The sequence below is a fragment of the Gigantopelta aegis genome, chromosome 3 (assembly GCF_016097555.1).
Source record: "Gigantopelta aegis isolate Gae_Host chromosome 3, Gae_host_genome, whole genome shotgun sequence".
Lineage (NCBI taxonomy): Eukaryota > Metazoa > Mollusca > Gastropoda > Neomphalida > Peltospiridae > Gigantopelta > Gigantopelta aegis.
This window is the reverse complement of record NC_054701.1, coordinates 12,628,294-12,757,125: the sequence shown is the minus strand read 5'-3', so window position 1 is coordinate 12,757,125 and position 128,832 is coordinate 12,628,294. Positions and strand designations below refer to the sequence as shown.

General features: G+C 36.7%; 4 protein-coding genes across 4 annotated transcripts in view; 3 read left to right on the top strand and 1 right to left on the bottom strand.

Annotated features, from left to right (window-relative positions):
- The window catches only part of LOC121368503 (SCO-spondin-like), a 77,485-nt gene extending 46,739 nt beyond the window's left edge, over positions 1 to 30,746 (top strand). Inside the window, exons 17-25 of the mRNA XM_041493240.1 lie at positions 735 to 926; positions 3,751 to 3,942; positions 6,211 to 6,360; positions 24,952 to 25,036; positions 26,214 to 26,294; positions 26,679 to 26,719; positions 28,010 to 28,168; positions 28,919 to 29,122; positions 30,338 to 30,746. Of these exons, the coding sequence (XP_041349174.1) occupies positions 735 to 926; positions 3,751 to 3,942; positions 6,211 to 6,360; positions 24,952 to 25,036; positions 26,214 to 26,294; positions 26,679 to 26,719; positions 28,010 to 28,168; positions 28,919 to 29,122; positions 30,338 to 30,645 (1,412 nt within the window). The 3' untranslated portion in view covers positions 30,646 to 30,746. The remainder of the gene's footprint in view (positions 1 to 734; positions 927 to 3,750; positions 3,943 to 6,210; positions 6,361 to 24,951; positions 25,037 to 26,213; positions 26,295 to 26,678; positions 26,720 to 28,009; positions 28,169 to 28,918; positions 29,123 to 30,337) is intronic.
- Positions 30,747 to 36,739: 5,993 nt separating this feature from the next.
- On the top strand, positions 36,740 to 57,190 carry LOC121368502 (SCO-spondin-like). The gene is made up of 16 exons (XM_041493239.1): positions 36,740 to 36,779; positions 40,749 to 40,829; positions 43,740 to 43,871; positions 44,306 to 44,497; positions 45,405 to 45,596; positions 46,401 to 46,592; positions 47,139 to 47,330; positions 47,660 to 47,851; positions 48,431 to 48,622; positions 49,295 to 49,486; positions 50,513 to 50,704; positions 51,729 to 51,920; positions 52,947 to 53,138; positions 53,983 to 54,174; positions 54,910 to 55,101; positions 55,710 to 57,190. The coding sequence occupies exons 1-16, from the start codon at positions 36,740 to 36,742 to the stop codon at positions 55,979 to 55,981; spliced, it is 2,829 nt and encodes a 942-aa protein (XP_041349173.1). The 3' UTR covers positions 55,982 to 57,190.
- A 141-nt stretch (positions 57,191 to 57,331) lies between these two features.
- LOC121367534 (isoleucine--tRNA ligase, cytoplasmic-like) lies at positions 57,332 to 112,604 on the bottom strand. Its single transcript, XM_041491764.1, has 31 exons — positions 112,457 to 112,604; positions 108,154 to 108,283; positions 104,380 to 104,536; positions 102,657 to 102,776; positions 100,729 to 100,863; positions 100,150 to 100,234; positions 98,197 to 98,325; positions 95,967 to 96,054; positions 95,104 to 95,164; positions 93,929 to 94,027; positions 93,035 to 93,157; positions 91,921 to 92,012; positions 91,201 to 91,299; positions 90,023 to 90,149; positions 89,281 to 89,354; positions 88,090 to 88,284; positions 86,867 to 86,953; positions 85,039 to 85,122; positions 83,783 to 83,927; positions 78,841 to 78,961; positions 78,136 to 78,227; positions 75,403 to 75,480; positions 72,915 to 73,036; positions 70,650 to 70,752; positions 70,000 to 70,083; positions 68,670 to 68,960; positions 63,940 to 64,035; positions 63,656 to 63,823; positions 62,623 to 62,868; positions 59,268 to 59,567; positions 57,332 to 58,910 (listed from the first exon to the last, which is right to left on the bottom strand). The coding sequence occupies exons 2-31, from the start codon at positions 108,270 to 108,272 to the stop codon at positions 58,782 to 58,784; spliced, it is 3,849 nt and encodes a 1,282-aa protein (XP_041347698.1). The 5' UTR covers positions 108,273 to 108,283; positions 112,457 to 112,604; the 3' UTR covers positions 57,332 to 58,781.
- A 258-nt stretch (positions 112,605 to 112,862) lies between these two features.
- On the top strand, positions 112,863 to 121,664 carry LOC121367533 (protein kish-B-like). Its single transcript, XM_041491763.1, has 3 exons — positions 112,863 to 112,953; positions 118,624 to 118,755; positions 121,153 to 121,664. The coding sequence occupies exons 1-3, from the start codon at positions 112,944 to 112,946 to the stop codon at positions 121,233 to 121,235; spliced, it is 225 nt and encodes a 74-aa protein (XP_041347697.1). The 5' UTR covers positions 112,863 to 112,943; the 3' UTR covers positions 121,236 to 121,664.
- The last annotated feature ends 7,168 nt before the right edge of the window (positions 121,665 to 128,832 follow it).

The window sequence follows — 128,832 nt, the reverse complement described above, 5'->3', positions numbered from 1 at the left end:
GCAGTATAGTATAGAAGTATATAAATACTCAAACTTTATTTTGTGTTGTTTTCGGTTGATGGTAGCAGTATAGTATAGAATATATACTCTTCAAAAAAAGTAGTGGAATCTGAAATATTAAAACAAACGTATGTTTATTAACACACCGAAACACATTCCGTGGTTTGCACGTGCATCACACAGTTGCCCCGTATACGTGCGTGGAGTGTCATTCTCGATTTTGACAATTTCCAGGATGGTCCATTAATCACTGAACATTATTTCTGTCAATCGTTTTCATTCTGTTGATCATGCAGTTTTTATTGTTTTGCTTATAGTCATTTTTATTGTTTGAATTTGCGATTTTCTGATAAAACAAACGTCGACTTTCAAATTTCACTTCTGACCCCAATCTTCCTTCAAGATCTTTGGTGGTCATAAAATCTACTGTAATACTGAACTACCGGTTGTAATGTTTGCCCAAATAATTCACTATTATCATATAACCATTCCTCACAGCTAATATACCTTACAATGTTGGCAATTGTAAATTCTTATTAGAGTTACCCTACTTTTTGTGAAGAGTATATAAATACTCAGACTATATCTTGCGTTGTTTTCGGTTGATGGTACCAGTCTAGTATACAAGTATATAAATACTCAAACTATATTTGGCATTCTGTTTTCAGTTGATGGTACCAGTGTAGTATAGAACTATATAAATATTCAAACTATATTTCGTATTCTGTTTTCAGTTGATGGCGGCTGGACGGACTATACGCCCTGGGATCACTGGTCCACCTGCTCTGTGTCGTGTGGAGGCGGATCACAGGCCAGATTCCGGTCTCGGACATGCACCAACCCAGCTCCTGCTTACGGCGGCGCAGAATGTGGGGGCGAACCCGAGGATACCGAGGAGAGGGAATGCAACACCCATCACTGCCCAAGTGAGACACAGTGTGGTCAAAACTAATAGGAGCTTCAAGTGTTTCAATATAAACAAATAATCTTGGCCATAGTAATGAATATCGTGCAATATTGCAGTCTATGTGAAATTCGTATATTGTTATGTTTACTATATATATTAATATCAATTAGAATTTCTTTACAAATCAACCATATATTTATTAACGAGCACATAACTCAATATATGCAACAGAACCCCATCATACCAATGCATAAGACTACTGTACTCTAAAAATGCAAAGTTTACCATAAATATATTTGATTGCCCAGTCGCAGTGGAGCGCGTCTCTCCCCCACTCCATTTCCATGACTTAGACGTTAAAGTATATAGCAATACATGGTCCAAAATACACAGGAATTTGTCGTGTACAGAAAAAAGCAAATTCAATATAATATATAATTTAATAGTTTGACTGCATTAAATTAACTTGCGGACCAAGGTTGTATTACTGCTGTTGTTGATGACGACGACAAGGATTATGATGATGATGATGATGATGATGATTATGGTGCTGTTGATTATGAAATATTTAGGGAAGGACATAACTGATTTGTCCCATTTCTGTCGCCAGTATAGAAGTTAATAAATACTCAAACTACATTTGGTATTCTGTTTTAATTTGATGGTAGCGTTATAGTATAAAAGTATATCAATTCTCAGACTATATTTGATATTCTGTTTTCAGATGTTGATGGTGGCAGTATAGTATAGATGTATATAAATACTCAAACTATATTTTGTATTGGCTTCAGTTGCTGGTAGCAGTATCGTATAGAAGTATATAAATACTCAAACTATATTTGGTATTCTGTTTCCAGTTGATGGCAGCAGTATAGAAGTGTATATGTACTCAAATAATATTTGGTATTCTGATTTCAGTTGATGGTAGCAGTGTAGTATAGAAATGTATAAATACTCGAACTTTATTTTGTATTGGTTTCGGTTCATGGTAGCAGTAAAATATAGAAGTATATAAATACTCAAACTGTAGTTGATATTCTGTTTTCAGTTAAAGATATCAGTATAGTATAGAAGTATATAAATACTCAAGGTATATTTGGTATTCTGTTTTCAGTTGACGGTAGCAGTATAGTATGGAAGTATATAAATACTCAAAGTATAATTTGTTTTGTTTTCGGTTGATGGTAGCAGTATAGTATGGAAATATGTAAATACGCAAACTATATTTGGTATTCTGTTTTCAGTTGTTGGTAGCAGTATAGTATAAAAGTATATAAATAACCAATCTATATTTGATATTCTGTTTTCAGCTGATCGCTGCAGTATAGAAGCAAATAAATACTCAAACAATATTTGGTATTCTGTTTTCAGTCCATGTTAGCAGTATAGTATTGACGTATATAAATACTCAACTATTTTTAGTATTCTGTTTTCAGTTGATGGCGGCAGTATAGAAGTATATAAATACTCAAACTGTATTTGGTATTCGGTTTTCAGTCGATGGTAGCAGTATAGTATTGAAGTATATAAATACTCAACTATATTTAGTATTCTGTTTTCAGTTGATGGCGGCAGTATAGAAGTATATGAATACTCAAACTGTATTTGGTATTCTGTTTTTAGCTGATGGTAGCAGTATAGTATAGAAGTATATAAATACTCAAACTATATTTTGTGTTGTTTTCGATGGATGGTAGCAGTATAGTATAGAATATATACTCTCAAAAAAAAGTAGTGGAATCTGAAATATTAAAACAAACGTATGTTTATTAACACACCGAAACACATTCCATAGTTTGTACGTGCATCACACAGTTGCCCCGTACACGTGCGTGGGGTGTCATTCTCGATTTTGACAATTTCCAGGACGGTCCATTAATCACTGAACATTATTTCTTTCAATCGTTTTCATTCTGTTGATCATGCAGTTTTTATTGTTTTGCTTTTAGTCATTTTTATTGTTTGAATTTGGGATTTACTGATAAAAAAAACGTCGTCTTTCAAATTTCACTTCTGACCCCAATCTTCCTTCAAGATCAGACTATATTTTGTGTTGTTTTCGGTTGATGGTACCAGTATAGTATAGATTTATATAAATACTTAAACTATATTTGGTATTCTGTTTTCAGTTGATGGCGGCAGTATAGAAGTATAGAAATACTCAAACTATATTTGGTATTCTGCTTTTAGCTGATGGTAGCAATATATTATAGAAGTATATAAATACTCAAACTATATTTTGTAATGTTTTCGGTTGATGGTAGCAGTATAGAATAGAATATATACTCCTAGTAAAGAACGTTCAGGTATGTTTATTAACACACCGAAGCACATTCCATAGTTTCCACGTGCATCACACAGTTGCCCCGTACACGTGCTTAGGGTGTCATTCTCGATTTTGACAATTTCCAGGAAGGTCCTTTAATCACTGTGAAACATTATTTCTGTCAATCGTTTTCATTCTGTTGATCATGCAGTTTTCATTGTTTTGTTTTTAGTCATTTTTATTGTTTGAATTTGCGATTTACTGATAAAAAAATGTCGACTTTCAAATTTCACTTCTGACCCAATCGTCCTTCAAGATCTTTGGTGGTCATAAAATCTACCGAACTACCGTTTGTAATGTTTGCCCAAATAATTCACTATTATCATATAACCATTCCCCACAGCTAATATACCTTACAATGTTGGTAATTGTAAATTCTTATTAGAGTTCCCCTACGTTTTGTGAAGAGTATATAAATACTCAGACTATATGTTGCATTGTTTTCGGTTGATGGTACGTACCAGTATAGTATAGAAGTATATAAATGCTCAAACTATATTTGGTATTCTGTTTTCAGTTGATGGCGGCTGGACTGCCTATACGTCCTGGGATCACTGGTCCACCTGTTCTGTGTCGTGTGGAGGCGGATCACAGGCCAGATTCCGATCTCGGACATGCACCAACCCAGCTCCTGCTTACGGCGGCACAGAATGTGAGGGCGAACCCGAGGATAGCGAGGAGAGGGGGTGCAACACCCAGCATTGTCCAAGTGAGACACAGTGTGGTCAGAACTAATAGGAGCTTCAAGTGTTTCAACATAAACAAATAATTTTGGCCATCGTAATGAATATCGTGCAATATTGCAGTCTATGTGAAATTCGTATATTGTTTAATGAATGAATGGATGAATGAATGAATCTTTAACGACACCCCGGCACGAAAAATACATCGGCTTTTGGGTGTCAAACTATGGTATATATCAATTAGAATTTCTTTACAAACCAACCATGTATTTATTAACGAGCACATAACTCAGTATATGCAACACAACCCCATCATACCAGAAAGAAAGAAATGGTTTTTTTAACGACGCACTCAACACATTTTATTTACGGTTATATGGCGTCAGACATATGGTTAAGGACCACACAGATTTTGAGAGTAAACCCGCTGTCAACACTACATGGGCTAATCGTTCCGATTAGCAGCAAGGGATCTTTTATTTGCGCTTCCCACAGGCAGGATAGCACAAAACAAGGCCTTTGTTGAACCAATTATGGATCACTGCTCGGTGCAAGTGGTTTACACCTACCCATTGTGCCTTGCGGAGCACTCACTCAGGGTTTGGAGTCGGTATCTGGATTAAAAATCCCATGCCTCGACTGGGATCCGAACCCAGTACCTACCAGCCTGTAGACCGATGGCCTAACCACGACGCCACCGAGGCCGATCCCATCATACCAATGCATAAGAGTAATGTACTCTAAAAATTCAAACTTTACCATAAATATATTTGATTGCCTTGTCGCAGTGTAGCACGTCCCTCCAACCCCCCCCCCCCCCCCCCCCCCCCCCACCCCCATTTCCGTGACTCTGACGTTAAAGTATATAGCGATACATGGTCCAATATACTCAGGAATTTGTCTTGTACAGAAAGAAAATTCAATATAATATATAATTTAATAGTTTCACTGCATTAAACTAACTTGCGAACCAAGGTTGTATTACTGTTGTTGTTGTTGTTAATGACGACGACAAGGATTATGATGATGTTGATGTTGTTGATGATGATGATGATGATGATGATGATGATGATGATGATAATGATGATGATTATGGTGTTGTTGATTATAAAATATTGAGGGCATGCCCGATTTGTCTCATTTCTATATTTGGTGTTCTGTTTTCAGTTGATGGTAGCAGTATAGTATAAAAGTATATCAATTCTCAATGTATATTTGATATTCTGTTTTGATATTCTGTTTTCAGTTGATGGTGGCAGTATAGTATAGAAGTATAAATACTCAAACTACATGTGGTATTATTGTTTCAGTTGATGGTAGCAGTATAGTATAGAAGTATATAAATACTCAAACTATATTTGGTATTCTGTATTCAGTTGATGGTGGCAGTATAGTATAGAAGTATATAAATACTCAAACTATATTAAATTTTAGTATTCGGTTTTCAGTTGATGGTAGCAGTATAGCATAGAAGTATATAAATGCTCAAACTATATTTTGTATTGGTTTCAGTTGCTGGTAGCTAGCAGTATAGTATAGAAGTATATAAATACTCAAACTATATTTGTTATTTTGTTTTCAGTTGGTGGCGGCAGTTTAGAGTACATAGATACTCAAACTATATTTGGTATTGACTATCCTCCTGAGAAACACATAGCGGAACATGATATCTCATCCTCCTAATGTGAAAGATGATATGGCGTACGTTCTGTCAACCGCTTGTCGCTAACGTTCGCTAGACTGATTTTTACGCTATACAGTAAACTGAATGACCACTTAGGAAACCAATGAAATAGTCCGTGAATGTTAGCAAAACGTTTGCTGGCTGAACTTGGGACTGGCCTGGTGCTTATAAAACGTTTAGAGTCTAGACTGATGACTCTAATAGAGTCTGTGACTTTAATGTCATGACAACGCCATACAACTTGCATGCATGTGACGTCATTATACATTGAGTCTGGACTCTAAAACTTGTATAAGCACGGATCGTGGCCTATCTAAAATGGCTCTGGAAGGTTCCACTAATTATCTGAAATGTTAAAAATGAAATAACTAATATTATATTATTTTGTAAACAACAACAATAACATAAAAGAGAGAAAACGACTAATTTTTTTCTTATTTATTCCAATCATAATTGACATCCCCACATTCATTTAAAGTTCAGGCAGGCCCACGCAAAGCAGTCCATCACCATGACTTGGTCTAGGTCCATAAATATTACCAATGGCTGGGTCACGGGCATATATTTATCCATAGATAATTTGAAGACTTAACACAATATTTAATTTCAGGACATTTCTGTACCGGACGAAGCACTGGTTACTATGCCAACAGCGACTGTCACAAATACAACTGGTGTATCAATGGCCGACTGTACGAAATGAGCTGTGCTTCCGGTCTCAAATGGAGCCAATCAGTATCGACCTGTGTTCGTGGAGACTGTTAACTACACGACTAGTGCTGATAAACAAACTGTTTAATCACGACCTTAAATTTGTTGGAATAACTTCAAAATAGACTTGCAAACACAAAAAGTACTTCTTAAATTACTGCATTAAATATGTGTTCTGCCAAATAAAAGAATACAAATATTATTCGATGGTATTTTATGTCATTCTTTGGTACTTTCCTCTGATCATCTTATATCCTGGAGGTCGATTTAAACGAATGTTCCCCCAAGGCTAATGGACTGGTGTGCATATTCAACGACATATAATGCACATTATTGCTTAATATCAACAAGTATATTATTATATTTAATTAATAAAACGGTTAAATGTGACGGCTATTATATGGGCGCAGCCACTTTGTACCATCCCATTGAATACGCCCTCTGGCGAGCCGGTGGTTTCGTAATATTTAACGCGTCACGTCAGGAATTAGTTTTAGAACTGAAGAAACAAACGTACCTAATTTTTGCGCAATGTTCTGTAATAATATACATCCCAGTAAGCCAGCAATAAGTATATATTATTTTACAATACAAAATAAACCACCATTGTCTAAGTGTTGAAATAATTGTATCATGTTTTGTCTATGCGTTAACCTGCGTACTGAAATGATAAACGGGGTGTTTTCTTAGTTAATTGGACAATACTTTGAGTGGCCTCTAAAATCACAGAACTGACCAATTACGTAGTCCCAAAGAAAACATTATCACTTGGATATCGTGAGTGGTCGTTTTTGCTCCAACGTACCTTACTAATAGGCCTAATAGTGTAAATTGTTTCTTTGGATTTTTAAAGAGAGAAAAATACCATAACCACATTTCGTTCTATTAATAAAAATTGAAATATATTTAGTTAAATAGTGTTTTTTTTAAGAGAAAAATACTATAAACACATTTCGTTCTATTAATGCAAATTGAAATATATTTAGTTAAATAGTTTATTATATTATCAAGTCATTTATGTTGTATTACAAGTCAGATCGTTATTTGGCTCAATGTAACAGGGATTGATTCAAGACTGTATACAGGGAGGGGGTCACAAAATTCTATAAAGGGCAGTTTGAGTTGTCGAAGGCAAATGAGCCGAGCTCCCTTGGAGTATCTGTAAAGATATTTGGGGATTATTTTGAACTAAAGGTGCTCAGAAAGTCGTTTTCGGACAATTTAGTTTTATATATGATGGATGATGAATTAAAAGGAACAGAAAGCCATTAAAAAGGGTTATTCAAACGGGCGTGAGTGGGCGTGCGTTGTATGGTATGCCCACAAATATTACTGTCAGGTTGCCCACAAATGGATGTCGGGAATTAACGTGCTTATATCAATTTAATGTTCAAGCACGCTAGGGCCAGAAACTGTGCTCACAACGAAAGGGGTGGGGAGAGTGTTAGTAAAAAAAAAAAAAAAAAAAAAAAATTAAAATTAAAAACGTTTATACAAATGATTAGATAAAAATACTAATTAATGGTTAAGTATACTTTATTTACAAGGAAGTTAAAAAGTGTTTATACAAAGGGTTAAAAAGGGTTTCTACAAATGATTACGTAAAAAGTAGAATATTGACAATAAAATATGTCTGGTTAATCTGGTATTTATGTCGGAGGAGAGTAGACGGGAAGGTCTGCCCCATTTTTAATTCATTTCCCTAGGCCGTCCCATCCACCACCTCCACCATAATGGAAATGTTAAGAATTGGAAAGTGGAGATTGATGAATGATATCTCCATATTAACCATAACATGAACCCGCATAAAACAATGTGATTGGTGCTGTGACTTAACTTAAGTCAAAAGAGCTATCACCTAATTTTTAACATCCATTTAAAACAATGAGAAGGATAAAAAAAATAATAAAAAAAGGGTAAATAATAAAATAACAATAAAACAATAATAATAAGAAAAGAAAATAAGAAAAAAAATAATAATAATAATAAAATTTATATGAACATGTCATAGTAGTAAATTAAAAGGTGTTAATGTAAGTAGAAAGGGAAAAGGTGGATTATATTTTAGTGTCCAGTCGTATATAAGTAAAGTAAAATTGTGGGCAATATTAATGTTAAATCCCCTCTGGAATCCCAATAAGGATACCAATCCATACGAGATGTAGTTTCAATAGGGGTCACATAATTATTAAAATACCTCAAATAATTTTGTTTTTATTAATCACATATGGTTAAGAACAAAAGTCAAAAAGTTAAAACGTATAAGGATTACTAATATACAGCGTATTACTCCTGCCAGAGAGATTAGACGCAGTGTAACCCTTGATAAATTAAACGTATAAAACACAGCATAAAACATAGAACATAGCACACACACACACACACACACACACACACACACACACACACACACACATACATATACATATACAATTATTATAAAGAAGGGGGAGAGAAAAAAAACATTCCACAAAACAAACACATAAAAAAACAAAAAAAACAACAACCAACAAACGAACACAAAATCCACATTAAAAAGTGGAGCCAAGACAAAAGATTAAGATTTAGGTTGATATATACAAGGGCGCCAGATATTAAGTTCTATATTTGAGGGGGATATTTACAGTGCATGTAATGTCTAGGGGTATATGAATGAAGGAAGGAATGTTTAACGATGCACTAGTAGGGCTATATGAATTATGAATACTGCAGTGGTCCTTTCCAGAAGCGGTTATTCCTAGTTCTGGGTAACAATCTATCATCGAGAAAGACATTTAGACACACTGCCCAACTTACTAAAGTACAATCGCCAGTGGCGGCAAAAAGGGGAGAGTAGGCTAGCTAGGAGCGGATCCTGGATTTGGTAAAAGTGGAGGGAGGGAGTCGCGATACTCCAAAAGAGGCAAGCCCAAGCCCGCTGAGAGTAATTCGCGGGGGGGGGGGGGGGGGGGGGTCATGGATATGGACCCCGGAAGTCCTCAAAAGAAAAATGGTCATGGGCCCCTCTCAAAACAGTCCAGTGATTAACACTGTATACGTTGAGAGAGAGGTGAGAAAAAAAACAAATAATTTTTAAAAAAACACGCACACACATACATGGGGGTGGGGGGTGGTGGTGGTGGTGGTGATAGAAGAGGGGCCTCAACAGGCGAGGTAAGGGGACCAATGCGAACAGTTAATTTTCAATATACATAGTTTAGATTTTAATCCCTGTATCTGAAACATATTTTAATAAGGCTTTAAAAATAATATGACTGTTAACTTTATCAGGATTTAAAAGATTAATAGGATTAAAAGATATATTTATATCGGAAAACGTTTTCTCTAAAGCCTCACGGTGTTCTCGATAAAGGTCGCATTTGAATAAATAGTGACCAACATTTTCAACAACATGGCATTTATCACATTTATCAGATTTAGTTAATCCCAACATTTGCATAGTGTCCTTTAGACCCACCGATTGTCCCACTCTAAGTCTAGTTAAAGTACCAGTATTTTTAACATTATTTAAGATAGGACCAATTGTATGAATTTCAGGTTTAAGGGCATAATGCCAGGGCCTTGTCTTATGATCCCAGTCAATTTGCCATAGCTGAAAAATAGAAGGTTTAGCTATGGAAAAGAGTTCAGTAACCCCTAACTTTACCAAAGGGGATATTTTAGTTTCTAGTAGGGATTGTTTGGCCAAACGGTCCGCAGCTTCGTTTCCCGGGATTCCAACATGAGCTGGTACCCATTCTAATACAACATTGAATCCCAGTTTGGTCAAATCGGTAATAAGTATAAGTATAGCGTTAGTAAGATCTTGTCTTGCGTTTTTACCACTTTTTAAAGCCTGAAGAATACTAAGACTATCTGTAAATATTACATAATTACCAGGTGTATATTTTTTTTTTAAACAATATTTATTAACGTTTAACGTTTGGGATTGACCAACAGGCGATGCCTATATTAAGGTCTCTCCGGGTGTATTTGATTTTATCCAAACTAGGGCTTGCTGGATGGCAGCTAATTCTGTTGTAAATACAGATAAATTGTCAGGTAATCTGATGTGCGAGCCTATTTGAGAATTACCATCACCATTAACCACAAAGGCCATTCCGGTATTGCCCGACGTAGGATCTTTCGGTCCATCTGTATATATATGAGTGTAATTATTATAATTATCATAGCGGGATGCCTGGAAAATTACTTTTTTAAAAAGTGGTATATCAGTTTTGTCTACTTCTTTTTTGATAAAAAAGGGAATATTTGGTTGAATTAGTTCCCAGGGATTGGTAATTTGGCATTTAACATTGACTATGGGGGTCTCCAATATACCAGCCTCATCGGCTATTTTAGACACAAAAGTAACAAAAGAGTCGCCCAGATTTTGTGTTGATTTTGATTTTAGACCTATAGGGTTTAAATTGTCTGGAGTAAGTTGTGAGACAGGACTGTCAGGTGTAAGACTTTTGTTTGTTTAACCAATATTTAAGACATAAGCATTGTTTTCTAATTTCAAGGGGAGGTACTCCTAATTCGGTATAGGGGTGCATTTAGGAACTTTGGCAATAATTATAAGTGCTTGGTTTTGGATCCTATCCCACCTTTGTAATAGGGGTCTGGGAGCACAACAAAAGGCTTGTGCCCCATATTGCAGTCTAGATAAGATGTGGGCATTATAAATTTTAAGCAAGGTTTTGCGGTCGGAACCCCAATCAGTCCCAGAAAGCACTTTTAAAATATTAATAAAATGTTTAGATTTAGAAATTATTTCAGTAATATGGGACTTAAATCTAAGATTATAGGCAAATGTAATACCAAGGAATTTTATTTTATTGACTTGGGCAATAACCGTCCCATTTTGATTTAAGTTTAATTTTTCCCGGAAAGGAACTAGTTTATTATGAAAGAGTATACAAACAGTTTTTTTAAGGAGATTTTGACCCCCCATTGATCTGCCCAAGACTGTACATTATTAATATCCTAGTGTGCTAACCATGCGACTGGCTCTCCAAAAGGACGTATCATCGGCAAAAAGGCCTAGGTTAAGGGGACTTTTAGTTTTGTTTGTTTCGACATTATCAAGCATATAAGAACTCAGATCATTAATGAAAATACTAAAAAGGGTGGGGGCAATAACTGAGCCTTGTGGAATGCCGTTATCTAAGGATAGTTCTTGGGAAAAATATCCATTAACATTAACTCTAAACGACCTATTGTGAATAAATTTTTCAATAAAATTAAACATTTCTCCTCGAATTCCTAATTTATAGAGTTTAAGCAATATGCCATATCGCCATGTCATGTCATACGCCTTTTCTATATCAACCAAGACACCAACCACCTTGTTCCCTTTGGCAAAAGCCTGATTTAAATGGGTGGTGGAGACGAACAAGGTGGTCAACGGTGCTGTGGTTTTTACGAAAGCCACTTTGAAGATTAGTAATTAGTTTATTCGATTCAAGGTAATGGGTTAACATGTTATTTACCATGGCCTCCATAGTTTTACACAGGTTCGAGGTCAAAGAAATAGGTTGATAATTTGTGGGATCGGAAAGGTCCTTCCCATATTTGGGAAGACTAAATACATCGGCCTTTTTCCATTCGGCCGGGATATAGCCTTGTTTCCAAATTTGATTGTATAGCATTACAAAGCTGTCCAATGTTTTAATGGGCATATTTTTTTTTTAAAAACAGAAGAAATTTTATCGGGGCCTGTTGCTGTACCCTTTTTATATTGGAAGGCTCTAATAAATTCGTCCATAGTGAAGGGTGCATTGAAATTTAAACTGTCATCAGAATAGTTTGCATTTCGTGGAAGGCTATTTACCTGTTCCAATTCCTCCTTATTTGTTTTGAAGAGAGGGGAAAAGTTATCATTACTACTATTGAATCGAAACGCATCTGCCAAGAGATCAGCTTTTCCTTGCCTGCTCATATTTGTTTTATTTTTACTTAAAACTTTGATAGTAGAAGACTTTTTCCCCTGTATTCTTTTTTTTGGACCAAATCTCACTAGAAGATGTGGAAATTGTGATAGTAGAACAAAACGCTTCCCAAGACGACTTCTTGGCTTCGAGGACTAGCTGCAACTGCATATTTAGCTTTTTTAAAACATCTAAACAATTCTTCATTAGATTTATCTTTTTGAAATTTACGTCTCAAATTATTTCTCAATTTAATGGATTCAGGCAGATCATTGTTCCACCATATCTATGGCTTCGTTAATATTTTTATTAAAAAGATCAATATTATTTGAGAAAAGGGAGCTGTGGTTCAAGTTGAAACAACTCTCATAAAAGCCCTTCCAATTGGCTTTATCCAATTTCCATTTGGAGATATGTCTAGGCATATCTGACCACTCTGAAATTGTGTTATATTTAATAAATATTGGGTAATGATCACTATTTAAATTATTTGTAACATACCATTCACATTTACTAGCCATCTTTGAACTGACCAATGATAGATCAATACAAAAAAAAGTGCCATGAATATCTGACAGAAAAGTTGGTGAATCATCGTTGAGACATACTAGATCTTTTAGATCCAGGAATTCCTCCACTATGGAACCCTGAGTGGAGGTACATCTGGATCCCCAGAGGGTGTTGTAGGAGTTGAAATCACCAACTGAAATCATATCATTACCCAGATGTTTAGTAAGTTGCATATAGTCGTTTACGACCAGGGATGCCTGTGCTGTTCCAGGGTTTACAGATATATATTAACAATGTCAATATTATTATCTTTTCCAAGAATTCTAAGCCCCAGAGCTTGTATGCATGGAGAGTGATTAGTGTGAGGGAGAACTTTATATGACAGGTTATTTTTAACATAGGTTGCCAGGCCTCCTCTAGCAGTAAAATTATTATTATAAAATTCACCTGTATAATCAGGAATTTTATAATTGCTAGTGGATGGTTTTTTGCCTTTTTTTATGTTTCCTGGACACAAATAATGTCAGGAGCTGGGCTGTTTTGTTTGATAAAGCTTACCAATTCCTGACCATGACCTGACGAATGAAGGCCCTTTGCATTCCACTGAAGAATGATAAGTCCACCACTTGTAGTATTAGTTTGTCCATTTGGACGTGGACTATTACTAGTATAAGCAGAGGTGTCCCCTACGAATATTAAATATTGTTTGTTTTTTTGTCCAGTTTACCTCTTTGGGTGATCAGGAATATTTCCTGATCAGTTTTAATGTACCTAGGCTTATCACCATCCACTCCAACCTCATCTTCTCGGTTTAGATTTACAGGAAATGTGTTCTGATACCAATTGTGAGTTCTGGTTTCAACACTCGAGGCAGAAATATCAATTCCAGCGTGATGTTTAAGTAAATCACATGCTCCCTTAAGGGCTCGGGAGACATCGTGATTAGAAAAGTTTGAGAGTGGTTTGGGGTGGATTCCGCCATTTAGAAACAGTCCTGTGAGTGTCTTGACTAGCTGGAGACCCATCATTGTGAGGTGCCGCAGAACTGTGACCCGCTGTCACAGGAACTCTAACCTTATCGACATAAGAAATCTGCCCCTGGACATCCCAAACCTTAGACGGGAGTTTGGGATTCGTATTCTTACCGGAAGGCGATTTGGGAGCTACCTTTTGCCGAGTTCTTTGGGCCAAAATGTTGAACGCTTTTAAACGGTCTGGACATCTAGCGTCATGAGTACAGTGGTTCCCTCCGCAGTTAACGTAGAAACGGGCACCAATGCATGGGTGGTTTCTGGGACGTTTGGGATGTTTTTGACCACATCGAAATCAAACTGGTAGACCCTTTTTGTGTCTGCAATGTTTGATTGTATATCCCCAGCCTTGACACTGAAAGCATTTAGACGGTCTAATGACAAAGGGTAAAATGTCATATCTGTGGTCATCTAAGTAGACACATCGTCTGTCTGTTTGTTCATCTAATAGGCTATTAAGATACCCGTTACCCCAAATTCTTACATTTTTAATTCTGAATGCAGGGTTTTTCGATACCAGTTTTTTGTAGACTTTCTCACTGTCTGCGCCAGTAAGTGCAGTTTTAACTATCATTCTGAGATGGTCCAGAATTTCATCGGGTCCCTGGGGGCTTTTTACCGGTTCTTCCCTATGGGCTGAAGGACTAACCCACAATCCCTGACCTTTCTCTTAGGTTTAACCACCTTAAAGATATGTTGGTGAACATCAAGGTCAGCCAACTCTTCTTCCAAGTCTAGAAGAGGGCCAGCCGGAAGAACCGACGAGTCCCCACTTCCAAGGGTTTTAACCTGGCTGGCAGAGAGGTGTCTGTGTCTAGTAGCATCAAATGTGCTTTGTTCCACATTCCCTAGTCCCGGTAACATATCAGGTATGACCCCATCGTCAACAAAAATATGTTTATCTGGAGTACTGTTTGTGGGCTCTTTGGTTAGTCTTGTCAATGAGACAACACATGGAATGGCAGCCCCCTTCTTTGAAAAAATACCAAACCTGTCTCCAATTTCCTGAAAAATTTCCTCGTTGGTCTTAATGAAACACTGCCCATTATCAAGCCTAGTGTAGTACACGGTTTCATCAAATCAGTCCGAACAACGACTATTTTTGGTTTCCCCAAAGTAATGTTGGAAATAACAGTAATCAAACATATTTGGGTCCTTCCCATCTAACCATATTATCCGTATTCCTTTAAGGAAATCCATATCTCTTTCATCCGTCGCAGAATCCACAGGGCTACCTTCGTCTACGTCTAGTTTTTGTTTTTTACACTATAGTTATTAGTGACCAACGTGTAGACTCTGCCGGGGGTAATTCCAGTGACAGAAATAAATGGCTCTTCTGGGTCTACGAATTCATAATCTGTGGCAGGTCTTTTCTTGGGATTCTGGGGGGTAGGACGTAGCGAATTGGGGCTACTAGCAATATTTTCAGCAGAGGGCCTAAAATTTAGACCCCTGGCAGATTTGCGTTTGCATTTCCCTCCTTTTCCCTGCTTGGCATCTGAAGGGGAAGTAGTTTTCAGAGCAGATTTAAGGAAGAAGTTAGAGGGGGGCACTACCTTTAGTTTCTGTTTCTTTTTGTTTTGTGTTTCTTGTTCACCCAAATAACATTTCTCACTATCCTCTATATCAGAGGGACTATCAGAATCCCATTCCGTAACGAGTTCGCGAACGTCGTTACTACATTCAATAACACCATCGGTTGGTACAACCGTGATGGGCGGTGGTGATGGTCCCGAGGGACTCGGTATCGCACCGGTATCCAAAATGCGATCGATACCAAAGGAAAGGCTGGAGTTTTCCGCGTTATTCGCGTTCTGTATTAAAGTTCGCGGTGAACTATCACTGTCCGAAAGACAGGAGAAAGCGTTGGATACAACAATGACAGATTCGGCAATTTTCAGATATCTTAACGACGGGAGGGGGGGGGGGGGGGGGGGGGGGGGCGGATGTTTACAACTACACGAAAAATAATATTAATATATATATATATATATATATATATATATATATATACATATATATGAAGGAAATAATTGGAGAAAATGAATTACTAAAAACAAATTACATGTAACAAATGAAATACGCAACAACAAATTAACAATAGACAAACCACAAGACTAACCACAAGACAGCAACACAACACACGCGAGTCAAGGTTGACACGATTACCTTGTGTTCTATCGCGGGTTTTATAGGTTAAAGTGGTGGCAGTGTCTTTTGGATGACCTAATCTTGATGTTTTAGGGGTCGATTGAGGGGCAGCCTCGGGTCTTTTTTCATGTGTCGGCGGGGTGCGTTTCGCTCTACACGGCGGGCTGGGCTTCTAAATAACTACCCCCACGTTGGAATTTTAACTTAGGCGTCACTCTTCTAGTGACACAAATATCTTAACCTCTTTAATAATCTTACAGTAATTAATATATTTGCTATGATTGGATAGAGCTGCGGTTGGACACAGTGGGGGGCGGGGGATGGGATGCCGAAGGATAGGGTTTCTTTTGGGGCCATAGGGCGTAGGCGGTTTGGCCTTAGGATTTTGTGTAGGTTCTGGCCTCCCCTCTCCCCCGGCCTCCATTGGGTCACACAAAATTTTCGAAATATGATTGGTAATTTCTATTTACTAAAATCTATTATAAACTTTTCCCTGGGCTGGAGCCAACCCTCCTACCCTTCCTCCTAACCCCATGTGGTATTGACTATTTTATAATTATTAATTTATAATTTATTTAGAACACCCCATCTAAAATTGCGTCAAATTACTTTATTTATTAGTTATAGATTACGTTTATTTTTGTTTTAAGGACGCAGTCAAAATTTATTAACCTCCCCTTTATATATATTTTTTTTTTTTAGCTGTAAGTTTCAAAATTTCTAAATTGGCCGCTTAGTTAGGTGCTTCCTGTCCCGAGTCAGACCCCCGATCTTATCGGAAGCCGAACTCGGGATAGGCGTGTTCTAAAGCATAGAGGTATATGGACACGTAAAATACCTAGTCAAGTCAATATGCCAGCTGTGGAACATTACTTGGAACGAAGAAAAGTCAAATGGATATATCCAGCTAGCAGGATCGATCCTGCGAATGATATATCAAGGGAACACCCAGTAGTCGATGATTAATAAAAAGTTAGTTTTGTGTAACGACTCCACTAGAGCACATTGATATATTAGTCATTGCTATTGGATGTCAAAGATTTGGTAATTTTGACATAGTCTTAGAGAGGAAACCTGCTAAATTTCCCTATTAGTAACAAGGGATCTTTTATATGCACCAACCCACAAACAGGATATCACATACCACAGCCTTTGATATATCAGTCGTGGTGCATTGGCTGGAACCAGAAATAGCCCAATGGGCCCCCCGACGGGGATCGATCCCAAACCAACCGCGCGTCAAGCGAGCGCTGTACCACTGGACTACGCCCCCCCCCCATGATTAATAAATATGCTCTAGTAGTGTCGATAAACAAAATACAAACATTTTTGTTTCATTGTCCAGGTTTTAGACATCTACTGATTCAGTCATTGATCACACGAGTAACTAGGAAGTCGGTAAACAAACAGTCCTCTCCTTTCAACCATAGCCAGAGAGATGTAGCTCTTTAAACGGACCTTCACAAGTTAAAACAAAACAAAAAAACATATTTACCTCTAGAGGTAGTACTAAACCAAATAACTTCCGGCTGGATCAAAGTTGTGCACGCAGCTTTTGATAGAGTGAATGTGTTGATTGTAAAACAAATATAGTTTCATCTGGGCAAACAAAATATATGCAATTTTATTTCATCTAGTACCACAGTGTATGGTCTTGAAATGAAATGTCTGCAATTGAAACCAATTTCTTGAAGCGGTCTCCCACTCAGAAAATACATAATGTAATGTTGAATTATTAATAAAACAAATTAGCCGAGTGCTTGAAACATGTATGGGGTACCTGTAAAAAAAAAAAAAAAAAAAAAAAAAAAAAAGGTACTCAAATTTTGTGCGAAACTATGGTAGTCATAGACGTTACCCGTTATCTCTGAAATGATCAGCTTGACCGCCAATTTGTTTTGATTCACGTTAAGGGTGAGAAGTGGTAGTATTTATATCCGTGGTGTTTATGTCGATTGATATGCTGCGGGTAGGAGTTTTAGCCACGCATGTTACTTTTGTCGTCTATGGGATTTGATTTGGTAGTATACACCTAATAGAGCTAGTATGTTAGTAGAATATATTGGGTGGGTTTTTTCTTACTTAGCCATATTTGCAGTATCTTTGGTTGCTCTTTGGGTTTGTTCTTTTGATATGAGTAGTAGTGATGACCATTAACAGTTCATCTATTAAAACGAAAAATCGTGCCTACGAATTTATGGTAGATATAAACTGGTCTATATCATCGGTGTATTATTGTTGAATTTACCATAGTTTTACACCCAATAGCTGATGTATTTTTCGTCCTGAGGTGTCGTTAAACATTCATTTATTCATTCATTCGTTATTAAATGCGCATGTTCGTCTGACTTGTATGATATCTTGTTAAACGATCTTCTTCTTCTTCTTAGTGTTTATTTTCGTGCTTACATCCAATTAAGTCTCAAGCTTGCTTTCCTGGGCACATATCTCAGTTATCTGGGCTGTCTGCCCACCACAAAGGTTAATGGTTAGTGGTTAGTGGTTGGTGAAAGGAAAGTTGATGCAGTGGTCGTACACCTACCCATTCATTCGTTAAACTCGCTCTGGGTGGGAGCAGGTACCGGGATGCGAACCCAGTACCTACCAGCCTGATTTCCGATGGCATAACCTCTAACCTAGCGATGCCGGTCTTTAAAATGATGCTACTTATAACTTTTTATTGAAATATCAAGCTTGACAAGTTTGATGTGTTGATGATGATGTTGTTCTTGATGGTTATGAGGTTGTTATTTTTGTTCCTTGTAATGTTTATCAGAGCCTAACCGCTTCAATAGCTAGCGCGATTTCAATATTATAATTTCAGTGTAATCATACCAGAAATATGATTTCATTTGTAATTAGTAAAATAATCATGTTTTTTCTAAATAGTTTTGTCTTTATGTGTTACCGGTGCGCATTATATATTAGAAGATAAAACTATGTCTTTATCAGAAACACGGTTTATAGATGCAAATAAAATGTCTGCAATTGGAACCATTTACTTAAAGCGTTCTCCCACCCAGACAATGCATATTGTATTGTTGAATGATTAATAAAACCAACTTATCATGTATCCATGCCCCTCCTCCCCCACACACACCACACACACACACCACATAAACACACACCACACACATACCACACATACACAGACAGACAGACACACACCCACTTTCTTTTTCTGACCGTGGCTGCGGTCGTTAGGATTATGTACATATAATTCGGTTAATACTGATATGCGTTTGAATATTTCATATATGTGTATGTACTTTTGGGCTATACTTTTTGTTCTCGTTTCACAACAGTATTTGCTTATTAGATTAAGACCTCAAAATCAACAAATGACGATTTGTCTTCGATAGCATAATACTCCAGTAGCTCTTCAACTTGAAGAGGCGAGAATTTCGGTGCCAAGAACACTAACTCCGCAAATGACAAGTATGCCATGAGATCAGTAATATTATCTATTCAACGAATCGGCGATTCCTGGAAGAGGCTTTGCAACGTAATCCTATCTTATAAATTAACATAAACCAGCTTACAGTGATCTCAGATCACATCGTGTAAAGCGCCCCACGCGAGGTCCCTGTTACAAGCTAAGTGCAATAATGTAAAGCTTTTATACAAATACCAAAGTACGTTTCCTCTACTTATGATAGTATTTTTTAATTTGTTGTTTTTGTTTGTAGGTAACCGAATGATATATGTAGTGGTGGCAACCGCTCTAATTAGGGGAGTGAACAATATAGCAATGTTTTGGATTATACATTTCCTTTATATTAGGTTATTTTTATTAGGTTATTTTTCTTTTATATATACAATAGGACAAACAAATTACATTTTGTTGTTCTGAAGTCGGGTGAGCAGGCGGGCGGGCGGGCACCCCCCACCCCCACCCCTTGACCTCGATTCCTACAGGCCTGGTAATTAGATTTCAAGTCACACAACTCGGCAGCCTGGGTCCCGTTCCACGAAGCGATCTTAGCGCTAAGATCGTCTTAAGTGTATACGGTAGCTATGCACTTAAGGTGATTTTAGGACTAAGGTCGTTTCGTGGAACGGGGCCCTGGACTGCTTCCCAAGGACAAACAAAAATAAAAGTGAAAAAGAAATGTTCGGGAAATACCTCTGTTTTGTGCAGATGTACGACTTTTGAGTTTGTGATTGAAATTCGACAAATTGGTATTGGAAGTGGCAGTTCTAAGAACTAAGTAGGCCTACGGAGAATTTGTCGTTCTGGAGAGTTAGTTTTCTCGTCTTGTAGACGACTTTCTTGACAGTAATTCAAGGCAGCTTACTGTCATTACTTGTCAAAACATCCTATGGGCAAATATAAATCATCTTGAAAATACCAATTTACGGTTTAGTCTGTTCAGACTGTGTGCTCGGTCAATGATAGATATAAAACTATTCAATATAATTAAAATTAGCTCCACTATTACATGTGGATCTAACAGCAGCCCGTTGGAGTTCATGTCCAGTTGACCTTTCATTCGACCAATCAAAACCTTACTTGCAAAATCATGCCAGTGATTTAAAAAGAATTTGGAAACATTCGGGATTAGAAAGAAATGTTTTATTTATTGACGCACTCAACACATTTTATTTACGGTTATATGGCGTCAGACATATGGTTAAGGACCACACAGATTTTGAGAGGAAACCCGCTGTCGCCACTACATGGGCTACTCTGTCCGATTAGCAGCAAGGGGTCTTTTATCTGCGCTTCCCACAGGCAGGATAGCACAAACCATGGCCTTTGTTGAACCAGTTATGGATCACTGGTCGGTGCAAGTGGTTTACACCTACCCACTGAGCCTTACGGTGCACTCGCTCAGGGTTTGGAGTCGGTATCTGGATTAAAAATCCCATGCCTCGACTGGGATCCGAACCCAGTACCTACCAGCCTGTAGACCGCTGGCCTAACCACGACGCCACCGAGACCGGTCATTCGGGATTATGCCGAGGGTATACGAAATGTTTCGAGTAAATTACGAAGCATGCCGGAAACAAGTTCGCCTATTACATAAATAGTCTCGCCCAATTTTTTTAGAATGTGTATGCTGCCGAATAACGCTATAAACGGCGAAGTGTTATTGATCAATATTTGAATTGTTATTTATAGATGAAATGTCACCTGGACATGGGAGTCCACGCAATGCTGTTAGACCTACTAGGGTAGAATTAGAGCTAATTTTAATCAGATTGTAAAACTATTATATTTGAGCCCCACTAGACTTTGATTAACAATTGTGCTCGTATGTCTTTAAAATCATTTCTGTCTTCGATATAGCACAGAGGTTAATATATCATTTCTAATAATAATGGGTTCATATATCATTACCGATTCCAAATGAATACGGGTACGAGATCTGACCACTGACCACTGACCACTGACCTATTTAATGGTCTAACAAAGTATTACCTGAAAAGAAAATTCGATTTGTCCCTAAATGTACTTTATTCAACCATCTTCATAACCATCATACTTCATTTATTAATGACATTTTGTAAAAATAATTGAATTATGGCACTGGTTCATAATTCAGAAACTAAAATTGCCGAGAGGGATGACATGGATTTCACTCCATCGTGGTTCAGTTAAGGTGGTGCGATAGCTAGATTTGGTTTCCAACATTTAATGTAATTTTTATTTATTATCCATTTTTAGAGAAATAAGGTCCTTAAATCCGTGACAGTATGCCTTTAAGTAAAACGAATTATATATTGCAATACACTGGACAAAGGCGGAATTGTTTGTTTGGGTTTGTTTTGTTTTGTTTTGGGTTTTGGGGTTTTTTTTTTAAAGGGGTATGGTTTTGTTCTAGGGATCGGGTATCATATATAAGGACACTTACAGTATTCCAAATTACAACATGTATTTCATGTATGCAAACAATTTCAAGAAACGCCCACCTGATATTTTTTTATAACACCTGTTGTTTGTATATACTTGCATTAACATGTATAAAACTAATATAGTTTTTAAGATTCCAGACACTGGCATGCAACACAAATGTGTTTAAACGTTACTTCAGCTACCCATGTTTACTATGTAAATTCAAAACACGGTTTACCTGTGACATCGAGTATCGGTTACAAAGTTCATAACTCATTGTATTTTAATTAAGTAATATGATAGCACGTCAGTTAAACGTTAATACTCCAAGTCACATATAAGCTATTAGTGGGTGACGTAATGGTAGACATAATATTCATTATTAAAGTCATATTCTTTGTTTATTTCTTTAAGTTTACAACTCAGCATAATACGTCAAACTACATTTGTGCTCATCGCCATATTTCCGGTGAGGCGACGTCAGAACTTTGACTAAATATCGAATTAAATTTTTTTAGAAGTGTCATAGGATAAATAGAATTCGCTACTCATATTTTTAATATGTAAAATATCAACCTCGTCTAGTTAATCGGTATTTGTCTCCGCAGAGCCTCGACAAATACCGATTAACATAGACTCGGTTGATATTTTCCATATTAAAAAAACTCGTGACGAATCCTAGATATTTTTCAACATTAATTTGCTTGACTTCTAATTGTATTCGTCTTTGCTAAACATGTCCCTATGATAATCAGTTCCTTGTGTTAATATCTGTATAAAACTAAAAAAAACAAAAACACTTCGCCGCTTACAAGTAATCCAGGGCGGATCTAGGGGGAGAGGTCCCCAGGGGCCCCTGGCCCCCTCCAAATTTTCATACGGTTAACATTTTATTATATATTAATTTTTATCCCCCTCCAAACCTCCTCCAAAACTTGTATTGTGGACACTACAATGCAAAGTTACATTCATCTGATTCTATAACATCAGCATTACACAGTGTACATATTGAAATTATTTCTGATCTTTCGATGCTTCTATACCTGACAGATTTCACTTTTAATTTATAAACGCAGATTCTAATCGTACATATTTCCGTAAACAAATTATATTACATACATTCAGTATCGAAAAAATGCTTTGCATCCTTTTTCTGTGAATCTACCGTTATAGAAAAATAAAACACCAAGATAAATAAATTAATTTACAACCTCTTTTAAAGTACCACTTCTCGTTATATCGTAATCTGTCATTGCTTCTATTAAAAAAAAACCCACACACACAAAACTTGTTTTAGTCTTATTCGTATTTACAGTTAAATCATATTTATGTGTATAATTGCAAATACATTTACTTGTATTTAGAGTTCTGTTAAAAAACAAAAACACCTACAACTAATTATAATTTTTGTTATGGTAGGCTAAAACTATCAACTGCCATAACAGAATTGGCCAATTCGACAGTTGCGTTGTATCCCCCCCCCCCCTCACACACACACACCACACCCCCACCCAATTAGATAAACAGTTCTTGTTAAGCAACATTATAACAAATGCATTATCTATCCATGCAACCAATTCATCCATCCATATGTGTCTCACTGTCCATGCAACCAATCCATCCATCCATATGTGTCTCACTGTCCATGCAACCAATCCATCCATCCATATGTGTCTCACTGTCCATGCAACCAATCCATCCATCCATATGTGTCTCACTGTCCATGCAACCAATTCATCCATCCATATGTGTCTCACTGTCCATGCAACCAATCCATCCATCCATATGTGTCTCACTGTCCATGCAACCAATCCATTCATCCATATGTGTCTCACTGTCCATGCAACCAATTCATCCATCCATATGTGTCTCACTGTCCATGCAACCAATTCATCCATCCATATGTGTCCTCGATCCTCGTCGGTGGGCCCATTTGGCTATTTCTCGTTCCAGCCAGTGCACCACGACTGGTATATCAAAGGTCGTGGTGTGTGCTATCCTGTCTGTGGGATGATACTTATAAAAGATACCTTGCTATTAATGGAAAATTGTTTCCTCTCTGTGACCGTGTAAAAATGTCCATATTTTTGACATCCAAAATCCGATGATTAATAAATCAATGTACTCTAGTGGTGTCGTTAAACAAAACAAACCTTATCTTTAACTTTAACTGTCTGTCCATTGGTCCATCTGTTTGTCTTCTTTGCTTGTTTCTTCGCTCGCTACTCTGTGTCTTTGCTAGGTGTCTATGCTAGGTGTATATTTGCTATGTGTGTCTTTGCTAGGTGTGTCTTTGATGTTTGTCTCTACTATTTAGGCTATTCAGTCCTCTACAGCTAGCGAACTGGCTCGTTCGATCGGAAGACCAGTTGTAAATACTCATCTAAACTCATAAGGTAATACACTAAGAGGCCGTCAATTAATTAATCATCGGCTATTAAATATTAAACATTTGGAGTCTTCTTCATACTTCGTCAAAAAACAGAGAACAAAACTGCTACCTATTCCAATGAGCATCAAGAGAACTTTTATAAGCACTTTTTACAGACAGGACAGCACACGCCAGAGCCTTTGATATAACAGCTATATTCACTGGCTGATACAGGGGAAAACTCTATAGGTTCATCAGCGATCGAAGCACCATCGGCAAATACACTACATTCCGTCCACTTCCCCAGTTATTAAGTTTCATAAACATACAGTGTGCTAGTAGAGAGGGAGTTGGTAGTGGTGTTAATATCAGCGTACGCTTTTAAAACGGACAAAAAAAAGTTGATCAAACATTCCTAAGAAAATCATCATTTTAATGTACGCTTTTAAGAGGGTTTGTTTGGGGTTATTTGTTAAAACACACCACTAGAGCACATGGATTTATTAATCATCTGCAATTGGATGTCAAACATTTGGTAATTTCGACTTGTAGTCTTCAGAGCAAACCCGCTATATTTTCTATTAGCAGCAAGGCGATTTTCATATGCACTTTCTCACAGAGAGGACAGCACAAATAACATGGTCTGTGATATACCAGTCGTGGGGCACAATACGATTACCGCTATGAAATTAATTGTGAACAGGCCCTAATCTGCTTTGTTGGCGAACTTAACCCACGATGTCGTATTTCAAATGTGTAAACATCGTGATCGCTGTCACGTGAGGCGGATACACTTTATAAGTATCTCACCTTACCTGGCTTGTAGTAGAGAACCGACTGGTGACAATGGGTTATCTAGGAGTTATCGTTCTTGTCTTGTGTGTAGCTGCAACGGCCCTGTCTTATCAGCAGTGAGTATAATCAACATATCTTTAAGAAAAACAATTTTCTTTTTAACAGTTGATTAAGTATTAATTCATTTCATTTTATGTGCAACTCAATTTCCGTGTTTATGTCTTATTAAAGTTCAAGTACGATGTCCTGGGCACACACTTCAGTGTTCTGGGTTGTCAGCACAGGACAGTGTTGTAATGGTTTATTTGCATCACGCTGACGCGTAACCTAGTTTTGGGAAAGAGCTTACGATTTTTAATGAACCTTCTTTAGCTACTTTTTTTTCGCAGTTCTTCGCATTTTACATTTTAAATTAATATATTTAATAAATCGCAATGTTTAATTTGAACACTCTGCTAGTTTTTATATTGAGAATACTACACGAATGTCCATTAGATACCACTAATCTAATATCAACTTGTTTTAAAACGTATTCTTTTCTTTTTTTAAATATCGGATCATCAAAATCCGTATTATAAAAAATTAAACATCTTTTCAAATTATTATTTAATTATGGCACAATTCGGCCTTGTATAGTTGACATACGTCACAGAATAACCAGTTTTATTGGTGTTGATTCCAGTGGTCAGTATCACATATCTTTAAAACGATGTCCAACATGTGTAATAATGTGTAATGTGTTATAAATCCCCAACTCATTGTTCCCTTGATCGAGTGTGTAATGGTAGTGTCAGACTATCAACTGTCACGACGGAGTTGGCCAACTCGACAGTTGCGTTGTAATTCACACACCCCCCCCCCCCCCCCCCCCCCCCCACTCCCAACTTAAACGGATGCGGTCATATTAACAACTAATCGACCAGAATTGAGTTGTAAGAGTGCTTATACTGGTAAGTATCCAGTCGTAGAACTCGAGAAATTGGCCAGTTGGCCAACTCTGTTGTGACAGTTGGTAATCTAAAACTGCATCCTAAAGCTCTATCCTAACCGCCCGCGAGCGACGCGAGCGATGCGAGCGATTATTTTAGAAATACTAGTAATTGATTTCCATTGCCGCATCCTAACTGGACGCGTGTGACGCAACAGATAAATGTGTCGCATCGCACGCGTGCCGTTAGGATGCGGCAGTGGAAATCAATGATTTCTAAAATAATCGCTCGCATCTCTCGCGGTCGGTTAGGATAGAGCTTAAGCCTAGTATAAGACAGTGTGTTTTAATCATCTGTGTTACAGATGTACCGGCACACAGCGCACGTGCTACAGGCGGAGACAGGTGTGTAGGGGCAGGAGTTGGTATCGCAGTTGCTACTACAGGTAAAGAACCACTACCATCATCATTGTCATCATCATCATCTTCTTCTTATTCACTATCATCATCATTATCAGCATCATCTTCTTCTTCTTCACTATCACCATCATCATCATCATCATCGTCGTCGTCGTCGTCTTCTTCTTCACTATCATCGTCAGCCAGGTTAATGTCGTCACCAGCATCGCCATCGTCATCACCAGTATTACAATTAATATCCTCTGTCGTCATCATCATCAGCATCATCATTATCAGCACAATCATCATAACATACCTGAATAATAATAATAATAATAATAATAATAATAATAATCTTTCTTTTTTTAAGAAAGCAACGTATTTTCGCATTCTTTAAAGCATTAACAAAATTCTCTGCATTGTTTTTACAGAACTGAAGCCTACAGGTGCTTCAAGAAAGTCACATGCTCGGGTAAGTTCTCAGTGTTTTGAGTAACCCGTATGCACCTCAGTATTACAGTTTACTGGCCACACACCTTTCGTGCGGGGAACATTTGGAACAGAATTGTGTGTCACACAAATGGGGTAGCAGCTAAATCGCAATTCCAAACAAATTAACGATTATACTTGAAAACAAATTTGTAAAAAATGTCATTCATTTTGTGACTAGTATATTCCGTGACACTATATTTTGTTTGGTAAAGAAATCTTAACTTTGGTGAAACATTTTCAAACAATAATTCTTCAAATTATTAAAAGTATTTTTCTAGTCGTACTCAAATATTATCATGTCCATGACTGGTGGTGGTACATCGGGGCAGTTGCACCTTTAACAAATACAAAGTTTGTTGTTTAAAAATGCCCTTTTTCTCTCCTAGGAGATTACCTAAGATTTTAGATCAGACAGATTAACAAATGAAGGCTGCGAGTTACTTAGTAGGACCGAGAACAGGCTTCCCTTTAAATCGTAGACGTTACAAGCTGCATTCTTGGACATTTTGAGTTACCATTTGTATAATTTTAAAGTCACATCCCCCATCGGTTTTGATGGCTCTGTGTTAAATCTCCACAATATATCACCTCCGATGGCCTTGTATTTAGTTTAAGAATTTATAATAATTAATTTCATTTGTGCTTATACCCAATTGATATAAACACGCTGCTCTAGGCAGACGTATCAGCTATCCGGGATCTGTTTCCCGGACAGTTGGTTAGTGGTTAGTTGTAAGTGGTTATTGAGAAAGAAGTCGGTGTTGTGGTTTTACACCTACCCATTGAGTAGTTAATCTTAACGACAAAACCGTAATGCATGATCAGGCCCGTTTCTCTGCACAATACAGAGTCGAATGGGCATTTGGCAAAACAGTGGATGATTCTAGTAATATCTATTTAGTGCCTCGTCTGTAGGAGGACAGCCACTCCCAACATCCTTTACTGGATATTGCACTCCTCTTGTAACGCGAAAAAGAAGACAGCCATTCCCAGACTAGTTAAATCTAAATCAAAACTAGCACCGGACAGAGCTCATTACAATAGTACAGCTGTGATGACATGCACTCATGAATCACTGTCATAACAGTGGTGATATCAGGTGTTCGCTAAAGTTGAGCATATCATGCCCCATGTGGCACCCGTCATGAGTTCTGCCACCACTGCTGTCAAGTCCGTCACTTGATCTCTCTGGGTGGGAGCCGGTACCGGAATGCGATGACTTAAACACTACATCACCGAACCCGGTCATTTTTAATAATTTTGTTTCCAGTCTACGGCTACGGTTCCTGGACAACCCGATCCTCATCTCCGTGCAGCGCCTCCTGTGGCCAGGGGACACAAATCCAACATCGCTACAAGTTTTGCCGCTACCCATGCTCTACCGTGTCGGAGAATCGCACCGTGTCCTGCAACGTGCAGCCATGTCCAGGTAACACAAGCTGCAAGAGTCACCATCTTAGTGGATCCATCCTCTGATGGGTTTTTCTCTTTTTGTTCACTTCCCAACCATTGCCTCACGACTGGTATATCAAATGCTGTAGTATATGCTACCCTATCTGTTGGAAAGTGCAAATTAAAGATCCCTTGCTGTTAATAAAAATGTTAGCGGGTATTTCTCTAAGACTACGAGTCAAAAATTACCAAATCTTTGACATCACGACAACCAGCTTTTCACCATGACATGGTGGGACGTAGCCCAGTGGAAAAGCGCTCGTTTTGGTGCGCGGTCGGTCTAGGATCGATCCCCATAGGTGGGCCCATTGATCTACTTCTCATTCCAGCCACTGCACCAAGACTGGTATATCAAAGGCCATGTTATCCTGTCTGTGAGACGGTGCATATAAAAGATCCCTTGCTACTAATGGCAAAATGTAGCGGGTTTCCTCTCAAGACTATATGTCAAAATTACCAAATGTTTGACGGCTAATAGCCGATTATTAATAAATCGTGCTCTAGTGGTGTCGTTAAATAAAACAACCTTTACTTTGACCATGACCATCATAGTGACGGTCACTGCGTGCATAGACATAGTATGTTTTGATAATTGTGGTAAAAAAAAAACAGACTTGCTTATTACGAGTGTGTTGATACTAGATAAATGGATATATGTTGTTTGCTATATATGTTATGTTTTTTATTCTTGTGGCTAGAAATTAATTTTGTTCCCGGTGTTTTACAGTCAACGGTGGTTGGTCGGACTTCTCGGCGTGGCATGACAAAGAAGATGATGAATGTTCCGCTCTGTGTGGGTCGGGAACCGTGGACCAGTTTAAAACCAGAACCTGTACAAACCCAGCTCCTGCTCACGGCGGGGAACCATGTGACGGAGATGACCGGGTAAATGAGGAAGACAGGGCATGCAATACACAGGCGTGCACCGAGGGTAAGCAACAATTAGAAAGAGAGAGAGAGAGAGAAAGAGAGAGAGAGAGAGAGAGAGAGAGAGAGAGAGAGAGAGAGAGAGAGAGAGAGAGAGAGAGAGAGAGAGAGAGAGAGAGAGAGAGACAGAGAGACAGACAGACAGACAGAGACAGACAGATACAGAGAGACGGAGAGAAAGAGAGAGAGATAGAGACAGAGACAGAGACAGAGAGAGAGAGAGAGAGAGAGAGAGAGAGAGAGAGAGAGAGAGAGAGAGAGAGAGAGAGAGAGGGGGAGACAGACAGACAGACAGACAGGCAGACAAAGACAGAGATGTGACAGACAATAAATAACATTTAGCTATGTTTTAACAAATGAATTTAGTCATTTATGGGGGGGGGGGGTAGGGTATGTCGCTCAAAATCGTACATCTGTTACAAATTTTTAAGATGTTATCGAGTAACAGAGACGTTTTGACGACTGTAATTACATATCAAATATATTTTTCTGCATAAAATATTCTGATCATCCCAATATTTGTACTAGGTTAAATTTCATTTTATTACCTAAAAAGAAATGTTTTGGTACGTATGAAATTATTTGAAGACAAAATCCAGTTTGGGCTCCTTACAAATATTAAGACAACCAGAAACAGTGAATATACAGACACTGATATTCTAAATAAGAAAATATATTTAATATGTAAGTTTAATCGTAGAAATATTTTATTAGTCGAAAACATCTTACAATGCAGCAAACTCGAGAATGTCCCTTTAACATAATACATTTACAACTGAGTACATTATTTCTGTACTAGTACTAAGTTATTACTGGAAATATTTTAGTTATTATCCAATTATTAACGTTACTTGTATCACTTTAATTGATTAAAGTCGTCTAAATATAGGTGATTAATTTGCGTGACGTATATAATTCAGATTGGGATGTCCCATTTTATTGATTGGCATGAGGCATATATTTTATTCATAAACATTTTATGAATTGTGCAATTACTGTGTGACATATATTTGACTGACTACTGTAATCAATATATGTTTAGTGATTAGCCTAACCTATGTACTTTGACTCATTAACGGTCCAGCATAACACAAAATGTATGTTAATCGTTTAACATTGACATTAAAGGAATACAAATGTCGTATACAGAACATGGTGCCAACTACTGTTAAAATGTCTATTATTATTACATTACTTTTTTTTCTTTTTTTTCCCCCAGAGCAATGTCCAGAGGGACAAAACACCTACATCGCGCATGCCAGCAACAACCGGAAGTTTTATCAGTGCACCAATGGGCGAGCTCTGCTGCACACATGCCCCGATGGTACGGTCTGGAACCAATCTGAAAGCTCCTGTGCTCACGTGACCCAGTCAAACGGATGTCCGGCCCCAAACGGCTTCTTCGCGCACCCAACCGACTGCCGGAAGTACATCCAGTGCAGCAACAACAACCGTTACGTCATGAGTTGCCCAACGACCACCAAGTGGAACTCGGATACGACTAGTTGTGTTTCTGGAGACTGCTAAATGGCTACTAAAAATTAATTAGAACTGATTAGTAAAGAAATGGCCATTTGTAATGGTGTTTTCTATTAAAATTTAAATATGAATAAACAATTATTTCATAAGTGCTGCTTTTTTCTTGCTTTTTTGCCTCTGATTTCATTCTAACACATAAGTATTTGTAGAAACGTACCGAGGGTAATATTTTGCAAGACCTAGATATATTATGTGGGTGGGAGTAGTGGTAAAACTACCACTACTGGTCGGGGCTATTTCGTTATAGAAAATATGACTTAGCCTAGTCCCCAAAGAGATAGTGGCAAGAACTCGCTTGGAAATATATAGTTTGACACCCAATAGCCGATGTATATTTCGTGCTGGGCTGTCGTTAAACATTCATTCATTCATTCATTCGCTTGGAAATGCGACAGTAATTTTTTGTTTGTGTGGGTAATTGTTAACATTCATCCATATGAGATATGTTTAAGCACGCCTATTATGCGTCCTAGCTATTATATATAAGTAACATTAAAGGGACAATCCTAAGTTTGCTGCATTGTAAGATGTTTCCGACTAATACAATATTTCTACGATTAAACCTGCATATTAAATATACTTTCTTGTTTAGAATATCAGTGCCTATATATTCAATGTGTTTCTGGTCGTTTTGATATTTGTAAGAAGCCCAAACTGGATTTTGTCTTCAAATAATTTCGTACATACGAAAACACAAATTTAAGAAGTAAAATGAAATTTAACCTGGTACAAATATTAGAAAGATCAGAAACACGTTTAATATAGCCACTGATATTTTATGCAGAAATATATATATTTGATATGTAATTATAATCGTTAAAACGTCTCTGTTAGTCGATAAAATCTAAAAAATTGCAGCAAACCCAGGAATGTCCCTTTAATGGTCCACAATCATGGCACATTATTAATACACAGTATATAAAACAAATACATAAACATTACAGTATTAAAAATAAAAAACAAAAATACCATCCCAGTTATTAATAAAGTGATTTTTTGTAAAACGCTTGGGGACAAAACACTGCTCAGTCGATTTGACCCGCATCAGAACTGTGACGTAGCATCCGGCCTTCTGTTACTAGGTCAACATCCCGATAGCAGAGAATGATTTTTCGAAAAACAGCTGATTCTTAACGGATGCTAGTTTGGACATTTTGGTCTCATAACATATGTTCATCTACTCGAATGGTACCTCGATTGGTGAGGAAGTGGTATATAAGCACGTTAACCTAATTACCTACCTACCTGTGAGAAGCAGGACACAAGTTCAGTCCTGACTTTTGAAAGTGGGATATTAACATTTGACTGTAATAAAAAATATGTGTTCAGATCAGAACGTATTTAAAACAACAAGCAGGTGTTGTTCATTGTTTATTAAGCTTTCAAAGAGGCACGATTATTTCATAACACTTTCTGTGGTATCCTAATTACTAGGGAAATGCCGTCATTGTAGGCAGTAAGGGCAAGATCACGCGCCTGTGTAGACGAGCTAATTACTACATGACCCGTTCGTTTGTTCTTGAATTTGTATCCGGTCTGGAATAGAAGGCGTGTGTGTGTGTGTGTGTGTGTGTGTGTGTGTAATCCTGCCTGCAGGATTTTATATTGGGGTTGAGGGGGGTGGACAACCCACACTATGTACACAAGTATGATTTTATAAAATGTAATAGTTTTTTTTTTTTTTAAGTTTGATGGAGATGGGGGCGTGTTCCCGTGAAAATGTCCTTCTCAAATGAATTTTAAAGAAGAGTCTGGCAACCTCGAGCCGTATCATTCTATTTTACACTGCCGCCCCTGCTATGGTACCCTCCCCGCCTCCTCCCCCTCCTCACCCTCACCCTTTTGAGCTCTAGTTTAGCTCGTGCTCGTCGTCGTTTCTTGTTTGCGCATGGGGATACAGGCTTGGAACAGATATGTTAAAAAAAAAAAAAAATAGGTGTCATATTTATCGACCACTTTAAATAATCGTAATCCTCAGGGATGAAGTGGTCACTGCAGATCCTATCCCATCATGATGGTCCTTTCCATTAAGCATGGGTTCTGTTTAAGAACCACTTCCATGCAAACCATGTGATTGTAGGTTTGTTTAAAGTTTGGAAAACTGCTGCTTTGATACATCCAAACACCAAACAATGGTTCACCGTATTTTGCATTTTTTTTTTGAAAACTATCTCCAACAGAATATTCCATTCATACAGTTCAATTCAATGGAATAAAATTTTCGCGTTTTAAAAATACACGTATTCCACCTTCCCAGTAAAATGTCTGAAAGGCTGCGAATCACATTCATGTTGTGCCGGTTAGCGCGTCACAGGATCACGTGACTTAGCTCTTGGATTCGACAGGCGTTTTGGCAAGCGATGGGGAAAACGCGACTTTTTATTGCGAATATATTAAAAACGGGTAAAAAATTATTTATTTATTTTATTGATACTTCATATATATTGTAAAAGGTATACGTAGATACCAAACAATAGTGAATTACGTTTTTGATAAATGTGGACCTTTCAGTTAACATTCTACAAATATTCATTTCTAGAAATGTAAAATGATATTCTGCGTCTGACAAATATATATATGCACATGTACACACCCACCGGCCTCGGTGGCGTCGTGGCAGGCCATCGGTCTACAGGCTGGTAGGTACTGGGTTCGGATCCCAGTCGAGGCATGGGATTTTTAATCGAGATACCGACTCCAAACCCTGAGTGAGTGCTCCGCAAGGCTCAATGGGTAGGTGTAAACCACTTGCACCGACCAGTGATCCATAACTGGTTCAACAAAGGCCATGGTTTGTGCTATCCTGCCTGTGGGAAGCGCAAATAAAAGATCCCTTGCTGCCTGTCGTAAAAAGACTAGCCTATGTGGCGACAGCGGGTTTCCTCTAAAAACAGTGTCAGAATGACCATATGTTTGACGTCCAATAGCCGATGATAAGATAAAAAATCAATGTGCTCTAGCGGCGTCGTTAAATAAAACAAACTTTACTATGTACACACCCACACACACACACACACACACACACACACACACACACACACACACAGTGAAACCCCATGGGACCAAGAAAAGTGTCTTGTTTTTAGAGGGATTCGGTTTACAGAACTTTAGTTCTCTACTGATGTTTTAAAAAGGACTCTGGTTTATATATATAAAATATATATACAGTAAATTACTCTTATAACGAACTGCAAGGGACCAGGACCATCGGTTCGTTATAGCAGTAGTTCGTTGTAAACATTTACACAATCTGATTAAAATTAGATCTACTGGGTCTAGTCAGTTGATCTAACAGCATTGCGTGGACTCCCATGTCCAGGTGACATTTCATCTATAAATAAAAACTTAAAGCCGCACACCCTAGTTCCGTCCAGCGAAAATAAATTATAATTTGGTTAATCTACAAACCTGTAACACACTTAGATCACGTTTTTATCAAATGGAGTGAAAAAGCAGGTTTTATATCAATAAATACCATGGGAATCCCCATGTCCCAATTGCTTGAAATAATTTTGAAAGTTAGTATTCTGATGTCACCGGTAGATGTCGCTCGAAGCACAACAATGCCTACGTCACGACAAATTTCACAGACTTGGGGTGCGTTCTTTTCACCTCTCCTGGACATGTTCCAACTGTTCTGTCCTGGTTGTATCCCCTCTCCAGATATCGTAAGACTTAGCCAAATTATTGGTTTTAAGGGTTTGTAACGTTTTGTATTGAGACACTTACTTGTCTGAACTTTATTGTTACTGAAAATGTTTACGAACTGTGAAGAAAAATCTCACAAATGAACAACAACAAATCGGATGTTGATTGCGCGAACCGTGTACGAGAAAACAAACCGAACGAAATAATAACGGTCACGTGGTATACCAACGTCTGTGACATTGAAATGGAAATATCCCGTCTAAAAATAGATTAGACCTTGTCTGCTCAACGGTTGTTTCTCAAACGTGCGTGCGTTTTTAAGAAATACGAAAAATGCATTTTGTGGTATTACAAAAACCAGGATTACCAGGATTACCAAAAAACACTTCAGGTGAATAGAAATATATATTCTAAATAATAAACGGTAAGTAAAGTGCAATTTTATTTGTGAAAAAAATGGGTTTAATAGCGAAAAACAACGCCGTAATGGGTAACAACTAGCCGTAACTAGGGTGTGTCCCTTTAAATATCGACCAATTACACTTTGCCTTCTATAGCGTTATTCGGGAGCATACACATTCTAAAAATATCGGGCGAGACTATTTATGCGTTAAAAAAACAGGGGGAAAAGTGCAGTAATAAACTTTGGATTGTATACTAGTTTAAACAGATTTTATGGCTATACCATCACGTCTTGAAACGATTTTTATATAAAATTTTATATTGCACTTAGTTTCCGGCATACTTCGTAATTCACCCGAATTATTTCGTATACCCTCGGCATAATCCCGAATGTTTTCAAATTCTTTTCAAATCACTGGCATGATTTTGCAAGTAAGGTTTTGATTGGTCGAATGAAAGGTCAACTGGACATGAGCTCCAACGGGCTGCTGTTAGATCCACATGTAATAGTGGAGCTAATTTTAATTAGATTGACATTTACAGAAGTTAACCATTTTCATTCAGGAAGTTGGCCATTTTGGATTTAAACACTATAAACACAAGAATTAGTGGGGTGGGTTTTTTATATTTCATTTATTATCACCAATAGAAAAAAAAAAAAAGTTTGGTTTGTTTAACGACACCACTAGAGCACATTGTTGCATTAATCATCGGCTATTTGTTGTCAAACATTTGGTAATTTTGACATATAGTCATCAGAGAAAACCCGCTAAATTTTTTCTAATGCAGCAAGGGATCTTTTATATGCACTTTCCCACAGACAGGATAGCACATACCACCGCCTTTGATATACCAGTCGTGGTGCACTGGCTGGAACAAGACATAGCCTAATGGGCCCACCTACGGGGATCGATCCCAAACCGACCGCGCATCAAGCTAGCGCTTTACCACTGGGCTACGTCCCGCTCCTATCACCAATAGAAGAAAATATGCAAATAAATACAGCATGTTGAATCACATATACATATATACATATATGATAATTTATTATAATTATATAATGGTCAAAATAAGCAAAACAATGTCTTGGAATGTTTCTTCAATTTTTACGGTGGTGTGTGTCATCAGAAGGTATTAATAGTTCAGCTTTATTAGAGTGTTTATACATTCATGTACATATGTGTAACTATAACTATGGAGAGAGAGAGAGAGAGAGAGAGAGAGAGAGAGAGAGAGAGAGAGAGAGAGAGAGAGAGAGAGAGAGAGAGAGAGAGAGAGAGAGAGAGAGGAGGAGAGGAGATGAAACGTGTCGCTACTACTACCGAATAACAGCGAGGGATATTGTACATGTAGTTTCCCATAGACAGGACATCACAAGCCACAGCCTTCAATGTCGGTGGGACAATCCACCGAGAGCGTTCGATCCTACGACCCATCGCTTTCTACCACCTAGATATTTGAAACCTCAACAAACAAACAAAGAAAAACAAACAAAACAAACCAAACAGAACAAGACATGTAATCACGAACATTAATCGTGGGAAGGGGCGGAACGTAACCCAGAGGTAAAACGGTTAGGATCGATCTACGTTAGAGTATTTCTCGTTCCAGTCAGTCCATCGAATGCCTTGGTATGTGCTATAAAAGATCCCTTGCTTCTAATGAACAAATGTAGCGGGTTTCCTTTCTTAGATTATGTGAAAATTACCAAATCAATGTGCTCTAAATAAAACAAACTTTAACTTTTAACTTTAATCGTTAGGTCCTGTCTGTGGGGGAAGTGCATATAAAAGATCTCTAGCTGCATTAGGAAAAATGTAGCGGGTTTCCTCTGACATCCGATAGCCAATGATTAATTAATCAATGTGTTCCAGTGGTGTCGTTAAAGAAAACAAACTTTTTTTAATCGTTGGGAACTGGTTGGGACGCGAAAAAGTCAATCGATGGCTATTGATCACGTGATGAAATGTATCTAAGTGTATACATATCCAGACTGCTAAGGCTGTTTAATTTGAACAGCAAACCGTTAGTCATGATCAAGACCGTATCTCTGCACAATGCAGAGTCGAAGGGTATTTGGAAAGAAAATTAAGAAGTTGATTCCACGAATATCTAGTGCCTCGTCTGAAGGAAGACAGCCACTCCCGAGAGGATCCTTTACTGAACAAAATATCCTTCCTGCACCGTTCAGAGGACTGTCACTCCCAGACTAGTTTACCAAATCAAAACTATCACAGGATAGAACTCATTGAATAAATGTAGTTGTGATGGCATGCACTCATGAATCACTGTCATAACAGTGATGATATCAGGGGTGTTCGCGAAAGATGAGCATATTCTGTTCCACCGATAGTATTCGCCATTGGTACTGAGCGACAGCGATCTGCAGTAACAACACCACAGCTGTCAGGTCCGTCACTTCATCTAAAACGATGAAAAAAATGAGCAAGAGTTCTACCAAAAAGATGACAAAGTATGCACAAGTTCAAAAAATAGAATAGCATCAACCATCATTTTGGTCTGTGATGCATCGTGTGTGTGTGTGTGTGTGTGTGTGTGTGTGTGTCTCTGTGTGTGTGTGTGTGTGTGTGCGCGCACGCGCGCGTGCGTACGTTTAATTAGAAACATATTTTATTGCATAAACAACAGGATGTGGCACAAGTTTGCCAACCTACTAAGCACTATCCTAAATGCACTCAATATAATTGCGACAATTACTTAATTATAATATAACAGTATATATATATATATATATATATATATATATATATATATATATATATATATGTGCATATAAAATTTGTATACAAATTTATTTCAATAACAATCATATTTATATGATAGGATTTTGAGAGAAACTAGTGATACACCAAAAAGGTACATGTGCAGTCAAACAATTAGACTATTTTAATCAAAATGATGTGTTTGTTTAATACGTAAATACAGGTTTGGACACTTAAGGTATTTCGACCATATAAAGTATAAAAGCAGTCACGCGTGCGTACGTGTGTGTGCGGGGGGGGGGGGGGGGTAAGTCTGTGTGTGCATGTGTATGTCTGCGCCTGTGTTATTATGGTTATGTGCGTATACAATTCATTCATTAGAAGGTCGCAATAGAATAATGTACCTAATCACGAGCCCATCTGTCCTTCTCCCCACACATCCATCCATCAATCGAACCATCTATCCATCCAACCACCCATCCATCCATTAGTCCATCTATCCGTCCGTCCGTCCGTTTGTTTGTTCATCCATCCATTCATCATCCATCCATCTACCCATCAATCTATCCAACGTTCAAAAAGCATGCAATAAACCAATCTTTACGATCGCCTCTATCCCAATCCAACATGTATGTCATATTTGCAAGAAATGGAAAAATATCGATTTCGATCACTTGACAGATTCGTGGTGTATATAGCCATTTCAAACGCGAAGCTTGGTCAGTTATATTTACAAATACGATTATGAATAGGACGTACCTCGACGTTAGAGTTTGAAACTAAGTTAATCTATAATCGTGCAATTTGATAGTTAAACAAATTCTGTCAAATCCACAAACTATACAGAGTTTGAAAAAAATTTACATGAACATTTGAGGATATGAGTTATATAAATCTCGGGTATACTGTTTAATACGATTTATACAATGAGGTGTTTACAAAGTGGGGAATATAAAACAAACACACGAAGAAAATCCACTTAACCGGAATATTATATTAATTCCTAAATTAAAATATTATTGTTCATCAAAGATATGTCCACTCTGTAATATTTGCACTAAGATGAAAATGCGATCAACATATAGATATTTAGAATATATTAGAATTGTCGTGATCTTAAGAACGTGTGTACTTCATTTGCAGTAAACATGAAAAACACAGGGAACCAATAACTAGATGTAGTGTTTGTCTTTACAATCAGATTAACTTGTGAAGGTATGCAACTTTGACACCCAATAGCTGATTTATTGTTTGTGCTGGGATGTCATTAAACATTCATTCACTCTTAGATGGCATCTCTATAATATGGTATTAAATGACGGTGACAGCGCCTCCTAGCTTTAAAATACTTGTCCTAGTCTCCTAGCTAGCGACACCAGTAATCCAAATAAACAAATAAATTACAAAAACAGAAGCTGTTCAAAACAATTTAGCATTCCATTTTGACCTTGCGCCATGAACAGAGTTCTAATTGGCGTGTGTTTGTTGCTGTTGTGCATTGCAGAAAGCAGACAAGAAAGGTAATGACATTGTATCGAATTATTGTTTTATTTACCTGTCAACAGTTTATTTACCTGTAACCATTCTAGTTATCTATCAACGGTCTATTTGCCTGTGTTCAGTTCTAGTTACCTGCCAACAATTTACCTGTAACTAGTTCGAGGTACCTGTCAACAGTTTATTTACCTGTACCCATTTCAAGTAACCCAGCAACAGTCTTTTTACCTGTACCCAGTTCTAGTAACCCATCAACCGTCTATTTACCTGTAACCAGTTCTAGTAACCCATCAACAGTCTATTTACCTGTACCCAGTTCAAGTAACCCAGCAACAGTCTATTTACCTGTACCCAGTTCTAGTAACCCATCAACAGTCTATTTACCTATAACAAGTTCTAGTAACCCATAAACAGTCTATTTACTTGTAAGCAGTTCTAGTAACCCATCAACAGTCTATTTACCTGTACCCAGTTCTATTAACCCATCAACAGTCTATTTACCTGTAACCACTTCTAGTAACCCATCAACAGTCTATTTACCTGTACCCAGTTCTAGTAACCCATCAACAGTGTATTTACCTGTACCCAGTTCTAGTAACCCATCGACAGTCTAGTTACCTGTAACCAGTTCTAGTAACCCATCGACAGTTCATTTACCTGTAACCAGTTCTAGTAACCCATCAACAGTCTAGTTACCTGTAACCAGTTCTAGTAACCCATCAAGTCTAGTTACCTGTAACCAGTTCTAGTAACCCATCAACAGTCTATTTACCTGTAACCAGTTCTAGTAACCCATCAACAGTCTAGTTACCTGTAACCAGTTCTAGTAACCCATCAAGTCTAGTTACCTGTAACCAGTTCTAGTAACTCGTCAACAGTATATTTACCTGTAACCAGTTCTAGTAACCCATCGACAGTGTATTTACCTGTAACCAGTTCTAGTAACCCATCGACAGTGTATTTACCTGTTACCAGTTCTAGTAACCCATCGACAGTTTATTTACCTGTAACCAGTTCTAGTAACCCATCGACAGTTTATTTACCTGTAACCAATTCTAGTAACCCATCGACAGTTTATTTACCTGTAACCAATTCTAGTAACCCATCGACAGTTTATTTACCTGTAACCGTTTCTAGTAACCCATCAACAGTCTATTTACCTGTAACCGGTTGTAGTAACCCATGAACAGTCCATTTACTTGTAACCAGTTCTAGTAACCCATCGACAGTTTATTTAACTGTAACCAGTTCTAGTAACCCATCGACAGTTTATTTACCTGTAACCAGTTCTAGTAACCCATGAACAGTCTATTTACCTGTAACCAGTTCTAGTAACCCATCAACAGTCTATTTACCTGTAACCAGTTCTAGTAACCCGTCAACAGTCTATTTACCTGTAACCAGTTGTAGTTACCTTTCAGTAGTCTATAATTTACTAGATTAGTACTGACCATTTTATTTTTCAGCTTATTACCATCCACAATAATTACAATTCATCATATTGCTATTCATCAAATGACTAATCATCGTGTTACCATGCACCAAACTACCGTTTACTATAATTACCATGAACAATATTACTATGAACAATATTACTATTTAACATTATTGCCATGAACAATATTACTATTTAACATTATTATCATTCACCATATTACCATTTACAATGTTCTGATTCAACATACTTACCATTCATATTGTTACCATTGACAAATTACCCATCATCCGAAACCATCTGATATTGTACAAACATGGCACATAATTGTCTTAAATGGCCACATGTTGATGTTATTATATGACGTGCTGTTTGTTCATTTGTAGCTGTACTGGAAGATGTACCACCAGACAGAGATACACAAGGAGTTGTGGCAGTTTTGGCTGGAGTCGATGCATCGCTTATAGGTAATCAATTAAACACAAAGAAAGGTGTTTATATCTGAAAAAGAATTCCCCAAAAGAAGATAAAAGACAAGACAAGACAAAACAAAACGAACCAAACATCCATAGTTTAAATTCGCATATGATTAAAACTATGTCATATTTTTTTTCTTTTTGTTAACGTAAGTTAACATGAGAATGTATTATTAAAACATTTAACCACATAAGTACTTTGCGTTTGTTTCAGTTTTTTTGCGGGTGGTGGTGGTTGTGAGGGAGGGGGAGGCATATCAATAAGACAAATGTTACACAGATAAACATACTGGGTATCTTCGGTGGGGGGTGGGGAAGTATTTGTAAAAGAAAAATACTGCACAAATAACGTTTTGAGTGTTCAGGGTCTTTTTGCGTGTTTTTGTGTATTTGTTTTTTATTGGTTTTTATTGAGGGGGGGGGGTTGGGGGGGGTTTGGGGTGTGTGTTTTGTTTTTGTTTGTTTTTTGTTTTTTGGGGGTGTATTTGTTTTTTGATAACAGAATAAGACATGTGAATTTATTATATAAAACCTATCAATACACTGTTACATTAATGCTACTTGGTTATTATATTGTATTTTTATCTGTTGTTTTATTTTAATTCACAGGATGGTCACAACATCGTGCACATGCAGTGAGTAAACTAAGTCCTCACAACTTCCTACTTATCACATAGTAAACTTAAATTCATGGGATAGCGACATGTTAACTGGTGCGTTCAATGCCACAAGGTAGGCCCCTATATCTATACAGTCAGTGTCTGTCAAAAGGAGGACAGCGTCTTTAAAATGTAAACATTTCACCCAAAAGTTGTATTTCTTCATAAAAAATATGCTTTTAGGAGGCGATTTCTATTCACCCAAAGGCTGTTATCAGGAGACATAATAACATAAGGGCGGGACGTAGCCAAGTGGTAGAGGGCGCGCCTGATACACAGTCGGTCTAGGGTCGATCCCCGGCAGAGATGTGTTTAAAGTTTCTACATGATATACCTCGCCGTTTAAAGGGAGCTATCACTCTCCATCACTCATCTGTATATGGCATCAGTTTGGTAATATCTTAAATGGCTCCTCATAAACTATGTTAGGAGAGCACTTAATCACTACCCTCAATTTGTTTCACGGTGAGGTCTGACATGATGATCCTATATGTGGCGGGATATAGCTGAAAGAGCGCTTGCCTGAGGTGCGATGGAACGTAGGATCGATTCCCTTCAATGGAACCCATATTTACCCCACCTTACAACAAGGGCCTCACGATTGGTAAACCAATTAAGGCTGTGAATTGTGTTTTACTGTCCAGTACATTTCATATATAAACGCTCTATTGCTGCTATTCAGTATGGCAGTGGATGATTCTCTTGTAATTTACACTAAAAATAGCAGTCGTGTCTGTCAGACACCAAAGAGCCGTATTTAAAAATGTTCTTAATTATTGTTAACCAAAACATTCCTTGCCTTTTCATTTCTTTCGACCCTGACGGAAATATCGAATAGCTTAAAGGCACTGGCCGTGTACATATGTATTGTTTTGTTTATTGCAAGTTTAATATTTTAAAGGAACATTCCTGAGTTTGCAGCGTTGTAAGATGTTTCCGATTAATACAATATTTCTACGATTAAACTTACATATTAAATATATTTTCTTGTTAGAATATCAGTGTCTGTATATTCAATGTGTTTCTGGTCGTCTTAATATTAGTAAGAAGCCCAAACTGGATTTTGTCTTTTAATAATTTCGTACGTATGAAAAAATAATATTTGACAAAATAAAATTAAATTTAACCTAGTACAAATATTAGAAGGATCAGAAAGACGTTTATATACAGCCACTAATATTTTATGCAGAAAAAATATATTTGATATGTAATTACAATCGTTAAAAAGTCTCTTGTAGTCGAAAACATTTCTAAAATTGTACCAAACTCAGGAATGTCCCTTTAAAATATGTTTTCAACTTCAGTATGCCTAATGTCATCCATACATCTTCAATATAAGAAACATATTTCGAAACTGTGTACACAATCTGCTTTTAAAAGGAGTCAAAATGGATTTTTTAAAATGATTTTTACTCTGTAGCGATTAGCGAAATGTTTGAATACGTCTATTCTTTTTTATTTATATGTATACACTAATTTGTGTTGAGCTAATTTGGGATGGATTGTTTTTGCCAGAACAATTATTTATTTTTGGAGTTTATACCTAGAAAGTAGATAAATATGGTCAAACTTACTCGCACTAAGACGTCCAACTCGAACCGAAAGTAAGTGATCGTTGTTAAACATAGTCACAGCTTTCGACAAATAATAAAAACTATAGTTTCGTTCATACACTGTGGTATCCATCATGCTTAAGACAGTATCGTTGAAGAAATATATGAAAATGTACACGGGAAGCGAATAATGTTAGTTTATCATTGATTCACGTCAAAAGTCACTTGGAGTGAGACATTAAATTTATAGAAAGGATTATATAAATATACATATGACTTGTCTTTTAAGGAATCTGCACACGCGTGAACCCTGGCGTCAGAATAATGTTATTGAATTAACAAAAATCTTCGAAAAAACAAACTGGACAATATTTGTATACAGAGACAAATATATACATGACTGCCATTTTTAACCGTAGCACTATATCAAATGAAGTGTAATATTAAACAAATCTAAACAAGCTACCATGTGGAATGGTGCATATAAACGATCCCTTGCTACTAATGGAAAAATTGTTGCGGTTTTCTCTCTAAGACTATATGTCAAAATTTCAAAATAGTGTGTGTGTGTGTGTGTGTGTGTGTGTGCGTGTGTGTGTGCGTGTGTGTGTGTGTGTGTGTGTGTGTGTGTGTACGCGTTTGTTCTGTTTAAAGTGTTAGGCCTACTCTTTTTTCTTCTTTTTTTTTAGCCAAAACTTGGAAAGCAGTTGGTTCGTGCAGTAGACGATGCGGGGGCGGTCAACAGAGGTATACGTCATTATCGAGTTGCGGCTGTCGAACGTCAACAAAAACTCTGTCGTGTAACACCAACCCGTGTCCAGGTAACTCTTAATACACCAACCCGTGTCCAGGTAATTCTTAATACACCAACCTGTGTCCAGGTAACTCTTAATTACAACAACCCGTGGATAGATAACTCTTCATACAACCCGTGTTCAGGTAACTCTTAATACACAAACCCGTAACAAAGTAACTCTCAATACACCAACCCGTGTCCAGGTATCTCTTAAAACACAAACCCGTGTCCAGGTAACTCTTAATACACCAACCCTTTTAAAGCAACTCTTAATATACCATCCCATTTATTGTGTGTAGAACTGGGTACTGAGTTTGTAAAAACGCACCTATGTGCAAAACATTTGTTTAATGCATGCATGTCTCTGTTTGTCCCCTGCTGATCTCTGCTGGTCTCGCGAGTAAATACCAATATGTAAATTGTTTATTAATTTACTAACTCCGATCTTCCTACATTTAGTCAATGGTGGCTGGTCAGCTTATGGAGCCTGGACAGTCAGGACACCTTGTCCGAACACGTGCGGCGTTGGGACAGGAGTGGAAATCAGGCGCCGGACCTGCACCAACCCAGCTCCACGGTATAACGGGAGGTCGTGTGTTGGCAGCAGCTCCGAAACACGAACCAAGACTTGTTCACTCAGTCCGTGTCCCAGTAAGTCACCTCAACTCTATCGAGCACCTTTACAAGGGCATGTGTTATATATTTAGTATTGTGAGGCATGTAATTAAAATGCTAATGATTATTAACAACTTGTTCTTTTATCTCAGTCCATTCTGTTGTATATCTATTGTCCTTCTCATCAGGGAACGTCGTTGTCATACAGTGGTATGTACTATAACTTATTCATTACCTTTATGAACCAATGGTCTTAACACTCAACAATTCAAATTATGTCCCAAACTCTCTCAAAGACATTCATCGGTTTGCAATGGCATTTCGTCGAGTTTTACCGAGGACACCTTGTCCTGCATACTGTAATAAAGTTTCCATTCTGCCATTAAATTCTTTGCGGTCTGATAAATTCCTCAAAATGTATCTTTAGTACATTCTGTTCATTCTCGGTTATATGTGTTAAAATGTTTGTCTGTCTGCCTGCATATATATTTATATCGACCAGTTAATGGCGGCTGGTCTTCGTGGCGTACATGGATAGAAAACACACCCTGTGGAGTGACGTGCGGAAGTGGAACCAGAACGGAAATACGCCGCAGACAATGCAACAACCCGGCGCCTCAATATGGCGGTCGTGGCTGCGGGACCGCATCGTCAGAAACAAGAACTCGAACCTGCATCAAAAGCCCGTGTCCTAGTAAGTAAAAGTAAAGTTTGTGTTATTTAACGACGCCACTGAGCACATTGATTTTTTATCTTATCTTCGGCTACTGGACGTCAAACATATGGTCATTCTGCATGCTGTAATAAAGTTTCCATTCTGCCATTAAATTCTTTGCGGTCTGATAAATTTCTCAAAATGTATCTTTAGTACATTCTGTTCATTCTCGGTTATATGTGTTAAAATGTTTGTCTGTCTGCCTGCATATATATTTATATCGACCAGTTAATGGCGGCTGGTCTTCGTGGAGTACGTGGATAGAAAACACATCCTGTGGAGTGACTTGCGGAAGTGGAACCAGAACGGAAATACGCCGCAGACAATGCAACAACCCGGCGCCTCAATATGGCGGTCGTGGCTGCAGCACTGCGTCGTCAGAAACAAGAACTCTAACCTGCACCAAAAGCCCGTGTCCTAGTAAGTAAAAGTAAAGTTTGTTATTTAACGACGCTACTAGAGCACATTGATTTTTTATCTTATCTTCGGCTACTGGACGTCAAACATATGGTCATTCTGACACTGTTTTTAGAGGAAACCCGCTGTCGCCACATATGCTACTCTTTTACGACAGGCAGCAAGAGATCTTTTACTGGCGCTTCCCACAGGCAAGATAGCACAAACCATGACCTTTTTTGAGCCAGTTATGGATCACTGGTCGGTGCAAGTGGTTTACACCTACCCACTGAGCCTTGCGGAGCAATCACTCAGGTTTGGAGTCAGTATCTGGATTAAAATTCCCATGCCTGGCCAAACCACTACACCACCGAGGCCGGACCCTAGTAAGTAGATCACAACCAAATCATCATCATCATCATCATCGTCGTCAACATCATCATCAACAACAACAGTTGTTGTTGCTGACATTATCATCATCTGTCCAGGACAGGGTTAATGGTTAGTTGTTCGTTGTTAATGAGACAGAAGTCGATCTAGTGGCCTTACATCTCCTCAGTAAGCTCTTAAAACCTACACTGGGTGTAAGCCAATACCAGAATACGAATCCAGTATCTTCCAGATTGAAACCCAGTGATTTAACCACAGAGATCGGTATAAAAAGAAAACAAACTAAATGATAGTTGTAATATATATATATATATATATATATATATATATATATATATATATATATATATATATATATATATATATCAATACGCCGTGAATTTGTTTGCATGTAGTTATAATCACATATGTACTGCACATTTCTTTTCAATCCAATAGTCAACGGAGGCTTTTCAGACTGGGGATCGTGGGAAGAAGACACTCCGTGTGGTGTTACTTGTGGAGAAGGAACTAGAACGGAAGTACGTCACAGACAATGCACCAATCCAAGACCTCAATACGGCGGACGAGACTGCGGTGCTCATTCGTCGGAGTCAAGAACTCTGACCTGCACAAAGGACCCATGTCCCAGTGAGTTCATACGTCTGTGGTTAACACATGAAATAGCAGAATTATACTTTGCATTGAACAAAGAATCAGAGTAATAGAAAAAGTACCGTAATAATTATTACAATGGAAATGGTATACTGATGCAGACAAGACCGATGTTAATCAAAAGCAATAGTACGCCATTAGTCGCGCTGTTGTGTAGGTGCGCGTAGATAAGATTAATAAATAAAAACACGTGTGTGTGTGCGTGCGCTTGGGAAACATGGTTACCTGAAAACGGATGCATTAACAGTAACCTCTGCGTTCAATAGCTTTGGGTAAATGAGAGTATAATTTCAAAGCCCATTACGCAAAAAAAACCCAACCCAAAAGGAAAAAAGCGCTAGTAGAGCCAAAAAGGTTGTCATCAGTCGTCATCCTGACTGAATGTAGGCCTAAGGTTTTGATTCTTCACCCAGTCAAACTATCAAAACATATTCAATAAAACTTCATCAAAAAATTTATGAAATAATATGTCGGCATAGCAAACAATATTTAATACATCGTACATTATCTTAATACAAACAGTTAACGGAGGTTGGTCTGACTATGGCTCGTGGGAAGACAACATACCATGTGGTGTTACGTGTGGAGAAGGAACAAGAACGGAAATACGTCACAGGGAATGCACTAATCCAGCTCCTCAATATGGCGGAGAGGACTGTGGTACTGATTCATCAGAAAGCAGAACTCTGACGTGTACAATGGACCCATGTCCTAGTGAGTTGACATGTCGTCGCAGATAAAGCTTACTCTTTTTTTATCCAAGAACGAACATAGACAGATAATAATGTTATGTGTCAACTTCAGTAGTTCGTTTGCTTTAATTTTTTGGGTCTAGTTTTGTTGTTGTTTTCTTTAAATTTATTCTGATTTTGTTTCTTCTCTTTTTTAAGTCATCCAAAATTAGTTGATTTATTCTATCTAATTTTCCTCAGTATTTGAATACAAACATTTAAAAACAAAACATAATATACTATTCCGAATTATTAGTACCAAAAAAAAACATAAGTGAATACTGTATACACATACCATTCTACAATAAACAGTTAACGGAGGTTGGTCTGACTATGGCTCGTGGGAAGAAGACACTCCATGCGGAGTTACTTGTGGTGAAGGAACTAGGACGGAAATACGTCACAGAGAATGCTCCAATCCAGCTCCTCAATATGGCGGACAAGACTGCGGTACTGATTCATCAGAAACTAGAACTGTGACGTGTACAATGGACCCATGTCCCAGTGAGTTGGTCAAATTTCTGTTCAGGGAAACGTGTGCCTGTGTTTTATCTGACAACTATAAGTCACAAGAGTAAAAGACTTTCAGAAGTTGTTTTCAACCGTTCCTGCTTACTACTAGTATTGCTATCAAACCTATTCCATAACTAGATCCATCATAGTATCCATTTCTGTACAAGGTATAATTATACCAGACCGTGACATGACAAAAATCATGTTCAACAATGTTATAATTAAGAAGATATCCTTTTACTGTTGTTACTAAATTTAATCACCTAAAGCTTTCAATCCACTGTGAGGCATAGCTGTACAAACAAAAAGACCAGTGCATGTACAATATTCGAATATGATTATACAATTAAAGGACAGAATGGAAGATTTAGTAAAATGTATTCTAATTGATAGTTTTTAAGGCGATATTCACAAAAGATGTTTATAGGTAGCGCCTATTGTATTGTAAATTATGTTGAAACTACACTGTACGAGAATTCAGACTGTATAATATTCATTAGTGTTACTGGGGGGGGGGGGGGGGGGGGAGGAAGAAGAAAGGAAAAAAGTCTACATATCAGCGATTTTCAGTTAACGGAGGTTGGTCTGACTATGGACCATGGGAAGAGGACACTCCATGTGGTGTCACGTGTGGAGAAGGAACTAGAACAGAAATACGTCACAGAGAATGCACCAATCCAGCTCCTCAATATGGCGGAGAGGAATGTGGTACTGATTTATCAGACAGCAGAACTCTAACGTGTACAATGGACCCATGTCCCAGTGAGTTGATATTTCAATTATAATAAACATATTAGCTTTAATATTTGACTTTATGAATTCGCCTGTTACGGTGCCAGAAGTCTGAAAAAGGAGTAGCACTGGCATTTGTCTCAATTAAAGAGGGTCTAAATAGTTAGATGCTTCATGATATATAATCACCAGACATCTTGCTAAATGGAATTAATGTTGACCACTGAGACGTCCCGATATAACTCCTCATAATAAGTATCATCATATTTTAAATGCTTCGATAGGAAAGGATAGGAATATTTGTATAACGACGGCCCAGTTCATTTATAAATAACATAATTAGCTATTAGATGTCTACATATTATGGTACTTGAAATGTGTGGTCCAGAGAGCTATAATAGGCTACTTCCCTAGAATATCAGAAAGATGTCTATCTATGCACCTATCCGTAGTCAAGACAGCAAATACTTTGGACAGTTGTCGGACACTGGCTGAAATATGATGGATGTTCATATGTAAGTGCTGAAAAATGTTGTTTGTCTTAGTCTAGTTTAACAACTTCAGCTGCACCTGACACCCATTTAGTAATAGCATAATTCCTTTTCAGTCAAAAATTTCAATAGTTGTTAATTTTTGGAATTAATAAACAGATGCATGTTATTTAAATTCTGCTGCAAAATAGTGCTATATCGTTATGAATAGTTAATGGAGGTTGGTCTGACTATGGCCCGTGGGAAGAAGACACACCATGTGGTGTTACGTGTGGAGAAGGAACTAGAACGGAAATACGTCACAGACAATGCACCAATCCAGCTCCTCAATATGGCGGAGAGGACTGTGGTACCGATTCATCAGAAAGTAGAACACTGACGTGTACAATGGACCCATGTCCCAGTGAGTCGACATTTCAATTATAATAAAATTAATATACGAACATATTGCCTATGCTGAAAACCGATTGGTTTTAGAAAGCGGCTAAAATAATTATGGCCCGACGTCTGTAGTAATCAAGTATCAAATATATCAGATATTTTAACCAGCTACTAAGCATTTTAGATACATTGTTAGTTTTTCATAAATGTAATACATGAATCAAGGTCTTTATGTAAGACATCTTCTATACTATATATTTTCATTTTGATGAGACACCATTTAAACCTGAATTAAAAGCCGCTGACACACGTTTCAGAGGTATGTACATATTCCGTTGGATATAAAATGGATTTGGAGCTACCACAAACACATGGACGACCTGAAACACATGGTATTTGTCAAAATGTATCATTTAATCAACACGTTGTCGGTAATGTTTTAGTCAACAGTAAATTGGATTTAATAGCTGAAAATGTTTTACTCTTCCTTAAAACCAGGGTCAGCGGCTTTAAAAATGAAAGTAGCAATGCCAAAAAAAGTATCAAAATGCCAATGACCGAGTCATCATCCAATTCGGATAAAAGATCAAGAACTTTTGTGACAGAGCATACAGCTAATCAACTACATGTAATAGGTCGTGAGCTACGAAAAGATACATTAATAGCTTTCGAGAGGTACACAAAGTCTTGGTGAAAACATTAGCTTGGCCATCGAACTGGTTCTAACATGAAAACGCATTGGATCCACCATGATTTGATCATACCATACACCAGAACTCGGGCAAATGCTTTACCATCGAACTGGATCCACCCACTATGTAATGGTAGATGTTCCTGTGTAAGTGCTGATACAATTGTGTGTTTTTTTCTGGAATCGTTCTTGCATCAAATCATAATAATTGCAGCTACACTTGACACCCATCTAGTGACATTACAACTCCTTTTCCTAGTCGGTAAACATTTTAATAGTTTGTGAACTTTGGGAGTTTTGATTGAATAAACACATAACTTAAATTTTGTTGTGAAACTATTATATTGTTATGAATAGTTAATGGAGGTTGGTCTGACTATGGCTCGTGGGAAGAAGACACACCATGTGGTGTTACATGTGGAGAAGGAACTAGAACGGAAATACGTCACAGACAATGCACCAATCCAGCTCCTCAATATGGCGGAGAGGACTGTGGTACCGATTCATCAGAAAGCAGAACACTGACGTGTACAATGGACCCATGTCCCAGTGAGTCGACATTTCAATTATAATAAAATTAATATACGAACATATTGCCTATACTGAAAACCGATTGGTTTTAGAAAGCGGCTAAAATAATTATGGCCCTACGTCTAGTAATCAAGTATCAAATATATCAGATATTTTAACCAGCTACTAAGCATTTTAGATACATTGTTAGTTTTTCATAAATGTAATACATGAATCAAGGTCTTCATGTAAGACATCTTCTATACTATATATTTTCATTTTGATGAGACACCATTTAAACCTGAATTAAAAGCCGCTGACACACGTTTCAGAGGTATGTACATATTCCGTTGGATATAAAATGGATTTGGAGCTACCACAAACACATGGACGACCTGAAACACATGGTATTTGTCAAAATGTATCATTTAATCAACACGTTGTCGGTAATGTTTTAGTCAACAGTAAATTGGATTTAATAGCTGAAAATGTTTTACTCTTCCTTAAAACCAGGGTCAGCGGCTTTAAAAATGAAAGTAGCAATGCCAAAAAAAGTATCAAAATGCCAATGACCGAGTCATCATCCAATTCGGATAAAAGATCAAGAACTTTTGTGACAGAGCATACAGCTAATCAACTACATGTAATAGGTCGTGAGATACGAAAAGATACATTAATAGCTTTCGAGAGGTACACAAAGTCTTGGTGAAAACATTAGCTTGGCCCTCTAACTGGTTCTAACATGAAAACGCATTGGATCCACCATGATTTGATCATACCATACACCAGAACTCGGGCAAATGCTTTACCATCGAACTGGATCCACCCACTATGTAATGGTAGATGTTCCTGTGTAAGTGCTGATACAATTGTTGTTGTTTTTCTGGAATCGTTCTTGCATCAAATCATAATAATTGCAGCTACACTTGACACCCATCTAGTGACATTACAACTCCTTTTCCTAGTCGGTAAACATTTTAATAGTTTGTTAACTTTGGGAGTTTTGATTGAATAAACACATAACTTAAATTTTGTTGTGAAACTATTATATTGTTATGAATAGTTAATGGAGGTTGGTCTGACTATGGCTCGTGGGAAGAAGACACACCATGTGGTGTTACATGTGGAGAAGGAACTAGAACGGAAATACGTCACAGACAATGCACCAATCCAGCTCCTCAATATGGCGGAGAGGACTGTGGTACCGATTCATCAGAAAGCAGAACACTGACGTGTACAATGGACCCATGTCCCAGTGAGTCGACATTTCAATTATAATAAAATTAATATACGAACACATTGCCTATACTGAAAACCGATTGGTTTTAGAAAGCGGCTAAAATAATTATGGCCCTACGTCTGTAGTAATCAAGTATCAAATATATCAGATATTTTAACCAGCTACTAAGCATTTTAGATACATTGTTAGTTTTTCATAAATGTAATACATGAATCAAGGTCTTCATGTAAGACATCTTCTATACTATATATTTTCATTTTGATGAGACACCATTTAAACCTGAATTAAAAGCCGCTGACACACGTTTCAGAGGTATGTACATATTCCGTTGGATATAAAATGGATTTGGAGCTACCACAAACACATGGACGACCTGAAACACATGGTATTTGTCAAAATGTATCATTTAATCAACACGTTGTCGGTAATGTTTTAGTCAACAGTAAATTGGATTTAATAGCTGAAAATGTTTTACTCTTCCTAAAAACCAGGGTCGGCGGCTTTAAAAATGAAAGTAGCAATGCCAAAAAAAGTATCAAAATGCCAATGACCGAGTCATCATCCAATTCGGATAAAAGATCAAGAACTTTTGTGACAGAGCATACAGCTAATCAACTACATGTAATAGGTCGTGAGATACGAAAAGATACATTAATAGCTTTCGAGAGGTACACAGTCTTGGTGAAAACATTAGCTTGGCCCTCTAACTGGTTCTAACATGAAAACGCATTGGATCCACCATGATTTGATCATACCATACAACAGAACTCGGGCAAATGCTTTACCATCGAACTGGATCCACCCACTATGTAATGGTAGATGTTCCTATGTAAGTGCTGATACAATTGTGTTTTTTTTTTTCTGGAATCGTTCTTGCATCAAATCATAACAATTGCAGCTACACTTGACACCCATCTAGTGACATTACAACTCCTTTTCCTAGTCGGTAAACATTTTAATAGTTTGTTAACTTTGGGAGTTTTGATTGAATAAAAACATAACTTAAATTTTGTTGTGAAACTATTATATTGTTATGAATAGTAAACGGAGGCTGGTCTGACTGGGCAGGATGGGCAGAAGACACACCGTGTGGTGTTACTTGTGGAGAAGGAACTAGAACGGAAATACATCATAGAGAATGCACCAACCCAGCTCCTCAATATGGTGGAGAAGACTGCGGTACTGATTCCTCAGAAACGAGAACAGTGAGGTGTACGATGGATCCATGCCCTAGTGAGTTATTAACTTCTAAATAGTAAACTGTGCCGAAAGGGAAAACCAGTGTTATAGAACACAAAACCTCTAAAATGGAACAAGATTTCATAATAATTATATTGCGTATTAGTAATATATTGAGAATGTAGATGATTTTATTTCATTGGTCTCTATCTTTGTAAGACATAACCGTACGTTGACTGTAATTAAACAGAAACGTCATTGCAAATTGAAACAGCCATGCTGTCCCTGTACTTATTGTGACTTCTTGTGCGTACCAGTCCTCTTGTCGATGATACAGCAAAAATGTAGTTCTGTGGAATGGCTGTCCCACAGACGAAGCAGCTGACAATGATTCACGAGTACATACCGTCATGACTTTGTCAAAACATCCTCTGGACAGGGAAACCATTTAGCGTTAATGCATTTTGTCATTCAGATTGAAAGGTGACTAAAATAGGCTGCCGTTATCGACCTAACGAAAGTTATTAACCAACACAACTACCATATTAATTACCGTTGATATTCATTGTTTTTCGTTTACTCTCGACTTTCTATCGTACTATATGCTTGGTGGTGTGACAGGTAGTTTCAGACATCATGGTTTATGACAGAACGGTCAGTCCTAATTCACTACCACACCAAAGGTGATTAATTAGCGATAGCTAAAAACAAACTGGCCACCAATTAGTTAACACGGGTTGTTAGATCAAAGTGATTGTGGGCCAAAATCAATCCACCAATGGTCAATCAACCGCTGGTCCACCAAAGCAAGTTATCTGGGACAGCATTGGTGTCCTCTCCATTCTTATTCATCTTCGGTTCCAAGCTTGTTACCATTGTTCATATTTACTTTTCCTAGTTCATGGTGGATGGTCAGATTTTGGAGAATGGGAAGAGGACACCCCTTGTGACGTCACGTGCGGCAGTGGAACCAGAAGAGAAATACGTCAAAGAGAATGTACTGATCCAGCTCCACAACATGGTGGGGATGATTGTACTGAAGAATCGTCAGAAAGTCGGACACTGGTTTGCGTCAAACAGCCATGTCCTAGTGAGCATAAAACTATTACTTTTTCAAATGTCCTTAAACTCTCTTACATCGTAATAACAGTTCCAAAAGGCAGATCTCTCAAAATTCAAGTTAATACCGATCATAGATATCTTATTTTCATTGCTGCGTTAATTACTGAACCGCTGTTGATTAAACATATGCTAGGGTTTCCTGAAATTTTCAAGGATTTTTATATAAAACTATTAATAAATTTGGCTGGCTGTCTAGGATAAGGGTTAGTGGTTAATTATTAGTGATTAGAAAGAGAAACTGGAGTAGTGGTTTACATCTCCCTAAGGGGGCGGACGTAGCTCAGTGGCAAAACACTCGCTTGGTGCGCAGTCAGTTTGGGATCGATCCCCGTCGGTGGGCCCATTGGGCTATTTCTCGTTCCAGCCAGTGCACCCCGACTGGTTTGTCAAATGCCGTGGTATGTGCTATCCTGTCTGTGGGATGGTGCATACAAAAGATCCCTTGCAACATTAAAAAAAATGTAGCGGGTTTCCTCCTACGAGTCAGAATTACCAAATGTTTGTCATCCAATAGCCGATTAATAAATTAATGTGCTCTAGTGGTGTCGTTAAACAAAACCAACTTTACATCTCACTACTGAGCTGTTAAAACTATTCTAATGAGAGCTGGAACTGATATGCAAACAAGTTGTTAGTAATTAGTAAGAGAGAAATCGTAGTAGTGAATGTCCAAACACCTTCTTGGCCGTCTTCTTCTCGCCAGTTCACGGTGGATGGTCTGACTGGTCTGTCTGGACAGCACTACGAGGCTGGGTGATCACGGGAGATTATGCATCAAGGCAGGAAGCACGACAACGTGTCTGTAACAACCCAGCGCCTGCCAATGGCGGCAACAACTGTGAGGGTGTTGCTGTGGACAATCGGAACTTCACCTGCGCTGCAGATCAATGTACTGGTAAGTACACTGAATAACTGAGCTCAAGATCAGGTAAAGTACAATGAATGGCAGAGCTCTAGATTGGAGTACAGTGAAACTGTGCATAGCAGAGCAATAGACCATGAAAATGTACTGACAAAATGTGAAGGGAGTGATTAATTGCTCCCCTAACTAATTTAAGATATTACTATAATGTACTGATATTTAAACCTTTTAAAGTTTTGTTTTTTTGGGTGGGTTTTTTTAAACACGCCAAGGGAAGTTTAAAATGATTCTCCTTGAACCAGGTGCAACCTTACAATTGTACAGGTCAAGCACATTGAAGGTGTTTACTATTGAACGATTTCAGTGAAAAAAACATTCTCTAGATCAATTTACAGGTACACAGAGAACCAGTATTCTTGATCAAGTTCATTGCAAGTTCCACTCTAAATTAGTGTACGTGTACAGCATTCAGCAAAGCAATGGAAATTATTAATAAATACAATGAAAAATAATAACCATGTCATAACGTATTTTACTACTTTGTAACTAGTACTACCTTGTTGACACCTAGTGGAAACAGAACATATGATTTATTGTCAAAACGAACCAACAATGTCAATATCAATTTGTTATTTGTTTAGGATTATGTCAAAGGAATGGACAACAGTTTGGGGATGATCTGTTTGTGAAGCGCTATTTCGAATGTCATAATGGGAAAGCTACAAAAAAGCTCTGCTCTGGCTACTGGAACAAGAAAGCACGTCGTTGCCAGAAGTTCTGCCGCATGTTTGAGATCGGCATGAAGGGACATCCGCGTGACTGCTGGCGCTTTGTCTACTGTCTGCCTGGAATAGCACTCGATATGCCGTGCAACTCTCCCGGTCAGTACTGCACTTGTCCACCTCGTGGCTAGATAATGACCACTACTGAAGGACTCTTGTTTCCAATTCAATCAACTTGATGTCTCATAAAGACACTTTTTAGATAAATGTACCTCATTTTGGTAGTTTGCTATTCTACCTCAAAAATAAAATATTTAAATATGAGGGTGTTTTTTTCTCTTTAGATTGGCATTTTTCTTTATCACTGGAAGCTTTGGTTTCACCAGTCCACGCACAGTTAAATAAAAGAAACATCCAAAAGTATGGACAAAACTAAAGTTTGTTTTTCTTTAATGACATCACTAGAGCACTTTAATTAATTAATCATCAGTTATTGAATGTCAAACATGTAGTCTTTAGGGAAACCTGCTACATTTTTCCATTAGCAGCAACAGATCTTTCATACACACTATTCCAGTCAGGATAGTACATACAACAGCATTTGGTGTATAATCGTTGGAATGGGAAAAACACAATCAAAGAATGGGTCCACCAATGGCGACTGATCCTCCATGCCATGCACTCAGGCGAGTACTCTACCAATTAAGCTAGATTCTGCCCAAAAACCATTTACAGAAACATCTGAATCTTCACAGGATATATTAATCAGTGCTATAGGTTGAGCACTCGTTAAGTTAAGCATTCGACAAAACAAGTCCAGATTTCGAGATACAAGTCAAGTTCAGTATTTTTAAACGAAAGAAAAAAATGTGTCCTAAATATACCACCATATTATTTATTTTATGGGCGTTTATTTTAGATTGTATGAAAAGAAAGTTGAGGCCTTAGTACATTTTAAATTACTAGTGTTTAACATAATGATAGTTGTTTTAACACTATGGCCGAACGTTTATTCATTTCTATGGTAACGGGATTAAATAATAATAACCATTTTGCATTAAGTTTACATACGCAGTCCTCAGCTGTTACGGCCTTGGTTCATATAGCCAAGCTCCAATTCAATTAGATTGTCGCTTAAGCAATAGGCGAACTTGTTGGCCTATTTCAACATTTTAAAAAAATGGGGGCAAAAGTGCAGTAGGCCTAATAAACTCTGAATTGTGTACTAGAATAAATATATTTTATGGCTATAATATCATGTTTTTTCCCCCCAGTCTTAAAATTTTATATTGAAATTAATTTCCTGCATACTTCGTAATTCACCTGAATCATTTTGTAAACCCTCGGCATAATTCCAAATGTTTTCAAATTCTTTTCACGTCACTGGCTTGATTCTGCAAGTAAGGTTTTGATTGGTCGAATGAAATGTCAACTAGATATAAGCTCCAATGGGCTGCTGTTAGATCCACAGGTAATAGTTATTAACCAGTGGAGCTAACTTTAATTAGATTGTAATTCTGTAAGAAAAGCAAAATGTGAAATGAATAACAGAATGTTTATTGCTTCCATCAGGGAAATAAATAAGCTGAAAAATTAACAGGAAAATTACTTAAAACTTAAAGCTGTATCTCTATGCAATTTCAAGAAGCCATTATTACAAAGTCATGACTACAAGCTGCAAATCTTTACATTTAAAAAACAATGAAACATTTTTCTACAATATAATCACATAAATTATCATAATGTAAATTTTCTAAAAATTAAATTAAGTATTAGTCTATTATATTAATGCACATTGAGGGGATAGTTTTCAATAACTAAGATCGTTCAGTTCTTAAAACATTAATTTCGTTCGTAATGACCGACTAAAACCTATTTTATTGTACTGAGAAAAAAACTAAAGAAATTGATTGGACACAAGTTTTTCAACTTATTAGACTGTCTCTAAAATTATTTATAATAATATTAGATGGTACTAAAGACAATAAAACAAAATGGGATTTAACATCATATCAGACATATTATGAAAGTTAAATACACAAAGTTTACATTGATGGAACTTGAATCTACTGCACAAATTTACATAGCATTTGTGATATTAACCTCACAACTAACTGGGAAATAAAACTAAAAACTCCCAATGCCCAATTAATCAAAGTTAAGATCAGTACTGTCAAAAACATGTGTGAATGCTCACTTTCTAATATAATATAATTTGAAATATTTATCAACTATATACACTGAAATATGTTTATTACATGACGACCTTAATGCTGCCATTTGGACAACACCTGGCTCAAACTCACTAAAACTACATTTTTGTCAAGTCCTCATTTGGTAACTGATGCGCACATGAACAGAGTCTGAGACTAACGTCATGGCAATGCCATACAAATTGTATGTGAGAAAGACATCATTAGAGACAGAGTCTGGACTCTAAAAGTTTTATAAGCATGGGCCCAGTACTGTCAAAAACAAATTAGAAAAATATATAATTGTGTGTATTTAAATAGTTTTCAAACAGGCTGAAACACACCACAAACATATTTATTTAGTCTGGACAGTTTTTTTTTTTAGTTCTGATCCATACGAACAGTCAGTTTCTGTCCAGCTGCTTGCTAAGATTAATATCACTGGGTACTGTATTTTAATACATATATAAACAGCTATTTGCTCACATCACCAATTTGTATATATCAGTCAAGAAGAACATACTGACTTGATAGCAAAGAATCTCCAAAACTCTTGAAAACACTTATTGGAAATGCAGCAAGAAAATATATTTTCTTTATTAAAAATACTTCATTAAATCCAGACTAAAAGTGATGCCACACAATATAAGTTTCTCTTATAAGAACAGCCGATTGCATTGCAACCGATAAAATTGTAATGCTTGTCTTGCCACAATTGGCTGTTCTCGTGGCTATTCTTGTATGAGGTACTCGTATTTTGTTGTGTCATCATAAGAAGTGCACAGCATTTGTGAAGTTTCTAATTAACTATAGCATATAGTGTTTCCGAGTGTAAACTCGTGATGTTGGAAACGTGTATTTCATCCTCGACGGACTTCGTTCTGCTGAGGACTGGTGTGGAGCTGTTCAAGTCAAAAACGGTCTTCACCTGAACGAAAACATAAAATTAGATTAAACAAGCATTCTGAAGCAATACATGTCCCCTACCGGGCCCAACAAATGTCCATATCTCCTAAATTCAAGGGCCATAACTCTGTGAAAGTGTGTTCTGAGTTCTAAACATTAAAAGGGCAATAATATTTGTCTCAACAATTTAATAAATACATTGTAAAAGGATATTATTCCAAGTCCTTATCTATCATATAAAAGTGAGATTTTCTTAACATCAAAACTACACATTTAGAAAACTTAGTATGTATACTAGGATTATAAAAATTTTGCCCAATATTAATGCTAATTAAAAGATTTTTTTACAAGTTTTAACAGATAACACCAACTCACACACCTGCTCTGTAAGTTGGTCTGTAGTAAACCTATCACCACAAGGGTTCTCCAACAGTAGTGTCCCCTTGACTTCTCCTTTAGCTGTTTTCCTCACCAGTTCTACATTTACGAAGTGACACACCGGTGACCTGAGGTCGCTGCACTGACCCTGACATTGATGGACGTCTATGTTGTTTGGGGCGAGGAAAAATGTTTGTGTGGCGTAATCAATGGGCTTGTCGTTAGGTTTAACTTCCCGTGTGAGGTCTGCATCAAGGAACAGTTGCATACTCAGACCTCTCAGTCCAAACACTGCAGTCGCCTGTAGAAACACAACAGAAGATGATGTATAAATAGTATAGAACCATATATATCTGGATGTCCAAAAGAAACTTTACAAGGTTTGAAAATGTCTTATAAAAACCAACAAAGGGTATAGTGAGATATGAAAGTATCAAGAAGTTCAACAACTAAACGTCATAATGCATTTCGTGATATATGCAAAGTGTTTGTAAAGTGGTTTCTAAAATGGTTCTTTTCAATATTTATCAAATCATTCTAATTTTATGTGTGTACAGTTTTTTGGGGATGCCAGTATAGTTCTGTAGTCAGATCACTCAGTCCTAATCAAAATAATGCCCCAACATTTTCCAATTTGTTACATTTGATTACTGTAAATATCTGGAATGAAATAGGTCTTGGACACATCCACTGGACAATTTGGAGGATATGTTCAAAAGAAAAAGAAAGAAATGTTTTATTTAACGATGCACTCAACACATTTTATTTACTATTATATGGCGTCAGACATATGGTTAAGGACCACACAGATATTGAGAGCGGAAACCCGCTGTTGCCATTTCATGGACTACTCTTTTCGATTAGCAGCAAGGGATCTTTTACATGTACCATCCTGCAGACAGGGTGGTACATACATGTACCACGGCCTTTGATGTACCAGCGTGGTGCACTGGCTGGAATGGGAAATAGCCCAGTGGGCCCACCGACTGGCAGGATGTGTTCTAGACAGTGATGTTTGATCCTTCAGTGGATGTAAGCACACATCAAATGGTTAACTGACTGATTGACCTGAAAACCGTTGTCAGTCAGGGATCCATCACCGTCAGTGGGCCCATTGAGCTATTTCTCGTTCCATCCATTGAGTGTACCACGACTGGTATGTCAAAGGCTGTGGTATGTGCTATCCCATCTGTGGGATGGTGCATATAAAAGATCAGAGTGGAATTAATCGCTACTTATGGACACTTTGGAATAATGCTTATTGAAAAGAAAGCTTCGACAAATGTTTTATAGGCCAAAATAGAATTAATAGAGGAATTGACTGTTCCAATATATATATACTGACACACAATGAAAACGCAAAAACAACTTTTCATTGCAAATAACAACAAACTATTAATGAATTGATGGATAATGTAATATGACATTAATGACTGGTATTCATGAGATACATTCACATGGAAACATGGCCAGTTATCATCAGTATTCGAGTTGTATTCGTAATCGAAAAGTTCAACCCCCTCATATCAAGGTCAGTATCTGGTGTGTCCACCATTGGCCCGTGAGCATGCGTGAAGACGATGGGGAAAGGATTGGCACAAACATCTCAAATAAGCCACAGGAATGTTCCTCCTCTCCTCCTGCAATGCCTGTGCAAGCTCAGTGACATTACTCGGTGCTGGCTGGCGGTGACGTACCCGACGTCCTAACTCATCCCACATGTGTTCAATTGTGTTTAAATCCAGTGAAACGGGGGGCCAGTTCATAACGGTGATACCGGCTTGTTGCAGGAATTCCTGGGTAATTCTTGCAGTATGTGGATGGGCATTGTCTTGTTGAAACAGAAGTGGCTGGAGAACTGGTCTTAGAATAACGTCAACATAATGCTGGGCTGTAAGGGCATCGTGGACAATGATGAGATCACTCCTGAAATCACAGTTGATTGCCCCCATACCATCAGACAACCTCCGCCAAACCGATCACGTTCCCTCAAACATCGTCAGCGTACCGTTTATGGAGTCTCCTGTACACACGTGCTCTTCCATCGGCAAAGGAGACAGAGAAACGGGGCCCATCTGAGAAAACAATGCTCTGGTAAAAGGCTGGTGGATGATTACCATTCTGGAGAGCAAACTGTAGTCTCGCAGCACGATGTCGTGGTGTCATGATGTTACCGTTGTATGGGCATCTGCATCTGAGTCCAGCCATTCTAAGTCGACGGATGACCGTCGACGGATGACTGTCATCGGATGGACAGGCCTTCCATGACGTCCTATCGTGTTGCTTGCTGTCATCGTCGCAGTTCTGAACCGGTCACGGAGGTGGTATCGTCGAATCTGCCGATCTTGGCTTGGGGTCGTAACGGGACGTTGACCAGGTCGAGGTCGATCGCGGACACTCAAGATCTGCTGATGACATTCAACAAGTAGTCCAATAGTTGATGGATGGACTCTGAAGGCCCTAGCAACTTGGCTTTGTGAAGTTCCCCCTTGAACCATGCCCAACGCTCGCTCCCTTTGTTCTTCTCTGAGTCGTGGCATTCTTAATGTGACGAGGAATATGACACCGTTATGTGACTTTTATGTGTCCACATACTGGCATTTTACGTGCATTGCATGCAGCATGATTGAGCATGTAGTGAACGCATTTCACACCATTTTGTGTGTTTCTGCTATTGTATGTGTAACGAGAACAAAACCAGGATTAAAACCCAGACAAAAGTACCAATCAATGGCTTCCTCTCATCAATTGTTATTTTAGGTCCAATAAATATATTTTTCATTAATCACAACAAAATATTGAAAAATATCTGTTTTGCATTTTCATTGTGTGTCAGTATATATACAGTAATATAATTATATATATATAATTTGGAGCATGCTGGAAGGACAATCCAAGAATAAATTGGAGAAGAAAACGAGCATCAAATTATTTAATAATGGGGTTGGGGGGGTGAAATGTCTAAAAATTAAAAAAACTCAAGTGACTGGCTCTACCACTGAGATGGGTGGGACACAGCCCAATGGTAAAGTATATGCCTGATGCACGGCCAGTCTAGGATCGATCCCTGTCGGTAGGCCCATTGGGCTATTTCTCGTTCAGGCCAGTGCACCACAATTGATATATCAAACGATGTGGTATGTACTATCTTGTCTGAGGGATGGTGCATATAAAAGATCCCTTGCTACTATGACTGCATCAAAATGACCATACGTTTGATATCCAATAGCCGATGATTAATAAATCAATGTGCTCTAGTGGTTTCGTTAAACAAAATAAACAAACAAACTGTCTACCACTGAGCTACATCCCAGCACAAAACCCTCCATCAGTGTCAGAGAAAAGTGTCCACCAACCTGGTGTCGTAGATCTTGCATGGTTACGGCACACCGCCCAGCTGGGTTCTCAAGAAGAATGGTGGCGCACACTCCACTCACTCCCTCCTGCGGTTTCGTGCCACACAGCTCCACGTTGACAAACTTGCACTTCGGCGTAATGCCACCTTTCACTGGTACTGAGGCCAGCTGAGGTGAGAGTTCAGACCCAGCAGCGTTCACGCCGTGACCCTCAACAATGGTACACTCAAAACTGTTGGCTTTCACCTGTAAATCAAATTATTTAACACAAAATCATTTCATGAAAAAATTGTACGTATTCAGGAAATTTTTGTGCATTTGTATTATAGATCTATCCACAAACATATTTTAAACACTAGTAGTATTTACAAAGCCAGAAATAATCATTATTTTTCAGACTTGTCAACACTTCTATGAACTCTGTATTTCATAATTAACAGTATACAAAACAGCATTCACTATCCATTGCATTATTCTATAATCAAAAAAAGAAAGAAATGTTTTATTTAATGATGCACTCAACACATTTTATTTATGGTTATATGGCGTCAGATATATGGTTATGGACCACATAGATTTTGAGTGCAAACCCGCTGTCGCCACTACATGGGCTACTCTTTCCGATTAGCAGCAAGGGATCTTTTATTTGCGCTTCCCACAGGCAGGATAGCACAAACCATGGCCTTTGTTGAACCAGTTATGGATCACTAATCGGTGCAAGTGGTATACACCTACCCACTGAGCCTTGTGGAGCACTCACTCAGGGTTTGGAGTCGGTATCTGGATTAAAAATCCCATGCCTCGATTGGGATCCGAACCCAGTACCTACCATCCTGTAGACCGATGGCCTAACCACGACACCACCAAGGCCGGTTCTATAATCAATGATTCATTATGTTTTAAGTTAAATCATAGTGTATGGACAAATGACATGTAATCATATTTTCTGATACAAACATTTGACAGCAGCCAAGTCAATAAATAAATGATATGATCATTTAACTGCAGCTAAATGTATAAATAAATGACATACCATCATATTTTCTTGTATGATCACTTTACTGTGTGGCCTCACGGGGTATCTGGAAAGAGGCTGTTTGATGGTGCTACAGATAAACTCTGTGAACTCGTCGATGATGCGAGACAGATCGGGAGAGGCCTTGTAGTACGCCGTTATGTCATGTGACGGAACCAGTGCTGCCTGCAACCAAAATCAAACAACTAACTTTCTGTAAATACGTTTTAGAAATACATCCTGCTGAACAGGTTTTAAATTACATAAGCACTAAGCTTTAAACTGACGCTGTATAGAAGTACCTTTTTTCGTAGTTTCTGTATGCGATTGATAACCTCGCGGGCTATTCCTTCATCCAACATCAACTGGTCTGGGGTCACATCCAGCAAAATAAGCAGCTACAAAACAATAACAAAAATGATTTGTAAAGGAAAGGGAAAGAATACTTTAGGTATTTAATCATACTGTAGTTATTTTGAGACTTAGTTCAGATAGAGAGGACATCAATACAGTCACAAAATTTATTTCAAGTCTAATCCTAATGAACAGCAAAAAGGGATGTTTGTAACACACATTCCATGATTCCAAAGTCATATACTGTCGACAAACAGCCTTTGTGTATTAAAACTCTGGCCTTTGATATCATATACCAGTAGTGGGAGTGCATGAGTGCATCAACCAAGAGTGATTGATCCTGCATCCCATCACACCTGAAGTGAGAGTTTACCACTGAGCTACATCATGTCTTGTTCATATTATGAGATCCAAAACTTTTAACTCATGAATTCCCTCTGCATATTGTGACTGTGATACTGAGATTATATTTATGCATGATTCTAATATTTTCCTACTGTGATATCCATTTCTTTTAATATTATGACAACCTAATACTTCAGGGCACAATATTTCATGCGAACCATCGTTCTGTTTGCGTGTCGGTTACGCAAAATTAAATTTACGTGAACCGCAAATCGGTTACGTCGTGACCTGTAGACGTTCAGAAATTAAAACTTGCAGACTTCACTATTACAGTAAGTTTATTCATGCAGACATACTACTAGTATTCCGACACATGTTTTAGACTGATTTTTAAATACTTGATGTGCAGCAAACCAGTAGCCAACGGTATATTGCAACGGTGGTAACTTGCGACCAAAGGCTCCTAGCAGCATTGGAAGATTGACCGCCCCACTCTAAGAAGAAATAGGAAGCGGGGTCGGCCCCTACTACTCTTTTCTAGACTTTACTTTGCTTTATAGTGATACCATCTCGTATCCTCCGGAGTCGGGCCCGTCCGCACCACTATACCAACCCATGACGACTGGACTATACCCTAGTCTGATACTCTCTCTTGTTCAGACGGATCCGGTTTCTCAAGATCTGTATTTCAGCACAGCACTACACCTTCAACGTCTATCGACTGTCAATCTAGGGGTTTTCTTGACGGGATGCAACCCATCTCGTCCCTTTAAGCTGTGCACCCAAACGGCCTTAACGAGGCCACTCGCGTGGACATATCGATCGGACTTTAAACTTTTAGATCTGCGTTCAAAACTTTATGTCGAAATTACTTCTTTTTTTTAAATATTATTAAATAGTCCGATCCTCTCTTCTTTCTCTGAGTTAATTTTGGACTGTCCTTCTAAAATGCTCCAAATTATATAAATATTCGGCCGAGCAGTCAATTCTTTTTATTTCTGGCTTGTAACCTTTTACTTTTTTTTATTTATTCTATTAACTTTTTTTACCAATTGCTATTTTCAAAATTCTGCCCATTTTCAACACAAACACCCCCCCCCCCCCCCCCCCCCTCCATCCCGAGTCAGGCCACCGATCTTATCGGAGGTCGGACTCGGGATGGGCGTGTTCGAAACCCTAGTGGTATATGGGCACGTTAAACTAGTTATCATCATCATCATCAAAGGCTCAGTATAGAGTCGAGCCAAAAGTTTCAAAGAAATGTGCACGGACCGCTAAGGCCCCTAAATTATCTGCTGCTATTCTATCTCTAAAGGTATATATGTAGACATAATATTGGATTGCCTATAATTTTACAAAGGTTGAACACGGTTTTAACGTAAACAAAAATATCACAAAAGCTAAAAAATACTAACATCGCATAATGAGCTTTAAATAACAAACATTTGGAACGTCACTGTAGTATAGAAGTGCCAGCGATAAAGTGAAAGTACCATCGCCACCTCAAAATATCAGTGTCAAATTGTGGTCTTTCTTTTTATGTATTATAAGATTTATTTTTATTAATCTAATCATGCACCAATGAGTAGCCTGTTTTATAGTTTAGAGGAACTGGACATTTGTTGTTTGGGATTTTGGTGGGGTTTTTTTTAAAATCTGGTGTATACTAAATTTTTACAAATTATCAGTGACAAATGGTAGCCTTTATTTGTTATTTATATAAAAAAAACTATTAGTCTAATCATGCACCAGTGAGTGACTGAGTGTTTTGCATTATTCTTCAGAGGAACCAGGGAATGGGCATGTTTCCTACAAATGTATCTATTTTGTTTCAGTACTGGGCTGATATTAAGTCCTTTTACAATAGTGTTAACTTCAGCAAGCTGCACAGAGGTTCTAGAATACGGTGGCCGAGAACAGTGGTTTTTAGATTCGGGACTCTCAAAATTACTTTTTGCGATCCCGATGGCAAGTGGTGAATAATAATAATAATAATAAATCTACAACGCTACGATCGTACGAGAACAAAGGAAACATCTACAAGTCACTTCTTTCGATTTGCAAGCATTAAAAATTGTTTTATAAAAAGTTTTCTTTTGTATTTTGTTTTAACTTTTATGTTTGAGCTAAAAATTATGTATGTATTTAAGATATAATTTCAACTTAACTTTGAGGTAACCGATCAGGTAATCCACAGGTTACGCAAATATAATTCACGTAACCGAACAATTGGTTACCTAGGTAAAAACCACGTGAACCGACTTCCGGTTACCTCAGATTTCAAAATATTGTCCCCTGTACTTTAACTCATGAATACCCTGTTCATATTGTAAGAACGTAATATTTTCACTTTTGAACTTTCTGTTCTAAGATCCTAATGTTTTTATTCGAGTCAGGGCTCGAAAGTATAAGATGGCCCATTATGGTAAGCCGATACGTTCAGTTTTGTGAACCACGAGCAAGATTTTAATGTGGAATAAATGTATGCCATACAATTATTAATAGTGGCTCATATGTTATAGAAAGAAGATTGCCTAAATAATATTTCTGAGTGTCTAACGCAATTATTTTTTTATATTTAAAGTCGCCCAAACAGGACTTTGGTTGCCAAATTAAACCTGGGCCCTGTTGTTCAAAGCACAGTTAAATTAACCCTGGGTTAGTGTAATATTTTCCTTTTAATTATTTTTACACAAATATACATTAAACTTTAGATATAATCACAGGCTGACCAACTTTCCGGAATTTTCATCAAGTACTCGGAATTCTGGAATTGATGCCAAATATCCAGAATTTTTTCAAATTCACTCAAATAGTTTTTTTAAGCAACTAATTCTTATTACATTCTACATTCTTAGAATTAAATATCTTTATCACTCATTTCAACCTGAGCTCCATTTTGCCTACTTTTGTGCTATTACCCAGGCCACGGGCGTGTGTCTATTGTCAACAGCCGACCAATGAAAATGTCAAGTAAACTGAAGCCATATATGAAAATTTTCTTTCTTAATTTTTATACTCAAATAATTTAGATATTCATTTAAAGATATTTTAAATATCATAGACGTATGTATGCAATTTTGCCACTGTGGATGAAAGCATGAATATATAACAGAAGAACACTACGATCGCACAAAAACAAAAAACCCCGAACCGACAGTTTTCTTTCCATTGGCTTTCATATGCAACATTTGAGTAAATACTATTTGGCCACCACTAATCTACTATATGACGCATCCATGACATTAATATACTACCGATATTATTTTATTCAAGTTAAATAATAACGCAATTTTTTTTCTGTACACTGGCTCCCCAAAAGTGTTACTGTAATAGTAATGTAAGCACAATGCAAAATGGCAGCCAGTGTTAATGTGGGTAGCAGACATTTCATCCCTGAACCAGTTCGCCACAAATCAGTTCGACCCAACTACATGCATATGATGAAATAGTGCATATGTGGCAATGTACCTACATAAAAATAACATTTGTCCCAAGTTTGTTTGTCACTTTATTGCTAATCTGTAGGTGGGAGTCTTAAACTGTAATACAATATTTGCTAATAAAGTGGGTTTTTTTGTGTGAACTTGTTGATGATTTTTGGTGTGTGTGTGTATGTGCGTGTAGGTGGGGTAGGGGGTCTTTTTATAAGGAAGTTCCAATTCACATTTAAATAATGATATACTCATTTGTATTGTCATTTTGCAAATGAAAATGATGTTTTCGAGTACTTTAAATTATTGTTTCAAAAAGGGCGTTCGAGCGCATAAAAATGAAAATATCTGAAAATTCTGGAAAAATATTTCCATTATGTTGGTCGCCCTACGATCATGCATGGACACCTCTGATTGTTCTAAATCAATTTCCAACATCACATCTTCAATTATTATTAATATTGATTCAGTCCTTGGTTTTGAACATTTCTGTTAACCACTGATTAAGCGAACTAACATCTGAACAACTGGAAGGAAATGGTTTATTTAACGACGCACTCAACACTTTATTTACGGATACATGGCGTCGGACATATGGTTATGGACCACACAGATATTGAGAGAGGAAACCCACTGTCCCCACTTCATGGGCTACTCTTTTCGATTGGCAGCAAGGGATTTTTTATATGCACTACACCATAGACAGGATAGTACATACCACGGCCTTTGATGTACCAGTTGTGGTGCACTGACTGGAGTGAGAAATAGCCCAATGGGCCCACTGATGGGGATCGATCCCAAACCGACCGCGCATCAAGCGAGTGCTTTACCAATGGGCTACGTCCCGCCCCTTGAACAACCGTCGACTGGCAGTTATTGCGTGCCCTTACAGCACTAACCTCTCCCTCTGAGTGGGCCTCGTACTGGCTGGCATCCTGGTCTCTCTTTCCCTGGAAGGTGTACATGAGTCGCAGGTCTTCAGGTAGCAGCGTGTGTCCACACACCACGATCTCTCCGGTCTTCTTGAACGCCACCAGCTGCGCGTCCGTCAACGCCTGGATGGCGGCCATCGTCGGCTTGAAGTCTCCTTTGAGCTTGACGCCGAGTACTTTGTGATCCGGTTCAGCCTTCAGGTGGATGCCATACTTCTCCTTGTCCGTCGTCGTCGTCAACTCACGCACATTCAGCTCCTGCAATTTTAGTTAAATTGATAGGTTTTTAACATAAATTTAACATGTAACAGCTAATTTAAAGATTTGATACAAATATAGTTTAACACAAACAAAGCCATAAATTTAACATATAATAGCTAATTCAAAGATATGACACAAATAGCTAATCCAGAGGTTTAACACAAATAGCTAATCCAGAGGTTTAACTCTAATCCAGAGGTTTAACACAAATAGCTAATCCAGAGGTTTAACACAAATAGCTAATCCAGAGGTTTAACTCTAATCCAGAGGTTTAACACAAATCGCTAATCCAGAGGTTTAACACAAATAGATAAGCCATAGATTTAACACATAATACCTATTTCAAAGATATGCCAGAAATAGCTAATACAGAGGTTTAACATGTAACAGCTAATTTAAAGATTTGATACAAATATAGTTTAACACAAACAAAGCCATAAATTTAACATATAATAGCTAATTCAAAGATATGACACAAATAGCTAATCCAGAGGTTTAACACAAATAGCTAATCCAGAGGTTTAACTCTAATCCAGAGGTTTAACACAAATAGCTAATCCAGAGGTTTAACACAAATAGCTAATCCAGAGGTTTAACTCTAATCCAGAGGTTTAACACAAATAGATAAGCCATAGATTTAACACATAATACCTATTTCAAAGATATGCCAGAAATAGCTAATACAGAGGTTTAACACATATAGGTAAGCCAAAGTTTGGAGTTTATCCAAAAATGTTTTTTACTTTGATAATTTCCACCACTTCTGTCCATCACTACTCTGACGATGATATAACCTGAGGCAACAAATAGTGACTAAGTGAAACTATGTTGTGGTAAAAAAAGACAAGGACTGGGATATGAAGGTGGAATGCAAAACAAGTTTAACAACAGGATGAGCTGCATTCAAGAAGAAATTAGATGAATTTGAAGTAAAGAAAGCAAAGGGGCCAACAGGTTAAAAACAAAAATGTTACTAAGATTCACTCAGTGTCAATGGACCTTTATGTTTGTGTTGTTTGTGTCTGGTACTACTCACTTCCAGTATGTATTTCTTCAGAGATCTGACGTCCTCCAGGGCCCTGGGGTCTTGGTGAATGACCACCACTTCCTTCAGCGGATACTACAAACAGTGAAGTGATAATCAGCGAAAGCTTACAACATTAGTTTACATTTATGTCTTTCATTTTCACATTGGTGAGTATACTTAGTGTTTTTCATAGTTAGTGTTACAAATATTCAAGGTATATAATTGTTCAGAATTTTTAAAAGTTTGTTTTGTTTAACAACACCACTAGTGTATATTGATTTATTAATCATCAGCTATTGGAAAGAAAACCTGCTATAATTTTTGTTAGTATTAAGTTATCTTTTATATGCATCATCTCAGACATGATAGCACAAACCACAGCCTTAGCTATACCAATTGTGGTTCACTGGCTGGAATGAGAAATAGCCCTATGGTTCCACAGACATGGATCAATCCCAGACTGACCGCGCATTAGGTGAGCGTTTTACCACTAGACTAAGTTCCGCCCCGTTGTTCAGAATAATGAAAAATCATCTCTTCCTTAGTTACTGCCTTTTGGTAATGTAATTATAACAAGTAATCTAAAGTATTCTAGAACATGAATTATTTTCTGAAATAGCGACATTGATTAATTTAATTTACATTACAAACTAACAAACCTTTAGTGGTAACGTCTTTCTGTCCCTAACAACACGACCCAATTCAATCACTGTCTGCATCACAGACACAGCATTCTCAATTTTCACATCAATCAGAGACTCCCTGAAATATATAACACAGCATTCTTATTTTTTATGTCTACACCATTCTCACACAGAATTCTTAATTTTCGTATCTATCGAATATTCCCTGAAATAAAACATGAAGAAACAGGCTTGTTAAGTTTCAAAGCTATTGAATACTCCCTGAAATATAACACAAAGAAACAACATTCTCAATTTTTAAATCTATGAATGATTCCCTGAACATAAAATGACAAAACAACAACAGGGTTTTTAATTTTTAAATCTATCAGGTTCCCTGAAATATAACACAAACCTTCACAATTGTTAATTGTAGCTCCCACAACCTGTATATATGAAAAACTGAATTATTAAGAAGGCTATACATAGATTAAAGGTACATTATTGTTGTTTTAGAGTCATATGTTGCTGTTTTACAGGAAATTTCATTTATGATAACTATTTCTCGTTCCAGCCAGTGCACCACGACTGGTATATCAAAGGTCGTGGGATGGTGCATATAAAAGAACCCTTGCTGCTAATCGAAAAGAGTAGCCCATGAAGTGGCGACAGCAGGTTTCTTCTCCCAAAATCTGTATGGGTCTTAACCATATGTCTGACGCTATATAACCATAATTAAAATGTGTTGAGTGCGTTGTTAAATAAAACATTTCTTTGTAGAAACAAGTCTCAAATCTCTATTGAGGCTGACTAATAGGTGCAGAACGTGACATACACGTTAGCTGGTGCGTGTTCAGGAGGCCAAGTGCTCACAAACAGTTTATCTGGCACCATCGTTTTCTATCACATCACGTTCACATAAATTAGTCGACTCTCAGTGAGTGATTGTGATCGCCTGCCCTAATGAACATGTCTTAGTCAGACATATGGTTAAGGACCACACAGATATTGAGAGAGGAAACCCGCTGTTGCCACTTCATGGGCTACTGTTTTCGATTAGCAGCAAGGGATCTTTTATATCCACAGACAGAATAGTATGTACTATGGCCGTTGTTAGACCACACAGATATTGAGAGAGAAAACCCGCTGTTGTCACTTCATGGGCTACTCTTTTCGATTAGCATAAGACAGAATAGTACATACTATGGCCTTTGTTATACCAGTTGTGGAGCACTGGCTGGAATGAGAAACAGCCCAATGGGTCCACCGACAGGGATCGATCCTAGACCGACTGTGCATCAAGTGAATGCTTTACCACTAGGCTATGTCCCGCCCCCTTATAAGAAACAGAGGTCAATGTAAAATGTTAATGTGGAGCGTAACACAAAAGATGATGCAGTTTCCACAAACAAAAGTATGATGCCATATAACCGTAATTAAAAGAGTTCAGTGCATCGATAAATAAAAAAACAAATTCCTTCCATTGAAAACATAACAACTATATCTCTCATTTCAATGACTGCAAGATGAGACAATAAAGTCTGTGGACTGAAAACATAACAACTATATCTCTCATTTCAATGACTGCAAGATGAGACAATAAAGTCTGTGGACTGAAAACATAACAACTATATCTCTCATTTCAATGACTGCAAGATGAGACAATAAAGTCTGTGGACTGAAAACTTAACAACTATATCTCTCATTTCAATGACTGCAAGATGAGACAATAAAGTCTGTGGACTGAAAACTTAACAACTATATCTCTCATTTCAATGACTGCAAGATGAGACAATAAAGTCTGTGGACTGAAAACATAACAACTATATCTCTCATTTCAATGACTGCAAGATGAGACAATAAAGTCTGTGGACTGATCTCTCAAAAAACTGTGGACTGAAAACAACTATATCTCTCATTTCAATGACTGCAAGATGAGACAATAAAGTCTGTGGACTGAAAACTTAACAACTATATCTCTCATTTCAATGACTGCAAGATGAGACAATAAAGTCTGTGGACTGAAAACATAACAACTATATCTCTCATTTCAATGACTCCAAGATGAGACAATAAAGTCCGTGGACTGAAAACTTAACAACTATATCTCTCATTTTAATGACTCCAAGATGAGACAATAAAGTCTGTGGACTGAAAACATAACACCTATATCTCTCATTTCAATGACTGCAAGATGAGACAATAAAGTCTGTGGACTGAAAACTTAACAACTATATCTCTCCTTTCAATGACTGCAAGATGAGACAATAAAGTCTGTGGACTGAAAACTTAACAACTGACCTGGGGTGAGGCAGCATGAGGAAATGCACGCTGCGAGTGTCGCTCTTCTCGCCAGACACCGGCTCCAGCAAGTTGCGCATGTTCTGGTACATGTACTCAGTCAGGTGTGGAGTGAAAGGAGACTGGAAAAACACTAAACACTTGAGTAATCTATGAATAAGAAAGATAACAATAAAGTCTGAAAACTTTGTATTCACAGACAAGATGAGACAATGTTGGACTGAAAACTTTTATCCATTTTTTCAATAAACTCATAAAGATCTCTCATTTTTATGGACAATCATTGACTTTTTAATTTTGTATGAAACTGTTGTTCAAACAGATGAGACAATAAAGTCTGTGGACTGAAAACTTAACAACTATATCTCTCATTTAAGCAAGAAGACAATAAATCACTTAAAAAATCTCTCATTTCAATGACTTTAAAGTCCGTGGACTGAAAATATAACAACTATATCTTATTTCACTCCAACATGAGCAATAAAAGCTGAAAAAACAACTATATCTCTCATTTCAATGAAAGATGAGACAATAAAGTCTGTGGACTTACCTATATCTCTCATTTTAATGACTCCAAGATGAGACAATAAAGTCCTTGGACTGAAAATATAACACCTATATCTCTCATTTTAATGACTCCAAGATGAGACAATAAAGTCCTTGGTCTGACCTGGGGTGAGGCAGCATGAGGAAATGCACGCTGCGAGTGTCGCTCTTCTCGCCAGACACCGGCTCCAGCAAGTTGCGCATGTTCTGATACATGTACTCAGTCAGGTGTGGAGTGAAAGGAGACTGGAAAAACACAAACATTGTAATCTATGAATAAGAAAGATAACTCTTATTGTATTCACAGACTTGTTCGTTTTATCCATTTTCAATAACTCATAAAGATGTATTTTATGGACAATCATTGTTTTTAATTTGTATGAAACTTGTTAAACAGTGAAATACTGGTTTAAGCAAAGAAAATCACAAAAAAGCAGTTCATTTTAAATTTAAATTTATTTCATAACATAGCAAAGCAAACAATATATAAAAAATAAATATGATTAATAAATTTAAAGAATTTAATATCATTTATACAGTACTGAAAGTCATTTTGTAGTCAAAATATTTGTGAACATTCATGAATGTCACCATTTAGTTTATGTGTATGTCAGTGCCTAGTAATGCTAAATTTTATAAACAGATTTATATTTCATGAATGTCACCATTTAGTTTATGTGTATGTCAGTGCCTAGTAATGCTAAATTTTATAAACAGATTTATATTTCATGAATGTCACCATTTAGTTTATGTGTATGTCAGTGCCTAGTAATGCTAAATTTTATAAACAGATTTATATTTCATGAATGTCACCATTTAGTTTATGTGTATGTCAGTGCCTAGTAATGCTAAATTTTATAAACAGATTTATATTTCATGTTAAAGGGACAGACACTCGTTTTCAAACACTAAGGCATATTTTTCACTTAGACCCTAGTTTCAACCTGTAAAAATGGACCCTAAGTTTGGTTTATTTACAAACCTGTAACAAATTTAGATACAACAGAGTGAAACAAGAGATTGTGACATTGAAATACCCTTAAAGGGACATTCCTGAGTTTGCTACATTGTAAGATGTTTCCGACTAATAAAATATTTCTACGATTAAGCTTACATATTAAATATATTTTCTTGTTTAGAATATCAATGTCTGTATATTAAATGTGTTTCTGGTCGTCTTAATATTTGTAAGAAGCCCAAACTGGATTTTCTCTTCAAATAATTTTGTACGTACGAAACAATATAGTTTAGAAAATAAAATGAAATTTAACCTAGTAAATATATTAGAACGATCAGAAACACGTTTACTAAACAGTCACTAATATATTATGCAGACAAATATATTTGATATGTAATTACAATCGTTAAAAAGTCTCTGTTAGTCCATAGCATCGTAAAAATTGCAGCAAACTCGGGAATGTCCCTTTAAAAGTAGACAAAAACGTGATTCCATAACCGTTACTTAAAAATATGAAAAATGCATTTTGTGGTATTAGAAATACCAAGATGACCAGAAATACTTCGGTTGTAGGGAAATGGATAATCTAAACAATAAAATATAAGTAATGTTTGATTTCAGTGATCATAAAGGGCTGTAATAGTGAGAAATATGCCTTAGTGTTTTAAATCTAGGCTCTGTCCCTTTAAATTGAGGACCAATAAAAACAGATGTATGTATTAGCGTGTTATAAAAAAGCTTGATTCATAGCATTACAAAAATGACACACACGTAACTTTTTCTGCAAGTGTTAAATGACATAAGTGTCATTCTTCACATTTACGGTTAATATAATACAGGAAAGTCATACCCATTAAAAAATAAAAGCTGAAAACTCTATGCCATAATTTGAAAAAACGTAATTTTTAAGCTTTCACATTCAATTTGGTCTATTTTGTAAACATCATTTTGTGCGAAAAAATCTGACAAAAAGTTTTAACTTACCATAACTTTTATCATGTTGAAAATAACACTGAAGAGAGATTCCAGAGCTTGGAGGCAGTCGGATGGGCCGCCATCACCCTGAAACACAGACAGTCAATGAATCATATTTAGCTTTATGGATGCTTGAAATAACTTTGTTACATGCCTCTCTAAATAGCTCCCAATCTCGTTGTGTATTTCTAATTTTTGCCTTTGTATGTAGTCTATTTGGTTTCCGCATTAAAGTCCTAATATTACTGTTCATCCAAGGAGCATCGTTTCGTCTAATAGTAACATATTTATGTGGAATAAAATCATCACAGCAATTAATTATAGTTTTAACCATTAGCTCTGCTATAATGTTTACATCGTTACTAACAAATATATTCTCCCAGGTGAAATGTTTAATACGATTTTGTAAGCCATCAAAATCAGCCTGGTTATAATTGTAAATTCTCCTTGTATAGCATGTGCTTTGTTTCTTTTTAAACTTCAAAGTCACATAAACAGCACAATGATCACTGCAAAATGGAGGCATAATTCCGTGTTCTTCAACAAATTCATGAGACGAAACAAAAACAAGATCAATGAGAGTACTAGTATTAGCAGTAATCCGTGTAGCCTCAGTAATAATTTAAGTCAGTCCATGCAATTGACATATGTTATCAATATGTGGATGGTTTTGACTTAATAAATCCTCATTAAAATCTCCCACAATTACAGTTTTCATCAACTTATCATTAGCAGCTGATATTGATTCAGAAATTAATTTCCAGTACGCATTACTATAATCAGATCTATAAAAGCACCCAAGGAGTATATTTTGGTTTTTAATTCTAATATTCACCCATACAGCTTCCAGACCATTTACTTCCAAGTCCAACATATGCTTATAAAATATACATTCTTTAACATAGATAGCCACACCTCCTCCTCTAGTCAACCTATCTTTACGAACTGGGGGGTGGGGGGGGGGGGGGGGGGGGGGGTGGTAACCAGGAATTACTATGTTATCAGCATCATCTTTATGTAGCCATGTTTCGGAAATACAAATCTCACCAAAATTATTAAGTTCAGCATTAACAAAATCAATTTTATCACGGAGGCTGCAAACATTCAAGTGAACTATTAAAAATAATAGTACAATTCTTACGCAAGTTATCTCAAAGGTAAATAACATTAATATTAATATATAAGTATTTAGATCAACTGAATATGCACCATTTACACGTAAGGCTAAAGCAAATTTCCCCACTCTGTCCTTACAAGTTCAGATCAGTCCCCATTGCTATGAAACACAGTGTACGTAACAATAGCACAGACAGAGAGAAGGGCTACATCTGGTAAAAGAAAGTGCGAGTCTGTAACTTGGGTTTCTACTTTAATGGTTTCAAAACACACCACATTGTAGCAAACATGTATGTACTTATTTCTAATTAGGCAAATATGTTGTTTACTTCTAAACTGGTTTCTAATTAGGCAAATATGTTGTTTAGTTCTAAAATGGTTTCTAATTAGGCAAATATGTTGTTTACTTCTAAACTGGTTTGTTTCCCTAAATATAAAGAAATAACGTTCAACCTTTTTTGTAAATTTTTCTCTACTACCAACATCAGTATAATAGAGTGTAGAATGGCTGTATTGCAAAATTAAAAAGAATAAAAGAAAGAATAACATTGCGTAGTAACGGCCAAGAGAGGTCGAGTAAGTTTGTAACTATAGCTATAGCTGTGTGTCTGAGATAAGGACATGGTGTTGGGCACGACTAGCACGTGCTACACCAGATCGCCAACTTGATTTTTAGACGTCAACTTGAACAGTTACCTTCTCAGCAGGTGAGTGTAGAGTTCATGATATTTTGGACAGACGCATGATGTCGATATATAATGTACGAATAATAAAATACATGCAATGCATACCTTGTCACAAAAGATCACGTGACCCTAGCTTTAATCAGTATATGGGAAATAGACACATCCTGTCAATGACACGTGACCACAGCTGTCATCGTATGCCAAATACACACCAGCTTAACAATTCTTTACACCTGTTCACACTGATTATATAACAAACTTTTACAACCACACGAACCATTAGCAACTGTGGCACATTTACTTCTATGTGTTGTTCGTTTAGTAAGTATGTTAATAATTGTCAAATACATGTAGTCCAAAACTAAAATACACTGCACCAATTTTTCTTTGCTCAAAGTAACGATAAATCAACATCTTGACAATTGCATTAACTTACGATTGTGAAGTTGAGTGGAATAGATGTGTTAGCAACAGAATAATAATAAGAATAAACAAAAACGGTGTGACTCTGGTTGACATTAATGTCATAATATTATGAAATGTACACGTATAAACAGAATCTATTTCACGTGACCACAGATGTGAATTTCCATCAGAATGTGCAATTAAAACATAACTTGGCAACTCTTAAACATGAGAATTAGCAAGTGTTCGTTTTAAATGTGAATTAACTGCAACGCTCATTTCACAGTTATTTACTCGGATGCCATCACTTGTTTGGGAATTGTTTGCGTAAGTGAAAACATATTTTCTATTTTTACGAGATCTCCGACCGAGTTGATCCGATGGATTTTTCCGTCATTACATTTGATAAATATTATACCATCAGGAGACCATGTACTGTCGATTTTGCCTGACTTTTTAAGATTTCTGGCTACTCATCTGGCCGAGTCATTTACTTTTGTTGTAACACCAATCTGTCAAGAAAATCAAAACATACCTTCAGTCTCTTTCTGTTCATACGCACATACCAGTTTGTGAGCTGGTCGACAAATTTCACCAATCTTGGAACAACCGTGTACAGATGGTAAGCTAGAATGAAGACAAGACGTAAAATTAATTGTAAGAATATGAAAAACATTCAACTAGAACTTCCTATTATTATGTTCTCATGACAATATTTTTGTTGTACACATGTTAAAACTAAAAGCCCCATCCCACCCACTCCTAACCTAGAAATTGATTGTAGCTTATCACAGAAAGCTGAGATGAACATCCCGAGATGCAGCTGTGACCAAGGTTCATAAATATGGTACTTAATCAAGTTCAGACAAAAACATCAAACCCTTACCATATTTACCTGGTAAAAAAATTAATGTGTGAATATAATGATTTCTAAAGCCACTCAAGGGATTTATAACGGACAGCGGCCATTTCATATATTAAGTCTCCTTTTGTCCTGTTTGGACATCAACCTTCAAGAGCAAATGTTTGAATTTTGAACTAATTTGTAGGGAGAAAAATCTGTATACTACTATGTACAGCATTGGGAGTAGGAATATTTATTAAATTATACAAGTTAATCTCATTGTTTCAGTTTTAAAGTTATTTTACTATGATGAGAGTCTTTTGGATGGGACAAAAAGAGACCAGTACCTGACATGGCACACAGAATTAATACACTGCAAACTCAGAAAGCTTTTACCTGCCATTTCTTTTTTCACAAACTTGATCAACGACTGTGAAAATGAGAGAATCCAACGGTCCATGTAATTCTCCGACGTTTCCATCTTGGTGTCACTGTAGGCAAATTTCACACCATTCTCCTGTTACAATAATAATAATTATATTTATCTTAATAAGAAGATGATGATGAACAATAACAACAATAATTATAAATAACAAGCATTCTGAGAGTACTGCTAATAGTATGGTAGAGCATGTAATTCCGTGGGCATTTTGTGCCCAAATTGAGTAAGGGGTGGATTTTGCATCTTTTGGATGTGAAAAATACAAAAATGGAAGGTAATTTTTTTTTCGACCACATTAAGGGGGTCACGTGACCTTTTAATGGCCTTGAGCCATATCAACATAGAAATATGCATATCTCGGCAAAGAATGGTCTGATTGATATGATCTAAATATCTAAACTGATTGGTTTTTGGATGCCCACTCAACTGAGATATGATCGAAGCATTCAGGGGTCAAGGTCATACATTAAGGTCAAGGTCAAACATGTCAGGTGCATCTAAGTAATGTTTATTCTCAATGGCATTATGTATTTTTGTAAACTGGTAATTTTTTTGGATGCCCAATCGATAGTGATATGTTCCAAGGCCCACCAGGGTGGACGTCATACCTCAATCTTACACAATCGCACAACTAATGTCACAGTAAGGTCAAGATCAAAACATTTACAAAGTATGTTGAATACCACTATCTTAGAAAAAATTGTCTTCATCATCAACTTTGAACTCCACCGCATTGCAGCAATCCTCACATTTGCACAGAGCAGTGCAACTGAGACCATTTTTCAGGCAAGAGCAGTTGGTTGACTTGCACGAACCATGGCATCCACACGTTACCAGCTCCAAGACAGCCAGGGGTGCTGGTTTATTCAAGCATTTGATCGGGAGATATCCACCTTCAGGGTTGATTTCCCATCCATTTGGTTCAAGTGGTGGTAGCATTGGTTTTGACACAGTGTACGACTTGTCTCGCATTGACATCTAGTTAGCTCGAAGAATGTGGGGATTAGAGTCCCCAGTGTCGGTGGAAGCTTTTCACCTTCGAGGTTTGTTTTGCAAAACAGTTCCCACCGACGGGCATGGAGAGACTTTAGGTGACTGCTTTCCGAATACACACTGCAGACAAATCTTTCAAGAGGGCAATACTTCTCAGGAATCATTAAGTCTTCTTGCCTTTGACTGCCTAGAGCTTTAACAATGAATGGATCGTTTCCAAAGTTCTCAAAAGCTTGCACAATTGCATCATTTTTTCCCAAAGACAGATAAGCAGAAACCCATGTTTTTTTGGATACGCCAACAAATTTTCCGCCCCAGTCTGCTCCAGTGAAATGGTGCAGGCCAACTAAGCCCCTTGCTTTTTCAATTCCAATTGCCTTTACCCGATCACGCACATCAATTTCTCTAAATTTAGTTCCCTTTCCAGTTAAGAGACGGAGCTTGGTGTATACACCCAAATGACCATGTGATACCAGGTCAATGAGTAGAATCAGAACATCAGTATCTGGAGACCATACATCAATAGCCTTGAGCTTTGACAGCACATGTAGAGGAATCATTGTATCCGCCTCTTCGTGAGAGTGAGTCATCATGTCTTCCGGTAGTAACCCAGGCCGATTCAATTTGACTTTGTCTAGATATGATACTACCAAGTCCTGCGTTGATTTACTGAAGGCCTCCAGGAGAGCTTCACCCAGTAGCTCAGTTAACTGAGATTTCGTTTTTGAGTTCGAGAGGAGTTCTTTTAGCGACACTTTTGCTAAGCTCATATCATTGTGAACCTTGAATTCCAGAGCTGATGTTTTTTCAGCTCGTTTGGCAGGTGTTTTGTTTTTCAGAGATACATACAGGTACCGATCGAATAGGACTCGTCCCTGAGAATAGCCCTTCATCAATCGGATGATCCTTTTCACAAAAGCTATTTTGAGATGAGACATTTGTGTCATTCCTGGAGTCTTCTTCATGCTTTGTAAAACTGTCATAGCATCAAAAACAATCACTTTTTTAAGTTCATCATCGAGATCAATTTCACGTCGGCCTCAACCTCGATGGCTACACAAGCATGTTCAGTAATACTTTTATCGATATTCTTGGTCGATGGCTGGACGTTGGAGATAACAGGTACAGTCTCAACAGCATGCATGATACTGCTTTTATCCACTGGTATGAGCAGTGGCCCATCAATGATGAACATTGATCTTGGGATTACCGACATCTCATAGTCCCCAATACTGGCAGGTAACTTCGGTAATAGCTCTGGTCTAAGACTGCTGGATCACGAGGAATCTCGCAAGGTTTTGCCGCTCCTCTCGCAGGTTGATCACCTTACCTCCAACGTGAATTCTTCGTGGAATAGGTTTTTAATTTTAACTTTTTCATTTTATCCCATATGAAAACATTTGAGCCTGTCACCATCCTCTCCTCAACAAAAGTGTTGTAAGTTGCTTGCCCTTTTTCATCTCTCTGCAGAATGTCACATTTTGCTGCTTCGGGAACAACCATTGATGAGACAATACTTTTGAGAGGCGTGCCAACAATGTACGGATTTCCTTCACAGTGCTGCTGGATACAGTCTTTCAATTTCAGAGCATTTCTTGTCGATCGAATAGCAATGTCTCCAGAAAGTTGATAATGATCATTGCTGGCTTCCTTGTGACCACTTGCTCGAGAATAGCAGTCTCGAAAATCGCCAACAATTCGAGTGAGCTCTGGTTGTGTCAGAAGAAATCTATCAAGCAGCTCATCATGCTGAGTTAGACCTTTGATGCCACCTATTCCCTTTAGCTTTTTTATCTCTTGTTCCAGAGTCTGGTCCACAAACAAAGAGGTAAATGGCGTGCCTGATTTCCTTACAGAAACATCCCCATTCTTGAGTGCATCCCATTTCACTGGATCTTCTTGTTGCAATGCTCTCATCTGTGCTAGATGAACAGGCATGAGACGCCCATACTTGTACAAATCGTGAGCCATGAAATACTTGATTTGTTCCTCTAGCGCTGCTAGAAAACCCTCCCAGTCACAATTGTTTGAAATCGAAGGTTGACCAACTTTTAGTGGAGGTGGAGACATGACAGTAGTGGGAGAAATGCACCGCTTTTCTGCTTTTTCAATTAACACTCTGTTTACCACTTTTTTTCTGCAATGTGCATGATACCTGACCAGGCTGAGTTCAGCAGGAGATAAGCTTGCCATGTGGTCAGCAAGAGGCTTAAAAAGAAGTTCGCCCAATGCAACACGTTTCTCGGCACATTCCTTGATGGGAAATATCTTATCAAGACCGGGATCAGGTACTAGTTGGTGGTGAGAACACCCTTCTTTACATATGACACAGATCGTTGAAATCTTATCAGTCATTGTTCTTTATTCATGTGTTTCCAACAATAATTAGCATGGGTAATAATTCAGCCTTAGATGACCAAGATATCTCGAGATCTGAAAGACATAAATGAAGACTATTAAGTAACAAAATATCAATATTTATATATGTATGACCTTGACCCCTGAGTGTCTTGAATCATATCTCAATCGATTGCGCATCCCTAAAACTATCAGTTTACATATTTAAATCACATTAATCAGACCATTCTTTGCTGATATATGCCTATTTCAATGTTGATCTGGCTCAAGGTCATTAAGAGGTCACGTGACCCCCTTAACCTTCTGACTACTGCAGGCGAGATATCTCGCCCGACGTCACGTCAGTCGATATACTGTACACTGTATACAGTGCATTCCCCAATTCATATTTCCCGCCGTTTTGCACACGACACTCACCGGAAACGGAAATATAATTAAAGAAAAAAGATTTTTTTTCAAAATGGTGGTTTTTGTTTTGATTTTTTCAATTGAAAATACCTTGAAATTTTGAGTTCAAAAAGTGGTTTTCGGCAAGTATTTTCGCTTGACAACAATGGCGGCACGTCGCGGTAATTTTCAGGGATCGATAGCTGATTGCAACAGCTAATTTGATAATAAATTTGATCGTTTTACCAACAACGAAAATTATCAAATATTGCAATATGAATCGTAGTTCGGGTTTAAAAAAAAGTTCTGGTCAGAAAACCACTGTTATCGGGAATAATGGACATAAATACTGGACAGCTGGCCACAAATGCCCGAAGTAAACGCAACTTTTTCGATTTTTTGCCTAATTTTAATCACCATTAGCCGATCTAAAATAATAAAAATTACAAAAAAAGACACGAAAATAATACTTACCGATTCATATATGAACTTTATTTCATGTATTTATGAAATATTTAAGTGAATATATGTGAGTAAAAATTATAAACTTGTACCCACTCAACGTGGTTTTTGTTAAAAATTAATCCAGTAGTCTAAAGGTTAATGTGGTCGAAAAAAAGTTTACCTTCTATTTTCGCGTTTCTTTCATCCAAAAGATGCATTACCCACCCCTAACTCAATTAGGGCATGAAAATCCTACGGGAGCATAAATTTGCTACATGCTCAACTGGACTATAAAGCAATACATGTCCCCTACGAGGACCAACAAATTTTGTATATCTCCTAAATTCAAGGGCCATGATTCTGTCAAAAAAGGGTCAAATGTGATCTGTAACTATATGATAAAGCTATACAAAATATTTAAGCTCAATATCTTGAAGCATTACAAAACAAAAGTCTAGAAAACTATGAGGGATGGACAGATGGACAACAGAAACGAAACCTATAGTCACCTCCTGTTAGACTGTTAAGGGACTATTAACAGACCTGCCAACCATGCGTGTGATATTTTAGTAGCAGACTGTGATTTAAAGAAACTGAATTTTTTTAACTGTCAGTCAGTATCCTATAGTCCAAGCCGATTACTTTAATATTTGATGTAATATTATAATAAAAATAATAACAATAATAATAAAACAATTAAAGTACAGAACCAACCCGCTCCAGTCGTTCGACATTCTGCATGAGGAATCGGTACGCGTTAAACCACGGCAGAAAAACATCCTTCAACACATCATATACTCCATCTTCCTTGAACTTCAAGTTCTCTGCTCTCACCGACGGTGAGTTTACCAAGTAAAGTCTACATGAAAAAAATAAAAATAAACAAGAATTATGAGAGTACTTCTAAAGCAATACATGTCCCCTATCGAAACCATTAGCTCAATATCTCCAGACCATCTGAAAGTAAAAAAGTCAGGAAAACTAATTTTCACATCTCAAGTTCAAAGGCCATAACTCCGTCAAAAATGGGTAATTTGCAATGAAAGTCAAACTTGATCTGTAACAGTATATTATAAAGCTATACAGAACAGTGCAGCTCAATATCTTAAGGCCTTCTAGAAAAATAAGTCCGGAAAACAAATTTTCATATCTCTTAAGTTTAAGACCTTCTGAAAAAAAGTCCGGAAAACTAATTTATACATCTCAAGTTCAAAGGCCATAACTCCGTCAAAAATGGTGTAAAATGCCATGAAAGTCAAACTTGATCTGTAACAGTACATTATAAAACTATACACAAAATTCCAGGTCAATATCTCAAGGCATTGTAAAAAAACCCACATCCGTTAAACTATGTGGGACAGACAGACAGACAGACAGACAGACAGAAGGACGAAGATGAAACCTATAGTCCCCTCCAGGTGGACCGGTAGGGGACTAATAAATTAATAAAACCAAAGTATGGTATCATGGTAACTCACTAACTGCACAGTGTTTCGTACTTTCATTGTACTGTAATTAATTGATAGTTAAAATGTAACATTTATTACAACAAGAACAGCAAAGCTATGATGACTCATGAATGATGTACAGGCTAGGCTTTTTCAAAGCTATCGGAGCGCTACAAAATCATTAAACCATAGTAGGTTATGACGTTACTACAACACATTCCATAGGGACATCATAGCTTACAATGGATTTACGATTTCATAGAACTAAGCTTTGAAAATATGGGTCCTGGATAGTAAAATTACCAAACATGTTTAGTAATTCATGAAAATATGGTCTTCACACATCACTCGACATAAAAATCATTAACCCCCCCCCAAAAAAAAACACCATGAAATAGCCTCTACATATTTACAATGCCTAATCACCTGCACTGAAGAAAAACAGGTGTAACACATTCAGCACTTAAGTTTCATAGTTGATTTGAAGACATGACTTTTAAACTGCCAATATGGCCATTGTACCTGAGAGCATCAGCTCCATACTTGTGGACGATTTCCATCGGGTCAGGGTAGTTCTTCTTCCTCTTGCTCATCTTCTGACCATCTCTGAAAACAAGAAATAATTAGTCTTCAGTGCATTTAAATATTTAAGCAGGTGCAGATACAAGATTATTGATGGGAGAGAGGAAGGAAGGAAATGTTTTATTTAACAACGCACTCAACACATTTTATTTATGGTTATATGGCGTCAGACATATGGTTAAGGACCACAAAGATATTGAGGTAGGAAACCCACTGTCGGACACATGGTTAAGGACCACACAGATATTGAGGTAGAAAACCCGCTGTCACCACTTCATATGCAACGACTTATTATCATGGAAGTTGTATATTAATGTTAAATGCACTTTTAAATAAATCGAAACATTTGTTTTCATCCTGAAGGGTGGGGGGGGGGGTGGGGGATCCATTTCTGTTAGAATCTCATTCAGCAGAGTTTTTGTCAGATGAATTGATGTTGAATGAATGAATAAATGAATGAAAGTTTGTTTTGTTTAAAGACACCAATGGAGCACATTGATTAATAAATCATTGGCTATTGGATGTCAAACATTTGGTAATTCTGGACAGTCATAGAGGAAACCCACTACATTTTTCCTTAAGTAGCCAGGAATCTTTTATATACACCATCCCACAGACAGGATAGCACATACCACAGCCTTTGATATTCCAGTCGTGGTGCACTAGCTGGTACGAGAAATAGCCCAATGGGAATGAATGAACGAACAAACGAACGAACGAACGAACAAACAAACAAACGAACCATCTCGCCATGTCCAAAAGATATATACCGTATTTGACCGGAAATAAGCCCATGTCTTTGAATAAGCCCCCCTCCATTTTGATAGCATTTAAGAAATTAGGCCCTCATTCGTAAATAAGCCCACCCCCAACTTCGTCACCTTATAAATAACACGAAATTGCAAGTTTGCTCAAAGTTCATTTAAAAGGTCATACCTCCTGCAGATAATTAAACACAAATGTAACACAATATTTTACCACCAGTGAGATTTAGCAGGCTAACAGATTGTTTTCAATTTCATGCCTGCAGTATTTCTTTGAAGTATCCAAGCCCAAGTATGAACTAAAAACCAATGTCTATTTTTACCACCACACTGGGTCCGCAGTTAATGCTAATTAAGCAAATACCTTATTCTGATTGGCTAAGAACAATGACCGTACATTGATAATTCTTTGTAGTGTAAGCTGGCTGTCTGTGTCAGAAACGTGTGTATACGCTATTGAGTTTGTTGTTAATTGCTGTTGTTTTAAGTCTTCTCAGCATTAAATTTTGGATGTAACTAAACAGCACTGGTAAGTAATTGTAACATAGAAGGTGTGTTTCTGATAATTAGATACTAGTAAAAAAACAAACAATTTAATTAATAAACAATTATTATTTATTAATAACAAATGGAACACTAATTAATAGATGTGCTATTGAACGTTTTTTGTTTTGTTCCTAGTTCATTTAAGTATTGTTATTTATTTTAATTATTATTTAAAAAAAATTCAACAAAACTGGCCCCTTGTCTGGGAATAAGCCCACCCCATGCTAAGCTCACAATGAGTTGTCTTGGCCCCCTGGGCTTATTTCCGGTCAAATACGGTATTGGTTAATATAATGTTTAAAAATAGATGTTAAAAAGACAGAAAGTAAGCAGTTTTAGACGCAGTAAGAAAGGAGATACATATTTGTTTGAAAGTGCCTCAGCACATATTAACTCTGACTAACTGGTGTCTAACATATTTTTAATTCTGACACTTGGTCTATGAAGTGGATACTCACGCAGCTAACACCAGCCCATTTGCTACAAGATTCTTGAATGGTGGTTTTCCAAACAGCAGTGTAGAGAGAACAAGCAATGTGTAAAACCTGGAACACAAACACCAAGAAAGTCATTTCTTATTTCCATACAAGTCATATAACATTACATATCGACAGCAGGACTACTATAAATAATATATAACAATAGTTATGAAAGGAATCAACACAGAATCTTTATTTGAACCTTAACAGACAAAGGAAAACAGCAGAGAAGAAAAGTGATGCTTATTAAAAAATATTGTCATCAATTTGGTGAAGTTTGTTTTAAAATGTGTAGATAAATTCATTTTTCTTATAAGTTATTAAATTAATTTTGTCTTAGCTTGTCCAAAAAAATAAAAATAAAAATAGAAGACCTCACCCCCTACTTAAATTTCACATTTGGCAAATGATAGCTTAAATACTCGTAATCGTAAACTCTATTAATGTGACTCTATCCAGTTAAGGTTCAGACACATCTCTCCCACACCCAGCTTAAACACTAAGACATGTTCATTAGGGTGGGCTATCACAATCACTCACTGAGAGTCGACTCATTTATGTGAATGTGATAAGATAGAAAACAGTGGTGCCAGACAAACTGTTTGTGAGCACTTGGCCTCCTGAACACGCACCAGCTAATGTGTACGTTACGTTCTGCACCTATTAGAAAGTCTCAACAGACTTGGTTCTACAATACATACAACATTAGCCCAAAACACTTGAAAGTGCATCACTTTTGAAAACGTGACGACGAGCTGGTGCTTTTGTTCATGCTTGGGTGTCACTGATATTTATTCAGCAATCTCATAGAGTACACATCTGTAATAGTAACTACAGAAACATGCCAAGCAAAGTGTTAATAGGAAATGGTTTATTTAACAATGCACTCAACACATTTTATTTTATATGGCGTCAAACATATGGTTAAGGACCATACATATACTGAGGGAGGAAACCTGCTGTCGCCACTTCATGGGCTAATCTTTTCGATTAGCAGCAAGGAATCTTTTTATATGCACCATCCCATAGACAGGATAGCACATACCATGGCCTTTGATGTACCAGTCATGGTGCACTGGCTGGAGCGAGAAATAGCCCAATGGGCCCACTAATGGGTATTGATCCCAAACCTACCGCACATCAAGTGAGTGCTTTACCACTGGGCTACGTCTTGCCCGCAAAGTGTTAATAAATCTTCTAACCATCCACGTGTTTGGTCAATGCCCTCGGCAATGAAATCTGCAGGGAAACTGTCATCAAACTCTTTCTTCTTCTCAAACGGATAGTGGTTCTGTGCATACGGCATACTTCCACTCTCAAACCAGCAGTCAAACACCTCGCTGATACGTCGCAGATCACCCTTCCCCATCTTGGAGGGAATGGTTAGCTTGTCAATGCTGAAATATATACCACACAAGGTAATAAAACCCTAAACAAAACAAATATCTTATAATGCTTACATGAAAAGGATTCACACTTTATCATTAAGCAAATTCTATGACCCAACTCAAAAAGTATGAACAATGACATCTTCAAATTCCAGGTGATTATGAATACAAGTAATTTGCTGAAAAACATTTGGCTTAAGCTCCATCTAAAATAATACTATGGTAGATAAAGTACCAATTACAAAAATATTATTTCTTGGGGATATTTTAAAAACCAAATTCTGAAATAACAACTTATTTGATTAAATTTCACAGACACCAACTCAAACATTTGTCTTTATACTTGTTTTTATTCACTTTGATTCATTTTAACTTGGGTTTTCAAGCTGTTCTTGGCATAGACGTCAACTATTGGGATTAATGGTTAGTTGTTAGCTGAAGTGGAACCAAGTATCTAGTGTTAAGGCTCATATTTTAATTATGTCACTGAGGCCATCTTGTTTTAGCCAGCTACCACCAATTATTGTTGGTTGTCAACAAGCTTTTATTGCCTGATATATACTGATGGAAAGAAATAAGGGAACACATCAAATTGTAGACCAAATTTAATTCACTACTAGCATAGTATTGTCTGTATTTCATACCAAGTTGTAATGTGGGATTGAATGTCTGTAGTGTTGAATGTGCTGTCTATATGTTCCCAGTCAACTTCTGACAATATGAATTGATTTTTGATGCAGTCATTATTTCTTGTTGTAATCTGTGTGATCCTTTATTTCTTTCCATCAGTATATATGAGTAACTGCTTATTTTCTCTTTCACCTGCTATAACAGCAAGATCATCTTGTTATGACATTCAAAATAAGTACCCTTTCTTGTGCATTATACTCTGTTTCAAAGAGGAGTAAGTTAAAAACTCTGACTCTAACATAACCTTTAGTCATTTTTTAAAATGCTTTACTGTGATGACGGCTCTACATGAAGAGATGGCAGTGTAATACAAACCTTTCTCTGTGCAGATCAGTTATTTTCTCTCCTGTCAAGGTCTGCAGTTCTTCAATAGATCCTACACAAACAATCTGTAAAAATGGAAAAACGTAATGATGTGTAAACCGTCAAGGTAAATTTAAGTTAACAATAATGATATTTTCAGTCGAATGTATCAATAAACATTGAACAGAAAAATATATGATTAGTTATTAAATGTTAAACATGACAACTGTGACATTTGGTTTAATATTAGAGAAGAAACCTGCCAATTAGACACAGACTGGGTTGGTTTTCTATGCACTTTCCCACAGCATGTCAAGTCAAATAGTTTGATCATGCCTATATCCATTAATTTTAGGTCTGTTCCTGACACCCCCGATCCTATCGGAGGCTGGACTCGGGATATGCGTGTTCGAAACCCTAGTGGTATATGGACTATGGACACGTTAAACCAGTTACTAAGCTAAGCTAATGTTCCTGACATGACCAGTAGCTGGGTCTAAGAAAGATTTTCCCACAGCACACACTACAGCCTTTAATATCAGTCTGGATCAGGATATTACCAAATAGGCCTACTGAGATCATGGGGAGGGAAGGGGGTACTATTCCTGTGATCCACTATGCTCTATATAATAGCTTTAACCAATGACCTATGTGGTACATCCCAGTTTGCTTGAATTAATACTACTGCTACTATTCAAACCCTCCAAGTTCAGTCTACAGTTAATGGCCTAGTCCGTGATTCCCTCCCACTCACCTCCTCCCCATCATCGCTGATCCACAGAGGAATGGGCGTCCCCCAATATCGGTTTCGAGATATCGCCCAGTCACGAGCATCACGCAGCCAGTTGGCAAACCGCTTCTCTTTGACAAACTCAGGAACCCTGGGAGAAACAGAGAAAAGTTTATCATATTTAAATAATAATACATACACACAAAATATACACTGTTTTCATAGATAACTGCATAATTTTGAAGTGTTATGACAATAAATGAATTTATCCTATAACTTACCCATGATATCCATGCCATAAACCCATGTGATAATTTTAGTGTATTAATCCAGTTAATAATGACATGCAAATTTGCAAGGTTTCTAGGTAATGTGTTGCTGTGGATGGGTCATTTACTTACAAGCCAACAAGACCTGTGTACCTGAGCGTAACGTTTTTAAAGATTTACTTAAAATGTGTGACGTTAAACTAATTTGTGCTAATCGTGATGACGTCATATTGCCGATGGCGGCGACTTTAGTACTGTGATTTACTGAAAATTGAATTAAAATGTTATTTTAGAAGTGTTATAGGATAAATAGAATTCGCTACTCGTATTTTTTAATATTTAAAATATCAACCTCGTCTAGCCTCGACAAATACCAATTAACATAGGACTCTTTTGATATTTTCCATATTAAAAAATACTTTTGACGAATCCTCTATATATTAAATACATAACAGCAGTTGTTTTGTGTTACATGCATACTGAACAGGAATAACATAAGCAGTGCATATAGAGTTTTTTGTTTTTGTTCTCTTTTTTTATATAACTGTATGTCTTGTCAGGAATATGTTGTCAACTATTTAATGACAAGAAATAAGTACATTAATTTACAAATTTTCTTTTTCTGAGAATAATATTCAGATGTATATTTTTAGAAGAGTGGAAAGTTCAGGGATTATTTTACTTCCAGTACATATTACAACACACAATATGGTAAATAATTAATATACTACTCAACTTTCGCTAGGGTCATACCAAATATATGTCATGAAAAGCAATGTGCGCACATTTTAAATTTGTGCAACACACGATCAATAAGATTCTGTGGTTTGGATGTTCCATAAAATCACAATGGTAATGCATCCATATCTAACTGTAGTTATGCATTACCATTGTGATTTATAGAAAATACACCCAGTCTGTGATTTGACGTACCAGTATGTTTTCTGGTTTTGCTCCAGCAGTAAGTGTGTTGCCTGTTCCACTCGGACAAACCAGCTTGGTACAGCCTTGTATATCAGTGGGGTCTCGGATCTGAAATTTTAATATTTGTTATGGGCGTAATCTACAGTGAACAAACCATGTAAACACAATAAAACTTCTTTAAAGAAGGTCAATGGAAACACAGTCAATGGATGAATTACTTTTTTAGTTTTTCTGTGAGAAATACAGGGGAATTTTTAGTTGGAAGTTTTTTCTGGATATTTTCACTTAACAATAATGGTGGAACATTGCAGTCATTTTGAAAAATTGTTAGCTGATAGTCTACATTTTTACCACAGTTATAAAAAACTGCACATAAAATAAATATTTTATTGTTTCCAAAACACTTTTCCTTTTTTTTTCACACAAAACCAAACTGGAATTATTGACAAAAAACACTTTATGTCCGTCCCACAGAAAATGCCTTTTTTCATGCTATGGAATTTACTACAAATTATATATTTCTGAGCCAAATGATTTGTAAGTTGCACAAACAAATAGTATTTTTTATTATTTCCAAATTGCCTTTACTTGTCTTCTTACGTCAAACCAAACTGAAATTATCGACAAAAAACAGTTTTATAGAATGATGGGACAAACTATAAATGTTTTGTTGGATCCAGGTATCCAAGGTTGATAATATATAACTGTTAGAGAAGTTTCCAGTCTTACCTCCAACAGAAAGGATAGCTATGTTTTGTTGTCCCTTGGTGGACCAGTCGTCCGTCTGACTTCAGTTTCTTTGTGATTTCTTTATCAGCATCCTGTCAGAAATTAAAACTGTACTTATTACATCTCTCACAGGTACATGCCATCTGTTAGGGGTGGGTGGGTGTGGGTATTTGAGTTATCCCCGTTTCTGATATCTATGCCTCTAGAATACATATTGTGGTCTAGAATTATCAGCATACAACCTTGTACCAGGGCTTCTAGAATTTTTACAAAATCCGCAAGCCATGGGATCAGCAAGTTAAAAAAATGTACTAGCCACGATTAAAAATTCACCAGCCCTACATTACTTTAACTTAATACAATTTTATTAAATAAGAGTAATATAATATAAGTCTCCTGATGAGGGAGATCTAGCTTAAAAACACTAAAATTGGGGGGTTGGGGTGGGAGCAGGATATTCATATTTCAAAAATAGACGTAACTGCATCATCTGACCAAATAAATTCACTAGCCATTGGGCATGGCAAAAGTAGTTATTTACTAGCCCAACATCGAATATAACTAGCCATGGTAGTGGGGCTACCATAATCTAGAAGCCCTGTTGTACTTTGTAAATGATAGCTACATGTAAATGAATAGGCAGAGCTCACCATGAACACAATTGAAGGGAATGATTAATTGCTCCCCTAACTTAGAGTATGAGGTGTCATTTAAGATACTACCATACTGGGCCCATATTTTCAAAGGTATCTTAGAGCTATGAAATCATAAAACAATCAGTATGTTATGATGTCACTATGGAATGTGTTATAGTGATGTCATAGCCTACAATGGTTTTACGATTTAGTAGTGCTAAGGTAGCTTCGAAAATCCTTAGCTAAAACATTAATATTTAATCCTCTGATAGTACGATTTTCAAAAATTCACATCCTAAGGGAAGCTAAAAATGACTAAGTTCAACTAATCTCTGGGGCGTGATAGGGAGCCAGAGTGATAGCTCCCTTTAAATGTTGAGGTGTCTGCACATGAGGATTGCTTCTTTAAACAAAAAAATCTAACCCATACACAATGTGTTATCTAGTGAGAGTAGACAGTGTTAGCTAATCTTCCATACCTTAACGTACTTCCCACTGAAGTGTGTCACCTCAGCTGTGAACCGCCCGCTGGCGTCGACCGGACAAACCATGTCCATATCCTTGGTGATGATCTTGTTAGCCAGACACACACGCTGATCGTCCTGTCACAAAACAACATCAGTATAACATTATGTTACGTATGTACACAGTGTGCTATTAAAGAACAATTAAAGGAACACTCCTGAGTTTCCTGCAATTTTTAAGATGTTGTCAACTAATACAGACTTTTTAACGATTGTAATTACATATCAAATATATTTTTCTGCATAAAATATTAGTGGCTATATATTAAACATGTTTCTGATCGTTCTTATATTTGTACTACTTTAAATTTCATTTTATTTCCTAAAAATTTCGTACATACCAAATTATTTGAAGACAAAATCCAGTTTGGGATTCTTACAAATATTAAGACGACCAGAAACACATTAAATATACAGTCACTGACATTCTAAACAAGAAACTATATTTAATATGTAAGTTTAATCGTAGAAATATTTTATTTGTCTGAAACATCTTACAATGCAGCAAACTCGGGAATGTCCCTTTAAAGAGAGGAAAAGAAAGGAACACAATGTCAAATGACACCTCAGCACGTTTTAATCCAGGGCTACTTTGGTGTCTTACATTTGGCTTAAGAGCAAGAGTTCTGAAACCATTCTTACAGCATAATCTATTCCTATTGAAAGACAGCAACTGATCTTTTACATGAATTCTGTCATAACAGGACACCACATAACACTGACTTTGATGTACCAATCGATTCTATGAATCAACACACAAACATTTGATAAATGATGTCCCTGAACAATTAAAAAAATTGCTGACTAGCATATAAAAAAGAAATAATAAAAGTGCACCAGTTTACTTACCTCTCCGAAGTACGGTGCCTGGTGAACCACGCCCGTACCACTCTCAGATGTCACGTAATTGTCTGTGAGAATACGGAACGCACCAGTTTTCTCTCGCAGCTGCAATGGTAAGAACTTCAGATTTAAACTTGAAATTTTTTTTTTTTTTTTTTAAAGATGAAAATAAGAGCTTTAATTATAAAAGAAACAGAAAAAACAATCAACTTTAAAACTGCATTCTGTGTTCCTCAATCGATATGTATAACAAAAGATTATCAGAGCTAGTTGTGGGTGAACCAGTCCTTGGTTTTTGAAAATTATAGGCGAGTGGAAAATCGCACACCTCAATATGCTACGGCAAGTGGAAAATCATTCTCCAAAATAAATAAAATAGGTAGTGTAGATCTGATTGGATTTTGACTGGTACATTTACAAAATTGTCTATTAAACTAGTATTTCTGCCAAGACAAATACTGATTAACTAGACGAGGTTGATATTTTACATATTAAAAAACACGAGTAGCGAATTCCATTTATCCTATAACACTTAATCACAATCACAATACTACAGTCCCCGCCATCGGTATTATGACGTTATCACGATTAGGACAAATTATTTTGACGTTATGGATTTTTACTAAATCTTTGAAAACATTACACTCAGGTATACAGGTCTTGTTGGCTTGTAAACAAATGATCCACAGCAAGATATTACCCAGAGACCTTTCAAATTTGCATACCATTATTAACCGGGTTAATACACTAAATTATCACATCGGCTTATGACATGGATATCATGGGTAAGCTATAGGATAAATATAATTACTAACTGGCAGCAGACGTTCTATAAATATTAAGTTTCCTACAGAACAATACACCCAACAATCTGGTATCAAGCAAATGTCAAGTTACATTTTCAACAAAGACACTAGTCTATTAAAAACACAGACACTTGTCAGTGTTTGAGAACTATCACATAGTACCCAGTTACTCACATGTTTAAAGTAGGGGAACAAGGGTTTATAGTGTTTGAGAACTATCACATAGTACCCAGTTACTCACATGTTTAAAGTAGGGGAACAAGGGTTTATAGTGTTTGAGAACTATCACATAGTACCCAGTTACTCACATGTTTAAAGTAGGGGAACAAGGGTTTATAGTGTTTGAGAACTATCACATAGTACCCAGTTACTCACATGTTTAAAGTAGGGGAACAAGGGTTTATAGTGTTTGCCCTCCAGTGTTTTTCCCTTGAACCTGAAAATATAACATATTGGATTTTTGGTTACAGAACATTAACAGGGTTAGCTCTGGGTGAGCAGAAAATTCTCCAGATTATCTATTAAATTGCTAAAATTGCAGAATCATGCTGTATCAGTTATTTTCCAATAAAATATCAGTCATTACAAGGAATTATTTTGTCAAATTAAAATACTATTTCTTTAAATTGTTTTCAAAATGAGAACTGTCAGATACTAGATCTAGCTCTGGTTACTGGGGGAAGAAGGAAGGAAGGAAATGTTTTATTTAACGATGCACTCAACACATTTTATTTATGGTTATATGGCACCAGACATATGGTTAAGGACCACACAGATATAGAGAGAGGAAACCTGCTGTCGCCACTTCAAAGGCTACTCTGTTTGATTAGCAGCAAGGGATCATTTATATGCACCATCCCACAGACAGGATAGTACATGCCACAGCCTTTGTTACATCAGTTGTGGAGCACTGGCTGGATCGAAAGGGGAAGAAAACATCCTTTCAACAGAGCATTAATGTAGCGTATACAATAAGAATTATTTTTAAAAGTTAGTTTGTTTTGTTTAACGACACATCTAGAGCATTTGATTTATTAATCATCGGCTACTGGATGTCAAACAATTGGTAATTTGACATATACTCTTAGAGAGGAAACCCGCTACATTTTTCCAATAGTAGCAAGGGATTTTTTATATGCACCACTCCACACACAGGATAGCACATACCACGGCCTTTGAAATATCATCTATCAATATATCGACAAATCAACAATTTTTTCAGGCATGGTGTAACTTACTTGTCGAGAATAGTGTATTCCTCCTCTTTCTGGAACAGAGCACTGAGTCGATCTTCCATCATTATGTAAACACGGTTTGTATTGTTATCTGGAAATACATAAATAAAGTATTCTTTCAATTACATAAGTAGATGCAGTTCTACTGTTACTGTTTGGTTGGTGTTTGTTTGAGGGTTTTGTTATTATTATTTTTATCTTTGGGGGTGTTTAACAAAACCACTAGAGAATTAATCATCGGCTATTTGATGTTAAAAATTTTGGTAATTCTGACAAGTAGTCTTCTGAAGAAACCCACATTTGCCACGAAGGATAAGCATTTTTCCACAAACAGCATAGACAAACAGCTTTATGTACATTTTTCCACAAACAGCATAGACAAACAGCTTTATGTACATTTTTTCACAAACAGCATAGACAAACAGCTTTATGTACATTTTTTCTGTGTACTATTTTTTTTTCATGGCATATTTTTTGCTGTGTACATTTGCTTAATTGCACGGGTTGGTCAAAAGAAAAGTGTGTCTTCCTTCAACCTTAAACAGTTAAACTTATGTTTTAGCTATGGCATATGGTATCCTATCTTCGAAGTGTATATAGAGGATTTATCAGTGTTTTTTAATATGGGAAATATCAACCAAGTCTATGTCAGTCAGTAAAAAAACTAGTAACAAATTCTATTTATTCTATAACACTTCTTAATTCACATTTTAATTCAAATTTAGTAAATAAAAGTTCTGAAGTCATCTCACCGGTAATATGACATCATCGCAATTGGTTTGAGGTCACACACTTCAACTAAATCTCGTCAAAATGTTAAGCTCAGGTATACAAGTCTGATTGGTTCTATACAAATGACCCATTGATAGCAAAATATTATTAACCGAGTTAATAATGGTAAATATCAAATGGATTTATGACATGGATATTATGGGTAAATTATAGGATGTGTTTCATACATATTCTGTGTGGTGAGATGTAGCTCAGTGGTAGAGTAGTCACCTCAGTTGTGATGTATTATAGGTTTTATAACCCTTGGTGAACCTGTGGGTTTAACCCTCCCCTTCCAACCAGTGCCCTACCACTAGAATATATAGAGACTATTTCATGGGGGGTTTTCCAATAGGATTTTCATGTCAACAAGTGATGTGTGAAAATATGGTTTTTATACAGCACTCGTTGACATAAAAATTGTATTTAAAAAAACACCATGAAATTGTCTATTTATTATATACATCTTTCTTAATTTTTGACAATATCTTTCACTTTTTGTTAATATCTTTCACATATCATATCAAAAACAACATAACGCCATGATATATTTCTTCCGATGCAACTTTTCCAGAAAATTTACTTGACTATAGTCTTTTTAAAAGAAATTTGAATAAAAATTATCTTTATTTAATTATTAAATTAACATTTATTTAATACTACTGCTGTGCAAACATACCTGACAAAGCGATCCTTCAAAAAAACCCACAAATACAAAACAAATCGAACACCGTTAAAATTTAAGTTACACTCAATGACAGAATATTGTGTCATCATTCTTTAGCTTCGCATTCAATTCGTTTGAGATATTTATCGTAATTGCACCATATCCTTTTTTTATAGGTACAGTTGTTTAAATTACTTTAAAAAACTAAAAAAACAATCAGAGGCATTTGTAATCATCAAACTTAAATATGAAGAACTGAGATAAAGGGAGATAATTTAATCATGAACTTTTACAAAAAAAGTAAATACAATTTCTATATTTTCACTGTAGCTAAAATACAGTGAAACTTTGACTTTTCACTGGATATCACTTTGATGGTTTCTGTAGATCTCTGCATTGCTATGTATATAATATAGCAATGTCCTATATGGGTTTTCCCATCCCTGCCAGTCCCCCATGACTGTTATATAAACGATTGTGGTATTTTGTGAAACACATCACTGTCTAATGAAAGCTTTTTATTAAAGGTGTTTCTTTATTTGAAAACAGCTAAACAATAGAACTCATATGCCAAAGACAAACTGAAATTAAACTTGCTAGATATGTTTACCGACAAAATTATTTGAGAATTACCTTCTGTTTGCTCAATGGACCTATTTTGTTGTGCAATTTGCTTGGCTAAGTCAAGCCAAATGTGTTTTCAAACAATATGCACTATGTACATTGGTATCTCTATTTCTCAACAACCTTGAAATATTTGTAACTACTCCATTTTATAAAAAGATCTACACTTACCTTTCACCTTGACGTAAGTCATACTAGGGTTGACACAAAGGGACAAGTTGCTAGGGAGGGTCCAGGGGGTGGTTGTCCAAGCAATCATGGACACATCTGCATCCTCCTCTAGTGGGAAACTAACAATCACTGAAAAATTAATCATTGCATTTATAGACAAGCATAAATTATGCCTTTAAAATGAAAACAAACTGTTTGCATGCATGAGCATTTGGTTATAACAACTTAGCAACAACTGGTGTCATATTAACATCAAGAAATTTTTTATGTAACTTAAACCCAATTGTGGGAATGACAAAATTAATTAAGTTAATGTTACCACATAAACTTATGAGGGGTATTCATGGTTACTGTACACTTTCAATGTTTTGACTGACAGCCGATGTGAAAAGTGTGCAATAACCTTGCATACCACTCATAAGTTTATTCAGTAACTGAATTGTATCCTGCCCCTAAGTGATGTTGCATGACGCGATAAGGAAGTCTGGCTCAGTGAGAGATGGGATTTATAAAGTTATACAGATTTATTGCACTCTTTTGTAAATGGGAAAACAATCTAAGAATAGTATAAATAGATATAGCAGCAATAAAAAGCATACCTGCATAGGACATTTTGTTTTTGAATTGTGTAGTGATCTCTGAAACTTGCATCCCAATTCGTTAAGCAACATGTATCAAAATATTCACTGAACTAAGATTTAAAGTCAGGATTACATGGCATTTAACCTACTAAATAGCAAGCAAAACTAAAAACTGAATCAAAATATAAACTACTACCTGCGTGGCCGTGAGATACCATGTACTTTATAAGTTCAGTGTTTGAGATTAACAGTATCCCGGGAATACCAGAATTTAATTTTGGATACCTGATTTCAAGAACCTAGTATCCTACCGGGATACCATATAATGTTCTTGGTTTTTTTAATCCTGCATTTTTATTTTTTCGCTAAAACAATGAAAGTCGTCATTTACTGGTGAAGTTAAGTAACAGTATTTTTGAGCTCATACCCAGTCTAATGCTATGCCGTAACAATATCTCCCCCAACTCTTACCCAGTCTAATGCTATGCCATAACAATATCTCCCTCAACTCTTACCCAGTCTAATGCTACACTGGAGCAATAGCGGCATAGCAATAGACTGGGATTGTTTTTGTTGGATGTTTCCTCCCTTCAAATTTTATTTGAGATACTAATTCCACATCTGCAGAAAATTGATACAGGTAGGTTTATCATTAATAATGTCAGAAACACTTATAGATTACTGCTTAATATTAATTTATGTCAGTATTATGTAAAAATAGATACATCAAATGTTTTTGCCAATTCTGTTTGACTGTGAATTTCACAAATTCCGCGATTTTTATTGCGTTGTAGCAAAATAGACTGGGAACAAGAATGGTGTCATCCAAGTTTGTTATGATGTTATTTATGAATTTCATTTAAGTGGGATACTAAATTCTCAGGTGGAATACCAGATTTTGAATTGTTAGTATCCAACTGGGATACTGTCCAAATTTTTAAATCTCGAACACTGAAGTTGTTATAACATGTATCTAATGGCAAAAGAGTTGGATGTTCTTCTAAATGAGTTCTGTGAATGGCATTACATGGTATTCTCTCTAAGAAGTGTATTAAAAATCTTATTTTTAATCTGTATCAAAAAGTACTTCAGTTGGGTTCACAGTTGTCATGTCTGACCTGTTATTGATGATTTGATATATATCACTATGTTGCATAAATTACAACAACAAAATTATTAGATATTAGGGTTTACATGTTTGTGAAACAGCTTGTTGTAGCAAGCTTTAATTAAGAGGAAAATGTTTGCAGTGTATATTTAAATAACGTGATTCTAGTTAGTTTGTCAACTGCCATGTTTCACTATCTTTAATTTATTTCAAATGCATCCATCCATCCCCCACTAACATATATGTCATGTTTGTAAGTATCACCTGCTGGATCGACGACTTCTTTGTAATTCTGTCCGGATTCGAAGTTCGACAGTGGCGTGTTGCAGGCCGTGGAAAACGGCATCACCTGAAAACAAGTAGTGGGTGGTATCCCATGGTGATGACAATACAAACAGGGCACAACAAAACAGTGTATAGCTCACCAAAAATGCTGGTGTGTTATTTTACTTTATTTATTTATTTTTTAAAGAAATAATATTGCTACAGATAACAAATGCAACAAAAATAATACAAAATACAAAAACAAAAATATTAATATTGACATAGATCACTAATAAACAGAATAAACTAAATATTACACATTCTAATAAAGACTGTTTGAAAATGTTTATTATTACGGAAATATTTAGTAGAACAAATTGAAACATTAATTCTGTCCTTTTACTTTTTATCTCTGATTGGACAGGTGACCATGCTACCGAGTAGTATCAGTAAAGATGAAACCTTTAAATATACCGAGATTTATTCTTTTAACAGCAACTTTCCAAACTGATATTTTCCTGTTATTAGTGTGCAGCAACATAAAGTCTTGTTTTCCAATTAATACGGGAATCTTCCTACCTTGTATCCCTTGTAGACGAGGCCCTTGCAGTAAAGCTGTTTAAACACCCACCAGATGGTCTCCATGAACGATGGATACATCGTCTTGTAGTCATTCTCAAAGTCAATCCACCGACCCAGACGGCAGATTATTTCCTGGAAAAAGATATTTAAAAAAGGACATCATCTCTGTCAAGGGCCGGACGTAGCCCGTAAAGTGCTCGATTGATGCGCAGTCGGTCTGGGATCGATCCAAGTCGGTGGGCCCATTGGGCTATTTCTTGCTCCAGCCAGTGCACCATGACTGGTATATTAAAGGACGTGGTATGTGCTTTCCTGTCTGTGGGATGGTGCATATAAAAGATCAGCTGGCTTAAAAATCACAGCATTTGATTGGCTGCTTGCCATGGCCAGAACTTCACTTTCATTCATACAATGTTTGCATTCATGAGTCAGATTACACATACATTATACGATCTACATAGATTTACATAAACAATGGACTCATTTGTTTCGTAAACATGAAATGGTATATTTTCATAAGCAGCAGCTTTAGTGGTATATAAAAATAATTATTTTCTAATGCAACTACAGTCGTTTTATTTTGTACTGTAAACATTTGGCTGTAAAAAGAACGCCGTTATGCTATGACATCACTTACATTACGCCATGTAATATGCTTAAGATTATTTGACGTAATGGCTGATGGCTTTGTTGTAGACTGCAGAGAAATTTTTACTTTAAAAATCAGATAAAATTGACAATGGGTAATAAAGAGAATAACCAACTCGCTACGAAGAGTTATGAATTATCTGTCCCTTGTGAATGAATGTTGTAAAACCCTTGCCAAAGGCTCGGGTTTACAACATTCATTCACTCGGGACAGATAATTCATAATTCCTCGTAGCTCGTTAGTTATTCTCTAAGTCCTTAACCATATAACCGTAAATACGTGTACATGTAAAATGTGTTGAGTGCGTCGCTAAATAAAACATTTTCTTCCTTCATCTCTATCAAGATATGTAGAAAACAATTAATTTTTCCATTTGTAACAAATTTCACATCCATTTAGCAATCGTCTTTTGGTTTAAAAAAAATAAAACAGTTTTAAACTTTAACATATGTACTGCTGCAAGTGGTGACATAAACAAGCATTCTGGGAGCACTGCTATAGCAATACATGTCTCCTATCGGGCCAACACATTTTCTTATCTGCCAAGTTCAAGGGCCATAACTCTATCAAACATCAGCCAATACCTATAAAGTCAAGCTGTAACTGTACATGAAAATGCAATACACAAGATTTTAGCTCAATATCCTGCCACACTGCAGAAAAAAACATCTGGAAATCTATATGCAGGATAGATAAACAGACAGACCCCTCTGCTTTGGTCCAGTAGGTATACTACCAACATTATATTAATATACTAACATTATACATATTCTGGAGAACCAATTCACAGAATAAGTGTCTGTCTACAGGTTTGTAAATGCCAAATTTCATTTTCCTCCCTCTAGAACCTTATTAAAAAATTATTATTTTTACATCTCTCTGATGTATACTGATGGAAAGAAATTAGGGAATGCATGGTATTTGAGACCAAATGTAATTCACTGCTGGAGTAGTTATGTCTATATAAAATACAGACATGTATTGTGGCACTGCATGTTAGTACTGTGGGGTTGACGTCCAGTAACACGGTTAATTTCCCGATACCTGTGGACGAGGATTTTGGTTGTAGTCAACATTTCATGTTACTACTGGCGTGTTCCTTTGTTTCTTTCCATCAGTATATTAATAATGCACAAAGTATGCATAGTGAAAAAAAAAAAAACATTTAAGGAAAATTTAGTCAGCCAAATATACTTTATTTTTCTTTTGTATCTACACTGTCAGTCAGTAGTTGTCAAAGGTTGACAACAAGTAGAGTTTTGTATTAGGTAGCTACCTCCCATTCTTTAGAATATCTCATGACGATTTTCCTGCACTCTTGGTTGTAAGCTTCGATGCCCATTTTAGCCACATCCTCGGGTCCACGGATACCCAGAGTCTTGTCTATTTCATACTCCTGAAAATTAAAACCATCAGTGAATTAAAACAACATAGCCACTAAAAACATTTTTACTGCTTACTTCTCTTACATTACATTTCAATTTCAAACATGATTGGTTGATAATTAATGAAAATTCACCAACATAACATGATACATAAAAAGAGATTGCTTGGTGATTAATGAATATTCAAAAACAGAATAAGAGATATGAAAACAGATTGGTTAATGTTTAATAACTATGCACAGCTGAAAGGTTACTCGAATATGAGATGTAAAAAGAGACTGGGTTTTCAAGTGTAAGCAAAATGTACAAGTTGTAAAATAAGGTATAATTTTATTTTAGAAAATATATTTTACATAGCTTTTACAATGTAGAATATAGAGAATATTTCTAGGCTGATATTACATGTTACAGGCATCGTCAGTCACATTAATACTGTGGAGAAGATAAACAGACTATAAAGCTATATTTGACAATATTGATGTCTGATGCTCGAGTCATGTGAACTTTTATCAGAATCAGGGCTAGCACTGGCACTCGCCAAATTCGCCAATTGCGAATTTTTAAAGAAGTTGGCAAATTTTATTTTAGTTTCAGGTAAGAATTGAATTTTTTTTTAAATAGCTGACAATTTCTGCAATTTTTTAAGTTTAATGACAATTTGGCAAATTGTTTCTCACCCAGAGCTAGCCCTGAGGAACTTAAAATTGTGCTTCAAGTGATATACGATATGCATTTTCTCAAAATGACATAAATGGATTTATTACACACCAGTGTAAAATATTGCTCATGTCATAACAATTACTCAATATCTAACTAGTGTAATTTGGGCACGCGCAGACTGGCATGGGTTTTTGTTTGTTATTAGAATGATGTCGGTATTTGAATGACATCACTTTGCATCTCCCTGCAATGAAATAATTGGATGCATGACACATTCTTTTTTAAGAACGCTAGAAAACATTAAGTGCAAAATTGCTGTTAACGTATGACTGTGTTTGTACCAAATAATGTAATTTAAAACTGTATCAGGACAAAATATGGCCATGAATTGAAACTGCGATAAGATAGGCTGTTATATTTGAGCATATTGTGTACAAAGCCAAAACAATATTGCGGCAAGCATCTGTCGTCGACCTGCTACTCTTTTTTTACAGCACTGTGTACAAAATGTCACACTTAGTTAATCCCATTTACTCAGCTTAATATTTGCTGGTCTGATCAACAACTCAGTTATTATTGTGAATTTCAACATCTAAACTGTACATTGTTGACGTCTCGTTGCTCATTGTGACGTCATTTAAGTTTACATGTGACGTAGATCATTTGCTGACCCAATTCGTAGAAAACCAATATTTAGTAGGTCTCGAAATCTGCTTACTTCTGCGTTGCAGCTTGTTTGCAGTTGGTTTGTAATAAATAAAATACTAAACTAGCATGCCTGTCATACCATTTTTATGAAACTCGTGAACAGTGTTGGTATCTCTCGCTCGTCAGATACCAAAACTGTTCACTCGTTTCATAAAAATGGTATGACAGGCAAGTTTGTTTAGTATTCTATATATATCATAGTTTGGAAATGATTTATACATGTATGTCATGTGTGTATTTATTTACCACTGGAAGGCCGTGACAATCCCAGCCAAAGCGCCGCTCCACATGAAAGCCACTCTGATGTGCCCACCGAGTGACAACGTCCTTGATGGTTCCTGCCAGTATGTGGCCATAGTGAGGCAATCCTGTGGCAAATGGTGGTCCATCATAAAAGGAGTAACTTAAAAATAAAAGAGTCACAATCTTGTACTTAGTAAAGCATTTACAGGGTTTCTGTCAGAGTGTAAAATGTGTATGGCGCCCAATCTGATTAAAATTAGCTCTACTGGTCTACCAGTAGATCTAACAGGTGACATTTTATCTATAAATAACAATTTAAATATCGACCAATTACACTTTGCTTTTTATAGCATTATTCAGGAGCATATAAATTCAAAATATATCGGGCGAGACTATTTATGTAATAGGTGAACTTGTTGGTCTATTTTAACATTAAAAAACAGGGGGAAAAGTGAAGTAATAAACTCTGGATTATATATTAGTATACACAGATTTTATGGCTATACCACCCGAATCATTTCGTATACCCTCGGCATAGTCCCGAATGTTTTCAAATTCTTTTCAAATCACTGGCATGATTTTGCAAGTAAGGTTTTTGATTGGTCAAATGAAAGGTCAACTGGACATGAGCTCCAACAGGGTGCTGTTAGATCCACAGGTAATAATAATTAGCCAGTGGAGCTAATTTTAATTAGATTGTATGGCGCCATACCCAAAGTACTTTGCAGATTTTATTTTTTAAGTTAACCTTTTGACAAAATTAATTACTCTTATCATTACTGTATGATTTTCTTAACCCTAACCCTAAACCTAACACATTTTCTTTCTGGGAGAAGCCTCCCCATATCCCTTTGTGACTGTGAATGCATTCCAATTCCATAGTGCCATACTCAAAAATTTCTTTCTGGCAGAAACACTAATTTATAAACTTGGAACACTCTAACATGTGGTGCAAACAGTACCTAGATACACTATTAAAGGGACATTCCTGAGTTTTTTGCACTTTTTAAGATGTTATTGACTCACAGATATATTTTAACGATTGTAATTACAAATATATTTTTCTGCCTAAAATATTAGTGCCTGTATATTAAATGTGTTTCTGATCGTTGTAATATTTTTACTAGGTTAAATTTCATTTTATTTCCTAAAAATATTTTTTTCATACATGTACGTACGAAATTATTTGAAGACACGATTCAGTTTGGGCTTCTTACAAATATTAAGACGACCAGAAACACATTGAATATACAGACACTGATATTCTAAACAAGAAAATATATTTAATATGTGAGTTTAATCATAGAAATATTTTGTTAGTCGGAAACATCTTACAATGCAGCAAACTCAGGAATGTCCCTTTAAGAAGGAAGGCAGTGTTTGATTAATCAGTGGCTATTAGGTTTCAAACAGAGTAATGATGACATATGATCTAAGATGATGAAAAAGAAAGCTGTTTCTCTTCAAATAATGGCAAGGATCTCCCCCCCCCCCCCCCCCGAACTTTCCCATACAGTGCAGCACATACCACAGCCTTTGGTACTGCTTGGAAAAGGAAAGAACTGCAATAATGAGGATTTATCCTATATATCACTGCCCATCAGGCTACGACTCTAAATTATCAAGATGCACTATCTAAAAGAACAGCCCCAAGTTTATCTAGGAAACATTTCGCTAATGTTCACAAACTATTTGACTGGTTCCCGACATGGCCATTTGGTTTAACGTGAAGCATATAAACCAGTCTTGCGAACATTTTTCTCCTTGGTCTGGTTGAACTTCAACCAGGAATTTCAAGATATTATAAATAGGGTTCAAACTATTTATTAAAAACCAGGGCTTCTAGAATTTTTATAAAATCCACTAGCCACGGGATCATTGATTTTACAAATTTACTAGCCACAATTAAAAATTCACTAGCCCTACTTTACTTTAAGTCAATACAATTTTACAAAATAATAGTAATAATCAGATATGTCACCTGAAGAGGGAGATAGACCTTAAAAACACTAACATTGGGTGGTGGTAGGGGTCGGATATTCATATTTAGCAGTGACCAAAAAAAAATTCACTAGCCGTCTGGCATTGCAATAATAGTTATTCACTAGTACAACATTGAATATCACTGGCCATGGCAGTGGGGCTACCATAATCTAGAAGCCCTGTAAAAACAAATTACATTGCTTTCCATGGCTAGTAAACCAGAGTTGAAAGATCTTGATGTGAAAAAGATTGAGGGGAGTGATTAATTGCTCCCCTAACTTAGATTATGGGGAGCGCCATTTACAGGGTTCTCATTCATCCAAAAATATTGAGTCCATGGACTCATGACCTTATATTTTGAGTCCATTAGGAATGTAGGAGAGTCCACATTTGAAGATGAATTGATAAATCTAATAAAATAGCAACTGACAACACAAAAACATTGACATTTAAATGGTTTTAGCCCATGTCGTAATATAAAGTACATGAACATGAATTAAAAAAAAATCATTAAAATATATGATAAAATATAAAACAAATACCAGGTAACTCATATATATTCAACTAATAATGACACAAAAGAACTCAAATACATATGTATTTATATATTCTATACAGAATGCCCCACATACAAAATATTTTCACTACCACCTTACCTAAAACAAAAAGAAGCTAAAATAAAATTTCACCATTCTATCAAGGTTACTAATTCAATCCACACAGTAAAATTTGTTGTATTAAACTTTTGTTTGTAATTATAGCAACAAGTATCTTCAACCAGATCAATATAACAAAACATAATTAGTGACTATTAGAGCTGGGCGGTATTGAAATTTGAGGTTCGGTATCGATATCGGTAATTTTGGGTTGATTTACTTCGGTATCGGTACGGTATTCGGTATTGACACGATACCGATATCCAGCGCTATTTTCGGTATACTCGGCTTTAAATGCATGCCTGTGTTATGGCTCACCCGCAAATTTCATCTAAATACAATTAAACTCCATACACAAGGCTCTCGTCTGATTTATGCCAACCCAGTTTTCATTCGTCAGATATATTATTAGTACTTTCCGAGAAATATTTTTCAATACCGAAATTTCGGTATTTTGAAATTTGTTCGGTACGGTAAATCGGTATTGACATAATACCGATACCGAACGGTATATACGGTATACCGTCCAGCTCTAGTGACTATTATTAATATTTCGCCAATTGTAAAAAATAAAATATTGTGAAAGAATTTTCGGTTTGGCGAAAAAATTTGTGAAAGAATTTTTTTCCATCACGATTTTTAGAACAAAATATTTTCAACCAGTTTTGTTCAGCTGATCCGCCTCACGGTGTGAATAAGCGCTGTTTGCATGTCCATGTGGCCAGTCTACTATTCAGTACTGTAATGCCAGCTGCCTGCATTTAAGATATGTTCATATCGATACCAGATAAATTAACAAGCCAAGGGGAGCTAAAATTACTCTCCTTGAATTTTAATTTAATTTTTTTTAATGACACAACTAGAGCACACTGATTTACTAATCACCGGCTATTGAATGTCAAACATCTGGTTATTATGACATACATTTTTACTCCAGGGGAGTGATGTGGATCAAGGGTGATAGCTCCTTTAAAATTAAATGGTGAGGTACGAGTCAATGGAGAGTGACTGATCCTGCAAGGGTTCTAACACTGAGCTATAACTTGCTAGAAATGAGACGCATTACAACTAAACTATAAAAATAATTGTAGAAACACATGACATTGTATCGTACAAATTTCTGTCAAATTAAGCTCACCGTGGTTTCCCCTTGGAAAGTTTTAGTGATGTTTTAAAGGCATCAATCTTTTTCCAGAATTCTTGAATTTTTTCTTCTTCGAATGGAAAGTTGATATTGTCTGGTACATGCTGAGCCATTTTTCTCTTCACTGCAATACAGACAATTAGTATAATTAATTAGATTCAGGTTTTTATTGTTGGAACATACATGTATATAAACACTATCTTGTACTTGTAGTTACAAGTACGTCTACGTGTACACTAAAACTAAAAGTGAAAACTTTAAAAGTTTCCATAACAAAACAACTGCAACTTGGTACAATATACTAAATTAACAATCTGTAAGGAGTGTTTTATTTCTGATAGTTGACTCATTTCAACTGTTTCAAAGATGTTTTAACCAATTTGGGTGGTCATTTTGAGCCTTGATGAACTATTTAGTCACAATTTTGTTATTTTGATGCCTATTTGATCTGGTAAAAAAAATTAAAGATAACTTTAGTTATGTTGACTGCAATTTCCTTCTAATAGGTTTCACTCAGAATAAGTCAATATCTGTTCAGGGCAAATGAACTATATAGAATCAATCCCTATATAATGAGATTGATAATTTTACAGAAATCAAGTTGCATAAACCTGACACAAGATGATTAAATAATTTAACAATAAATAAAATTAATTAACAAATAATAATTTAGTTTCATAATTTATCATTAAATTATTTATCCTTCCTCTCCTTTCCTACTTTGGGGGTTCCATATCATTTCTGTTTAAGCTTGGCATTTTAGTAGTAATACTTGTCAGATGTCTCACAAGGTGCAACATGTGTTTGTCTCTCGTCTGGTTGTAGCTATGGTGCCAGTGACACCTGCAATTTCATGTCATGGATGATATTTTGTTGGAAAATTACAATTGTGCCTTAACGGTAACACTAACACAACAAGCCGTTGTTTGCTATGTGACCGTATGATACAACCCCTGCAAGTAAGCATGTTGATCATGTCACGTGGGCACACACTTTGCTCTACATCACCAAAAAATAAGTACAGCTTGCTTTCATTTCGTATAGGGGCACTGGATATCTGTGTGTAGTGTTGGTACAGGTTAACTGGTTTAATGTCATGACTCGTTTCAAGAATAATCAAATTAACGGTCCAGATGCAGCATCAGATTTATCATTGTCAATAATGGATTTATTACATTATGTATGTAACATACATCCATCTCTAGCTCTCCCTAACAACATATAAAAAGGGGTGGTCTAGAGGACACTCGAGCTACTTGGGATGAAACACTGGCAATTTTTCATTGTCTGCTATTTTACTTTTTATGGAATACTCTAGAAGGAAGGGTGTGACGGAAATGTATGTGTTTTGTCGTAAGCCATAAGTGGGAGATCTCAGCAAAGTCAATTTAGGTGACATAGTCATGATATAGGTATGTGGGAATCGGCCCCAGGCATCGCATATGCTTAGGTCAAATACCTGGTTTCTGGGTTGATCGCAGTGCAGCGGGCAGTGGAAATGCTGTACTTTCAAGTGCGTTTTTTGGGTCGTGGGCGCAAGGTTGAAAATCTACACTTATGCGGATGACGTAGTTTACATTTTCAGCAGTTGCCTTGTCTTCGATTTATTTCCATAGGATTCTTAGAAGTTTCACAAATCGTCTGTTAAAATTTCGGTATACATAACCAATAAAAAACGCCTCAGATTTACCGAAAGGCGAGTAACGACTCTTTTCAAACTTATATAGACCTGTAGTGTGTGTTCTTTTCTACCTTTATGTGGATTTTCAAGACAATTCTACATACAGCCACTGATTTATACCAGCAGCAGGATCGGGTGTCCAAGCCGTTGATGGGCTGTTTTGTCAACAAACCTTCGATAATCAACCTCAAAATAATGATGGTTAATCTCATTGGAATTCTTCAAATTGTAATCAGAATAGTTTATTAACAAGCAAAGATGACTTTGATATGCATTTCATTGAAATTTTGGATTTAATAATGCCGATGGTTAATGATTTTGTGTGGCATGTTTTGTTCTAAAAGTGTGCACGCGAATGGAAATTAGGTCACATGACCCAAATGCTGCCATCTGATTGGTCCAGACTGTTGTTTACATTGAAATTAGCCATGTTTACATGTGCTCAGTGTTTATTTTCTACATATGGTTTATCTTCATCAGTTTTGATCTTCGTTTTAATATGTTTTGAATGTGATTATTCAAGTGAGAATAGACCCATCTGATAGAACTTTTTGATAGCTGTCTGCAGGGTTTGTTGAAATATTCCAAATATTAAGGAAGTTATGGGACTACCGCTAATTACCGGGTAATTAGGTAGGTAATTAATTAATTATTAGTGAATTAAAATGACTGATAAGATGATTTTAAGAGGCAATAACCCATCTCTTAGTCGTGGGAGTCTTTCTTACCAATGATACAGATGAAGGCTTGTATGGCATTTTTGAAGCACATTTTTAAAGAAAAATGGTCATAGTGTTTCTTTTGTTTTAAATGTAAATCCATTGACGAAAACCACTCTAAATTAGGCGACTTCAAAATACCATAGCACCCTCAATATTTATCCTATCATCACAATTCAAAGACCATTTTAAATGTTTCTTCTAGCTCTTTCCAATGATACCAATTTTAATGGTAATTAAAAGGAACCATTAAAAGGGGTTATAGCGAAAACGGAACCGTGCCAAAACGACCCCAGGCGAAAATGGAACCATATTGGATAAAACGGAACCTGTGTTGGTTAAAAAGGCACCAAAATATGTGGACAAAACGGAACCTGCGTTGGCTAAAACGGCACCAAAATCGATGGCTAAAACAGCACCGAAATCAAAACCAAAATTAAGGCATATAAAGGCATACATTTTTTAATGAACTTTGTTAGTTGCCTTTGATGACAACTTTATATAACTTGATAAGAAGTCCAAGCCTCCAAACCATTTTATTTTGAGTTTAATTGTAGGCTATTATATATGGGAAAAAAGATCTATGACAACCGGATCCCCTTACTTGTTTACTTAACGCACAGCCTCCCAATGTGGAGAGCTGCTATCCATTGAGAACTAATTAGCATAGTGAAGAGAGCCAATAGGTTTTGCTTTTAGTATTCCAAAAGTGGCTCTTTATTATGACCGTCTTGGTGCTGTAGGGTGTCTCCCTAGGTCGCCCATAGGGCCCTTTGTTTCACTGAAGAGATGACCTATTTATGAAGCTGACACAGTACTAGACTGGCTTCGGTCAAATTGGTGTGTAAAGTGCTTTTTTTTCTCTTTTTTTCAAACGTGCACAAATATCTCCATTATAGATGTAAATATTTTTTATAAATAAATAAATAGGCGAACAAAATAAATAAAAGTAACAACTATTCAGCTTGTTGGGTTGAAGTTATCCACTTTCAATATTTTTGCTAGTTCTTTTACCGTTTCAGTTAAAATTGTCCCAGATAACGGCATATCTTTAAGTCGGGCATTCACAAACCACTCAGAACGGGCCCCCTCAACATTTGCTACTTTTCCTGTTCTCTGCCGTTTCTATTTGGATTAGCATTGCTGTGACACTGGTTACAAATTTCCTCTCTTTTGGTGGATACTTGAGAAACTTGTGATTGGGAGCATTTGATTATCAAAACATCTATTGACTGTTAATCGAAGTAGGGCCTCGATTAGTGACGTCAAGCATAATCTTAGCACATGCTCAAGCTAAAAATAACAGTTGTACTGAAGGCACTAATTTACTCTATTACCTTTTTAAACACAGCAACAACTAACAGATCTCATGAAGGAAGTCAGATGTAATAAAGTAAAATGATGTTTATTTATTTACAAAACAAGCAATCGATTGTTGAGTACTTAACCAATCAAGCTGTGCAGTGAACACCGTGAGCTTTGATGTTTTGTCTGCGACACTCCGGCTAGACGGAATCGGTGATGGGGATTAACAATTAGTTTCACATGTTGAATAATACGATTCGGCAACAAACCTAAATCATGATTCCCCCCCTCCCCCATTATGTGTGGTTCCGTTTTAGCCAATACAGATAGGTGCCGTTATAGCCACAATCGGTTCCGTTTTCGCCAACAAAAATGGTTCCGTTTTGATAGTGGTTCCGTTTTAGCCTGATCCCATTAAAAGTAGGAGAGTAGTTTATCGTAGCTGTTAACAATGTGGTATGGACTTTAGTTAACAAATAACATGTCAAATTCTACTAAAATTTGAAACAAAACATCAATATGAATATCATGAATATGTTCATTCCACTGTAACTCTAACTGTTACCTTAATAATTAATTTAATTTCTTTTACCTATTCAGTGGTGGTTTTGCAATCAGCAGCAGTGCCTCTTACTGACAGGCTTGGAGTAGTGTATTGATATATTGTATAAAATGTTAAATTACAAGTATATTGCATCAGTAGTATGATAAATTAAACAGAGCATGTGTCCATACAGGAAGACGCGCCACGGCGCTACACTAGAAAATAATTAAATTAGAGAATACAAAACTGTCTGGAAACAAACATTAATAAGTTTTAGTCGTTATTCGAATTTGGCACGCGTTTTAGCTGGATTTCGACACATTTAACTAATTGTTTTAATTAAAATTATTGGACACAATTTCTTATTCTTGCGTGCAGTATATCACCATTATTATACATTTAAATATTCGTATACTTTACCAAGCTAGAATTTTATTATTCTTGGCCACTAGTTCTAGTTCCGTAACTACTTCCGGACACGCAATGTTTACTATTATTTAGACATATTTCAGTTTGTAAATAGAAATTAATAACAATGACCAATGGTACTTATTACTTTTATTCATGTATTTGTTTGTGCATCAATGTAGACTATGTTGATATTGTTATATGCAAGCCTTTGCGAAATTATCAAATTTACAGCGATTACAAAACTAAGTACTAGTACTATTGTCCGAACCAAATTGTTAACAACTACGAAAAATTACTCTCCTACCTTTAATTGCTGTTAGATTTTCTCCAAAGTTTGTCCAGACACAAATCGCAAAAAAAACACTACAAATATACAGATTCCACACACGAGACTGCAACGATGTTCGCCAATATTGTCTTTGCTGAGATTGCATAGGAAGAAATACATGCTGTTTTCTGCCGTCTGCCATGTTGCTTGTTTATGGAATACTCTTCAAGAGGGGTGAAAGCGTCCAAAGTATGTGACACAGTTACTATGAAATCGATGATCTCTAGTGAATGATAATAATAATAATAAATAATATGACGTCATCACGTTTGCTTTTATATCATAACATGTTATGACGTTGTTACATTAAGTCCTATCCTTTCACCCCTCTTGAAGAATATTCCATAAAAAGTCAAAATGGCAGCTAATACAAAATTACAGGTTTTTTTCCCTATGCGCTCTCAGCGAAGTCGATACAGGTGACATGGTTATCATCTGGTATGTGGAATCTGTGTCATTGTTATGGTTTTTTAAAGATTTGTGTCTGGACAAACTTTATCGAGAGCTACAGACACTCAGTAATGGGGGCACGCGGCGGGGGGGGGGGGGGGGGGGGGCTCTATGAACCAGAGTCTGTTACCACAGAAATGTGCAATGTAGTCCAATATAGTTGGTGAAATTGTTGGCCCAAGAATAGAACAAGTTTTCCATTTAAAAAAAAAGAGCTATTTTCCGTTTCATGTTTTTGTAAATTCCGTTTCTGACTACAATATGTAATTAACAATTGAACTAACACAAGTTGTGACAAATTAAAGGGTCCGAAAATTTAATGGCGTCGACATGCGTCGCTATTTGTCATGAAATCAAAATTAGTAGCGATAAATCACATCAGGCGCAAAGGCTACAATTATAATAACTACATAATTCATGATTGTGCAACAATTAAGTGCACTGCTTTATTCAACGGGGCTTATGGTTCACAAAACATAAACATTTATTTTATCATCTCTTTGACAGTCTAACGTCGTCTGCAAATTGAAGTGTGCGCATGACACAGCGGAAATAATGTAACATTGCAACGTTCAGCCAGCCGTTTTTTGCTAAATGTTTGCAAACTTATTTTGACTGGTGGTTCCCGAAATGGTCATTCGGTTTAATGTAAAAATCTGTCTTCCAAGACAAGCGTTAGCGACAAACTGCTGGCTAAACTTAATCCTGGAAAAAAACCTGTCCCATCTGCGCAGGTGAAACAGACTAAGCAGTAAACCAGCCCCAAGTTCAGCCAGCAAACGTTTCGATAAAGCTACTGTCACACCTTGCCGGATGGCGTTAACGGACGTCTGACGGAGAGCAAAAATTTTAATCCGTTCTTCTCCGTTCACATGCGTTTCCTGTCCGTTTGTCGTCCGGAAAATGCGTTCCTTGTCAGGCTAGGTCCAGTGAGGTCCGTTCAATCCGGCAGAAAGTTTTTGCATGCACAAAACTTGGAACAGATTCCACCAGGCAAAGGCGTCCGCCGGTTGTACAGGTTGTTGTGCGCTGGGCATGCATTTTGTTCGGAACTCGTGTGTTCCTCGTCCTGTACTTTTCAGTTCACATTCGGATGAACTGGAGGTGTACCGCATGTTCAGCGGACGATTACCTGATAAGGAACGCAGTATAAGTACCGTACATGTAACGGGTCTTCACCGAAACAGACAGCGACGTACATCCTCCGGGGTATATAATGTGGCTTTCCTGTCTCACCCCCTCAAGACCTCCTGGGACCGTGAGGACCTTCATGATGGAGTGTTGTGTGAGACTTCACCTGCAGTATCAAGTGGCCCTGATCCAGGCACAGATTGACCTGCTAGATGCTAATCTCAACATCTATACCCATGTAGAGAACAGAAGGAGGAGAAGGGGGCAGCGGAGATGGTGATCTAGGACATGGATGGGCCCTGAGAGGCAGCGACAGTTTGGTATTTATGACCAACTCATGATGGCATGAGGATGCCCCCTGAGATGTTGGATGAGATCCTCGAACGAGTAGGTCCCAGAATCACCAAGCAACATACATTCTACAGAGCCCCTCTTGATCCAGGCATGGAGTTAGCCATCACACTCTGGCATCAGGGTCCACGTACACCAGTATGCCAACTGGAGCCTGATGATATATGCACGCTGTGTTGGCAATTGGCAAAGGAGTTAACATGCACATTCAGAGCAAGCTGTTGTAGCGCACGCCTGTCTTGGGCAGGAAAGAAAGGGGGGTGAAGGAGGGACCGCCTGCACTGGAAGGTGCAAGGGAGCACCAGCAGTCCAGTCAAGGTTAGTGACAGGAGGAGGGTGATATGGTGCTATGTAATTTGTAATGTCCCGTAGGATTAAGCCAAAGAGAAATGGTGCGCATTTTAGTGAAGGAAATTTGGCACAATTTAGATGGTCATTTGAAATGAGAAAGGTAGAAAGCTACATATAGGTTTTGAATTGTTCAATTCACCGGACTATTTATACCCGTTTTGTCCATCAAGTGACCTGTATAAATATGTTCGAAGAACGTGTTTTGTCAGTTTCTCATGTGTTCCGCTTTCGTTTTGATCGGATCTTGTTCGTTACTCGTACGGTGATGTCCATTACAGTGGCCAGTAATTGTCCTGTACTTGTCCGGTGATTGTTCGTTTTATCCGCTAAATTTCGGGTGTTCTTCCGTTCGAAGGGCATTGAGCAGCAACAGAGACGACTTTCACCACCGGATAATTTTCTTTCGCTCCGACGGACGTCCGTTAACGCTATCCAGCAAGGTGTGACAGTAGCTTAATGTTCGCGGGGTATTTGATTGGTTCCCAATGTGACCAATGTCTCAAGTGCATAATCCAGTCTAGCATTTGCCAATAGTACTGCGCACGGGTCAATCGTCAGTTTTACAGCATGCAGCAATAGTTAAATAGTATTAATTTTTTTAACTTCGCGGAAAATCGCAGTTCTGTTTCCAAATGTAAATTCCGTTTTACAATGGGAATTCCGGGAATTCCGTCTGTTTTCCACGATCGCGGAAAACCACTGGGTCTAGTGTGCTCATATATCAAAACAAAATATATTTTAAAAACAAAGGCAATGAGCAGTAATGGACGCTGTATTCGTCGGAAACTCAAAGTTTTCCTGAAGAAATTTAACCCATAGAAGCCGAGCTATACATTCAGACAAAAACCAAGAAAATATGAACTGGAGTCTGAGCAACTGTGGCGAAAATAGACGTCGGAAATGACAGTAGTAAACGTCGCATGCGACACACGACGCCTTGTTTTGCAACCACTGATTTATTTAATGATAAGTCTGCATGATTATGATGCCCAGGCCTACAATAATAAAAAAAAACCCACATAAATTATTAAATAAAGTTAAATAAATACAAAATAAAAAAGCTGAAATTGAGCCCGTAAGAACTCGCTCAGGGTTGGAGTCAGTACCAGGTTGCGAACCCTGTACCTACCAGCTGTAGTCCGATGCTTAACCACTACACCACCGATGCCGATTATATTGAGTAAACCCAAATTTCTACGTCAAAGCACACAAGCTCATCTGTTAACAATTAGCAGCTTGGTGTTACATCAGGCTTAAAACTAAAAGTGTTTCACTTGTATGAAACATGTGAGGGTATTTAGCAACATGACTGCTCAAGGAAATTAATGATAAAACAACTGATTGCATATTGTCAACTATATAATCTGACTGAAATAAAACAAATGGAGCCTCAGTGGTGTTGTTTAGAGGTGCAGAAATGGAAAATATTTAACTGGCCCACCAGACTAGAACCAGCTAAAATTTACTAGCCTACCAGAATTTCTACTAGACTATGGAATAAATTGGCTAAATCAGAACCACTACCAAAAAGGAACCATTTTCGTTGCCTGAAACAGAATAGATTTGGCTATAACAGCACCTAATTTTTTGGCATAAATGGTATCCTTTTTTTTTTGTTTCTTTTTTTTAAAGCTATAACAGCATTTCAATGTATTCGCAAAACCGGTGTTGGGGTAAACATGTCTGGTCAGAACATCCATTATTAAATGTTGAATAATGTAAACAACACATGTTTTCTGTAAACACCTGTTGACTGCATTTTGAAGATAACAAAAGATATATGTTTGCTGCAGTGGCAGTGCAATTGTCTGCTAGCTGCTAATACTTCTATCTCCCTATTATAGACATAAAAAAATAAAACAAAGTAATAAATTATTAATATAGCTGTTGTTTTATTGCAGATAACATCATTCACAACTTGTAATTATTCTGGTACTGTTTTAGCCAGACATTTTCAAATGTTTGCAATAGCCATATAGCCATAGATTTTGGTGCCGTTTCAGCCAACGTACACTAGATTCCGTTTTGTCCAATTTGGTTCCGTTTTCGTTTGGGGCAGTTTTGACCCAGTTCAGTTTTCTCTTGCGCAGCACAGTTTGGAACTCCTAAGTCATCTATTGGCAATGTGGTAAATGTACCAATATTGTTGTGTAATTTGTCATAATTTTGAACCATTTGTTTGATTGGTTTGAAATTCTGGCATGGCTGATACGGAGTCGTGGATTAATTTTTTTGTTTTTTAAATACAATCAGTCAAAAAAAAAAGAGATCTCCTGTCAGACTGGTAGTTGCATTTTTAACTAATCCGTCAGAACCTTTACTTGCATTTGGCGAGCGGGCGAGCACTTTCTGCACTCCAGTGTCATGGTTAAAACATCGGACATAAGGCTGGTAGGTAAAGGGTTCACAGCTCAGGAACCGGCTTCCACCCAGAGCGAGTTTTAATGACTCAATGGGTAGGTGTAAGACCACTACACCCTTTTCTCTCTCACTAACCACTAACAACTACTGTAACCCACTGTCCTGGACAGACTGCCCAGGTAGCTGAGGTGTCTGCTCAGGACAACATACTTGAACCTTAATCGGATAGAAGCATGAAAATAAGTTGAAATGAAATGAATTAATGAACCAGTCATCTTGGTCCAAAGTCCACACACTTTTACATGCCCACATCTATTGGGTTCAGGCATGTTTGCACTGGGTCCCATCTCTGGTATGACTAGTGACTCAACTCAGGGCAGACGTTATCTCGGGCACATGTTCAGGAATTTATGTAGAGGAGATCTAGACTGGCGAGCAAAGATTCGGGGAGGGGGGAAGGGTTGGTTATGCTCCCCCAGAAAATATATGGGATGGAAAAAAGGAAAACAGCATGCTAAAGAAAAGCGAAAGATTGATTCTTGTTCGAAAGATTGATTCTTGTTCGTGAACTTTAGCTGTATGCATTGACTATGTGTTATTTCTTTGGTGTTGTTGAGTGAGGTGGGTCCCACAGCTTCTTCTCTCTGTGTATCTGTCTGTCTCTCTTTCTCTTTTCTCTCCCTAGTAAACGTTTTTTTTTTTACCTACATGTAAATTGTACGTGTACATTTATACTAAATTTTGCAACGAGAAGTGAGGGATTAATTTTTATAATACTGTACATTATTTTTATTTCCCAAAGTTATGTAGTACAATTGTTTTTGTTTTACAGCATACTCGTTCGATGGTCTTCTGGTTTTCAGCTTGTTAGTGATCTGTACATGTGCCTATATGAGGAGAGTTCCTCGCTTGAAACAGTGGTTTTTGACAGAGAAGAAAGGATTTCTTGGTGTTTTCTATAAAGGTAATTTTCCTAATTATTATAAAGATTTAGCATAAAAGTTTATTTAACTGTACACAGTAGTACATGTACTAGTATATAAAATACATCAGTCCTCTGAAAATCGCGAGAACGATTGTTTCGTTCCCATGTTGCTCGTGCAAATCTACTTTTGCATAACCTATTTTTTGTCCACACAAAATTTGGATCACTATTTACTTGGATATAACGGGTTACACAAAAAGGAAATGGGTTACTTGGATTTATTTCTGCATAACCGATAAATGGGTCACGCAGATTTTCAATTCCCAGAGGCCTGTAAATATTAAATTTAATTAAAATATATATATATATATATATATATATATATATATATGTATATATAAAGGTAGTTTTCCTAGTCATTATACATAGAGGTTTAACATAAAAATGCTTTTAACTGTACACAGTAGTAAATGTATTAGTATGTATATGAAATATATATCAAATTTAATTTGAAAAAGAAAAAAATATATGTTGAGGCTGTTAGATACTTGGTTCATGTTCCACCTGAGGGAATGGAGGATTTATCATTCCAGTACGGACTCCAACCCAGAGTTAGTGCACCATTAGTCTCATGGGGAATGTGTAAGGCCACATACACAAAGTTTGACTGACTGCATGTATAAGTGTATAAATATAGGTGTGTCTCCCGAGTGTATGACCCCGATAATGGGATATGAGGACCCTTGTAATGGTATACAAGTACTCAGCAGCCGATATAGATTCCATGTGTCCCGGTCTGTGTGTTATATGTTTGTGGCATGTGGGTTTTTTCCCTTCTGTTCCATTTGTAATGACAGAATAGCTTACTATTACAGTGAAACCTTTCAAAACTGGACGCTCTGTAAACCAGAATTCCCTCAAAACAGGACATTTTTCATGGGCCTTTTTTAAAAAATCAGTAAAGAACTTAACCTCTCTAAACCGCATACCTCTTAAAACTGGACATTTTACTTGGTCCCAAGGGTGTCCGGTTTATAGGGGTTTCACTGTATTACTACATACATATACATGTATACATACCGGTAGCTTACGATTCCATATCCAGTCTTTGCCATATGCAGACTCAAGCCGAGCTGAAGATCACATGAAGTTGCCGATGGAATTCATTAGAGATTTTACTGCACAGCAGTCAGTTGCAGGTTTCCTAAAACTTTCCAGACGAGTGTGGAGAGCAGGAGTGATCACTCGCCTTTCCTTGTTAACACTGATATTTCAAACTACAGTGAAACCTCTCAAAACCGGAACCTCTGTAAACCAGAATTCCCTCAAACCGGACATTTTTCACGGTCCTTTTTTTAAAAAATCAGTAAAGAACTCAACCTCTCTAAACCGGATACCTCTTAAAACTGGACATTTTATTTGGTCCCGAGGGTGTCCGGTTTATAGGGTTTTCACTGCACATGTATCCTCACACATATGTATATTTTTACAGATAAATAATACAGCACAAATATCTGTTACCTGTAACTATATATGTACATGACATTGTTTTTATAAAAAAACCTTTTGATGGCTTGTTCTTTTTATAAGTGGTAAAAACTGCTTAAAAGTGGTCATCTTTATTAAAGGAGGCCTGTGGTAAAGTGCTTGCTTAATGTGCAGTTGGTCTAGAATCAATCCCCATTGGTGGGCCCATTGAACTATTTCTTGTTCCAGCTAATGCACCATGATTGGTATATCAAAGGCTGTGGTATGTGCTATCCTGTCTGTGGGATGGTGCATATAAAAGATCCCTTGCTACTAATGGAAAACAAATTAGCGGCTTTTTACTCTAAAACTATATGCCAAATTTGCCAAATGTTTCACATCCAATAGCTGATGATTAATAAACCAATGTGCTCTAGTGGTGTCGTTAAACAAAACCAACTTTAACTTTGGTTGGGGCGGAGGAAACTCTCTAAGAATATGTCAAAATGACCAAATGTTTGACATCCAACAGCTGGTGATTAATAAATCAGTGTGCTTTAGTGGTATCGTTAAACTGTTTTAGTTATTAAATGGCTGTCTGTCATAAATGATCACACTTTACCGTTTTCCCCCAAGTTGTACCTGCATTACCCAGTCAACTGTCTAAAAAAAAAATTCACTGTTTATACTCACTGTCTACCAACTCACCCCAAACTGTAAATAAGATGCCCCCCAAAAGTTACCAATTCACCCAAGCTTGCTCCAACCCCTCTTTACTGTTCATTTAACTGTGATGATATCATTAAAAATGGATGTCTACTACGTTGGTGTGTCATTATATTTATTAATATTATCATGGAACTCCGCTATTGCAACCATATATATCACGAGTTGATTTTGGGGTGAGTTTACCATTATTTTTATACTCCCTGTGGACTTCCTGTTTAACTGTATGTTTGATCTTTTCAGCGTCCGTGATTGGAACCCGTTTACACATAGCAGTGGCCTTGTCGTGTATGTTGATGGCAGTCTACGTATTGGTGCTAAAGTGAACGACTATCACTCACAACCACAGTTTGGCATAGGAACATCAGTAGCCGATCAAGGACACCGGTTTTCTTCATGGGGAAAACACAAAGACATTCTTCCATCATTAGTTGAGAGGTGAAAACATACCGGGTATTTTGCTCTCAGAAACAGATATCAACATTTATTATCCACATAGTTCAAGATATTCAAGGAAATATAACCAGTATGACCCACGTGTGTCATAATCATTTCACATGCACAACGAATGACGTAATTTTGTGAAGCGATGTCATAACTTAATGTGGCTTCCCCAGTGTAAACACTTCTCAAAATGACATCATTTCTGAAAATGATGTCATTTCGTCATCTCTTTTTAGTTACATTTGAAACGTTTTGACATTGTCCATGCTTGGTATTCACAAAAATAATATTTTGGATAATGTGGATAATAAAAAATTAATACACTTGTGTGTGAATCGTACTAATTTTACGAAACTCGCTCGTGTCATACAATAATCCTGACACTTGTTTCGTAAAATCATTATGACACACAAGCTCTATTTATCACCAGTGTTTAAAATATTTCACTGGTTTTTACTTTGAAGTCTATATTTCAAACAAAACATTTGACATTATTGTGAGAGAACATCAGTCATTTTATTACCAATATATGTTTGATGTAATTGATGTTGGAGTAGATATGTAAACTTTATTTTACTATATTCAGTTCAGTTTCATTATATGCATTACCATCTATATTCTTTAGCTGATGAAATTGAATGCTTTTAAAAGAAAACAAAAACCTATGAAGCATTACACATATACCATTAAAGCACAGTAATGTATGGTCTTCTCCAGTTGGAGAAAAAGGGCACTTTTAAACTGAAAGGAAATATTTTTGTATATACACGGTTCTTAGGAGGGGGTGGGGGGGGGGGGGGGGGGGGGGGGGGAAGAGTTGCTCAGGATTTACATAATGTAAAAGAGCATCCATCATTTTATTACCATATATTTGATGTAACTGATGTTGAAGTGAATATTTAAACTTTGTTTTACTTATTCAGTCCAGTTTCTCAGATAAATTATCATTCTCTATATTCTTTAATGGAGGAAACTGAATGTTTAAAAAAAAAAACCCATTATGACACATAATAGTGTTATACATAGATGTATACTGTTAAAGCACAGTAATGTATGGTCTTCTCCAGTTGGAGAAAGAGGGACCTTTTAAAGTGAAAGGAAATATTTGTGTATATACAGGGTTTCTGAGAGAGGGGATGGAGTTTCCCTTCGTGCCTCAAGATTTCAAATTTTATCGGAATCACTGTTTTCAGTTTCTTGCCAAGTTGTTACTGGAAACTGTTTCTAACAGGTAATTGGATTATGTTACATGAATATGGGCAACAGACTTTGCTTCCATCGTTTTGCTGACACTAGCAGAAAGGATTGTTTCTGTGACATCCAGAGGCCTGCCCTTGCTCAGCCCGAATCTGTATTGTTAACAAATAAACATTGTTCTCATTATTTATCATTAGTGATGAAAAGAAGTCATAACTGTTTTATTAGGTCCTAGCATTCACATGAATATTCAATATAACTGGAACTGTATCATGTAAATTCTTATATATCAAACTCGGATGCAGATCCAGGATTTGTTTAATAGAGGGGGCCCAAAACCTGTTGTTGTTTTTGAAAATAAAATTTAAAGGTACTCGACAGGTCGACGGGATGTATATTCTGTAATATATATATTGTTTCACAAAAAATAGGGGGTTGGGCCCAGGCCTCAATCTAACCCTGAAACTTACTACACTTGCCAAGCATTTGGCTGTAATTAAACTATATTTTATAAACTTTATCACAGACTTCACAGGGCCATAATAAATTAAACATATTAGTGCACTGTCAGACACTCACAAAGACAGTGCATAACATTTTATAACAGAACACAGGCCTGTAGCCATAGAGTTGGTGGGAGGGCTCAATCGACACGCCCTAGTCAACTGAGCACGTCACTGAATTATAAAAATACTATATACTATGTGCATGTATATACAAAAATATCCACTTTATGATAAAAGTGACCCACTGCTTGTCGAAGTTCGCTATGGGCCTGATGTAAGGTAAACATATTTACTCTTAGGTGTTACTAATTTTTCGGTAAATTAAGGCTTGGTTTAGGATTGGTGGAGTATAAATATGCAGAAACATGGAACTGTGGTGGGATATTTGTAGCAGAGTAAACTAACCTGTCCGACAAGTGTAAATAAACTGTATATAAACTGTAAAATATCTGGGGAAATTGCCAATAGAACATCGTTTATTGTAATGGGAATTGCTTAGTGGTGTAAACTCTGGATGTAGCTACCAAGGGTGGGGGGAATTGCAATTATAATTAGTACATACAACTATTATTAGTCAGAAAGTCCATATATTATATGTAGGATTTGGTTTTTCACATTTGGGTGGTTTAAAGTGGAGGGTGCATGTCATAAACTCAAAATGGAACAATTTTACTTAATTTGTTAATTTCAGAGGATTTGCTCAATCCTCCACCCCCACAAACCATCCCCCCCCCCCCCCCCCCCCCCCCCCCCCCAAGGAGAAAATGGAATACATGTGATATTGCAGCTGAATATAGTTTGTGTTCTGCCATCTAGTTTATTTGTTAGTTTTATGACAGATAGATCAAGATTATTTTTAAAACTATAGTTGTTTATAACACCTGCAATATGTTATTTTTCTATAGTCTTGGATAGTTGTGATCATCATTGTACATATCACATTTACAATTTTTGTAAATATTGGGACAACTTTGTAAATAAATGTTTTGAGGTCATGAATTTGTTTTTTTGTTTTGTTGAATTGTTTTTGCTTCAATTACATACCACAGGTTTCATTCTCATTAACATTAATGGAAAATAAAAATAAATTAAAAATAAATTAATAAATGCTACAAATAAAATATAAACAGGGAACAAAGGGAGACAATTTCAAGGTCGATCCTGATAACACTTGCATGTATGGTAATGTTATTATAAGCAGAGATAAAATACAATACTAAGCTATATTTTATGCGAATGACAAATGCTTACACTGGACCCCAATAACTGCATTTTAAATTCTCTTGGTACGCCCCTAATTTGCAAAATGCCATTTATGCATTTCTTGCAACTTTCACAATAGTGAGACCCATATTAAAGTTTAGCTTTTCTCAGCTTGAAAAATGCACATGCTGAAATGTTTGAGTTTCAGTTGAAATTTTATCATTTTAATATAATTAGGCCAACAGCATAAATAAGAATATACAGTATCAATAACATTTCATCGTAAATGGCCTATGTCCCAAGTCCCATTACAGCCATCCAAATACATTTCATCGTAAATGGCCTGTCCCAAGTCCCATTACAGCCATCCAAATCTTTGATGGCAAGTTAGTTACTGATGTCATCCTAAAGATATGTATGTGTGTTATTTTGATAATTTATATGGATTTTTCATTCATTGCAATGGAAGCTAAATTACAGATATGAGCTGTTTTGATCAAAAGGTGACCTTTGGAATGATTCATCTGTTTTGTTCAATAACACTACCAGAGCATAGAACTGGGCGGTATACCATTTGGTATTGGTAACATGTCGATACCGATATACCGTAACATTTACATTTCAAAATATTGAAATTTTGATATTGAAAAATGTTATCTGCCGTTTAGTAAAGCACTAATAATATATCTGATAAATGCAAAACAGCTGAAAAGAAAATAGAGATGAGGGCCTTGTGTATGGAATTTTATTTTATTTAGATGAAATTAGATGGTGAGACAACTCGGGCATGCATTTAAGACCGAGTACCAAAAATACCTCTCAATATCGGTTATTGTATCAATATTAAATACCGTACTGTAAATCACCCAAAAAATTTCAATACCGCCAAGCTCAAAGGTAAGTACATCAATATGATTATAAGAACGATAACCAAACATGACAATGGTTTTTTTTTTTTATTGATATCTGTACAATTCTATTGCATAATTACAATGTGTTAACAAGTTTAATCATATCTGAAAAATGTTTTATGCACACATGGACTCGTTTATAATTAATGTGAAAATTTTAAATGTTTTACACCAGTTCATGGACCAAAATCCATATGGGAATGGATGTATATATTAGTGCATATAAAATAAGATTTAGGATGGTGATGGAGAAAAATAAAACAGCTTCAAAAAATGTCTTATGCATTTGTAAATAAACGTCTACAAAAGTAGTTAGGTATAGGGTAAAGCATGAGTCGAATGAATTCACCAGTAATAAGTACTGTGACAAAACTACTGTATACATGTATATAATAGGAGCAATAAATCAAGTACATCATAACATAACTACATTGGACATTTATATGTACACAAGTGTGTGCATGTGTGTGTGTGTGTGTGTGTTTGAGGGGAGTGTTTGGAAGGTAGTTCCCCTGACGATATTATTCAATCTGGATATCAAACTGGATGCATGAACACATCAAATACTCTGAGCGAACTGGTATGGTTACTTCCAGTTGTGGCTACACCAACTTCGATTATGATGCAATCTGATTCGTTTCGAACCCAATCCACATTGTGGATCTTTCAATTCACTTCCTGTTCTGTCTGGTGTGTCAATGGTCAGCGCCCTAAGTGATAGCCTCAGGGTTCCACTTGTATGTATCCATTATGAGTCAGAATGTGACATCATATGAAGGCAATGACAATAGACCCAGTTGTGTCATAAATACAGGTTTGTTATAAACACACACATAACTCTTTCAGCAGCCAGTGTGTCATCAGTTTCCTCTTGAAATTCACTTCTATTTTAAGGGCATAGCTGCACACCAATGCACATTAAAGAAACCAAATTTGTCAAGAGCACAAGTTTAATGTGAAGAACAGCAACAAGCCTGCAATAGGTGTTGAACAAATCATTATAATATATAATGACCAACATACAAATATATCTAACAGTAATGGGAGCTTGTTTATATTCTTGCACATGCCCACCACCTTCGAAATTGTTTCTGCAAATGCCCATGAATATATGATATATATAAACTATACATTCACATACACAAACATACAGCATTTACTGACATATGACAATGTTATATAATTGATATATGATTATATATTATGTATTTATTTACTAATTACAGTTCTCTCAAGCCAAAAAGTGCCTTTATTGACCAGTGAATATAAGACAATCTGCAATGGATCCGTTCCACACACTGCACATTACAATCATATTGTAATTTTAAACTATGCACAGACCCTGATAAGGCTGTTTAGCTCAGTTAGTTTAACTTTCTGGCAGTGAAGGAGTGGAACGTAAGGTCCCACATTTGGTACCTTCTGACTAGCAAGAATTCCTCTCCCCTCATTAATGATTTATGCACTTCTTTACTTTTACTCTTTTTTTTCTGTTTTGACTTGCTTTTCAGGGAAGTTTTATCTTGTGCAAAACTGAGTGGTTCTCCAAACACATTTGCCAAGTTCACATGTAATGTCATGTAAGGTATTTAAAATAACAAAGACATCACTTGTTATACTGATGGAACAGAACTGTAATATATCGGAGACAGACAGACAAACCAGAGAGAGAGAGAGAGAGAGAGAGAGAGAGAGAGAGAGAGAGAGAGAGATATGGACAGACAGACAGAGAGACAACAAGAGAAGTGAGAAAAGAAGGTACACAAACATACAGAGAAGAAGAGTTATTTGAACATGTCTGATGTTTGAACATGAAAGTTTCAGATTTGTATAGCCATAGCTTAATACTATAATGTGATCTGGACATTGGAGGGGGAGGGGGAGGGGGAATCGGACTATTATTAATACTCAAATGATGTTATTCTCTCTCAATAGTTTAAGCATGTCATCCAAAAAAACAAAAACAAATACAATATATTATATCTACACATATGCAGTTTAAACATTCACACAAAATATGTATGGCACATGATTATAGATGAAATTAATACAAGCTAATTCTTAAAGCTACAGTATCTAGTATACTTTTAATATTTATTTATTTACAATAGATCCAGATTGTGTTACTTCTTGTCACATGAAATTGTAATAACTTGCTATTAATGCTCAAGATATGGTACATATGGTATATGGTCTTTTCTTGTGATAAAATACCCCCACAAAAACATGGTGGTAGACCAGTATATGTTGCTATTGAAAAAACACAAGTTTATTAAAACTGTTGTTTGTATTTTGTATTAGGAAATGATGCAACAAGAAGTGAAGAGATTGTAGCTTTAAATAAGAGTAACATACAATGTCAATTCTGTAAATAGTGTCAAAAATGCACGTAAACGGTCAATTCTTTAATAATGTCACACACATACATAGTATAAATGATCAATTATTCATTAAACGGTCAATTCTTTAATAATGTCACACACATACATAGTATAATGGATCAATTATTCCTTCATGACACAGATCTTAATGCTACCTCAGAAATACTTCAATTGGCTGTTTTTTTCTGGTGCTAAAGTACAAACTGTATGCAAACTGTTGAAATTAGAAGTAAGACCAACATCAAATACATTCAATATTGGAGATGTAAATAGTAGCCAGCATGTTACTAACACCATAGCTTTTTTTTTTTCCCACGTAGGAGCCTTTTAGACTATGGGTTACAAAAAGAGCCACCCTATAACCTGGTAACCCATTTCATATTTTTGCTTAACTTGTCTTAATATGTGATCGAAAAATGACTTGTGCGAGCGATGTGCAAACTATCATTCTGACAATGTTCAGAGACCTATTTTGGCTTCACATATTGCAGGAAAGAAAATTGCAATATCTTTCCAGGTAACTATCAAATCTTGTCACAAGAAACAAATGACACTATCAAAAGAAGTTGATGACTTTATACTTTTTAGAGATTTTGAGATGACAATTTTGAATAAAAGCAAATCCACATCAATGTAAGCCACAGTATTCTGTAGGATAACAAACTGTAGCCATATATCATCTGCACCATATTAACAGATACTCAAAAGCACACTATAATTACATTATAACACAATAATAACATAAAAATAACACAAAGGATACCTCTAGTAATGACAAACTAATAACTCAATAGCCGTTAAGTACCTGTTTTTGCCCTCCTATCGAGGAAATTTGGAAGCATGTCTGTCCCATGCACTGGCCCCAACAGTGGGGAGTCGTGTCAGGGACAGAAAGGGATAAAAAGCTAAAAAAGGGAAAGGCATCCTAACAGACGATCATTTGCCATTTAATACCATTGTCATGAACACAAAGAGGTTACCGCCAAAATGTAACATTATTAGAAAATTAGAAAATAAGCCTATGACTGTTGTCCATACAGATCAGCACATGCATTTACCTTGATTACGCACCATGGCTAAAATAGGAATATATATGCATACTCCAAGTACAACATGAAGTCTCATTTTAACTTTTTAACTAGTCTTTTTTTGTTCATCATCCGTTATTTTCCACAGCTGTGCTGCATTTGTTGCACAACATTTCTGTATTTCTTTAAAAACTTTTGTTATCTTTAACACCAATAAAAATGTTTTATATAAACAATGCTAATTTAAACTACA

What these genes read in the sequence shown, in the direction of transcription:
- LOC121367533 (XM_041491763.1), top strand. An exon ending in TCTTGGTGTTTTCTATAAAG is followed by an intron (nt 118,756 to 121,152) that starts GTAATTTTCCTA and finishes TGATCTTTTCAG; the next exon opens with CGTCCGTGATTGGAACCCGT.
- LOC121368502 (XM_041493239.1), top strand. Translation starts at nt 36,740, where the DNA reads ATGATCAAGACCGTATCTCTGCACAATGCAGAGTCGAAGG. An exon ending in CGTCAAACAGCCATGTCCTA is followed by an intron (nt 54,175 to 54,909) that starts GTGAGCATAAAA and finishes TCTTCTCGCCAG; the next exon opens with TTCACGGTGGATGGTCTGAC. An exon ending in CGCTGCAGATCAATGTACTG is followed by an intron (nt 55,102 to 55,709) that starts GTAAGTACACTG and finishes TTATTTGTTTAG; the next exon opens with GATTATGTCAAAGGAATGGA.
- LOC121367534 (XM_041491764.1), bottom strand. Translation starts at nt 108,272, where the DNA reads ATGGCTCAGCATGTACCAGACAATATCAACTTTCCATTCGAAGAAGAA. An exon ending in AGCTATCCTTTCTGTTGGAG is followed by an intron (nt 91,300 to 91,920) that starts GTAAGACTGGAA and finishes TTAAAATTTCAG; the next exon opens with ATCCGAGACCCCACTGATAT. An exon ending in TGCAAGATCTACGACACCAG is followed by an intron (nt 59,568 to 62,622) that starts GTTGGTGGACAC and finishes GTGTTTCTACAG; the next exon opens with GCGACTGCAGTGTTTGGACT.